Consider the following 129,571-nt stretch of genomic DNA (forward strand, 5'->3'; position numbering starts at 1 on the left):
CTGAGAGAGTGTTCTACTACTACATGTTCAAGTTGAAAAGCATTAAATCTCTGACTGGAATAGTTAAAAGTATGAAAGTATATGCAATGATTTGTTTGATGTTGATGTTTTAGGAGTTGATGAGGTGGTTATTAAAAGATTACACTAAAACTTGTTATTCATAATTTAGTACTGATAATTACTAAGTACTAATATGAGTGTAACCTGATGAATGTATATTTTGTCATTATAGTGAATAGCAACAGTGTTTGTTTACAGCAGTGGTAGAGTTGTTCCAGTGGGGCGGGGTGTGGCAAGACTCTCCGCCAATCAGCATCGCCCTTACGCCGAGCAAACGCTGGAGAGGCGGGACTTGCGGGTCTATTAACCAACCAGCGTCTACCTTCCTCAGCGCTGCAAGAAGTTAGCACTCGCCTGCCAGTCTGGTCCGTAGCCACGATGGATGCAATACCATGCCTTCTGCTCGTCCTCCTGTTCTGGACAAGGATACAAGTAAATACCGGTAAGTGCCCTTAAATTGACAACATGGAGTTGTGTTCAGTGTTTCTCGCGTGTTTCTCGAAAGTTACACTCTCGTGTCCTGCCAGTTTCGCCAGAAAAGCTCTTTGTTCAAGAAGCCTGAAGAAGCAGAGTGTGTCTAACTAAGATGGCGCAGGGTCGGTGGCCAGCCTTCTGCTGCCTGTCTGAGGAATGTTTATTGTCTGGGAAAAAAAGGAGCAGGGAGCTAAAAGTCACATTGGGCTTACAGCCCACGGCTATAGCTCAGGATCAAAGCTGGCCTCTCTTCAGCTAGGGGTTTTGGCCGCAGCTTTTGGATTCTGCTTTGCCAACAAAGAGCAGAGGAGTCCGTCCGGAGGAACAGTCCTCAGTTTCGCAAATACAAAGTTGGCAGCATCACTGAGTGGATGTTTGCTTTTTGTCAAGCATTGGTTGTTCATTTACCTTGTGGTTGGAGCATGTCCCCTCGCCTGTTTTTGGAGGCACATAGCGTTAGTTGAACTGGATAAGTTTATGTTGCCTGAGTGCAGAATGTCTCTGAATGTTCCAGGTGACCGTTACTTCTGGGTGCAACACTGGTTCACCTCATGTTAGTTACTCCTTTCTCCTCACAGATGCTGTGACAATGGCGTCCTCAGAAATGTTTTGAGTGGCTGTTCAGCCTCTTTAAGTAACGCGAGCGACTCAAATTCATGACTTTTCGCTCTCTTCTCGAGATAATATTTGTTGAGTCCGGTGAAGGGTCTTCCCGTCCCGTCTGCTCTCTTGTCTGACGTTAGATAAGCTGCTGTAAGTGTTAACTGGTGGTTTAACTTGCCATTTCACGCTAATAGCTGTCTGACAGATACATATCCACGGCAAGCTAGCTTGCTAGCTTTTAGCCGCTGACCGCAGCGGTGTTGATCTAACGTTATAACAGAGTTAAGACATTTTCCCGTTTTTAGCGCATTGAAAAATGCCATTTTTGCTCTTGGTAAGTTGTGCCATTGGGCTAATTAGTTAAGACATTCGGCATAGAAGGGTTGTGTGCCGTAGACTTCAACAGCTCGCCGTCAAAAGATAAGAAACAATTTCCTCAGTACATCTTAGTTTAACTGTATACAGCGCACCCGGTTATACCAAACTCCATTCAAAATATACCAGATTAAAGCTGCTCTCAGCTATTTAAGTCTTTAACGATTAGTTTCTAGCGCACTTGGCTTACACATTTGCAAACGGCACACAATTTCAGTCAAACGCGACTTTAAAATAGCTTTGCAGCGATACTTTTGGTTGACAGTGGAGGAAGACTGCAGTTGAAATGTTCCAGTAAGACCTAGCTGGCGTCTTTTAATAATGCTGAATAGACGGGAGTGTCCTTAAGACGCTGGGAAGAGTCATGTGCAAATGCTTAATGGGGTGTTTATGGTCGCCGATAAGCAGTATTGAATTGCCTCGCAAGATTTGTGAATTGGATTCGGCATTTATAGCTCCTCATTAGAGACAGAGACTGGCACTGACCCACCAGTCACCGCCGCTGCCTGCCATTCATGCCTGCTAGCCTTACTGAGATTTCTTACTTTCATTTAGCATCGAACCGTGCTTATCTTTTTGTTCCAGTGGTCAGCATACTGCAAAAGGAGAATGATTTTCTCATAGGTACAAACAGCCCACAGTGTTGTTTTTTTCCTGTTGACTCGCAGACTCACGCGTTTCCTTTGTGTGACATTCCTTTGTGAGAGAGAGAGAGAGAGAGAGAGAGAGAGAGAGAGAGAGGCTCTTCATGAGTGGAGGGGCATGCTTTTCAAACGGCATACATAAAGATCTCACCAGAACATGCCAAAAGCTCCACCATGTCCTCATATACCCCATCGCCACCTCAGATGCAGGCTGGTTATCAAATTGATATGTCGGCTTGGGGACACACAAGGAGAGAGGGAATTCCGCTTTCTTTGTCCAGCAATGGGATTGTCATGGCGTGGGTCCATGGCCGGAGCTGCATCATTTGCATCAGAAAGGAATCCAACATTTTAGATTCAGATAATCTAAGGCACAGACTAGAGAGAAGAATCTGTGCGCCAGCACACATTTTAGCAGTCATGTGATTCCCATGAATATTAAGATTATATTTTACATACAGTCACAGAAGGATAGATGTGATTTAACCAGACTACCTTCACTGACACCTTGTACATCTCACGTTGCTGTTCAGGACCACACCCCTGCAGCTCACACACACTTGCTTTAGCAGCGTTCGCATACAGCTACACACACACAGAAGCGTCCGCACACATTGGAGTGCTGGCAGCGGGCTAAATTAGGTGGTGTCACTACTACTCTCCTCATCCTAGCAGCCACAGTCATCCTCCTGCCTAATAGGCTGCATCCTCATGCTCTGTCACTCGGTTCTCACCCCCCCCCCCGGCCAGCCCTCCCACCCTTCAGTTTCATTTGTCGTCTCTGAGTCTTGTGCTTCTCCCGCTGCCCCCTTCCAGGCGTAGTAAGTAAACGGGCCACATTATGCTGGAGTGGCTGGCGTAAAGGACGAGTGTTGTGTCAGCACTCTCAGTCAAATGCAAGCTGACTGTCGAGGGAGACTCTTAATCAGTCCTGACTGTTCCTAACAGCAGAGGATGTGGGGGATCGGTTTAGGATGTTATCTCAGCTTTTGTTGCTCCAGTGTTGCTACTGGTCATGAAATTCCTGGAATAGCTATGAATTTAGAGAGCTCCCACTTAAACACTGTACTTAACTATACTCTGAAGGGAAGTTACAATGTTTTAGCACTTTGAATGCAAGAAATATAAGATGTGAACGTGTAACATAAAGGAAATACAGTGTATTTTGAGAGATTTATTGACCTTTTTGCTTGGTTTGAGAGCTGTCACAGGAGCTGTCTCACATCTCACAACTCTTTTTCAGCACTGAGCAGCTCATTGAAGAGCAACAGTATCTGACTTGTGTGTTGGTCGGAGTAAGGCTGGACGTTATGGTGGAAAAATGTATCTTGATAAAATGTTTTATTTAAGATAGGTAAAATGACAACTTGTGTCAGAGTCTGGTTGGCAGTAGTGCCCGATAGTTTTGGTCTGTGATTCTTTTCTCTATAGCGACATCTAGTAGTTGCTCCTAAAGAAAGCAGGATAATGCTGCAGGTAAAACATATCATTTAAGTTTCTGATCATTCTGTCATATTCTGTCATGGTTGGAGGAGCATCGTGAAATATATATCGGTTAACTAGAGACTGATGACCAACAGGCTGAAAGAAAGGCCATGCATACATTTGACAATATTAGGGCTGTAACTAACAATTCTTTTCATTATCGATTAACCACTTTCTAAATATATTGATTAATTGCTCGGTCCATAAAATGTTGATCAGTGTTTCCCAAAGCCCAAGGTGATGTCCTCAGATGTCTTGTTTCATCCACAACCCAAAGATATCCAGTTTACTGTCACTGATGGCTAAAGAAACCAGAAAATATTCACATCTGAAAAGATGAAGTCAGAGAAATCTCAACACGATTAATCCATTGTCAGTATAGCAGCACTAGACAGCAGTGATGCGCGGGCCGACCCCGCGGGTAACCTGCGGGTAACCCGCGAGACCCGCGGTCACGGTCAAGAAATGTTAACTTTATTGGCGGGGCGGGTCATTAAGGATTAAATATGTCCAATACAGCCTACTTCTTAACAACACTGTTGGGTAAATCCACCTGCGACCTGACGTCACAAAAGCGCCTATATATATATTCATTTTTATTAAGATTTGAATTTGTTGTTGCCAGTTTCCAGTGCCACTTGAAAGGCTGTTTTCAAGCGCATTTGTGAGACCGAATAAAAGCCTTATTTAATGACATATTTAACGTGTATTTAATAGCGGCGGGGCGGGGTGGGGCAGGTTGTGAAAATAGATGCGATTGTGCGGGGCAGGATGGAGCGGGTCAAATTATTAAATAAATGCATGCATCACTACTAGACAGTATAGTGCTTAATATGTCTTGTCACACTTTGTTTGGTGTTACTGGTGTGATCAGATGTGTTTGTTTTCACTGAATTCATTGAATGCCTCGGTGACGTTCAGGGACGACATCCAGTGAAATTGCCAAAAGTATTTTTCAAATTGAACTATTCATATATTGGACTAAAAGTGCTCAATAGTCCAAGTGTAGCTGAAGCCAGAGTCTTCAGAAAAACAAATCAGGAAGCAATATTTTTCATTAAGGCAACAGTCATGGGATTTTATATCAAGGCCACTGTGGGAGCTCTGCTTCCTCTTTCCTTTAGGGTTTAGATATGTTGTGGTGGTTTTACAGTCTTGATACTGAGTGTAAAAATTCCACAGAGACTGCAAAGAGTCGATATTTTGCGCTTACTTTCATCTGTCTCAATATCCCCCTCCCCAGCTGCTGGGGGCCCTTTTTGTGTGGGTTTCCATGAAATGCTTGCTTGTGTTGTTTTTCTGGGTGCTGTGTGCTGCCGCTGTCAGTACTAGCAGCAGAGAAATGCCAGGCATGCGGGTGACCCTGGACGCCCGTTGTCCTGGCCCAAGGAACCACGACTAATTTGAGAGGTTGCAGCCATGCCAGTGACCATCGGATTCAAAGGCACCAACGCATTAATGAATGCCCCCCCCTCACTCTGCTCTCCTCCATGGGGAGGCCAGAAAGGAACAAGCTCTACTGTTTGTAGAGTTTGAGAGGCCAAAGTTATGCTTGTTCATGTCAGATGGGAATCAGATGGACTGCTAAAGTTTGGGTTTATAAGTCATTTATATGCAGCGACTAGGGATGGGGCCGATCCGATCCCGTATCGGTATCGGGACCGATACCAGCGTAATTCACGTATCGGAATTTCCCGATCCAACCTGCGCAGATTTCCGATATCCATGAGCCATTAGGGGTGGGCGATATGGGCAAAAAATAATATCTCAATATTTTTGGGGATTTTGGCGATAACGATAATCAGTCGATATCCTTTAAAATGTGATTAGAATTGTCTGAGCTGGACTTGTGTCCAGCAAACGCGTTTGCAGCGCTGAGAGAGCTCAAGAACTCATTTTCCGAGCGCCCAGCAGTGTTAAAAGTTGAACAGATTTCAACTTGAAGCGCTCTGAGCGCTGCGCTAAAAAAAACTGTCTCCGCTGACATCTTTTTACCACTGAAGGCGCTTAGCGCTCTGAACGCTGAAGCCCATAGGACCCACGTCTCGGCACTAAATCATCTGAAGTACCGGTAGCTTCAGGGACTGGAGGTGTTTGCATTTTCTCTCTACCTCCAGCGCTGCTAAACTGTTGCAAGGAGGATGCTAGCGGAGGTCACGTGATCACGTCATGTGATCACATAGGCACTGGTTGTGTGACTGAATCCTGCCATGCTGTAGAGAGCGCTGCTGCACCGTGTATTAATGGATGTGAGGAGTTTCCGCCGGCGTTTCATTGTTTTTGTCGAAGTAATTTAAATACTCGATAATGGAAATTTGCACATCCTCAAAACAACAATGACGATATTATCGCAAACGATATATATCGCCCACCTCTATGAGCCATGTCTGCGCTTTAACGTTGTCTGCTGAAATGACTCCACAGGTGATTCCTGCTGGCCAGTCTGCTAGCTGGCTGCAAACTGTGGAATGGATTTCCTGAACGGAGGCGTGGCTCAATGAGACACAGAGTTATGAGACACGCCCCCGCTCAGGAAATCCATTCTGCAGTTTGCAGCCAGCTAGCAGGATAGCATTGAGCAGCATTGTGGCTAGCCAACATGTCCGCTGTGTGGAAATACTTTACACTGGAAACACCGCAGAGCAAGACAGCAAAATGCAATGTTTGCAAAGCCGTAATTCATTGACGCGGAAGCGCCTTCGCGTTGTACAACACTACGAACGCAATCAAACATTTAAAAAAAGCACCACACGAAACAGCACAAGGATTTTTTAGGCGAGCTGTCAGAAATCACTTCTAGAGTCATTCCAAAAACAAGGTAAACTCCAGGCAGACAACGGGAAAGCTAAAGGGATTACCGAGTGTGTGTGTGTGCGCGCGAGCATGTGTTAGATGTTTACAGTTATTGCACTTTTCTTATATTTCAGATAATTGACATTTTAAAACCTTGATTTATTGATACTACAAGAGCCAGTGTACTTGATTTGTGCTGTTCAGATACACACTGTTTTATTGATAGTGTGTGTGTGTGTAAGATGTTTACACTTATTGCACTTTTCTTATATTTCAAGACTCAAATATTTGACATTTTGGGAATTTAATAAATATTGACATGACAATCAATTTGAAACCCTTACAGTTGCATATTTGTTTTCAGGATGGGATTTTTCCCGTAACAGGATTTCCTGTTTTTCTGACTTCCTTTTCTGACCTTATGCTTACCTCAAGTTGCCTTCTGGGACATACATGCATACATACGTACATATCATAATTGCCTGTTGAGGAGTTTATTCATATTATCTCATATAAAATCAACAATAATGATAATAATATTAAAGAAAACAGAGCTCTGGTATCGGAATAGTATCGGTATCGGCCGGTTGTACGTAATTTGTTTCTGCAACAATTTCAGTAAAGTGGCTGTATTCTAAAAGAGCTCCCTAATGAGGAGAGCACTTTGAAGGTAAAAAGGAAGTCTATGTCTGTATTTCTGCAAAGGCCATGATGTACCACGGTTTTGTTCTTCTCTGGCACTGTTGCATTAGGTGTCTTGGGACAGTGTTGCTAAGTGAGAGGTATGGTTGCAATGGTATAAGATTTTTGTGGTACGATAACCGTCTTGGAAAATATCACAGTATACAATATTACATAGTTATTATTATCACTTACAATGACCCCCAAAGGAATGAAAACAGTAGGGTTTCTGGGTTGAACCAACGCTTTATTATAATTTCACAATATGTTATATCCTGACAGACATGAAACTTGATATAAACTTGGACTAAAAAAAGAAAATAGAACTAATACTGTATAGTTAAATATCGAACACTAATACAGTAGAATTCACTACTGTAGATACTGTAGCAAATATACACTGCATTATATTCAACAACTATCATACCCTGGTATACCAATGCAACCCTAGTGAGGGGCCAACAACAACATTTTACAGGGCTCCAGAGTGCGACCAAAGTTTTTAAGAGTGCGACTAATAATTTTTCTAGGTCGCACTGGTAGGGATGGGGATCGAAACCCGGTTCTATCAAGGACCCGGTTCCACTTTTTTCAAAACCCGAAAATCAATAACGTTTGGGCTTATCGATACCGCTATCGAGTCTTGTCGTTTTTTTTTCTCCTGTAGGTCCTGTAACGTAATTGTGTGTCCCTCGAGTCGCGTCACGGCATTTAAATCTAATCAATCCAATCACTGCAGCGTGTCCACCAATGTTTTTGAATGAAATTGTAAGCCAACAGGTATTTAAAGTAAAACAAGTGAAGTCTGGCAGTTAACTTCGCTCGCGAGGATTGCTGAACGGGCGAAAAGGTCTACAGTTTGGCTTCATTTTACCAAGCTCAAAGATAAAGAGGAAGCGAAATACAACTTATGTTGCAAAATCACTTCTTGTCAAATGGGGAACACAACCTCAATGGCCAAGCACATTAGCATTGTGCATCAAATAAAGGCCAAATGCAGTACCTTCGACTGTGTCCGGGTTGAAAAGACTCTGTCTTCTCCTCCTCCTGCTGCTGCTGCTGCCGCCGCACCACAGACGGACCCGTCTTCATCATCCACTCAAAGTACCAGCGCTAAGCGCACACAGACTTTGTAGCTTGTCCCGTCAGTTAAAAATAGTAATCAATTTGTGAAATCCGTGTTGTAATCTGCAGCCTACAAGCTAGTTAGCCTGAAAAGTAAATAAAGTTTCAGACGTGCTGCGTGATGATGTGTTCAGGTTGGCTCAGTAAAACGACTGTTTGGTTATCATGATTAAAATACCTGTTAATTTATGAGCTGATATTTTCCTTTTGTGTGACACAGCATATTATTTATTTAATTTATATACATTATGACATTTTATTTTTCATTTGGTGCTGCTGATATATTCTTTCTCTTGTTAGTTTTATGTCATTTCGAAGTGGCCTATTACATTAGCCATGTTTATTGAAGGCTAGAAAAGTTTTTGTTATGCTCACTTGTTAAGCAATAAAAGCAATACCAGTTCTGTTAAAAACATATTTTTGCGTCGTCTTTCCACCAAATAATAGAAAAGTATTGATAGTGGTATCGATAAGGAGTAGCGATAAAGGTATCGATATCAATAAATATTAACGATCCCCATCCCTACTCCTCATTAAGCTGGTCGTGCTGGATAGGCTATGGTTGTGCGTCTGTTGTCACCACTAGTGTTTAATGTCTGACCTGCTCCCTTACTGACAAACATGTCAGTTATTTTTCCTCTTGGGCTGTCCATCTCGCTCCATTTTTCAAGCATGTAGAACTACAGGTGAGGGAGGAAGGGGACGGGGCGCAACTTGGTGTGTGTGTGTGTGTGTGTGCCTGCCGTGCTGTGACAGAGAGCCTCAGAAAAAGAGAGGAGGGGGTGTGTTTGTGCCCAACGTTGCTGCTCAGTCTGTGTGAGCTTCAGTGAGACAGATACCGTAATGAGCCGCACGACGGATTGTTTATTTAAAAATCAAGCGCGAACCGAGCCTTTGGTCCCGACCATCGGCAATCGCCGAGCGGGCCAGTGCATCGGACTGGCCGCCGGGAAATGTCCTGGTGCTCCCGATAACCAGTCCGCCACTGCTGTGATATGATTATCGCGTCTTCAAATGTTTGATTAAGTTGCTGGTGTTGAAATTTGCAACACTCGTGCCACCCCTCGAAATTGCTTCTTTGCATATGTTGCATGTCGCCGTCTTACTGGTGGGAACATCCACTGTACAGTACTGCCAAACCGCCGACATGATGTGCTAACGTTAGCTCCTTTTAACAGGTGTCAGGCGTCAGGTGATCAATTCTTCTTCGCCCCTCTAAAACAGCAAGAAGAAGAACTGTGTCAGAGCTAACGGAGCTAACCAGTAAATAGATTCCTATTTCTAATAAATTACGTGGTATCGGATCGGTGCCTGGACTCCAGTACTCGCCGATACCGATGCAAGTGTTTTCGGCAGTATCGGAAGCATTCCCGATACTGGTATCGGAATCGGAACAACTCTAGATAATAATAATCTAAACTTTAAAAATAACAATTTCATCTTGTTTTCTTCACAGAAACAAACGGTCTAGGCACCCAATCGTGTTCAGTTCTTTAAGAGTTTGTATCAAAAACAAACTCTCTGCAGAGGTCCAGTTAATCCTGGAAGCCACCATTTTTTGGGAACAAAAGCCCTACACAGCCATAAAGTAATCAGGTTACGTTGTTTTACATGGTGCAGTTTTTCTTTTGATCAGTTTATGGAAAAGACCCCTTTGCAACTAATTGGGCCTGTTTATTCTGACTGGGGAGTTTATATGGATTTTTACTCTGTTTGGGCTTTTAAACGCATTATAATCAGAATATTCAGCTCCATGTAAACATGGCTAATGTCAAATGTGTTTTTCATTTTGGTAGATATGACTTTCAAGTCATTACACCACACAAAATCTTCTATCAGCAATAAGTGTTGAGAGATCTTGCTCTTGATAAAATTGGTAGACAGACAGGCTGACTGTCCTTCATACACCCACAGTCATGCATTTGTACACTTCACAGTCCTCACATAATCGTCTCATTTCATACTGCTTTTACTTCATCCCGCGGCATTTCTGTGTCACAGTATGTAGATGGAACGTATAAAACGGTGTGTATGAAAGTAGAATCGAACAACAAATGCATTACGAAACTGGTGTCACAGCAGTTATTTGGATGTGAAGCTGGCAGGGCAGCAGACAGAGCAGCCTGTAATATCCAGGAGTGTTGTGGACGTAGGCTGGGGTGGCAGGCAGCGGGCAGCCAACCAGACAGTCAGCCGGTTGAGTCTGAGCTGTGAGTCAGCTGCTTCAAACAGCACTCCCCTCTCTGGCCTCCATTAATTTCCACCCCCGCCTCTTCCACAATCCCTGCCTCGCTCAGGAGGGTTACTCTCTCTCTCTCTCTCTCTCTGTCTCTGTCTCTCTGTGCGTGCGTGCGTGTGTGCGCCTGTCTAGGAAGTGACGTAGTAATTTATCTGACACTGCCCTGCTGATGGGACTGTCCAGCTCAGACAATGCTGAAAGGCGCTCTTGGTTGTTAATTTGAGGTGAAATGGGATATGTTAGGACAGTGATGTCCATATTTATTATCTTAATCAACCCAAATTCTTTGTACGCTCATGAAATAGAATGTGATCACACTGTATCGGAACCAACTTGTGCTTTAGAAACTAAAGTAGAGACTGTGTCAGTTAGTGTAGATTGAAAAGGGGATCCACATGTTTAACACCAGATGACAGTTTGAGAAACAAATAAATCAAAGGCAGGAAAAGGAAGCGATTAGTGGGATTGATCATGTTTGCGTCACAAATTAAATTTTCACTGAAAAAATTCATGATGATGTGACAGTCTCTACCAAACCAACATGTTTTCTTCTGGAGACCACGATTTCTAGGCCTGGATATCTTTACAGCACTAGAGTACTTCATTCATTTGATCTAAATGAACTTAAATGAATACTTAAAACTACCTAAATTGTAGCTTCTGTGATTTGCATATTGCACTTGGTCATACTGTGATTTCAGTAATTTTCCGATTAATTGTGCAGTCCAGTGTTTCCTCTATGTTGATTTTGGAGTGGCGGCCCGCTGCTGTTACATTTCTGCCGCCACGGTATCAGAAATGGGGCAGACGCACAATGTAGTCACGGTTGCCTTTTAAATGATCCTGCTGACCCGTCCGGGTGTTCGGACGGGCCTTGCCCCCACTGCTAAAGAAAATCCTAGAGGAGACACTTCAGTCCTACTGATGAGTTGCAGTATGCTTTCTGCTGGAGTGGAACAACCAAGCTGGCAGGCTTAGAAGATGAGAGATGCTGTTTAGTGAATCCATCTGTGTTAGGAGACGGTGAGGAAGAGGACATTTGGAAGATGACGGTGGTTATTTTGTCAGACTGTTTGATCAAGGGCTCTACCTCGAACCCTGTGGTAAATGAGTGTGCGTGCGCTGTGTCTGGAGCAGCTGCCAGGGTGCAGGCTGTCTAACCTTTAGATCAAGCTGCTGCATATTTATAAGAGCGGTGGTTCAGACAGATGTACTGCCTTCTCCTCCCCTCCCATTCTCAAATCTGTATGGCCGCCCATACCTTCCTCTTTGTTTTGTGGGAACACAAAGCTGCCTCAGCTTTATTTAATCTTTTGTGAGAAAACAGGCCGGCTGCACGGCGCACACGTTGTTTTCATATGGACGAGCTGCAGCCGATGCAGCTGTCCAAAGACACGGCGTATGTCTAGTTTCTCCTCTTTCAGCCGTACTCTTGCATCATCGGTTGCCTTTATTTTTTTGAGAATCAATGCAGACACAAGGAAAGAAATACCAACACCTCTACATGTAGCTCTGCCTTCCTGTCAGGCTTTTTTTTTTGGCCATAGATCTCCAGTCAGCTGAGGCCAGTGTGTTGTATCTGTTTATTGTGTGAGCCACAGTTTTGCTTTACAGCACGTTGCCAGGCTGTAGCTCCAGCTTCCACCTGCAAGGACAAATATTTCAGCCAGGCGAGATAGCAGCTTTTCTGCTCCACCCTGTGTTTTTGTACGAGGGGGAGGTTCATCCGGGTCCGGGTCAGTGGGCCCCTTCACTCAACACACACACACACACACACACACACACACACATATACAGAGAGCACATCTGGTATGGACAATGGGCTGGCCATAATGGAGCTGGTTGGGTGGATGGGGGTAGGGTAGATGGGGGCGGTTGGGGCCATGACCTATGGAAATGACTCTGTGAGCTGAAAGGTCCCACTGAATAAGGGGGAATCAACTCACACAGAAAAAGATCTGAGGAACGGATTGGGGGATGTGGACAGTAACTTGTATGTGTGTTGGTATATTTGCTTAACTTTAACGCAATTTAGGTATCGCTAAAGTAAAACATAAATGTGGTGTGATATTTATGTAGGCTGTTGCTCTTAAGGATGGAGAAATTAAAGGACCGGTGAATAGGACTGGTATCTAGTGGTGAAGTTGCAGATTGCAACCAACTGAACACCCTTTGTCTTATCCTTCCCTTCCAAGTGTGTAGGAGCGACTATGGTAGCAGCGAAAAAACCCAAATCCCATCTAGAGCCAGTATTTAGTTTGTCTGTTCTGGACTAGTGTAGAAACATGGCGCTTCAACATGATGTACTCCATAGAAGAGTACCTTCTCCCTCTGTCTTATTTTCAGGTGGTTATACCTGAATGAAGACATACCTACCAGTATGAATATATAATATTGACAAATCGCTGTGTTCAGAACAAACGGCAACCTCCTGAGCTGAAAAACTGCGGTTCCTCCTACAATCACTTGAGGCTGAATTCAAAAGTGTCCCCCATATTAAAATGCCCATGTTAACAACAGAAATATGTTTATGACCTATTCTGGTCTCTATAGCTAATTCGAATTCAATGAAATTCAGCTCACCCATTGAAATTATATCAAGGCTTAATATAATTAAGGAGCGTGCTCACTTTGAGTGACAGGTGGGTTCTGTCACAGGCAGCTGTTTTCAGTAACCAGGCTTCATTCGGCCCGCCTCCACCCACGCTTCACCTTTTTGTCGTTTTTGAATTAAACAGGAGCAAAGCAGATCACAGCAGCTCTTTACAAACTTATGGCCATACTTATCCATTTTTAATTATATAGTCTGTAGTTCAGAATCACCATAACACTGCATCGGAAGCAGTTTTCTCATTCATTTCAAAGACACAGCTGCATTGATACAGCAGGGTCGCAGCCACAAAGAACTTTAAAAAAAATTAAGGATATTCTGGCAAAAAGTTAAAATGGTAAAATGTGCAATTAATAACGTTTAGCGCTGCAATGGCCAGTCAGATATAAATGTACCAGGTAGAATGCCTCGTAGTCTTCACAGTGTAGCTCTGTGCTAATCTTGTTGTTTACTTCACAGTCGTTGACAGACAAGAAAATTATTGCTGCCACATGATGTGACTGACTGCAGCGTCAGTAGTACTGCTGTTTTAGATAAGATAAACAGGTGAGCCTGTGTGTTGAGTAGCCCCAGGTGAATCAGAAACCCCCCACACATCCTCCCAGACTGTTCAAGGATGAATTTGCTTTATTTTTTAAAATACAGTAAAAGTCTCAATATACATGATTTAGATACTACATTTCTACCTTTGTTGGCCACTTTTTCATCTGATCAAAGGAAGAATGAAACGGTGGAGACTGATGTGAAAAAACGGTGAGCCCATCAGTCACTATTAAAGCGGGCCTCCACAGTCATAATTGAAATTAAAATGAACAAAACAACAATAGCATAATGCCATACAGGAGAGCCAATCTCTTTACTGAGATTATGGTTGCCATGGTTATAAAAGTCCTTAATTCAGCTCACAGCTGTGATGAGCAGAGATGTGTGATGTGCTCGTGTGACTGCACATTCACCAAGGTGTTGCTTGTAACGCAGATAATGGTGTGCCTTAGGTGGGTTAGAGTGTTGGTAGGGGGCACAGTATTGATGAGAGAGGAGGCTCTGCATTCTTCCCCTCACTTTTATTAAATTCATTATGTTTTTGTCATTAGGGTCTTCATCTATGGCACATGACTGACTGAGGATATAATCCATCAGTGAAACTACCAGCGTCCCACAGCAGTTATTTGTCACTATCTTTCAACGTGTTGCACTTAAACGCACAGCTGGGTTTTTATTTACATACTGTACGTTTACCTATTATCATTGGTGACACCCGTAGTTACCCTATTATTTCAGGTCAAAATGGCTGCTGTGAAAAGATGTGAAACCTGCATTGTCTTTTACATTCATGTTTTCTGACTTGCAGCCTTTGCGGGTAAATTGCTACATGTCCTGGCACATTACCACCATCTGTAGATCAGCGGAATTGTGTGAAACCATTAGAGAACGTGTTGTGTCACCAGTGTGCCTGCGCTCATGGGTTGCTTTTAAGTACTCAAAGTTGACATTACATTCTTGGTGAGATTATTGTTTGGCCTTTTATTCTTGGGCATAATGGTTTTGTTCTTTTCTCTTCTGTGTTTTATTAACCACGTTGTGGTATAACATTAGTATTAAGACATTATACAGTTACGCATTTAAATGGAAAAATGATTTTTGTTGAACAAACTGTACTGGAATAGGAAATACTGGGACAGCTCTGGTATTGAAAAACCTACCACTGTGGTATTGTTCAACAATGGCTGCTGCTGCCAGCAGAAAAACTATTATTACAGACGCAACTCAAGATTCTACCAATGAAAATGATTTCTTCATGTTCATTAGAGGAAATTTGCCTTCTGTGTTTGGAGAGAAGTTTCTGCAAATTTCCGTCTTTTATCTGCCTGTGTTGTATGATTTTAAAAAAAATACTGTCAGTTTGTTTCATTTGTCCTCCTTGGCAAAGACCTGACAGCAGCTTCATCTGCAGTGGAGATGCGTTCCTCAAAAGGTTTGTCAAGTTCTGAGGCATCCTGGTTGCAGATGAAGAGAGGCTGTGATGTGAGCTGGGTGACAGTTCAGTTGGGACTGTTGTTTAATTCAGGATGGCGCCACTCTTACAGGTCCAAGGGAGAGCAAAGCATTGAACATTTTGATTCTCATTCAAAGTGCCTCATGTTGTTTTTTTGTTGTTTTTTTTGTTGTGGAGCCTGGAAACTAGACTTTGTTTCAAACTGATGGAGAGAAACATTCTTCTTGACTGACTCCTGAGCTGAGGCATCTAAATACTTAAAAATGTACAGTGTTTGCCTTGATTTAAGTAGTGCTATGAAGTGGACCCATAGTGAAATAATGCAAACCTTTCAAGTCCTCGTGTTTTCTCTCTCTGACTCTTGACTATAAAACATAAATCAATCCATGCCCTGTGAACGAGATGGTGTGTGCTTTTGGGGGCATGGTTTGTTTTGACTGCTACCATGCGGACCAAATGGGTGAATCAAGAATGCATGAGATCACACGAGGAAATGGGTGTTGGCCTATTTGTCAAACTTGTGAATAACAGAGTCGAAAACCTTCCTATATAACTGCTCTCCATGCCATAACAGGGAAATGGAGTACACAGCATGGACTTATGACATTAACAGAGAATGCCAGTAATTGGTCAAAGGCTGAGGTATCTTGGCTTTTAGCACATCGTATTGCTAAATGTAATATCAGTAACAATTCAATAACAAGGACACTAACAATGAAAAAGTTGTACTACAACTACAAAAAAACCTCACTAAAAACAATAAAAATGTACTTTACTTTCTTTTATTTTGAAAGGGCTGTTCCAAACTTTATGAACAGTTCCTCTAATCATTCCAGCTCTTCACTGTAGGAAATAACTTGCTGCCCGTGTTGACACACTTTGACACCAATGGAGAGATATCGGAGCCTAGTTACCCTAGCAGGCTGACATTAATAGTTTTCCCAGTAGACGGCTCATGTGTACAGTAAATCGGACAAGTCATAAACATTACATACCTTTTTATAATTATGTGTCACACAAGATGCCAGTAATTGGGCATCAGTCTGCTGCCCACGGCATGCTCAAGTTAACCACCAAGGTGATCAGTAATGCTTTGCTGTGTTTTTATCCTACACCTGGTCTCAGATATACAGGTCAGGTAGCCCAGGTAGCAAGTTATTGATTACAGTTTAAATATGAGTACATCGTACTAATCGTAGCAAGAGGTATAATATGACAAGGATGGTCTGACACTGCATGGAAAGGATCCCACACCTTCTAGCATTCAGTCTGCTGAGACTTTACTTCAGACATGCATATACTGTATGCCTGGCAGCACTATAATAGGTTGGCAGAGTACAGTCCCAGCTTCCTGTAGACTGCTAGTAGAGCCCACACACTAACTGCAGGCTCCGTTCTGTTTCATTGACAGCACATTTCCCAAGATTATTCACCACAAACAATCTTCCTCCACACAGAGGAAGGAAGAGTCTACCATCTTAGTAGTAAATTGCTTAATCCTGCACAGAGACAATAGTAGTACTTGTATAAAATGTATTGCTTTCACTTGAGGAAAAAATATTCACCCTATTTTTCTGAATGAATGAGTCATTATCTCATAATTCTGAGATACGTTTTAATAATAATAATAATAATAATAATAATTCTAATACATTTAATTTATAGAGCGCTTTTCAAGAAACTCAAATGAGTTAAAAAGGATAAGAAAAAGCTAAAAACAACACACTAAGAAATTATAGCTTTATCTACAACAGTCAACTAGAATTAATTGTTAAAATACATTTTTTCTGAATTACAAAATACTTCCAGCAGAGTCTCCACACCCAGAGCTGGCTTAGCCCTGTTTAGTGTTTCTCCCGTGTTTGCCTCTGCAGCACTTCACCCTCTCCTCTCCTCTCCTCCCCTTTCTCTGTGCTGCACAGAGCCTGAGCGGCTAATGTCAGATCATTCAATTACTGCCTTGGACATTTCAAGGCTGCCCAGGTGTGTGTAACTTTACGGCCTTTGCGTAGAGGTTGTGGAATTGAATTGCTATCGATTTGCGCATATGAAGCCATTGTCCTTTGCCATTCCTATTTTCCCCCTGCCCTCCGCTCTAAGTCGATGTATTAGATTAAACTCGATCCTCTCTTTTCATTTGAGCGTCTCCCGGGGGCTTCCTCCTCACTGTGCTGTAGCCACATAAAGCCCGGCCACAGCAATCTGTCTTTCTTTCCTTCACTTTTATTAACAGTGATAGGATATAATGGCTTATTTAGCACTAATCAGATTGTCCAGAATGGCAACAGGTTCATTTAGAGGAATTATAGATGTTCAGTGACTGCACACTACATATCTCCCAAAACGTGCACAGACCTTTTTGTATCTGGATGCATGCAGACTGTGTTTTAAATGAACTGAGACATACAGGTTGCAGTGCACACCTGACCTTACACGGTGTCTGAGCTGCACTGGCCCCGCTGTCTGGGTAGACGTTACACATTACTGAAGAGTTCATTATGTTCAGTGTGTTTTATTTTTCTGCTGGATTGTGGTGCAATAATGACCCCTCTTCCTGAACAAAGTAAGATGTTGTTGTTTGGTGGCACATTGTCCCCATTCCACTGTGTATATCTGGCCAACAGCAGATTCCATTTAACTACTGAATTAGTTCCAGCTCCCTCTAAGTAAATTTTATTATGTGTTGTGGTTTTGCTCACAATATGCCAGTGCTATCTTTACTTCTCTCTCCACCTACGTGTGTGATAACCCACAACTGAGCGAAGCCACTTGAAGTGCTTAATTAAGTATTTTGAATTTGAAACCACAGATGCTTTGCTTTTGCTTTAGCAGTTAGACTGTTAGCGGTTGTTTGCTTAATCTTTGGCTTTAAGACACTTTCATGCTAGATTGCTGCTAGTCTTTTGCTGCTTCTCTGTCTTACGTAGGGTTGCAAAGGGGTGGACATTTTCTGGTAAATTTCTGGGAACTTTCCATGGAAAGATAAGCTGGGGAATTTTGGAAACACTGAAATAGGTGAAAATGGCAAAATATTATTGAAATGTAAGACTTGCAATAACAGAATTACTTGAAATGTTAGTGTTTCTGTAGAAAAACATGTTATTTCACATTGAGCTTGTTTAGATGAGCCACAAGCAATAACAACACAGCTGCTGCACTGGTGGCGTCCATGTTCTTTCCGACTCGTAATGCCCAAAGACAACCGGAACGCTATAAGTGGTACAAGCCAGGTAATCACGTCACGTTCTCGCGTCAGAGCAACTCGGGCGGGGGATTTACGAGACAAATGGATAGCACCATAAGTAGTAGCCCAAACCATTGACCTTTAGCTTAACATATGATGGTAGCTAGCATGTTGCCTTTGATTTACTATGGCTATGGTTATGTTTATATGCGTACAATACAATTAACCCAAATAGGTTAATAGCAATGGGTTATATATTAACCCCCCCCCCCAAAAAAAAGAAAAAAACTCCCATATTTTAAAAAATAAATGTTGGCAAGTATGTAGTAGCCTATGCTGATTACTGCGTGTGTGCATGTCATTGACGAATATAAGGAGGACATTCAACTGAAGCTGCATTAAATCAGGTTGTTTTAAGCAAGATTATCCTGCAAGATGTTTCTTTTCAACTACATGTAAGTTCCCTGTTATAGACTAACAGTATTATAACAAGCAATATTAAAAATATCCAATTTATTCCTGTTGATTCCCGTTGATTCCCATATATTCCCGTTAATTCCCATGAAAAGTTTCCAACTTTGAAAATTCCCGGAATTTTGCAACCTAGTCTTATGTGATTGTAAACTGAATAACTTTTGGGTTTAGACTGTTGATCAGACAAAACAACGCATTTAGAGAAGTCACCGTGTGCTGTGGGAATTGTAATTAATAATTTTTTTCCTCCATTTTGATATTTTAGTAGAAAGGATTGTTTGGTTGGTCGTTCAGTTGGCATAATTGCTGCATAATTACAGCAGTTTACCTTAAGGATCAAACTGCATTCAAAAAGTACAACATTATGAGGTGTACTGAGCATTCTGTTCTGTTTACTAATTAAAGCCATCATGCGTAGAATTTCTGACTTTTGATACTAACATGGTGCCCAGTGGTATTATCAGACAGCAAGGCAAAGTGCTTTTTTTAAAAACTCGTTTTTTTCCTTTTATCCAGAAACCTAATTGCAGCAACATGTTTACTGCTCTTACCTAAGAGCATTTTAGACCCAGTTTCCCACAGATAGATCGGCCAAAAATTTACTTTTGGGGATTGTTTGTACAGTGGAAAATATATTTATCCAAAGAAATATGAAATACTGAATGTGATTAATATCAGTATAAAAAATTAGAACTTATTCGACTGCTTCTTTCATTAACAAGAGTTCTGTTGTAACAGTTATTTTCATTGTCAATCACTCAATTACATTCAGCCTATGAAATATGATTGAATAACATTTAAAATCATTTAATCTTGGGAGAACAGCTCTCTGATTCACACCAATTGAGACGTGAAATAAATGGGTTTCCTCATAAAGGCTTATGGCTGTCATCTCAGGTGTCTTTGCCTTCTGTCCTTTAAACACACATTGAACAATGTAAATGACAACATTCTGTCAGCACTCAAGGTGAACTGCCAAAAAAAAAGATTGTTCTAGCAGAGAAATATCTGCTCAGAACTGATGTGATTATAGTGTCTTTCAAAATATTCTGAAGGCACAAGTTTGTGTTTATGTGAGACGGCTTGCACAGGTTTATCTTTTGTTGTCACCTTTAGCAAAGTCCAGTCTGCAGTGTAGTTGTACACGTTACTGCTAATCAGGGCAGGGTATAGTTAAAAATATTCAGTTCCAAATCCTTGACTTTGATACCGGCTTCTGAATGGTAGTTTATACATTATGGTATAATTACTCACTCACAAAGGAAGAAGCTGTTCAGAGACCAGGGAACCGCTGGAGTTTTTATGCACTTTAACGATATTCCAATGACAAGACCTTTTTCAGTACTCTATAGTAACACAATTTGGTCGGTGCCATAAAAGTAGCAAAAAGGCATTTTTAAGAATTTAAAACACAAAGTGCGCGAGGAAGAGCAGCTGGGAGGAGGTCTAGATAATAATGCCCCCCCTTTGTATTTATTTTTTTAATTTCAGAAGAGTTTAGTCTCACTTCATTGTCTCCAGGCCAGGAACTAGTTCCCATGATGTGTCATGTATTCTGAAAATGAAGCCACCTCAGCAGTTAATGGGGAAACTGCAGATGTTGGTTGTTGGTGTAGCTGTGTGGACGTGGAGCTGGCTGATAATTCAAATGAATCTGAGTATTCAAATGTGAGATATCCAAACCATTTCCATATAATTGATGTCTTGTTAATTTTTTTTGCCAACAATTTGCACAGCTGTGGAGGATAAGAGTTCACTTTCACCATTGCTTTAAAAAATTAAAAATTTTAAACCATCTTTATCGACCCCGTTTTGATCACAATCCCATATTGAGATTGTTTTGTTGCCCAGTCCAAGTGTCTATACCTTTTCCTGCTATGACATGCCAGTGTGTCTGTGGTGAAAAAAGGCCTGTAAGGTCAGTATCATCCCTAACACAACCTCTAGAGACTGTAATAACAAATGAAAAGCAAAATAATTCATTTCAATTCATTAATTATATACAGTCACAGGTGAACTGAATGCTTCAGAGACAGACGTTACTGGTAAAGATAGCAGAACAGTGAAAGAGCTGCAGTGAGGTGCTCGGCTCACATATTGGGCAGTAGACATTAGCTGTCTGTCCCATCGGTCCCGATAGTGGACTGCTGTGGCTCAAGATGGAGAGAAGGCCATCTAGTAGCATTAAGTAGTCCCTTGGTAGAAGTAGACATTTTTTGTAGGGTGTCTGCAGGGTCTTAAAATAAAAATTAAATAATCTGAATTGTAGGACTTAAATATGATTTTGACTGTTCTTTAAAGTTGATTGGATTGACAAAGTTTAAGGTTACTTGTATAAAGTTGAAAATATATAAGTTGAATGGGTTTTATTGATTGATTGATTGATTGATTGATTGATCGTGTTGTAACAAAACCAAACCGTTTTCCTTCATGTCCTTTGTACTTTTTTGCCAGTATGGACCTAAAATATGTTTTAAATTGCATTCATAATGGCTATAAAAGGGTCTTTAAAAAGTCTTAAATTTAACTGGCAGAAACGCTGTTTTGTTACCAGTATCTTCTTCTTAGTTGATCATGCCAACTTTTTAATCTACAGAAAAATTACAAATGCTTGCTTAGAGAAATATTTACAAATGCATATAATTTCATACAAATGCCCTTTAGTCACACACACTCAAATCAAACTCCTTAGACATTACTTGTATCCACAACACCAACGTATCCTTCACAAATCCTTCCTGCCAGCGGTCCACTGGAAATACAACATCCCATCTCCCCTGCTCACCCAGAGCCTCATTCGCTGCACAACGTGATTTGCATGAACTTTCGGAGATGCAACAGCCCAGTCGCTGTAAGCACGCACTGTTTCAGTCAAACATAACCACAGCCACGCAGATTATGCTGAATTCATTTCATGCTTGCATCTTTAAATATTGACTCGTACTGTCTGCAGCTTGTACATTCCTTTATTTTATTTGTTCCTGACACTTGCCTCAGCGTTTTCCCTTCTATTTATTGTAAGAATGAGACGGAGGGAGGGGAGGAGATGAGGTAAAAAAGAAAAAAGGGGGATGAGGGAGGGAGGATGTGACAGGAGGGGGATGTTAATAAGAAGGGAGCACTAGGCGAGGAAGAGAGAGGAGGGGTGGATAAACGTGGTCCGGCCCCTAACTGCTGACGGGCAGCTTTGTAATGTATTGTTCCTCTGTTGCCTGGCTACTACACAGCCAACAATGCACAATGCGCACCGTGGCCATGAAATGCTGTTTCATGGGTCAATGCAGTGGCAGGACGCAGTGCTGGTTATATGGGTCCAGCATAGACCCAACCTCCAGATGGCGCTGCAGCTGGTTTGCTTCCACGTTGACTCAAAAATGAAGAGATGCCAAAGAAACTGGGCCACATAAGAGGTAACGTGTCAGAAACACAATCCTATACAATGGTTTTATCCAAAAACACAGAATTAGTCCTGAAACAGCAGTGAATGAATTGATTAGTCGATTAACAAAACATTCATCTGCAACAATTTTGAAAAGAAATGACTCATTCAACTTTAACCAAACACTCCTCTCCTGCAAGCAGATTTCTGACCCACTTCCTGGACCAGGCAGCTGAAAAAGATACATTAACGGTGAACCCAGCTCAAAGGCCAGTTACTAGATTTCTCATGGCCATCATCAGTACATAGAGTTTGCTCAATTGTCCAATTGCTCGGTGTCATCTGTTGATGAAGGCCACAAGAAAGCTGAAAGCTCCGAAAGAGATACCTACTAAGTGGAACTTAATCGACTGACAACGGGACGGGTTTCATGAGCTTTGTTTGTTTGTTTAGTTTAGTTTAGTTTAGTTTAGGTTAACAAAATGTCAAAAATGGTGAAAAAACGTGTTTTTTGTTTTTGTTTTGTTGTTTTGTTTTGTCCACTGCTTATTGGTCAATCAACTAATTGATTAACCAGCTATACAATGCATGAGCTGTACTGACCTACCACCATCTGTAATATTTGAAATACAGCTTACACTACACAAACCAAGCTGAACTAAAAGTCTGCTATCACTGACACCGAGTCCAACACTGATCATATTTCTAATACAGAAAGAGAGTAATGGACTGTAAACACATTGAATGCTGGCACTAAAGTTTTGGTAGTAAAAACATCAGTAAAATGCTTTGTTTTCTGAGACCCAGTGTACCCAGAGTGGAAGCTGCAAGGTGTACTCAGTAAAACGATGTTACATGTTTAGCCTGTAGTCATATTTGGTCTAACTATAAAAATGCCTTAAGCTTTGGGATTCAGGCATTCTCTGGCTTTTAGAATGAACAACTGGCCTTCTTTCCCTCTCTTCCCACTCCCAGTTATTTTTTTTCTTCACTAGTCTATTTCACAGCCTAGTGAACTTTAAGTGTGAACACAGAGAGAGAGAGAGAGTAGTTGGCAAAAAGGTTCAGCCTGGCGTGTTGTAAGCTTTAGGGCTTCAGAATACTCAGCTCAAAATGAAATTCAGCTCGATTCCAACAGCTCCAAATCGCTGTGGGCGGAGGTCTGACCCTGCCATGCCATAAGGTGGAAATGGCACGTTACAGTGAAGACAGTGAAGCAAGAAATCCAAACTCAGGCGAATGCTGCTTGATTTCATTCTGGTTTAGGAGCTGTAAAGGACAAGGATAAATTTATCCGTGCCAAAAACTGAGCAAGCCTCTCTTGTTTTTTTCCTTTTGACATTTGCAGCCTCTCTTGCACATTTCAAAGTGTACAGCGGCAAAGGTCCCGAGCTGCACCTGCACTCACACCCAGACCAATGAGCCTCCAGCATGCCCGAGGTCTGAATAGTTAGCAGGCCCCTCTCGCTCTTCTTGTTTTGCAATACCAGCCCTTTGCTGTTTCTTCAGATGTTGTTTAATTTGGCCAAATGAATGAACACCGCACTGGATGACCCCTGTAACTCTGTGTTGATCAAACACAACAGAATGCAGCGTGCAGCATTAGCAGTGATATTTCTGATGATCAAGTTGGGGCAGCGCAATATTGGCCTGATCTGTCAGAAAGTACATTTAAACCTCAGTATTCTGTTCATGATGGAAATGAACAGACTTTGTCCAGATACTGTATAGTTCTCCTGTTTTCCCAATGGGAAGTTTTAGTGATTTACAGTAAGTTAGTGCTGCACTTCCATAAAGTTTAGCTACATAGTTGCATAGCTTTTATCCAAAGCCACTTATGATAAGTGCATTCAGCCATGTGAATTTAACCTGAAAATGACAAGAATCATACATCAATTTCACCAAATATGCTGAACTGCTACATTCAGGTTTTTTTTTAGTTTCGAGTTTGGAGCGAGGACAGACTACACTCTGGATTTTGTTAAGTGGTAGACACAGACTGAAAATGCATCTTTTTTTCAGTGTTGTTTTGCAGCCATTTTTGGTCTTTTACAAGAATACCAAACACACTTTTGCCGCTCATTTATCATTGATGTGTCGACAGATACTTCGTGGCTCTATCTGTGCTGCTCAAGGAAAAAGCCATCAGTGTGTAAAGTCCGTATTGTGTTGTATAGTCTGTGTGTCTGCCTGGCTTCACTGTAAGCAGCGTCTAAGATTAGTCGACCAGTGTGTGTGTGTGTGTGTGTGTGTGTGTGTGTGTGTGTGTGTGTGTGTGTGTGTGTGTGTGTGTGTGTGTGTGTGTGTGTGTGTGTGTGTGTGTGTGTGTGTGTGTGTGTGTGTGTGTGTGTGTGTGTGTGTGTGTGAGTGTGTGTGTGTGTGAGTGTGTCCCAGTGCTCATTTAAACACTGTCCTTATTGCAGCAGAGCCACACTTTTCAATTTTTTTTTTCAACAAGTGTCTTTTTAGGATAGGTCTTAATTAGACACTCGCTGTCCTCAATACTGATGTTGCGCCACATAGTACCAGTCTCAGATGATCCTCATTTCATTGTGAGTTATACTACCACATGTATAATGTTAGACACTAATCATTTCTATCTGATGGTTTGAGTGGTGTCCTGTAGTGACCTGAGAGCCACAGAGAGCTGTTTATGTAATGTTCTGACTGCTTTTAAACAGTCAGTTCACCCACAATAGTATTAACAGCAACATGTCTGTCTAGACACAATGCCCCTGTTACTCTGGATAACCAACAGATCTCAACAAGAACTACTTTCTTCAGAAGAAATAGTCCCCATGATTGTTTTCCTTTCTGCACAGACTGAATTCCAATCAGAGGCCAGCGTCTCAGAGAGCTGTATCTGAGAGCTGTATCTGAAAGCATCCTCACATCCAGGAACATGTTGCTGCATGTCAAAGTTAAAGCTCTGTCTCTAAAGCCTAAACATATTCATTAGGAACACTATTAGTGCATTCATCTTCAACACATTGTGTGTAATTGGTGTCTGTTATCCTGAGCATTGATTTTCAGTAAAAAGGCCATTTGTTTCTCCTTAATGTTCTCTCTGCTCTAGCTGTGCCACTGAGAGGTAAAGAATTAGAAAGCTGCCCCCTCCAGGGACAGGGTTGGGGGCACGTTATTATTTTTAATATTGTTCTGTTGTTTCATAAAAGCCTGCAGTTGGACTCGGGCTGGGCATTGAAATGTGAAATCTCCGTCTGTGACAGTTTTTTAATAACATTTTCCCCAAACTCAGCTGATCAGATCAAGCTAGCTGCACTTGTGCCAACTTTATGATGGAAGAGAAACAAAGAAGAAAGGAGAGATTGGTTCAGGCATTGTTGTGCTGTTTAATAATACAAGTAATGGCTGTTTTGCTCTGTTTGTTGCTGACTCATCTGTGTTGCTGACTCAAAAAGCCAACAGTCTGTCTGCATCTAGAGACCTGTCAGTCAGGTTAGCTCTTTCTCCTCCTCATACACTGATTCATGATCTGCTGGAAGAGCTCTAATCAGGTCCAATCTGCATGTCAGAACCCGTGTGTATTATTCACAGCGTCCTGTCGCACTGCTCAAGAGGAAAAGACAGTGAGCTCATACGTCACGGCTTCATCACGCAGTTAAAGTCACGACTTGTTATCATAAGTATTGACATTCCATTGTGAGCATGTTAGCATGCCGATGTTAGCACACAGCTCGAAGGCCAAAACAAACGTGGTACGAGTGCATGTTCCTGGTAGATGACTTTGTCTCATAGTAATGTACACCGCATGGCTCTGTTACTCAGACTGGGCTTTCTGTCTGGATCATATTGCATCCTCTCACTAGTACCTGGAACTACACACACCCTTGAGTTTTTTTTTAAAACAAACTAAAACTACATTCATAAAACCATAAACTACAGCAATGTGGCCCTCCAAAACAACGTCAACATAGTCTGTGTGTGTCACTGCTGCTATACTGGCGTAACCTTTATGGTACTTCTACATAAATAACAGGATGTGAACCACCACTTCCTGTTTGCAGGTTCTTTTTATACAACATCTGGAACATTTCAGTTGTTTTGTAGTCTAGACATCGGAGACATACTTTGCTGACACACTGCTCCGTGTGTGTGTGTGTCTGGGTCTGTGTTGGTGGGGCAGACTTATCTGAATCTTATCTGACTAATCTGTTCTGAGTTTGACTCAAAGGAGACCAGTGTCACCTGGCTTTTATTTGGTTGTCTCCTGTCATTCTCTGCTCGAGTGGTTTTTCCTTTCTTCTTGAAACTCCACTGCCTGCACTACAAACACACAGACACAGCACACACACACACACACACACACAGAGTTGCTGTTGTTTTGCTGTTGTAATTGTATGCACTTCCCCAACTTTGTCTGTCTGGAATTCACCTCCAGACAATTCCATGAATTCCACGAGTGAGAAAGCCTGCTGTTAGATTAAGACTTGGATAAAGTTATGACATTCTCAGACTGGTACTGTATTTCTTCCTTGTAATGTAATGGACACTTTTACTGGCATTTACTGAATACTTTATAGTGTTAGAATCTTTACATCAGTGGTTTTCAAACTGGGCAACAGGGGCAAAAGGAGGAATAGAATATTTGAACTCCTATCAACTTTTTTGGAAGTTGGAACCATAGATATGGAAACATAGAGGCCTCTTGGCCACCTCTGTGTGCCGCCGCTATACATTTGTACAGTCGCCATAGCAGAGGTCAAGATCCGCTAGTTATCAGTACTGCGAGATGACTTGACTACAAGATTGACTGTAACTCACTTAATTCTGAGCCCATTTTCATGACATTTGGTTAGAATGTAAGAAAGAAACTGAGGGCTGTAACGGTTCTGAAACCGAGACCGTAATCGCGACACAAAAGTCCACGGACTGTTGAGCTCTCGTTAAGACAGTGTAACTGCGGCGGTGGCGGCGGCCCGTGGGGTGGTAGCGGTGTACGCCTATATTGTATTTTTATTGACAGTAAGTTATTCTATTTTAGTGTTTACTTACTACTTTAATCTGCTCCCTTTCTCTTCTCCCCACACTCACGCACAGCTCACACAGCTGGACCTAGCCTGGACCTCTGGTCACTCACGGCAAACACCCCCGCTTGCTCTGCCTCTTTCTGTCTCTCTCTCCCTGTGTGTGTGTCTGCTGACTTTCTCCATCCGCAGTATGTGGAGGGGGGTCCATTTGGCTGTGTACAATGCGAGAGAAAATCACGTGCAATCATCAAACGTATAGCTATAAGACAACCACGTGTAAACGCAACGCGGTTTCGAATAAAAGGGAGAAAACAGGATAGAGTAACACGGTGGATATCGCTCATATTGCTCATATCACTCTGCCTACTTTTTTTTTTGAGGACGTAGTCAAGGCGGCAGGCATGTGTTGCTGAGGAGGCCGCCTTAGCTGCAAAGTGCTGCGGGAAACCCTGGCCTGGCTTTGTCAATTTTCGAAATTTGTCTAGAGGGAAAACATATGATTCATAATAAATATAATTCCCGATCCCCGGCTCCTCTCGCTGCACGTGTCCTTGAGCAAGATACTGAACCCCAAATTGCTGTGCATCGGTGTTTAAATGTGTATGAATGGCAGCCACTGCCATCAGTGTATGAATGTGTGTGAAAGGGGTGAATGTGGCATGTAGTGTACAGCACATTGAGTAGTCGAATGACTATGAAGGTGCTATATAAGTACAGTTCATTTACCATTTACCTTATTTTACCACCGCTCACACACACACACTATACATGTATTCATTGTTTTCTGTCTGTATTTTGGCCAAAGTGCTGGTCTGACTAGCAGTGGCTGTTTTTTGTTATCAGTGTCTGTTTTTAATATTTCGTCTGTTTGTACATCCAGACGATGTTTTTTGGCATAGAGCTGATTAGATTCCACTTCCAGTGACTGAGGGCGTTTTCACAACTAAAAGTCCGGACCAACGTTCGTGTTTAATTACATTGTATACATTTGATCCCGTTATTTTCGGTTTCACATAGTAATTTTGCTAGCGCACTAAAGAACTTTCCATGACATACCTACGGCGTGTTGTCACCAAGTACGTGTGTTGCGTCTCCCTTTGATTGGTGAGTATTGGTAGACGGGCGTGCATCTGACGTTGGCGGGCTGTCATTTTGGCGGGTAGTCTTTTCCGTATGAATGAAAATGAATGAGCAAATCCCGATTGCGTTATTATGGTATTACTACCAACATAAACATCTAATCTCCTCCTCTCCCCACGTACTTCCACGACTCATTTTTGCTTGGTCTGGCAGGGTTTTTCTTCCGTTTTTTTTTTCTCCTTCTTCTATGGTACATATGCCTAACTTCCTGTAATTGGTCCGAAAGTCCGAACCATCCAAAAAGTGTTTTCATACTGTAAACGAACCGAACCATGGTTCAGTTTGATCCGGACCGAGACCACCTCTTTAGCTCGGACCAAATTTTGGTCTTTTGATCCGGACCGTGGTCCGTGGCACCTTTCTCACCTACAATTTTGGTCCGAAGGTCCGGACCAAATGAGGTATGTGTGAAAACGCCCTGAATTAATTCCTACAAGTAACTAGTATCAGGTTCAGTTCTAAATGTATCTAAACCTCCAACCTCTAGTTAGCTGTGAGGACTATGAGGATTCTATGCATATGGTTGTCTTTAAACTATAAAAGCTTTCCTGAAATGTAATTTTAATTAAAAAATATGGCAATATATCGCCTTGCTTAGAGTATCACAATATATTGAATCGTAACCCCTGTGTCGTCATACATATCGTATTGCCAGATTCTTGCCAATATACAGCTCTGATATGTATGCTTGTGTTTTTATTGATTTGATTGAATTTATTTTTGATCCTAGTTTTATCATTGATTGATTGATATGCAGAGTTTATCATCTTGAAATCTAAAAATAAAAGAGTGGCTATCTGTTGCTGTGGTCTGGGAACCCTGCTTTTACATTCCCACTGTGACGACCACTGGGCAGATATCCACCGATGTACCTTTCATACTGTATCTGCCTGTTTGTCGATGTCAGACACTCTCAACGCCTGAACCCCAGACCGCGCCTGCCCTGTTAATTATTCAGAGGTCTGGTCTTAGAAGGTGTGTGTTGCTTTAACCCGGCCAGCCGTGCATGATGTGTTTCTGAGCTGCATAATGATACCAGGCTCTCAGCTCTCTGTCTGCCCTGTGTCAGGGGCAAGGACACACAGAGAGATAGAGAGCGAGTGGCCTGGTTTATTCATAGCGCTCCACAACACCATTCCTAATGGTTTGAAGGCCTAAGGGATTGCTAAGCAGACTTCCTCACATTAAGCACATTCCTGACTCTGTTTCTCAGTGTCGGAAGGTTAATTAAAGATGCCCTGACCTGTGGCTCCAACAGCTTTTTAGATAAACAGCCAGGATGACAACACACGCTTCTCACAGAGTCTCTGTGTATTTAAGCTCCATAAGACTCACACCAAAAAAAATAAATATTCGAAATGATCATGTCCCCTGAAGACGCATCAAAACATCCTGCCTCTGTGTTTGTAGCAGCATCACTCGGACTGTGGGATGCTACAGTTTGCGGTTAGCTTTGATTAGCGATGCAGAAGATAAATGGGTGTCCTAATTGGATAGCCTGAGGCCTGATGCACAGTGCAACATTTATCTGATTTAATTATGAACTGTAGTTTCCTCTTTCAGCCAACTTTTCCACATCCATTTGTTATGAAACAAGAGAACTGCATGTCCTCATCATGTGATGGCCATAAGTAAAGGCTTTGACCAGCTGAACACAACTCAAGGATTCATGTGGAAATTCAAGAACGATGGAGGAAATTGGATTGGATTTGGACTGATATCTGCTTGAAAGGAAAAATGTTACTGCGAATGAAATAAAGATAGGACTATGTCTTTGGACAGGAGCATCATTCCCATGATATGCTTCCTTTTTCCATTTGATTAAAAAAATGTACTGATGGGTTGAAGTTATTCTATTAGTGGCACATGTAAGCAGGCTTTGATGTGGCTCTCAGCTTTCCATTTCTACTAGAATACATGAATTAAATGTCCCTGTGTATGTTTGTTACCTGCAAAGATGAGAATACTGTGGTTAACTTGGTAATGGTAGGCAGATATGCATGCGCACTGTGTGTAACCTGTAAGTTCAGTAGGAAGTTTAAATGATCAGACTGGCATTTTTCGTTTTTTCTTACAACCACCAACAAAAGCCATGTTAAAAGTCCATGTAAGTGCCTTATTTGAGCAGGTTTTTTGTCCCTTCCTTGCGTATTTGTATTCCCTGGTGGTTGTGTTTTATTTCTATTTAAACTGTAACCACTTGGTGAGGTCTCTCTTGGAAAAGAGATTCCAATCTCAGGGGACTTTCTGGTTAGATAAAGGTTAAATATAATAAACGTGTTTCACTGATGGCACATAGTGTAGCACTTGACTAAATGTAGCTATTTTAATAACCCTGAAAATATACATGTAGATTTAAAAGTATAGCCTGAACATTGTGCAGTTCTTGTGTCTGAGTAAATTCATATTAATAAGGAATAATAAATATTACAATCTGACATCAGTGAGACAGGGCCTGACTTTCATTTCCAGTTAAAACATCAGATTCTTGGCCTTTCCTGATGTCAGCCGTATGTTCTCCAGCATTACTACAGCTGTGTGTGTGTGTGTCTGTCTCTCCTGCCAATGACATAGTAAACGTTTGGGGGTGTGTGTGTGTGTGTGTGTGTGTGTGTGTGTGTGTGTGTGTGTGTGTGTGTGTGTGTGTGTGTGTGTGTGTGTGTGTGTGTGTGTGTGTGTGTGTGTGTGTGTGTGTGTGTGTGTGTGTGTGTGTGTGTGAGATGACTGTGATGACTGGAGTGATGTAACGTCTCACATTCCCTCAGGCAGAGTTTCCTTTCCACACACAGACACAAACACACACACTGATTTTTACTGATATGTGTCTATAATTAGGACAAAAGTGCAGGACTATGTCAGGCCTCTATTCTAATTTTTCCTTGCCCCTTTCCTCCTTCAGCCCTCCAATGTTACTGTGACCGCTGCAGTGCCAACTCCAGCTGCACAACCGATGGCGTCTGCTTCGTCGCCATCCGCAAGTCAGGCAGTCGGCTGACCACAGAGCAGCGCCAGTGCGTGCATGAAAACGAACTGATCCCGCGAGACCGGCCCTTCATCTGTGCCCCATCTGTCAAGCATGACACAGGCATTTACCCCATGTGCTGTACCACAGACTACTGCAACAAAGAGCCCGACCTGGAAATCTTCCCCGGTAAGACACTTACATTGTCTGACATCCACCACATGTTTTCTGATGCAGTTGCTGCCTGGTTTCACGTAGAGACATTGCTTACAGTGCAGTGTTTTTTTCTCAGCCACATGCTCACAGCAGGTATGTGTTGCTACGTTGGATAGCATAGCTAGTAGAAAAGGAGTAGGTCGCACACACCACACACAGATTTAAAATTTCAGTGTTGAGTAAAGGCAAAAACAAATAGACCAATAGAAACTTCTCAGATCACCCTTTCACCATAATCTAATCCTCTGCTGTTGATCTGTGTGGGCAGTACGTTCCAGGAGGTGATGGTGCAACACAAACAAGCTCTATTGACCAATAATATCACGTAAGAATACTGATACTACCTACCACTGACACTTTGCAGTGTAATGCACTCCAATAGAACAAATGACAGGCACCAACATGAATAGTCAGGACTTTTCTGTCACAACCAAAATTGAGCATTTGGTATTTTGAAATTTTTTAAGGTATTTTTTTACAGGGAGGTCATATTAGAGCACCTCTTAAACTGCTGCCTTTTCATCCCACGTATAGTAGACAAGGACACCAAGAAAACTTAACAAATAAGAAGAATTTGAGAAACTTGGACATAACTCAGTGTCTGGTGATGAAAAAAATGCGTCTCTTACAGCAATAATTATAATATGTAACACAGACATTTCTCACAATTAAAAACATACAGACAGTCAGGGTTCCCACACATTCTGGAAAATCTGGAAATTTAGTTTTTCAGTCATTGAAACACATGGAAATTTGTTAAAAGGACCAAATATCCTGGAAATAATCTACATTGTCCTGGAGATTTTATTTGTATTTCAAATTTATTTTCCAGTAAGAGGAAAGCAGCAGTCAGTAGACCTTTTTCACAGCAGCTGTTTTGACCTGAAATATTAAAACTCATGTGTTGCCAATGATACTAATTAAGGTTCCGTTCCATTCAGGTCAAACAGAGTATGTTGGCTCTAATTGGCTAAATAGAACAGGGCCTTAATTTGTATCCTTGGTAACAAAAAAGCGTCCCATAAACCCTGGCCACCGTTTGTGAGCAAGTGTTGTCCAGAAAATTGTCAAGAAAAATGTCCTGGAACAGGATTTCTTAAAAAGAGTGGGAACCCTGGACAGTGTGTAGAAAGCGCCAAACTGAAGTAAGCATCTTTGATTTGATTTTCTGACCTCGCGCGCAGCACGGTGATCACTCTCAGCCGGTACACATAAAAATACAGCCATGTAAACCTGGCCCTATGCTGCGATTCAGTATTACTGAGGTGGCCAGTGACCCCAATTTATTTTTTTGCCAAACCCAAAAGTTACCTGATTTGGTGCTTGTCAGAGGCTGATTTTGGACCCTGGTTGTCAGTCAATGGCCATTTTCACCCTCCCTCTCCTGTACTGTAAACTGTTGACCCAGCCACAGCCAAAGAAAGTAATGACGTTAATCTCCATTTAAGGATGGCTGCAGTGTTGGCTGATATAATGTGGTCAAAAATCTCGTTCATTAGAGAGTGTGAAGTTCAGTTCAGTCCAAGTATAGAAATCAGAGGTCAGTGTTTTGATGGAGATGGGGCATGCTCAAGAGAAACTCTCAGGGCTCCAGACCTAAAGGTTTGAATTCTACTTGTGGAGGGACACATTCAGCTGGAGTAAAAGTGACAAAAGCATGCAGGAATATATTGTCTGTTTTTTTGTAAAGTATGAAGGGTTACCAGAGTGCACAAATGCGTCTCCTGGCTGATTTGTCTGTCTGGACTGGACTGCACCCACTCTGTCTCTTCTTAGCAAAATAAGGCTGCATTCCAACAACAGCTGCAAGTGTACCAATCCATTTCCATCAACTCGCAGAAAGTAGTCTTTTTTATGTCTACTGAGATCTGAACAAAGTTGATGTCTGAAAAAACGCTCGCTCAAAGTTGGTTTGTCACATAACTTTAGAGGACAACAAGGCAGCAACACTTGATGGAGAGAAAGTCGACGGATGCCATTTGGGTCAGTGCCTCAGTTCAGTCAAAAGTGGAAGGCCAAACAGAAATCTGCTGGAAACAGATGAGAGGTCTTTGTTTTTACACTGTAGACGCATTTTAAACTGGGACTTTACTGTCAGTTCATATTGAGAAGCACATACACCTTACAATAAAGTCATGCTAAAAAATACAGACACAGTGGAATTGAGCATGAAGGCATTCACTGTGAACACAGCCATGTTTCAAGTCTGCTGAGCTCTGCTAGGGGTGTAAAGATTTACTGATATGAGTCAGAAATCAGTTTTACGTTATAGATGCCCTGGATGGATCTAAATGTACCATGAACCGGCCAATTGCCCGCTGTATGATAGTTACAGCTGAAGACAGACAGGAAAGGGGGGCAGAGAGAGGGGATGACATGTAGCAAAGGGCCGAAGTGGATGAGTGGATAGAAGAACTGGAATGTTTATTAAATAATGTTTTCATGGTGGTTAGAAGAAAGAAGGAAGAGGAATGAGGACAAACTCTCAAATGTTAAACAAGACAGATCCTGGTTTATAGTAAAGTCAAGTTGCAAAGAAGCAATGAACACTCACACTTGTGTGGTTCTGCAGCAAGTCCTCGGGACATGGGTCGCCAGCTCTACCCACTGAGCTTTAAAGTGATGAATCTGTTGACTGAAGCTTGGTCAACGTAAAGAGAGACGACCGTAACGTTGCGAGGTCGGTACATAAACACATGATTTACAGTGCACCATCAAGTCTGAAGTTTGGAAGACATTTGGATTTTATAAGAAGGAAGGAAAGTCAGACAAAAGTGCAACCATGCACTGTTTTTTACCACTGGATTATCTGATACACCACAGTATGTTATTTTTACAGCTACATTTACTTGTTTTCTCCAGCCCAAGATAAGTTAATTACACTAGCAGATTTTCCTCAGCTGCTCAGTTGCACACAGGAATAACAATAACAATAGATAACAAACAACAGTTGTCAGTTACTGTGCCCTTTGCTTAGCACTACGAGCTGAGAAATAAGTGTGTTCAGACGGGCCTGCCCCCACTGCTAAAAAAAATTGAACTCATCGTTCTGGATGGTGTTTTAACCATGGGAGAAATGCAGGACATGACCTTACATGACCTGTAATGTACGTGGACATTCAGCAGCCAAAAGAGAAAGCACGAAGCCTCCTCAAGAGAGACGTGAGGCTACTGCATGAGGTGAATTTGAGTCAAAAATCACAATCTTAATACACAGATATGAAACACATATTGGTATATTTCACTGTGACTTACACTTCTTGGGGATATCATTATCTCTGATGTAAATCGTGAATAAACCATAAATTCACATAGAAATCACAGAAAGACTCTTCAGAACTTGCCGGAGAATCATCATGTTTTTAAGTTTTCTTTAGTATCAGAGTAATCCAGTGACATTTGCCAGGACATCCATGGGTCCAGTGCAACCAGGAGTTGCTAATGGCTGATTCAGAATACTTTCAATGGTGCCATGTTCACATGTAAGCAAATCTATAGGAATACACAGATACTGTGCTCATGTACTTGTAATCATAAAGCCACTCTGATACCACATCCAATAGCGCTTTACAGCAGTGTGACGTTGCCTAACCTATTGAGCAGGTAGGGGGAGGAGAAGAAATGTCAGCAGTCTGGTGATATTTTAAGCAAATCTTACAACAATATTTAATTTGTTACAGAAAATGGGGAACTTCTGATGAAAATAAAACATGTTTTATAGTCATTGTTAGAACTGTAATTGTATTATTGGTACTATATGGTATTATCAGTAGTTGTGCTTGTATTTAGTCTGTAAAAGAAAAAGTGGTATCAGGGCAGCCCTACAAATACAGAATAATAGCAGTACCTTCCTCTATCAGACACCACAACAGCCCATTTTGATGAGCTTCCATGGGGTCTTCCTCTCCTAATTCAATTTTATTTGTATAGCGCCAATTCATAACAGAAGTTATCTCAGGACACACTTAAATAGAGCAGGTCTAGACCGAACTCTTTATAACATTATTTAGAGACCCAACAGTACCACCATGAGCAAGACCTTGGCGACAAGGGCAAGGAAAAACTGCCTGTTAAAAGGGAGAGAGAGAGGGAGAGAGAGGGAGAGAGAGAGAGAGAGAGGGGGAGAGAGGGGGGGAGAGAGAGAGGAGGGAGGGAGGGAGAGAGAGAGAGAGGGAGAGAGAGGGAGGTGATCGCTTTTCCTAGTTCCTGTCAGTACTCGTGCTGCAGCGTTCTGAATTAATTGGAGTGTTTTAATGGACTTATTGGGGCAACCTGATAATAAAGAGTTGCAGTAATCCAGCCTTGAAGTAACAAATGCATGGATTAGTTTTTCTGCATCTGTCTGTGATAGGATGTGTCTAATTTTTGTAATATTACGTAAATGAAAGAAGGGAGTCCTAGAGGTTTGCTTTATGTGGTAATTAAATGACAAGTCCTGATCAAAGATAACTCCAAGATTCCTGACAGTGGTGCTAGAGCCCAAGGTAATGCCATCTAGAGTAACTTTATCTTTAGACAGTGAGTCTCTAAGATTTTTGGGGCCAAGTACAAGAACTTCTTTTTTTCTGAGTTTAACATCAGAAAAGTGCAGCTCATCCAGGATTTTATGTCCTTAAGACATGTTTGTAATTTAGATAATTGATTAATTTCATCGGGCTTGATTGATAGATATAACTGCGTATCACCTGCATAACAGTGAAAGTTAATGGAGTGATTCCTAATAATTTTGCCTAAAGGGAGCATATATAAAGTAAATAGTATTGGTCCAAGTACAGAACCTTGTGGAACTCCATGACTAACTGTAGTATTTATTGAAGATTCATCGTTAACATGTACAAACTGCGAGCGATCTGATAAATATGACTTAAACCAGCTTAGTGTGGTTCCTTTAATGCCAATTTGAAGCTCAAGTCTCTGTAAAAAATGGCTTCTGTCATTCTGTTGGTTCTCAATAGGCCTATATGTTGGTGACAGTATATTTCAATCTGTCAGATTAGCAGAAACATTTTTGACTTGTTCCATTTCCACAAGAGTCCAAATTCACACTGAGTGATCAAAAAAAAGTTAACTGACAAGCAGCTCTTCTTACAGAAAAACTCTGATATCCACTTTAAAATAAAAAATTGCTGCACAGTCATAGTCATAGAAATGGTCCATTTTTATTCCAGCTCAAAAATTCACTTAATCTGTGAATTTGACCTTTTTTAAAATCTGTGTAGTTCTCAGAAATCTCACGGTCCAGCTCTAGATTAGAGTAAATCTGATTTATATCTCTGCTCAGGTAGAAGCAGGGCAGTGCTGGGAGTTACCTTACAACATTGACCAACAAGACTGATGAAGGTAGAGCTAACAGAGGTCTGATCAACAAGAACCATTAAAATTCAGTGCATGTCCTTTGAACACGGCTAGCACTGTAGTTAAATAGCAAACACATACATACAAGCTGAATATGGATAACTCTCCATTACTGTCCACGTCCAATATGAACCCTGAAACCAGATTTTAACTTTGAGTCATCAGGTTGACACAACATTTTAATACTGAATTTCCATAATATTTTTAGCTTTTTTTATTTTATTGTTTTATTTCTGCTGTAAAAACCTTACATGCCTACAGTTCATCCATTCTTCTCCACAGCACACACCACCCCAGCCCCATCAGTCCCTCCAGGATTTTTTTTGGGAATGTGCCTGATATAACGCCAGCTTGTGAGGCATATTTTGCAATGTGTTTAGGGATTTGTTGCAAGGAAATGAATGAAATAATATTTCCTTTTGTATAATTCATAAAAAAGATGAGTTTTAATGAAATGGGCTATAGCAAAAGATATGCAGCTCTATGCAGTCGTGGAGGATGCATGATATCAGCATCTGATTAGTAAGGGGGACATTTTTGTCAGCACTGTTTGTTTTGTTTGCCCTAATTAGAAAACCTATTCTTTTAATAAAGACAATGAATAAGTGTCCTTATGTTATTAATCAGAATAAATTTTTCAGAAAAAGAAGGAAACCAAACTGTGAATAAGATAAGATGTTCCTTTATTGATCTCCTGTGGGGGAAATTCTAATTAGCACAGCAGCACAGGGGAATGTAGTGCAAAATAAAAGAATAAATAAAATAAAATATAAAATGTGTGTGTATACATACACTATATTCAAGAAAGAATATAGTAAGCTTTCTAAACATTTTAAAATGTAAAATGTTTTAAAGGTTCAGTAGATAACATTTCCAGTCTAAAAACCTATCAACACTGACTTTCAATTACCAGTAGTGGTGCAATGTCCTGTCCTTCCCATTCTCAGTCATGCTCTCACTTTGATTAGGACTCTGTCTGTTAGTTTCCAATTTTGATATTTGGCATTTTCACACCATCATTATTAGCAGTGGTTCATCACAGAGGCTCTGCTGGCAGCAGCAGCAGCTCTGTGGCAAGGGACTTGAAAGCGTTCCTCCGGTTATTCCCGTGCTCTACTGCACTTCAGCTTTCGGAAGACTGAATCACTCAGAAAAGTCAACAAGAGTCTGTGAAGAGGCTCCTGACGTCTGAATGTTGTATGATGAAGCATCATCAAGACTGCTAATGCAAGCATTAATACAGTGGTTTTTTTTAGAAAAGCGCAGAGATGAGCACTTCACCATCCTTGACATGTCTTCTTCTGGGTGCTGGTTTTTTGGTTGGATATCACTTTTGCATTCACAGATCTCTGAATTTAAAGGTTTTGGTTTTGATAGTAGTTAAATAATGATTTGGACTGGGTGTTTAGGTTGCATTAAAGTCACACAAGTAACAGTTAAATGGTGTCACAGGAAGGTAAAAAGCTTCTTAAAATAATTTATTTTATAATGTGTACAAAGAAAGTACAATGAGAAATGACAAATTGGAATCAGAGAAAAGATTCTTTGTGTCAGAACAGTTCTTAAAATGTGTTTTCATTTTTCTTTTTCACCTTGTGGTGCTGGGCTAAAGAGAAGAAAAGGGCAGGCAATTGGCAGATCTCTAAAAAGTATTGAATTCTGTGTCCTCAAAAAAGCTCTTAAAAAGAATTTCATTCAAGGTGTTAAATATTATTATTATTTTTGGTTTTGAATTATTAGTTATAGTATCATACATAGAGACTACTTTTATTTATTATATCAGCAACTAGTAATACTATCAGTGAGGCCAAACGGGGCCATTACTGAGTACTAAGGCTGTGGCTCAGGAGGTATAGCAGTCTAGTAATCAGAATGATGGTGGTTCGATCCTTGGCTCCTTTCGCGACAGAATGTCCTTGAGCAAGATACTGAACCTCCACATTGACACACCATGTCAATGTGTGTGAATGGGTGAATGTGGCATGTAGTGTGCAGGGCTTTGAGTCTTCAGAAGACTAAAAAGGCGCTATGTTTCAGTGTAATGATTTGATGGGCTGTTGAAATATTACTTTTTTTACAATATGGATAACTTATTGACCTTTATTTAGGTTGAAAGATTTTGCTGCTTATGTTTTGGACCTCTGACCTTTATGTAAAATCCATATATAGACTTTTAAATATAACATTTTAATATATAAGGTCCAGTGTGTAACATTTAGCAGTATCTATTGGCAGAAACAGAATACAATATTTATAGGTATGTTTTCATTAGTGTATAATCACCTGGATATATTTGCTAACATCGGTGGGTCAGATGTGCATATGGTTTTGGCGTATAAGTACTTGGGTGTCACACTGGACAACAAACTGGACTGGTCAGCCAACTCAGAGGCCATCTACAAGAAGGGCATGAGCCGGCTTTACTTCCTGAGGAGGCTCATGTCCTTCAATGTCTGCAACAGGATGCTACAGATGTTCAGTATCAGTCTTTTGTGGCGAGCACCATCTTCTTTGCTGCGGTGTCCTGGGGTGCGGGCATCAAGGCAAAGGACGCCAACAGACTGAATAAACTCATTAAGAAGGCCGAGTCTGTTGTTGGTTTGAAGCTTGCCACCCTGGAGGAGGTGGTGGAGGAGAGGATGCTGGCAAAACTGCTGGCAACCATGGACAATCCCTCCCACCCCCTCCACACAACACTGGACAAGCTAAAGAGCAGCTTCAGCAACAGACTCATTCAACCAGGCTGCTCTAAGGAACGATACAGGAGATCGTTCCTTCCCACTGCAATAAGACTTTATAATAATAATTGACTCTTAGTTAGCTGCTATAACATTATAATTCCTCTTCGGGGATAAATAAAGTATTTCAATCTATAAGAATCATTGTGTTTTGTTACCTTAGAATGAGCTGTTTATCTAAAGGGAGGCAGTCCTCTTCCATGTCTTTTTTTAAATTTTTCAGGGGTTTCACAGCCATCGTAGTTTCTCCTACCGGCTTAAAAGGCTGAGCAGCATTCGGTTAGTTGCAATCTGCAACTTAACCACTACATGCCACCAAATCCTACACACGGGCCCTTTAAATTTGTTTTAAGTAGTTGTATGTGCTATTAGTGCAATCAGCATTGCGGCTTTCAGTTGCAGTTAGCAGTCCCCTCCCTCCTCCCCACTTCATCACACTGAAATTCTGCTGCTGCCCTTGAGGACTGCCTCTTTATGAAGTACTCTCTCCTGACTGGATAAAGTGAGAACAGGCTACAGGAAGTGTATTCTCTGTTTACTGCAGAAAGGAGGGACTGGGAGACCCATGTTACGGACTCACACTCTATGTAGAATAAATGTGTACATATATATTCAATTATATACAACAGAGAATTATAGGCAAAATGTAATATTTAGTAAATTAGTGTACTTAGTAATTAGACTATAACAAATGGTTACAGTAAAGTACAGTGAACAAAGCTGAATTCTATATTCTATCTATAAATGATGACACTGATGATAATTTATTTTTAATTCCATCACTTCTTCAGCAGTGCCACCGCTACTTCTTGCACAGCAGATGCCAAATATGACACAGGCACATGTTTAATCAGAGCCATGACACAGCATTTATGTAATGTAGACCTTTATTTGAAAGCCAGAGAGCCATTACTTAAACGGATACTGTCGATGGAGTCAGCAATGTTACAGACTTCATGTTGGAAAAGGACCTTCAATGGATAAAACTGAGCCTACTGACTGTAGGTGTGTTCCAATAACATATTCTGATGCACATTTTGAAACGAAATTAACAAAGGAAAACTTGATGGGAGATGGAAACCCTTTTTTGACCTATAAGCCCCCCTGCTGGAAACACTTCTCCATCTCATTCAATCCTTCAGGTCATTTTACGGAAACCATGTGCACTGAAGTATCAAATGATCAAATTAATGATTTGTAGATTTGTTTACATAAACAATCTGATAGTAATTTCCATCTTACAAGAGTTTTGTGCAAAAGGAATGAAAGACCTGCCCTTATAGAGGCCTGTTCCAAACAAAGGCAGGTTGAGTTCAATGACTGAAGCAAATAAAAGCCCAGGCTTTAATTGAAGATTTTATGGTAATCACATAATGATAGTGGATGGTATCAAGCATTGATTGGCATTTACTGTTGCTAGTGTATTGAAAATTTGGTTAAAATTTGCGATACATTTGATGGGAACATGGCTACTGTGACCTAGAGTCAAATTGCTTGCATGTGTGGAAGCATACTTGCGCTTTCGACAGGTAAGTGACCAGTTAGAGGCCATTTAAGAGACCTGTAACTTAATATCTGATAGGTAGGTGGAAAAAGTCAGTCAGTCCGCCCTTTAGAAGCTGTGCTACAATCTCCTGCACTTCAATTTACATAATATGGAAACACTTGATCTTCCTTCACTACCCTGCCATCATCCATCACACAGACAGTCATAAACTATTCAGTGGAGCTCAGCTTCCCAACTGTTTTAAAGAAAAGTGACTTATAACCCCCCTGCTGTGTATAGAAATACAGAGGGAGATTTTTCTATACGCACATTAATACTGTTTGAGATTAAAGGTTTAAATGGAGGGCATAGATTACACATTTATTTAAACGTATATATTTTATTTTACAAATGTTCATTCTTCCATTCCTAGATATTCTTAAAGTTATAGGGGACAAGAATCCACCCCAGCATGCAATGGTTCAAAGGCAAGGACACAGACAGACAGAGACACTTACACCTATGGCTGACCTCTCTCTTCTGTCTTTAGGTGTCTTTCATTTACATTCACTCCAGTAGATGGATGAAGACATTGAAGTTGCCTTTTGGGGGGGGGGGGGGGGGGGGGGGGGGGGGGGGGGTGTGTGTGTGTGTGTGTGTGTGTGTGTGTGTCTGTGTGTGTCTGTGTCTGTGTCTGTGTCTGTGTGTGTGTCTGTCTGTGTGTCTCTCTGTCTGTGTGTCTCTCTGTCTGTGTGTCTCTCTGTCTGTGTTTGCTGCAGGCCAAATCTCCCATCTGCAGAGCAGATGGAATGTGCCCCCGCACCACTTGGCCAGTTAGCTTCCTGGCTCGTGGCTAGCACTTTAGCCCTGCCACTTGCCAGCCACCAGTATGCTCAAAGCTAACTTCTGCAACAGTCTGCGGCCTAACTTGATCTCTTGAACGTCGAGAACTTTTTTTACTCACATGTTGATTTTAGAGCCTTACTTAAAAACACTAATCTCTGTGCGTCTGTCTCCCTTCTGTCCCGCAGTCCCCACGGTAAAGACCCCTCCTCTGGGCCCCGTGGCCCTCGCGGCGGTGATTGCTGGCCCGGTGTGTGTGCTCTGCCTGCTGCTGGTCTTGGCGTTCTACGTTTGTCACAGCCACAGGGCCCTGGGGGCCGGGGGTGCTGGTGCCCATCATCACCACCACCACCGGGTGCCCAACGAAGAGGACCCCTCCATGGACCACCCCTTCATCACTGTCGGAACAACGCTGAAGGACCTCATCTACGACATGACCACCTCAGGCTCTGGATCCGGTATGGTGGGCGGTAGCCTGGGCAGATTCTCTCTGTGTCTGTGTCTGTGTCTGTGTGTTGTGTTCATATGATGATTTGATGATTGTGAAGCCGCTGCTTAGCTTAGTATAAAGACTGGAAACAGGGGAAATAGCTAGCCCAGCTCTGTCCACAGGGAGCATACTCCACCTACCAGCAGCTCTAAAAAAAATCTATGGGTTGTAAGCAGTGACGGCTGGTGGAGAATTTGGGTGGGTGGGCTAACAAATGCATTACACTCACCAATACGCCACACAGCAGCAACAGTAGCATCACATCAAGTTTTATATATATATATATATGAAAAGTCTACACACCCCTGTTAAAATGCCAGGTTTTTGTGATGTAAAAAGATGAGACAAAGATAAATCATGTCCAAACTTTTTCCACCTTTTAATGTGACCTATAATGTGAACAATTCAATTGAAAAACAAACTGACATCTTTTAGGTGGAAATATAAAAAATAAAAAACGTATAATAACCTGGTTGCATAAGTGTGCACACCCTCTTATAACTGGGGATGTGGCCAGGTTCAGAAATGACCAATCACATTCAAACTCATGTTAATTAGTAGTCAGTACACACCTGTCATCATTTAAAGTGACTCTGATTAATCCCAAATAAAGTTCAGCTGTTCTAGTAGGACTTTCCTGACATTTTCTCAGTTGCATATCAGAGCAAAAGCCATGGTCCGCAGAGAGCTTTCAAAGCATCAGAGGAATCTCATTGTTAAAAATTATCAGTCCGGACAAGGATACAAAAAAAATTCCAAGGCATTAGATATACCATGGAACACAGTCAGACAGTCATCATCAAGTGGAGAAAACACCACACCCACAGTGAAGCATGGTTGTGGCAGCATCATGCTTTGGGGCTGTTTTTCTTCAGCTGGAACCGGGGTCTTAATCAAGGTGGAAGGAATTATGAACTGTTCCAAAATATCAGTCAATTTTGGCACAAAACCTTCAGGCTTCCGTTAGAAAGCTGAAGATGAAGAGGAAATTCACCTTTCAGCACGACAACGACCCAGAGCATTCATCCAAATCAACAAAAGCATGGCTTCACCAGAAGATCAATGTTTTGGAATGACCCAGCCAGAGCCCAGACCTGAATCCCATTGAGCATCTGTGGGGTGATCAGAAGAGGGCTGTACACAGGCGATGCCCTCGCAATCTGCCAGGTTTTGGAGTGCTTTTGTAACGAAGAGTGGGCAAATATTGCCAAGTAGAGATGTGCCATGCTAATTGACTCCTACCCAAAAGACTGAGAGCTGTAATAAAATCAAAAGGTGCTTCAACAAAGTTCAAAATTAGTTTAAGGGTGTGCACACTTATGCAACCAGGTTATTATAAGTTTTTTATTTTTCCCCCTACAAGATTTCAGTTTGTTTTTCAATTGAATTGTTCACATTATAGGTCTCATTAAAGGTGGGAAAAGTTTACATCACAAAAAACCGTGTGTTCCCAATCTCTGAACTTCCAATTTTTCCTCCAAAGACTTTTGACTTTTTGAAAATTGATTATAAAGTGAATAATCCACCTTCATGTTCATGCTAACGCCCGTCATACTACGAACTAGGCTCACTGTACTGTAGCTACTGTGCTGTGATTGGTCGAAGGTCACTGTACTGTAGCTACTGCGCTGTGATTGGTCGAAGGTCAGCCTTTGGGCTGAATGAATTTAGCCCAAATGGCTTCAATGGCATATGAAGGGGGCGTGTCAGGACACCTGTCAATCACAAGTCAATGGAAGCTTACGCTACTGTGCTTGGGCTGAATACATTTAGCCCATTTACAGGAAAAAACCCAGGGTATATCATATATCCTGGGTTTTTTCTGTCACTTTTTTGGTGCTGTTGTTGCTCTAGGTTCTACCAAAATTCAAAACAATATGTTCTAAGGTTTTTAATAATAGTTTTTCATCTTTACTGTAAAAGATAGGGGGGCTGATCAGGGGGGTCACGTGATGGCGGTGAGCTGAGCAGACGCTTTTGGTAGAGCTCCGTGCCACTCGGTGCTAATTTTCTCATTATCCTGACAACATCCGGGCCCTACAAGACATTTTTGTTATGAACATAACAGGCTATGTCCTTGGAAAACTTTTGGCCACAGTCCTTCGCCAAGGTGGGAAGAACCAGAGGAAATAAAGACAAAAAAGACGCCTCGTCCGAGCCCGGCGACGACACACAAGATGGCGACCAGGCCGAATTTGATACCGCAGACGGGCTTGACCCTGCCCTTGCTAAAGCTCTGAGCGTAATGACCTCCAACATTATTAAAGTTATTGATGAAAAACTTTGTCCTCTGGCCGAGACTATCCACAAGCATGCTACGGAGCTCCAGGCCGCTAGCAAGCGGCTAGATGAAGCAGAGGCTAGGCTACTAGCAGTTGAAAACTCCGCCGAAGCACAAGAGCCGAGGATTGTGGAGCTGGAGAAGCAGGTCCGCACCCCCACAGAGAGTTTGGACATGGCCGAGAACTACAGCAGACGCCTAAACATTCGTGTTGTCGGCTTGGCGGAGGATACGGAGACTGGGCAGCCGTTGGACTTTTTGAGTCATGGCTACCCACGAGAAATCGCCATGAATGTTGGAAAAGACGAGGCCATATGCCGGAAAATTTGGAAGAACCTCCGCAACTGATTTGGAAAATAAAAAAATAAAAAAACCTTTTCTTCTTCTAGTGCCTAGAAATAGCAAAGCAAAGCTCGGTATACTCGCCGTTCTCGACCAGTCGCGCGACAATGTGACGTCACGGGAGCGCCGTAACTATTTATACTTGCGCTGGTGGTGGCGACACTAGTTGCAGTCTTCTCCTGAACAGAGGTGTCGCTACTGAGGAAAGGCTACCGACTTTGCTATTTAAGTCCAACTCCCCCCCCCTCTTGGATGCTATAAGGGCAGACTTATGGTGCGTTCGTTTTGTCCACCTGACTCGATCTCCGAGTCGGTTTCCTGAGTTACGAACTGGAAGTTGCAAATAGAAAGCTCCCGAGGACGTATAAAACGACTCGTTAAGTCGTCTGAACTCAGAGGACCCCGAGTTCAGTTACCAAGATGGCTACTCCGAGCATCACACGTAGTAAACATTGTGGTTTTCTACAATTTTAAACACTCTTGTCTTTGTTGTAACCAAATGAAGAAGTCGTACACACAGCACTGTATACTGTTACCTATAGGCATGTCGCTACAGTCTTATTATGTGTTAAATACGCCTAATTAGTTATTTTGTAGCTTGTGCAGCTGAAATTGGCTAGACGCTCCATGTTGCCATGACAACAGTGCCGAGTCTTAAGCAGAAAGCAGAGCAGTAGCGTAACGTTAACGTTAATCAAAATTCAGATCTCAAACTGTGAAATATGATTGTGTAATATGTAATGAACATGTGAAATCCGTGGTGGGTGCACCGTAAACCAGATAATCACTATAAACGTTACGAAACGTCCAAACTGCCTATTGCAACCAAGCTCGTCGTGTTGTGTGCCAAACAGAACGCAAAAACCCGCGGTTACTCTTTTTCAAACACGGATGTGACGTCGCTCTCGAGCTGCAAGTCGCAATTACAAGACAAAACGAACGCACCATTAGACCGCTGGGCCCCTCTACCTCTTTCCTGGCTAGGTAGGCTTGCTCTCATAAAAATGAACGTCCTGCCTAGACTGCTATACCCACTGCAAATGATCCCTATCTTATTATCCAGCAAGGTTATTAAGGTGCTTGAAGGCTGGCTAGGCTCCCTTATTTGGAGTAAAAAGAAGCCCCATCTCAAGATGACAAAACTTCAAATGGCAGGTTGTGATTGAGGGTTACATTTACCAACTCTCAAATTTTACCAACTGGCATCACACCTGCGGGTGATTGCAAGCTGGCGCAACTGTGATCCAGCCTCGATTTGGCATGATATTGAATCCTCTCAGTCAAAGTGTCCCTTGCTGAATTTATTGTTTATAAATAATCCTGATTCTGTTAAAAAAACATGCTCTAACCCTATTACTCTCAGTACCATCAGAGCCTGGAGATCCATTCGCTCTATAGAAGGCCGGGCTCAGTTATCATCTCCTCTCACTCCCATTCTTGATAACCCGGACTTCCTGCCAGGCTGTAAGGACCAGGGCTTTAAAGTGTGGAGCACCCAAGGGCTGAAGAAAATAGGTGATCTATTCAATGGCCAGATTTTACTACCCTTTCAGCAGTTGCAACAGCAATTTGGTTTATTTAATCAAGGTGACTTCTACAGATATTTACAAATTAGAGATTTCATAGTTAAAGACACCACCTTAATGTCTAATAACACCACTTCATGTGTGGAGAAGGCCCTGTCTCTACAGATTAGTAAGAAATGCATTACTGTTTTTTACAGAGCTCTGAACTCTTACTCTTACCTCACGAACTACCAAGCAAGCTTGGGAAAAAGATCTAGGCGTTGTTATAGATGATGCTGACTGGCAGGAAGTCTGGTCTCAGGCCATGAACATTTTTGTGTGTAACCGCGCCAAATCCATACAGTTCAGGATTGTGCATCGCACGCATATAACACCTTTTGTCAAGAACAAAATGGACGCTAATATCTCCCCGCTTTTCTGGAAATGCAATTCTGAGACTGGTAATTATATTCAATATGGATGGACCCTATGTGCCTGATACTTGGTCTCCCGGATAGTCGGATCACTGACAGTAAACACAGAGGACTTTTCAATATACTGAACTTTGCTGCTAGAAAGAACATCTTATTCTTCTGGATCAAGAATGTTGCTGGGACAAAAAAATCATGGCACAACATTGTTATGGACTGCGTTCCTAGTGAATACATCACGTGCATGCTTCGCTTAGCCCTGTTAGCCCTGTTAGCCCATATATACCAGCCGTCCCTGGATGTAAGTAAATATAGAAAAATAACATTGTGATATTCTGTTTTGTGATATTGTATTGATTCTCAAAAACATGATTGATTTTTCTGTTTAAACTTACAACCTTTTTACTCAGATTTGATGTATTCTGTATATAGACATGTGTTCTTTATACTATGAACGTTCTAAAAAGTTGCAATATATATCTTCTTCACATATCACAATATATCTCAATATATTGACAGGGTTCCCACACATCCTGGAAAACCTAGAAATTTTGAGCCTAATTTCCCAGTCATGGAAACACCTAGAAATTCATTATATGACTAAATGTCTTCCAAATGATTTCTTTACAAAGAGGGGTAACCCTGACCTACATTTTAGGGTTGTTTTAGTTTGTGCGACCCTGTTTGTGTGAGAATGTAACTAGATTGTAAAGGACTTGGGAGATCACACACTGTTCTCATCCGCTGTGTGTGCGCGCATGTACAGCAGTAAGACCCTGCAGCTGCACACATCTTAAAGTAAAAGTCTATTACAAAGACTGGCTGGCCCAGATTCAGGCTGCAAAAACACACACACACACACACTCTACCCTGGCAAAAGCTGTTCTTTATGCTTGCCATAAATTAGCACCTCTCTGTGGAGACTGGCACTTCAAGCACTGTGCCAAGGAAAGACTTGGATTCTAGCTGTCGCCACCATATTGCACAATATGCAATTGTGTGTGTGAGTGATACAGTGTGTTTGTGTGTGTGTTGGCAGAACTGTGTGGGCTGTTTTAATCAGAGTCGGAGTATGTGTGCGGTGCCTGTTGAAATCTGAGCAGGGTTTTCATTCCACTGTAATCTTCTGTTTTCTCATCAGCAGTGTGCCAAACGAGTGAGCTGACAGAGTTACAGTTCTTACACAGTTTTTGCTCATTGGGAATGTAACTGACCAAATGGGTTTGCAAGAGGAGCCAACTCTACTGCACTTCACCAAACAAACTTCTAAAAAGGCTTTGATACTAATGATAGCTAACTGCAGGGTTTTTGTCCTGAAGGTACACTTTTATCAGAATATGTGATTTTCTGGAGTAATTGAGAAGATAAAAACCACATGTTTATCTCCACTAAACTAGTACCAACTGTTCGCTGGTGCTTCCCCTGAGAAAAATACACCACTCAGAGAAGTGTGACATAAAGCACACCCATACTGTTAATGACAAACAGTGTGACTTCATTGTACAGTGACTTCACATTAAATAAACTGTTTAGTGTGCACGGTAGCTTTACAGTTCCTGTATTTGCCTGGTTGTCCTCTGTCCTCCTCTGATGGGATTCACTGCCTGGTAGAAACAGAATGGGCTGGATTGTCTCAGCCAGTTTACATGAATTTGACAAACCAAGCTAAAGACATACAGCAGGTAAAATAAGTATTGAACACGTAACCATTATTCTCAGTAAATATATTTCTAAAGGTGCTATTGACATGAAATTATCACCAGATGTCGGTAACAACCCATGCAAACCACACATGTAAAGAAATCAAACCATAGATGTCCATAAATTAAGTTATGTGTAATAATGTGAAATGACAGGGAAAACGTATTGGACATATGATGAAAGGGAGGTGCAAAAAGGCATGGAAAGCCAAGACACCAGCTGAAACCTATCAGTAATTAGAAAGCAATCCTGCCACTTGTCAGTGCAAATTAATATCAGCTGGTTCAGTCCCAACTGATGGCCTATAAAAAGGTGTCTCATCACCAAGGTGTCACACAAGAAACATCTCATGAGGGGTAAAACCAAAGAGCTCTTGCAAGACCTTTGCAACCTTATTGTTGCAAAACATGCTGATGGCATTGGTTACAGAAGGATTTCTAAACTTCTGAATGTTCCAGTGAGCACTGTTGGGGCCATAATCCGGAAGTGGAAAGAACATCATTTCACCATAAACCGGCCACAACCAGGTGCTCCTCGCAAGATTTCTGACAGAGGAGTGAAAAGAATTATCAGAAGAGTTGTCCAAGAGCCAAGGACCATTTGTGGAGAGCTTCAGAAAGACCTGGAATTAGCAGGTACAATTGTTTCAAAGAAAACAATAAGTAATGCACTCAACCGCCATGGCCTGTATGCACTCCATTGCTGAAGAAAAAGCACGTTGAAGCGCATTTAAAGTTTGCTGCACAACATTTAGACAAGCCTGTGAAATACTGGGAGAATATAGTCTGGTCAGAGGAGACCAAAATTCAACTCTTTGGATGCCATAACACACAGCATGTTTGGAGGTCAAATGGCACTGCACATCACCCCAAAAACACCATACCAACAGTGAAGTTTGGAGGTGGGAACATCATGGCTGTTTTTCAGCATACTTCTTATAACAATCTTCATATAACTGAAGGAAGGATGAATGGAAAAATGTACCGAGACATTCTTGATAAAGTTCTGCTGCTATCTACCAGGATGATGAAGATGAAACGAGGTTGGACATTTCAGCAAGACAATGATCCCAAACACACAGCCAAGGAAACTCTCAATTGGTTTCAGAGACAGGAAATAAAGCTGCTCCCCATACAGGAGGCGTCTTGAAGCTGTCATTACCAACAAAGGCTTTTGTACGAAGTATTAAATTTCAGTAAGCGTGTTCAATACATTTTCCATGTGTCATTCCATTTTATTACACATAACTTTAATTTCTGAAATGATTTATTTTGGTTTCTTTGCATGGGTTGTTACCGACATCTGGTGAAAATTTCATGACAATAGCACCTTTTAGAAATATATATTTAGTGATTTAAAAATGGTGACGTGTTCAATACTTATTTTACCCGCTGTATATATGGAGGAGCTGCAGCCCCAACAAACTTGATATTTACAAGGGTTTTTATCCCAGGGGCCCGTTTAGTACCTGGTTTTGGTACCCATCCCTATATAAATAAGTTGTTGTGTTTCAGGCAGATTCTCGCTATGTGTTTATGCACATGTTCATATCATGACAATGAAAATCCAATTTATCGGTCAGTCCCACATATAATAAGGGAAAGTAATAAAGCCCATAACATGATATTAAACAGCAATGCAACACACAGCTGGACAAATTCTGTCTGTGTTCATCGTCACAGTAGTTATTTATCTTTTTCCTGAGAAAACAAAGCTGTAGACAGATTTGAGATGCTGTACAAGCAGTACAAGGCAACATGGTATCCAACCAGATAATAAAAGATATTCAAATGAGAGCTGATAACTACACTTGTATAAATTCTGGATTATTGGCAAATATATTAAAGGGGACCTATGATGCTTATTCATGTTACAGGCCCAGAAGTAGCGGCAGATATTCAGATATTTTCCTTTTATTTCTCAATCTTTCTACCGTCCTCCTTTTAGATTTTTCTAAACAAGCTTTTTTTAAATGTTTTTTTTCCTCCAGGCCTGCCACTGCTGGTCCAGAGGACCATCGCCAGGACCATTATCCTCCAGGAGAGCATCGGGAAGGGCCGTTTCGGGGAGGTGTGGCGGGGTAAGTGGCGTGGCGAGGAGGTGGCCGTAAAGATCTTCTCCTCCCGCGAAGAACGCTCCTGGTTCCGCGAGGCTGAGATCTACCAGACTGTGATGCTGAGACACGAGAACATTCTGGGCTTCATCGCTGCTGACAACAAAGGTGAGAGACCTCGGGGAGAGCTCTGACAGGCCAGATTCATGTAAGACTGCGCATATAGCTGGAAGAACAGAAGATAAATCAGACTGGAGCCGGCAGGATGACATTAGAAACACCTAACATAAAGAAATGAATGAAAGTATGAAGCAAACAGATTACGCTATTGTGAGGCTAATTAAATTGCTATCAGAGTTTAGATTCAAGCGTATCAAGTCCTTCTCCATCAGGCTTATCTATAGAGGACAGTGTGGGCTGCTGTAATTACAAGTGAACCTTGAGCAGTTGGAGCAGAAAAGCAGCTCTGCTAAAGGTGAAGTTGGTGCAGGCGAGTGTTCGCGGTGAGACAGGCTGGTAGACAGTGTGGGGGAGTAACGGTTCGCAGCGAAGGCCGAGCACACATTACCACACAGTCTAACAGCTCAAGCAGCACCAAAGATATAAATTTTAACATCACAGGATTTTTTGTGGACTCAAAATGATTCCATTATATATATATATATATATATATATATCATCCAAAAGATGATTTTCTTTCTTATTCACTTCACTCAAAGCTTGATGCGAACCCTCAGAAAGCTCAAACTATATTTTGTTTATAAGAAAAAGAGGAACAAGAAGAATAAAAATATTTTTTGAAATAGTTTGGTTTTTTAGTTCATTCATAGTTCAAGCTCATTTTAGGACCATACTAAAGTTGTCTCTTCATATTCAGGTATTTGTTGAAAGCCTGAGGACATACAAGCAATAATTTCAAATTGTGCTTATAAAACTGTAGTAGTACCACTCACATGGCATATATGAACAGCTTCAATGTTTCTGAAAATAACAATATACAATACTAGGACATGTAGGGACAGTGCCTTAAGATTAAATAAGTCAGGGTCTAACGATTTATTTCTGGAAGAGCAGAACCAGGACAAAACCACCTTCATCCTTAACTGCATTTCTCCTTGCTCATCTTCCTGTCTCTGTGTAGATAACGGGACCTGGACTCAGCTGTGGCTGGTGTCTGACTACCACGAACACGGATCCCTGTTTGACTACCTGAACCGTTACACCGTCACCGTGGAGGGCATGATCAAACTGTCCCTGTCCACAGCCAGCGGCCTCGCCCACCTCCACATGGAGATAGTGGGCACGCAAGGTAAAACACACACACACACACACACACACACACACACACACACACACAGACACAGACACAGTATGGCTGCGGAAGCATTATTGACAAAGACAAGCTGAACTTTTGTCTTGCTCGTAGTCCATCCATGCATTTGAGTTGGTGGATGGATAGTAGTAGCTAGCTAAACAGCTACTGTAGCCGAGAACACCAAGGCAGTTGTAATATTAACCATTTTCCACCAAAGTGTTTTCACAGTCCTGGCCCGGAAGACTGGGTCTAGCGCAGCACCACCTCTTTGCTGGTTAGAACCAGGAATTGTTTACATGCGGTGGTAGCTTAACCATGGTAACAATAACTAATGTTGGAGAAGTATACAGTGAAGCAAATTGGTTCTTCGAAGGTTCTCAGGTCTGAACTGGCATCAGCACTAGGTTCACATTGGTGGAATATATATCTGTGCTAAGTGAAAATAAAGGCGTAGGGGTCAAAGGAGGATACTTCACTTCGCTTTATCTAAATGTGTCTTGGTGCTCCTTTTCCACTTGAACTCCCACTCCCATTGTTACGGACTGACATTCAAAAGATGTGGTGATTGAAATGTTACTTCAAACCCAGCCCTGGAGTCCTCAAAGGAGCTGCACATGATATCCAAGAACCAAGTGTCAAAGCAAAATCATCCCCTTTTCTGTCTTATATTCAACATTCACATATACATAAGTATAGAGTGTTCAGTTATTCTTATCTAGTGTCAGTCAGTGCAAGTTGTTGAGTCGATGATGCTCTTTCTCCAGGGAAGCCAGCGATTGCCCACAGAGACCTGAAGTCAAAGAACATTCTGGTGAAGAAGAACGGGACCTGCTGCATCGCCGACCTGGGTCTAGCTGTCCGCCACGACTCGGCCACTGATACCATCGACATCGCTCCAAATCACAGAGTGGGAACCAAACGGTAACTGCCTGCTCCATAGACCCCTTTTTTTTATGTCACTTTTCTTTAAAACTAAGGATTGGACCTCCTCTCCTCTGTCTTGTTCTGTATCCACTCTGGTTCTGTCAGGAGGAAACTGGAATCCTCTGGCTCGGCTATTTTGACTATCTTTCATTATGACACAAGTATTCTTTAGGGATAAACTCCCCTCTGCTTCCCCATTCAGGCAGGTGCAATGTTGTCACTGTGAGTGAGTGTTGTGGTGTTTCACCACCACAGTGAATTGAGGGTGTAAATAAAGAAGTCGGGTCATTAGAGTGATGGGCTATCTGCCTCAACTGTTCAGATGCTAAGAGGTGACTGTTTCAGCTCTCAGGTTTATCAGGACTGCTTCAAATCAATCATCTTGTCACTTTTGGCCAGCCGGGTCGTTCCAGAGGGTGGAAAGTCTCAGCTGGTGCTCAAAGTAGCAGGGATAGGGTTAGGCATTGTGTTTACACTGACAGGCCGGGCCACTGAGAACCCGAGGACAGCATAAACCTCGAAATGAATCTACTGTCTTGCACATGGGATTTATTACAATAATAAATATAGAATTTCACTAGATTAATCCCACCAGCAGAAATCAGAACATGTGTGTGTGAAAACACATGGATGTGCAGGGCTCAACAATAAGGATTGCCAATTACCTTTCCAAAAGTTGAAAATCAAACAAAAACATGTTTGATTAAAGCCAAACAACAATACACTATGTTACAGTAGCCACACAGAGAGCTAATAAGTGTCCAGAATACAGGTGGCTTCTCACTTTCCCTTTCCCTTTGTGTTTCTCTGTCCACACGTCTCTTGTTCTATAATGCAGACTGGTGTCGCCGCAGGCTTGGAAAGTGAGTGGTACATCGAAGCCGCAGGCTGCACTCCAACACTCTTTCCCTTTCTTGTTCCCACAGTGATGGTAGCATAGCTTTTGTCCCGCTCTGTTTTTATCGCTCCCTCTGTTTTTTTTTTTGTTTTTTTTGTTTACAACTTCCTCTTGCCCCTTTCTCTGTGCGGCGGCTTGATGCTGCAGGCGTATTACAGCGCCACTAAATGATTCAGTAAGCCGTGGTTCAGTGGAGACAGAAGCTCTGGCCTTGGCTAAAGCTCATGTTACATACTGATGATCTGATCCTCGCAGAGTTTATTTTTTTTACTTTCTATCAGAATGTCAAACTTCTGGAAAAGAAGTGTCCAACAAGAAAGTTACACTTTCAGACGTCACTATTAGACAATGTGATTTGGTGTGAAATGTGAATCTAGGTCTTTCAATAAAATTGTGTAATTTAACTGAGGCATGTTTTAGCACCATTAAATTCTAGTCTGTCATCATTGAAGTTTTCATATCATCCTATGCCAAGTAATGTCAGGCTTTTTGCCTTTTGTTAGTTAGATAGCTCAAGAGAGATAGGAAAGACAAGGTTCCCACGTTTCCAGGAAAACCTGGAAATTTCGGAAAGCGGAAATATTGGCTGTAGTGAGAAGAGCCAAGCACACTGCGAAAGCAAGCTGTCACTTAAACAAATGACCAACGTTTGTGAACAAGTGCTGTCCTGTACCTGAACTGTGAAAGAGAAAGACGGAGGGGAATGCTGTGGTTTTTTTAGCTACAGAGAAGTTACAATGTGTTGTAGATTGCTGTCTTATCTACTGCATTACTATCAACCAAGCCATATGTACGAGGTTTGTGGTCAAAGTTGAATTCATAAGCAATAAAACACTCTTGCATGGTCCAACACACTCAGGGGTTTTACTGCTGCTGCCTTACTTGGTCTGGTGTGACCAGTAGCTTATGCTAGCTAATGTTAGCAAACCTGGGATGGAGGGCTGCTGCAGCAAGGACTTAGCCTTGTACAAGGTGAGCTATCCAGGCGCCCCACCTTTGGCAGATATTGTTATGTAACATTACCGAGTCAGTTTGCTGACTTGATGACTCTATTATTCTCTAGTTGAGCTAAAAGCACAATTGAAGTTAAAATTAAAATTTCGCTAGAGCGTTGCAGTACATTTTTGACTTTTGTTCAAAAAAAGAAAAATGGCACCTCACTGCTTATATAAACATTGATCAAATATAATGTGGTTATTGGAGAGATTTAGAGATGCTGGTAAGTGAATTCTGCCAAATTCCATTTGCTCAAAGTAAGGTTAACAGTTTCCAGTATTTATGGTATGGTAAGCTAAGCTAACCATCTACTGACTGTAGCCTTATATTTACTAAACAGACATGCAAGTGGGATCGATTTTCTCATTCAGCTCCTGGCAAGAAAGCAAATTTGTGCAATTCCCAAAAAAAAGTCAGGGTCTACCTTCTTGCTTTTTTGGGGAGAGATTTCATCCAAATCTCTGTCTTAATTAGTGAATTGAGTTTGGATGGTTGTCATGTAATGATGACAGTTGGTCTTATATGGGTGAGGCAATTGTAACCATGCCAGCTCATATGACTGGATATATCTGTATATATATATATATATTATATATATATATGTTAATGGTGTTTTATTTTTGATTTGGAGCACATATTCACAGTATGCAGTATTATTATTATAGTTATAGAGGCCAGAGGTTCAGATTGTGGTACAAGTAACCTCATGTTCTTGGCCGTGACTGTGATAAAGTGTTTAACAGAAGCAATGATTATACATGTAAAAGGATGTCAGTGTTAAAATATTTTTGTTGAAAGACTTTAACAGCATTGAATAGCATGCACATATCAAGCAGGATTTGAATTATCTGAAGCCAGAGATGACAGAGCTGCGGTTCAGAGCAGTTTCCTGCAGTGTCTGAGGAAATGGCACAGCAAGGCAGATACAGTAAAGTTGTTGAGGGTCTCATCAGAAGGTTCCTTTAGAAGCTGTTCAATCATATTGGAGCAGCAATGATTAGTCGATTAATCAATTATTTGTCAACTATTATATTAATCGCTAATCAAAACTATTTTAAGTCATTTTTAAAGAGAAAAGGTCTCTGATTTCAACTTTTCGAATGTGAATATTTTCTGGTTTCTTTAGTCTTCTATGATAGTAAACTGAAGATATTTTGGTTGTGGACAAATCAAGACATTTGAGGACGTCACCTTTGGCTTTTTCTACCATTTTCTGACGTTCTGTGGACCAAACAACTAATCGATTCATTGAGAAAATAATTGACAAAATAAATAATGATGAAAATATTTTTTTTGTTGTAGCCCTCATATCACATGACCTCCATCTGAAGTTGCCAAACTGTCATGAAATTGTAGATTTTCAAATTGGAGCTTTCAATCATCATGTATAAATGGACCTTGTGGTGAGGTGTTCTCAGCAGCTGTTTCCAACAAGATGAACGCTGCCATCCAAAGTAATGGGCGAGTATATTGTGACAATTAGTCCTCATAGCTGGTATTAGGGTGTTTCTTTTTGCCAATTTGGTTTGGTTCATTTGGGCTGGTTTGAAAGCTGTCATTAAAGCTCCGTTGAGAACCAAACAACTGGATGGAGACCACTTGAAATGGTGGGTCTCACAACACTACCGGATGGTGGTTTGTGGACCAACAATAGGATTTTGTGATAATAGATGTGTGATTGTAATATGAATTCAAAAGCTAAGCTATATTTGAATCCATCCTGCTGAAGGTGGGAACTATCAAGGAGACATCTGTTGATATTGTGATAATGATTATTTAATGTCATCTGGTGACCATGTCCAACACAGTGGGTGAAACATAGCAACCACTCAGGTTCAGTAATCAGAATCAGAAATACTTTATTAATCCCAGGGAGGAAATTTGTTGTGTGGCATGACTTGCTGTCAGTCTGAATTTGATTTCCTTCTGTGACCCTATCGTGACGTCATCCAGTGGTTTGTGGAGTACGGTTTTAAAGCCCCAAGTTCAGCATTATGGCCGTCCCCATGTTGGTTATCGGCAGCCAGTGGCAGTGACATACTGTGAGTTGAGCAGCGCACATTGGTTGAGATAACTTTCAATTCATTCGTAGCAGGAAGCAATGGTGGCTCAAACGATCACACATTTTATCGTATTCCATAAACGGTACACTGAAATATGTTTCTAAAACGATTTTAGGGTAGAAATGGGCAATGCAGTAACATAATCTGGATCCATATTAGATCAGCACTGCCTAGTTTGACAGTTTGATCTGAGTTTGGTGCGTTGAGCTGGACGGACTCACTGAGAACGACCTGTCAATCACAAGGTATCCCAGCCCTAAAGCATACCCTGCTTTATCACCTATTTTACTCTAAATGGGACTATCATTTACTAAGTGAACATCATGCTGTATGGAAGAAGACTAAAACTAGAGATTGAAACCATAAAGTCTTTAGAAAACTAAGCTAATAAATCAAGTCAGTAGTCGGCTCATTTCTCCATTAGACTCAATACTATCAGACTTTTTTATTGCAGCCCATCGAGCTGCTCTCTGCCGGCCATTAGAAAGAATGCAGGTTTAAGACACTACCATGATGGCTGCACTTCACAGACCCAGAGCTGTGTCCGCTAATTACATACTGTCAGTGGTGGGTCCATGTAGCACTGACAATGCAGGATGACATCACCAAAACAGTCCAATGAATGAGTTACCTGTCAGCCCATGTGACTTTGTTTACTGTACTTGGTATCTATGCCATTTTTAGTAGAATAGTGTTTTTTTCTTTGGTCCAGATCACATGAACTGAACTGCAGTCCATCTTGTACATTCAGAGATACAGCAGTTTTTCAAGGAACATTATTGGGCGTTGATAAAGAAACATGGCAGCAGCAGTGCAGTTGTGAGCAGTCAGTGAATCTTTCACTACTATCTACAGGATCCCAGTAACCCCAAAGACTTTTTGAGATGCTCTCCATTAGTAAAGAATGATAGATTGAAGCTTATAATCTATTCTTGATAATGTTCGGGCACTGGTTTTATTTAAACACAATCTTCCTCTCCTACAGACTATTTTAAACTGTAATATAGGTGTATATAAAGACGGCTTGCTTATTAAATTTGATTTACTTGCTCCCTTGCTGTTGCCACATAATTACACTTTCTTTGACGGAGTTTCTCAGCAAATATTGATGGGTCTTTTGTTCCGAGCGTGATGGTTTCTCTTTCTAATTTATCTGAGGCAGCAGCAGCAATTCGCTAATAGGGGTCCTCCAGTCATTATTTGTACACCACTCAGTTTAAAAATTCAATTAGAAGTTGCTCTCTTATGCCCAGAGTGGGAGATGTTTGATTACACTGTTGAATTTGTCTCATTATGGATCATCAGAGACTGTGTGCACTCCAGATTTACTTTTGTTAGGGATTTATCTGATTTCTGTGAGGGCAGAGATTGAAACTCATTAGCCAATTTGATGTGGTCAGCTATTTGAGGTTTTTGTGGTTATTTTGCAGCACCCAGCCGTTATTTTCACATGATTTAATCAGTGTAGCAACAGTGGATCACTGTGTCTAATGGCTTCTAATGGCCATGTGGCACTTTAGTAATTGGAGGCTGTAGAGCCATCACATCTCACATCTGTCCTGCTGCCATCAGATGGCTGCAGGGAATTAATGAACTGAACGGTAACCCCAGCTGGTCGAGGCAGACAGCCACCCACCTAGAGCCGGGGTCTGTTCGAGGTTTCGGCCTCTTAAAAGGACGTTTTTTTCTTGCCACTGTCGCCAAGTGATACATGTTACTAAAAGCTAACTTTGGTCTGATCAGCCGCTGCTCAATGCAGATGTTGCTCTTCATCACAAATGAATAATCAAATCAAGCAGTTAGTCTCATTCAAATGCTGCTCTGTCCTTATTTTTGCATTAAGCTGGATTCATACTTCTGCATTAAGCCAGACGTACAGCAGCACAATACAGCCTGATCATTTACAACACTTGCGTCTTGCATTGCAGTGGGGGAAATGTGACTATAAATCAAAACCTGCACTGTTAACCGACTGTGAATCCTATAAAAATAGACCTTTCAAAACAAATTGAAATTACGTGTGGAAGAAAAAAAAAAAAAAGATATGGAAGCTAAACATAGGAAAGCTGCTTCAGACAGAGGAGATTAATGAATTAGGCTATAATAGAAATAGATCTTTTACTTGACAGAAGAAAAAAAGGAGAGAGATTCTGTACTCTCCACCTTCCTCCATCAGAGTGCTGAAGTCCTTACTGTGATTAGTGCTGTCTGGATGATGGCAGATTCATGACAAGAAGAGTTAGGGGAGGATGATGTCGACAAACTGGCAGATCTAAATTGGTCTGTGGTTACCTAACACATGGACAGTCTGGCACAGATCAATAATTGTTTAATTCATGTTCGTGTTTTCAGATTTAAATATTATCACTCGTTTTGCTTCAAGCGCCACTTCAAAGAGTGTCACTGGTCATGACTTAAAGGTCCAGTGTGTAACATTTAGGAGGATCTATTGGCAGAAATGGAATATGATATTCATAGGTATGTTTTCATTAGTGTATAATCACCTGAAAATAGGACTCATTGTGTTTTTGTTACCTTACAATGAGATGTTTTTATCTACAGAGGGAGTGTGTTGAACCTCTTTACGGTAGCCCATAATGGACAAACCAAACACTGGCTCTACATAGGGAGTTTGGCGATGTGCAGCCACTTTTCACTTGGAAAGCTGAGTATTTACATGGTTAAGACTCTCCAGATTGCTGATTATCATTTCTAAGTTTATTAAGTTGTTTTTGTTTATGAAGCATGAAAAGGTTTGTAAAATGGATTTATGATCAATGTAGCCTTAAGAAACTTGGGAAACAGGACCAAATTTATTACTGTCCACCAATATTTTGCTTTCCCACTTTTGCACCATTCATTCTTCTCTGGACATGAAAATACCAGAAAGGCAGGCAGAGTTCTATTCAAGGTCCTGAAAATACGTAAGAGTGGTACTCTTACGTATCTCTCATAAGATTTTTCCTTTTACAACAAAGCGTGTGCTTTTATTTGAGCCACATACACCATGACATAACATAATATACATAACTGAGAAATGGTATGATAACACCCCATTATCTTTCTGCTCAGGTATATGGCACCAGAGGTCCTGGACGACTCCATAAATATGAAACACTTTGAGTCTTTCAAGCGAGCTGACATCTACGCCATGGGCCTGGTCTTCTGGGAGATCGCCAGCCGCTGCTCGATGGGAGGTGAGGATTAAATGAGGGGTGGGGTTGACAGATTAATGGAGGGGGTGATGGATGGATGGAGCTCAAGAGGAAGAGAGTTAATTATGGAAGTATTGACACACCAGTATCTGCATAGATGGAGGGGGATGTTGCATGCATACCACGTTAATGTGAAGTATTTTAACATCAATTTTTCCTGTCAGGCATCCATGAGGACTACCAGCTTCCCTACTACGACCTGGTTCAGTCAGATCCGTCAGTTGAGGAGATGAGGAAGGTGGTTTGCGAGCAGAAGCTTCGGCCCAACATTCCTAACCGCTGGCAGAGCTGTGAGGTAGGACAAGTCACCTTTCAAAGATGTTGGATGCCTCAAATGAGACTATGGATAGGCTTCAGTGCATCCTTTGAAAGCTTTGCACTAAAGTAAATGTATGAGTAGACCAGCTGTTGTTTTGTATTGTATTCCCTTGTATTTTGTTTAAAATACATAAAACAAAGTCTTGTTTTGTTCAGGAATCTGTTATTTTTAGCCTAGGTAGGCCAGTTGTATCCAGCAGTAAGTCTGAACCCCCTGAAGCCCTGGAGTCCTTCTTGATAACAGTGCTCAATCATAAGATATACACACACAGGCGTGCTCATTCCCACAGTCCCCAGAGAGGAAGCAAGCACTCAGCTCGCGGAAGGAGAAAGCGTGTGTGTTGTATCCCGTGCAGTCTCAGGTTTCAGTTTTAACCATGTTGCACACACACACTGGTTTGTTTACTGAGTTTGGAGTCATTACAATTCCATTTGAGCTTATTCGGGGAAAATGTAAGCAGCAGTGCTATGTCAAGGCAGATACCTGACCATCAGGTTTGGAGTCTGTCTGCAGTTGTTTTATTTATTCATTTTTGTTGACCCTTAAGTTAGTAAGTCTTTTTTCCAGGGGTTGAACCTAGGGGTGCAAGAAGATATCCATACACTTAACTATCACAATATTTATTATTTATATTGTTGGATGTTAGGGACTGTGATAAATACAAATGCATAAAAAAGTAAACTTTTTTACTCTTACTCTCCTTGTTTTATGCATATGGTGGTGTGTTTTTTATACTATGACTATTTTCCAGAGTTTAATTTAATTCTTTTAAATGGCAGTATAATCAATTGTAACCCTGGTATGGTGATACATATCGTGTCACCAGATTCTTGCCAGCACACAGCCCTTGTTGAACAGTCACACACAGAGATAGAGGAAATGACTGGCGGTTCTGTTTTTCTCAGTGAAGATCTCATATGACATCTGTCATTACTTGAGCTGACAGTTAAACACTATTGATAAGTTCCAACATGGGTAAGCAGCCTTAGCTCTGTTCCTTCGTTGTACCCCCAAACAACCAGTGTTTGTCTCAGAAATCACAGGTAACCACCCATTGTTGTAGTTTTAATGTGTTCTGAAGTTACTGTCAGGTTATTGCAGCAGTAGGAACTGAAGTTCCAGGTAGTTGTGTCTTCTTTAGTCAGTTCGGGAGGAGCACTCAGTGTGTTAGCAGCAGGCTAACAGCTGGGTTTTGGCCGTGTGAATCAGACAGTGACATGTGCCATAGACAATACACCTTTTTAACAGCAGCCACTTTGACATGAAATAGTTGGTAAACACAGGTGTTACCAATGCCAATACTAATTAAGGTTCCATTCCATTTAGTGTAGCAGAACCTTCCCTGTGAGACAACATGCACAATAACAATACCCTGACTCCACTGGAGCTGAATAGAACTGAATTAGTATCACTGGTAACCCAACTATATCATATCAAAATGACTGCTGTGAAAAAGGTCTATTTAGTCTAATTGAGCTGCTTGGATTAATGTAGTGTTGTTATGTGTATATTCTTGGGATTATCCCTCTCTGCAGAAATGAGTAAATAATATGCACAAATTTGTGTTATTTCATTTTCTTCCCGTGACATCTCCAATGCTCTGTACCTCTCACATTTTCTGTCTGCACTTCGAAAATCTCCTTCATTGAGTGGTTATTCTTGTCCAGAAGTGCTGTAGCAGTCAGCCATTCTTTGGTAGCTGCTGTCCTTTCTCTGTTCCAGTTCGTTTCAGCTGAATGTCGAGAGTCCTCTGAGTTGTTTGGAGGGTTATTGAGATCACCTGTCGCACACGGTCTGGGGACTGGCTCCTAACTAATGACAGAGAGCAGCTTGGTCCCTTCCCCTCTCAGCCAATCAGGGTGTGACATTGTCCTTTAATTGGGCCTTAAGGGAGGTGGGGATTGCACCCCCAGGGCATTCTGATCCTTCCTAGGCTTACTGTAGACCTCATTTTACCACAAATACTATAGTTAGGTCAAGTTGCGTGGTAGTAGATCCAGCTCTAGTCAGTTTGCTTTGATTGGACCACACAGTCTCTACCTCTCCACACTTCTTTTTAAAACAGACTCTGTTATAAGCAGCTTACTCTGCTGCCCACTCACACTGCTTAAAGCTGGTATAAATGCTCATCACATAACATTAGAACTTACAGTCTGTTTTTATATTTTGACCTTAGCCATCTTTTTGTCTGGCAGCATGCACATGGCTGTGATATTTGTACTGTAAAGTGAATCGTCTACTTTTAAAGGTACAATTTCTTGCTTGGTCTTCCATTTTAATACACAAGGCAGTGTTGTACCATAGCAATCATATATCCACACATCCGGCCCCAAAGATGATCCTGAGAAATACCCCTCAAAACACGGGATAATGAGGCAGCGTATTGACTGCACCTGTGGTTTGTTTCTTCTTCTTACAGTGAGCTTAGCAACCCCACTACCTTGTATCTTAATTAAACCCATGGAGGCTTTATGCCTCTCCATGTTTAATCTTCTCCATCTTAGTGGAATCTTAATAGAGCGCTGATGTTATGGGTTCACTTTTGTTACATTAGCTTTCAGTTCTCTGTATTTCTCTGTACACAGTTTCTTTAACTCTGAATAGTTAAGTATAGTCCTTAAGGAACCTTACTCAGTGAGTAAACTGACTTAAGTGACACATTTTATGGATATTTCATATTCTATTTAATGTATAACAATAACAGTAGAGAACAGCTGATAAACTGTACAATGAACCCAAACAGTGAACACAATAACTGCAGGAAGTTTGTTTAAAACATCAAAGATGAGTTTTCCTAATATTTTTAGGAACTTTTTATACAATTCTGTATTCGTCTGTATTATATATTTTCTTCATTTTTGATAATCATACATATAAATTTGGTGTTTTCTTCTAATTGACTGGTCTGTCAGCCCTTTGGCAGTTTTAACTGTGTACCTTTCTAATGCAGGGCTGAGCAGAGAGCGACTGGCTCTGTGAATAGAGATTGTGTTTATGCCGTTGTAAATATGGTATCCATGGTTACAATGCTAATAGGAACCTGTAGCAGCTAATGCAGAATGACTATGATTTATACATTTAGGTATTTTTTATATTCATTAAGCAAGTTCACTCCTCTATAACTTCATTAGTTGTCACATGATTTGTTGTGCAGCGCTGCGACAGAGAAGCTTGACTGTTGTTGCAGTGGTGTTATTTGTACCTCCTGATCCACTTTGAAAACCTTTGCAAGACTTGACGTTAAAAGCTGAGGTCAGGGGCAGACTTAAGTCTATGCAAAATGTTCGAGAGCTTTTCAAAGTCTGTCAATAGCTCTCTCATTTTGTGTTGTGAACACTTCAAATTATGAAATATTGTATGCCATTTTTGTCTACTTTCACATACTTTATCATAGACACTTCAGGCCAACTTTATCTTCATCTTGGCCTCTTCTAATTATATACACAAGCTCATTTTTTACTACCAAAAAATCATGCAATATGGATATGCAATACTATTTTCCAACTGTTCCGACTATTTGTTTTCACCGGGCCCTTAACGGTTACATATATAGTAAATATTTTACAGATATAATAAAGTAGCTAAACTTTTACATAAATTGAAAGAATAAACAGCAGTACAAAGCAATTGAACACTCCATTCATATACATTCCAACTACTTCCGGTTAGGGTACTTTCAGCTTTGTTTTCCACCCCTCGTATATACTGCTGAACAGATCCTTAAACTTTGAGCAGATCATCATTTCACTACCTCATTGTTCATTGGCATGAAATCTGCTGTACACATCAGGGAGAACCCTGTGTAACCACAAATGGTGATAAGTATATTGTGATAATGGTTGAACTGGCATGTAATGTGCCTCCCAAAATGAAAACATCTCTTGACTCTGGAGACCCCTTGATGTTCCCTGCAGTCATCATCAGGTCTGTGCGTCAATACTATCTCCTGACGCTGCTGCTACAGTATATAAGGAGGGGATTGGGTTTCACTGTCTGGTCTGGAAGTAAGCTCACACACATCATAGGAACAAAACGAGCCCTCGTTGTGGTGTTACTGTGGCACAATGAGCCACAGTAATGGTATCCGTGCCGAGACCAACAGGTTTAACAAGATGGAACTAGACAGTACCTGCAGATGTTAACCCAGCTCATTCTATTATTACCACAGCAGTGGGGAGTGATGAAGATTGTGCCTCCCTCTGAATATTCCACAATGTTGAAAACCCCCAGAATTTAGTTTTTATTCTATATTTAGATCACTGTAGTGCCGTGTTGATGCACTCTGTCAAGTGTTAACTTGTTTTTGCAGAATTTAAAAACAAGTGTGACCTTTTGCGAGAAACATCTTAATGAGCTACCAGACTTCAGCACAGACTTGGAAGAAATGAAATCGGTGCCTGACATGCAAAGTAATTGGCTTCTAAGAACAACATGTACCAAATGATGCAGTCTTTTAACAAGAACGAACACCATAAAGTGCAGGCAGTACAATCAAAAACCTCTACACATGCACATTCAAAGTCAACTTGTACGAGCTACACTGTGCAGCAGACTTCATCCTGATTGGCCTATTTTTTTTAAATCAGTTTAGTTCCAGACAAACACAATATAATAACTCCTACATTTCCTTAACTTGTACACTGTGAAACATATTGTGTGTGTGTGTGTGTGTGTGTGTGTGTGTGTGTGTGTGTGTGTGTGTGTGTGTGTGTGTGTGTGTGTGTGTGTGTGTGTGTGTGTGTGTGTGTGTGTGTGTGTGAAGTGCATCACAGTTTGTTGGTTCTGCAGCCCCATACCAACAGCCTGTGATGCACTGTGTGTTCTGACACCTTTCTGTCAGAGCCAGCATTAACTTTTTCAGCAGTTTGAGCTACGGTTGCTGTTCAAAGTGTTGATTTTAACAGTGGCCTTCCCATGAGGGATTTTTTTCGTCTGCTAACCATTCCACCATTTAGCCCATAAATAGTAAATGATGCTTTGTCTGAAAGTGTTTGAGTCTGAAAGCCTTCACGTAAGAAATATGCTTCAGCTAGTTCTGCTGAGAGAGTGTGTGTGTGTGTGTGTGTGTGTGTGTGTGTGTGTGTGTGTGTGTGTGTGTGTGTGTGTGTGTGTGTGTGTGTGTGTGTGTGTGTGTGTGTGTGTGTGTGTGTGTGTGTGTGTGTGTGTGTGGCAGTGAAGAGTTGGCACTAATCCACTTGATGAATGGTGGACTGGAATGTGTTGGCTGTCTTAATGAGCACTGTAGGAAGTTTCCAAAGAGGGAGCACTGGCATCTCAGCAGACAGTCACTGTGAGAGACTGAGACACATACAGACATGTTGACTCATACGTACCAGATGCTGTTTACAGCCCTGCTAAAGAAGACGTGAAGGAATTAGCGTAAACTCTGGAGACTTGAACCTATTTCAAAGCCTGTTTTCAACATCTTATCGGAAATAACCACTTTAGTGAATCAAAAGGAAAATACTTTGTTTTACATTTCCCAGAACATACAAATAAAACCAAGCAAAGTTTAAGTAAGACAAACTGGAAAAGAACTGATTGAAAAAGGACAGAGGCATGTTTACTGTTTCAAGTGTTTTTCTTTAAAACCAAGCAAGCAGGTCTCAGGAAACAACAGCTGATAAATAGCAGATGAAATTATTTTATTTTCACCAGTTTTATACCTTGGAAGTATAAAATCTCTTGGATCAGAAGTCTTGTGTCCCTAGCCACAGGACTCAAGTTTAACTCTTTTTTTTTTTTTTTTCTCTTTGTTTTCCCCAAAAAAAACTGATCCATCTTTGGTTTAATGAAAACTAAAATAATCCAAAAAAAACTGTAAAAAGGATCTAACTACTAACTAATTCATATGGTGGGCAGCTGTGGCTCAGAGGTAGAGTGGGTCGTCCACTAATCAGAAAGTTGTTGATTCGTCATCGTTGTGTGAATGTGAATGAAGGAGTTAATAGTTTCTGTTTGATGGGCTGGGAATCTTTGCAGCACTACAGTACTTTATTACAGTGCTGTTCTGTCACACATTTTATCGTTATCAAAAAAAATTGCAGCTGATTTGGATATTGCATTTGGCCGCATTTGCTTATGTGTCCCTGGAGTACTGGCAACACATTCAGATGGGTTTGATATAAATGTAGGCCTACCGTAGCGAATTATGATTTTAAAAGTAGATTACATTGTGTAATGCATACTTAATGAAGAGTACTATTACAGGTTACATTACACTAACATGAGTAGGGCTAGGTATTAAGAACCTCACGATTCGATTTTGATTCTTTAGGTCACAATTCGATTCTATATCGATTCGATATTGATTTTAAATGCTTCGATATCGATTCAGTACTAAGCAAATTACAGCTTCGGGACAGCGATTTCCGTCATGCGTTTGCGTGTTGGTATGGCATATCGTGGTTCGAGTGTGTATACCATCTTCTTAAAACTCCCGTTTTCCACGACACTGTACGGTCGTAGGTCCTTACATATGAAGACGGCCACAGACTCCGTTATCTTCTGTGCGCGGGCAGAGTTTGGTGGCAGTTTGCAAAGGAAGGATCTGTCGAGTTGCGTCTGTTTTGAATCCACAGGTTTAGCCGCGGGTTGCTGCAGAGCATCTGCATGGTGTCGGCTTAAGTGGTTGCACAAATTTGTTGTGTTATTGCAGTATTTTAGTACTGCCTGGCACAGCTTACACACTACCTTACTTTGGTCTGTTTCCTGTGTTCCGGGTTTAGAAACCTTCTCTAAACAGTGGTTTACAATCTTATAAGGATATGAGAATCTTGACAATGATGTTAAGTGGGGGTTGATATGTATTAACACTTTAGGCCTGGGACATCTCCAGCCTAACTAATAGGCAAGCACACTTGGTATTTATTAGTTGTTGTTTCCTGAACACCTTATGATTGTGTCTCTTCCTATACGTTCTAAATGTCTTTATTGCCGGATTTCAGGAGAATCCAAATAGGAAAATACATATGAAGAAATCAATCATAAACATCAGTACAATACTTGAAAAAATAAGTATTACTGTGAGATTTAAAACTCTGTGGGATTTGCTGACCTGACCCCCAGGTTTAGACTGTGCTATAATAATAATAATAATAATAATAATAATAATGCCAAAAGCTCTGTCACTAGTCTTTTGAGCATTAAACAGCTAAGAGACCATGCTCCTAAAGGGACCACTTAACTTACACAGACTCACAAATTCCCTGATGGAAGATTGAGCCAAGTTAGTAATGAGACACATTTTAAATTCTGTTGGCCCTCTGAAAAGCAGCTGTTGAGCTGCTAATGAGGAGCCAAATAAAAATGTAAATCCAGTACCTAAAGCTGAATATGATAAGTGTTAGAATGCTGAAAGGTAATTAAATGCACAGGTATTGTGCCATAAAGGAAGTAAGTAGATTGAAAATGTAATGGGACCAAGAATTTAGCCCTGAGGACCCCACAGACCATGGTGACATAATGCCCATCTGTGTTTAGCCTAGCTTAGCTCACTACATCATATTAAATTTTGTCATGTCTCTCCTCTGCAGGCCTTGCGGGTGATGGCGAAGATAATGAGGGAGTGTTGGTATGCCAACAGTGCCGCCCGACTCACCGCTCTCCGAATCAAGAAAACCCTGTCTCAGCTCAGCCAACAGGAGGGAATCAAGATGTAGACACAACTACCAAACACACACGCACACACACCTCTGACTGGCATCCATATCGTTAGCATTACAGCATTATTATCTTCATTATTATTCATCGATTTGTTCCTCCCCTTTGGTTTGAAGGGAAGCAAAGACTTTTTTTCCCCCTTGTTCTCTTTTTTTTCCTAATCCATTTCATTCATTGACATACTGATAAGTCCTGCAGCTGAGAGTGAGGAACCGCGTGTGTATGTGTGTGTTGCGCTGGGCCGACATACACACATGAATGGATGGATGGATGGATCAAATGAGGGATGGTTGTGCCTGATGGGGAGGACCGAGGCAGTAAGGAAGCCTCCACTCATGATGCTCCTTCTTCCTTTTCTACATTCATCACATAAAGTCTCTGAAAACTGCAACTGGTTTCCATCTCAAGTCCCGCCCCCACTGCTCATCACACACCTAACCAACAAGAGCTCAAACCCCATCAGGTAAACAAAAGGCCAGACAGGGAATCATCTGGGGGGCCTCTGAGCTGCCAGAGCTTTGCTCTCATCTCCTCTCATCTTCATCACCACCCTCTCATTTGTATATTAGCATTTTATTCTTTACTTCAGAGAGTTATGCTACTCTTCAGTAGGGCTGCAAGTTGCTCATTTACATCTTTATATAATGTGATTTATGGAATGTTAAGATTTCCTCTCATTACAAACACAAAAATGTGTTTAAAAAATCTAAATGGAACGATCCAAATCATGTGATCTGTCATTAGCCTAATACATTCTTAAATGAATGTAAGCATGTGCACTGCTCCCACATAACTAGTGTGTCCTGTTGTTAGGTTAACCACTACAGGAGATTACATTCTAGTTTTCACTACAGTAAGGGATGTACTGGGAGGCAGTAAAAATTCATTTAATACACACCTAACAGTCCATGTATGGCAGCATAGAAATGCCTTAGGGAAAACAACCTAATTGTGAAATGTAACCACTCCTGTGTGTTAACATTAAATTACCACTTAATTTGTAGCACTTCAATATTTAAACTTCTGACTGAATCAATTATCCGAATTAATGTGGTTTGAATTGTAGTCCAAAACATCTTAAACCAAAAAGATCAGCCCAAACTGGAATGTTGAAAACTAGCTGCTAAAATTCAAGATGAAAAGAATAAGCAGTCGAGATTGGATGAAATCTTTTGGACCTCTGTCCTAACAGATTCAGTGTTTTGATGAACAGATGACACAGATAGCCCAGTCAGAGCCTCAAACCTGCCAATCGTCATAAAAGTAGCCTCATTTTTTATCCAGATGGAGTTTATCATCGATCTAAGAAAATAAAGCAACTTGGTCCCAAACATTTGTTTTATTAGTGTAAATCCAAACAGGGGCGGAGCTAGAGGGGTGGCCGGGGTAGCACTGGCCACCCCTGGAACTTGATTGGACACCCTGGGTGCGACCCCAGTGGATTGACAGGTCACTGCACGTCACGTCGAAAACAGCGAGATTTTTAAACGCAAACAGAGAAGGCAGAATAAAAAGATAACAATGAAGAGGAAGGGAGATATTTACAACTTTCTTGCTAAAAAAAAACAAATCAGGCACAGACAGACCCCAGCCCAGATATCAGCAGCCCGGGCAGCTCCCCACAAGAAACTAGCCTGGCAAGTCATTAATTAATTCTCATACCAATGGCGTCTTTATTTGATCCTTGAGCCGAGTCTTGCGTCTTGTGTCCGTGATGTGCAGCCTTCTCTTTGTTTTGCCAAGACACCGGCTTTTCCCACGGGTGTTTTTAATTTTCTGAATGAATGACGGTGCGCCGGCTTAATTGCTGCGCCAGAAACTGAAAGTGAAACTTAGGTCCATTTCCTCCAGCCACTTTCCTTCCGTCATAAAGCTCTTTTTCCTGAGTTTAACTCAACAGTCAAGAAGGCATGTTCAGAAAGGTTAGATTATATCAGTGTCAGCGCCAGGTTAGCTCAGTTGGTAGAGCTGGCGACCCATGTACGGATGTTGCTGCAGTGGCTCGGTATCCAGGGATTTTCCTTTATTAGGCCTAGTATATGGCCCCCCTCATAAAGCCTTGACCACCCTCTGGCCACCCCTTGTATAAAAGTCTAGTTCCGCCACTGAATCCAAAACCGTGCTGACAATACTTAAAGATCATCCACCAAATCTTTTAAATAACATTACAAAATCTTCACTTAAATTCACAGATGTAGGCTTTTAAAAATCTTTTATCCATATTGGAGAAAGACACTTCAATCCACAAAGAAATGCATGCAACCTGTATTCAGAAACTGTGACTTCAAGCAGGCTGTCAGTCCAACCCTTTTTTGTCGACACACCACAATACCAAGCGACCATTTCGCCACTAAGCTAGCAAAACACAAGTCGAAAAATGTTTGGATGTCAGGAAGCCAAAATATCATTGCATATTCTTCCTAAAGATAGTAATATTAGAGACTAGTGACTATTTATTTTTTCAGAGCATTTTAGTCCAAATTTCAGTGTCTCTTCAGTGCTGGCTGCTTCCACAGTCTGACACAATACAATGCAGGTTTCTTAAAAAAATACTACTGATGAGTTAGCTCAGTTAGCCATTCAGCTAACCGTCCAGTCTGGGAGGTCACAGCACCGGCTATCACGGTAGTCCAAAGTTCCTGTACTAGAAGTGTAAACACCCACACTCCCTCCAGTCTTGAAAAGAAACCAAAATCTGACAGCACTGATCAGGTAACGTTCTATCAGTCATGATCTGAGATGTTCACATGAGCTTTTTGAAAAGAATTCACCACATAAATTTAGACAGATGATTTTCAAAGTAAAATGTTTCTGTGCTTTAAATTCAGTGGTGTTTTTAAATTTCAGTATTTAGTTGAGGTTAGAATCAAGACATTGGGTTACTTATTACGTTTTTATTATAGCCCTTTTTGGCTTCCGTATACATGGAGCAAGCAGAGCAGTTTAATATCAACAGCTGTAAGATGTATTAAATGTCAGAAAAAGGATGTTTATTTTGAAATTACCAATTCCTCTTAATCTCCTTGCTAACAGTGAGTCAGGCGTGATCAGCATTAGGGAAACCGTTGTGATATGAGGTTGTTTGCAGCCCTACTCTTGAGTCGTGTTACAGTAGCATTGGGAACTGAGGCGAGGACCAGGGGGTTATGGGACAGTCTGTAAGCCGCCCTGTGGGGTCCATACAAACAACGGCTTCATCTGTTCTTCATCTAGTCGGGTTGTACGCAGAATCTCTCATCTCTGCAACAGTTTTGCACCTGTTTTTTTTTTTTTTTTTTCTCATTTGTTACTGTTGTATTTCCCGACTCCCTGCATACTGGCAGGGAGTCGGACAGGTCAGTTTAATTTATTGTGTTTTTAAAATTTTCTTTCTGGTGGCAGGGGATCTTTTTTGCAAAACTAAACTGGACATGATGACCTCATTCATTTTTGGCGAACATGCTGCAACATATGCAATATACAGTAGATAAATGTGTCTATTTTCTATACTCTGCTCTGCTAAACCACAAACAGCAAGAACAACAACACCAACAATCAGCTGCCACCATGCCTTCAAAGCCAGCTGTTACCGGAAAGTGCCAGTGCTTTAAAAACCCAACTCCTCTCATGTCGGCTGCCGTGGAGTGCGTTTGCTCTCGCGTGTATGCAGCTCCGTGCGTGTGTGTGTGTCGGAGAGAGGCCCGCGGGAGCCATGCCGAGCACACAGCAAGCTCGTACTATGCACACCCAAGAAGCAGGGACGGAAAGCAAGAAGGGGCACACACACTGCACATCACGAGCACCCACAACCCAGCCGACTCTCTGGTGCCATTTCGTCAACCCCCCTCCCCCCTCACCTGAACACCCGACCACCTCAGCAACAACTCATCGTACAGCTTCTCCTCCCGGTGGACAGAGTCTGGAAACCGAGCTCCAACACCTCAAACTGTGTTTAGTTGGAAAAAACGATGCCACAAAAGCTCACCGCAGCTTTTCGAAAAGAGACACAAAGACTTGTAAGCATTACTGATGTTGCCCTATAAATGTAAAACTCTTGGATTTCAGATTTTTGCTCTCTTCACATGTTTGCGCCGTTGACAGCGCAGCAGCGCGAAACAACCTTTCAAGCGTTTTCTTCTTTGTAGGATAATCAACAAAAATGAGGTACATTCATTTAAATATAGCAAATGGATATTTACTAAGCCATAGGTTTTCCAGGTTGTGTATTTTTTTTTTTTTTTGTGGCAAGGTCTTTTTCTACTAGAATGTACATTTACGTAAAACAAAAGATGAAAAAAATATGCGTAAAATTGACAATTTTGTCATTTCAGCTTAGCAAGCCTTAAGGGACCAACGCATAAGAGTCAGGATCTACTCTTATTTTATTATTCTTTTTGTTTTGTTTTGTTTTTTATGAAAAAGATTATGATTGATAAAGGTAGTGTCATTATTCTATCTAAAGGACAAAAAAATATATGTAGCACCTGATTTAACAGTTTGTTTCAGTCAAGTGTTTGTCCTGTTGCCAAAATTGCCATACATCTAAACCCATTTGATCTTATCTCACAGATTTGCTTGTGTCGGAGTTCCATCAAAAGCACTTGTCTTTTTGAACAAGTCCCATAATTAGATACAGTTCAAATAAAGTGACTGCAAACAGTCAATAATTAATACATCAGTACATACATCAGATCTGCTTAACAGTGATTTGCTCAAATTCCACAGTGTCTTGATTGTTCAGCAATAAGTGCACTTCTGAACCACTGCAGGGTTTACCTGTGTGGCAATTTGGATGTCGGTGAGTCCGTCTGTCTCCATTGCTTTTCTTTTGTGGATACATAATGTATTGATGTGCTGCTACTTCGTTGTCCACCTCGCTCTCCGAGTTGAGGTGAGAGCTGCCGTTGGATGTAAATATCCTCAGATTGCCTGAATCTGATCATTCTGTGCCATGTTGCTTTTGACACAAATCCAGCCCATCAGCATTTGGTCGGCAGTCCTCTCAAATGATTTGCTGAAGTGTGTTAAAGAGTTGTTGTCAGCCACCATCCATGGAAGTGCAGCAGTCCACCACCACCCCTCTGCAGCAGCTCATTTCACTGAGGAGTTCTTCCTCTCTGGTTCAAAGTGCTGGTCAGTTCAGTTAGAATGGAAAGCTGCAGTCTCCATTGAGCATGGTTGAAAAACATGGTGCCAATCTATCAGTGGGCATCGGAGTTCTTTCCAATCTGATGCCCACAGTTGGAAATGCATTGAGACATATTTTTCTCTACTAGAAGCCCAAGCTTAGAGGGGTGGGAGAGCAAATACATCCAATTATTTCTGAAGTGGTGATTTGTTTAGTAAAAAGCTCTTGTTCTCTATTAAAAACAACCCTGTTGATGCCATTGTAGCAACTTATAATGAAACACCAAATGGATAATGTCATTTTTGTAAAATTATACAAACTCCACGGCTAAAAAAAAAAAAATATTTGAGGATTTAATTCCCAGACAATGTAATAGCTGTTCCAGTGCACCTCTTCCAAGGCAATGATGGCCTGTCAGAGGCAGCCTAGTGCCCATTACTTGGCAGACAGCCCTTTTTGTTGAATGACAATTCATCAGTGAAACAGTCACAGAAACACTGAAATAGAACAAAACCACTCCAAATCAGATTGAAACATACAGAAACAAATAATTTCGTCTTGACCTCAGAAACAGCAAAACAGTCTCCAGTAGAGGTTCACTTACTTGCTTGCTCCAAAGCTTTCAACTGTATCACAGTCTTCATCAGTAGGGGAAGTTCAGTCAGCCAAGCAAAGGAAATGCCAAAGTCCACACAGTAGAGTGGGGACTGATGATTCCTTTACGCCAGGAAACGAATAGTAGTTCTCAGAACACAAGAACGTAGCTCGAAGCCTGTCTAGATGGATTGTAAATCCAAGATTGGCAGATTTCATCTGCTGATAAAGACAGCGTTACAGTCTAAAGCTCCTGAACAAATGAGTAAGTGGACCTTGAGCAAAGATTGCTAAATGTGAAGACATACTTACCTTTTTTTCCCCATTTCTAATGTGACAAATCTATTTTGTTTAAAATGACATCAGTTGCTACAGGCGTTATTCAGTGATTCCCTTTGTCGTCATTTAAGAAGACAAGTTGTGATGTACCCACCCGTACAGTTCCACTGTTCAGTCGCTCTTTTGAATGAAGTATTCTTAAATATGTAGAAATGGTTAACAGTGGCAGAAGTGACATATTAAGCCTTGTAAATATCTTGTGGAGTAAACAAAAGAAGAAAGCTATCCTGATATTTGAAGAAAGTAAAGTGGATATCGCTGCTATGTTGAATATAAAATAGAGTGACGGACTATGCTGAATTAAATGTTATATGTGTACAAAAGTGGTCAATCTAGTATTGAAAAACTGGGGTTTGCCAGGGACCAGGGCCAAGGATCCATCTTTGCAAGCCATGTGGGGGTTGTGGGGAAACAAAATTTCCAATTCTCACAGTATCCCTTTAAGTAAGCCCTGGCTAGCCCCTGCTGGGCCTTTTGGATAGGATTGAGACTGTACAGTATGTGTATTTCATTAGCAGTGTCATTCTCTGGGACATTAGCAACAACAAAAGCTCAACTCAACAGCACCTCTGGTATGCCTCTACTAGGACAACGTTCATTCTGTCTTAAAGTCACCAGCAGCCTTGTACTTTTTCTTTTCAAAACCCAAGATGACTTAACTGTAAAAAGATGTTTGCACCCGGCTGTTTTCTCTTGTGGTCTTTATACAGCAATCTCTCTGTCCTTGATTCTCTCTTGCCTTTCTCTCTTGTCATTCCATGTTCTCTAATTTACTAAACAGATATCTCCTAGCTACAAGGGCCACTTCACTGCAGCTGGTTCCCTGGCCTCGCAGCTCCATTTTGGGCTAAACCAACTCACATGAATCCCTGCCTACTTTTTTATCTCTTAAAAGTCAGATCCTAAGGCTGGGGTAGGTTTGAAACTCGTTTGTACAAGACGATGAGTCTCACCAATCGGGATAACAGCTCACACTGTCAGATGGTTTCTCCAACAAGTGACTGAAGTAGTCTGTTTCGAGAATGATTAAAGAGAGCAAAACTTTCTCAGCTCTGCATACCTGGCCAGTTGCTGAGGTGGGCATGCCCGTCAAATAGACGGTTTCGGACAAGCTCTGACAAGCATTGTATTATATTCTTACACTTATTATATACATACTGATTCATTTGAAAAAGTTCTCCCATCAATTTACATTGCACAACCTTGTCAAAGAAGGGACCTTCAAAGTAAGTGCAGCTGAAGATATCATCCTCTTTGTTCCTTGTCAAAAGCTGCAGCCTACATCACCCGCAATGCAACTGGCCCATCGACAGTTCAGTCAAAAATATTGGTTGTATTAGGCAGCAGTTATTCTTTCTGCAAGATTGTGAGCGTACACTGGGGTCTGGGTGACATACATTTTCAGAGGGTGTACGTGTAGGCTCTGTGCGGACAATCGCATACTGCCAGTTTGTCGTGACTGCGGACTGTTGCACGTGGACTCCTGAAAGTAGTATAAGCAGAACTACCATGCTGCTGTCCATGTACACATCCTTGTGGGAGTACACTCAAGCTTTTATGCTATTAGTGGCTAATGTGACCTCGAACTGCTAGCCTCAAGTAGAGATGAAGAGTAAGCTACAGAGGTCTGTCAAGCTCACACCCCCAGATCTTTTCATTTTCTAACTCAGTCTTCATCCCCAACTGATACATCATTTTAGTCAGTGTCAGCTGTCGACTTTACTCCCCAACACCTGGAAACACACTTTTATGGGCATCGGTTGAGTTCCCCTTTAAGGACTGTCCAACAGTGTCTGTTGGATGGCTGGAGCTGTGTCTGAAACCGGGGGTGCTACAACCAAAATTGCCTGTACATTTCTGAAACCACCACCGACAATAAACAGCATGATTGTCTTTGAAGAAAGACTGTCTAACAGTGTGCTCTGTTATCTCCACATATGTATAATTGATATCCATATATATCATTTCCCCCCACCTCTGATTGTGGCCGTATTTAACAGCTCTTGCCTGCCTCGACGATGTACAAGCTAGTCTGTTTGGGACATACATTGGCCTTGGGGTTATAAAAGGGCCCGTACTATAGGCTGTCCCTCCTTTTGTCTGGAAAGATCGGGATTGAATCTGTAAATCCTTCATTTGTGGGTCTGGTGAACAGTTTTTGCTTAGATCTCTGTCTTGGCCATGATCCATTTAAAAACTAAATTAACGAAGAAAACGCTGTACCTCCTCTTTGAGATTCTTACTTGCCTTCTCTCTCCTCAGCTCACATTAAAAGGGGTGGGGGAGGTCACTGTACACTGTTGATATGCAGCCACCAAGCAATTCCAAACCTCGGTTCACTGGTCGACGCGGTTGAAGGTTGGGAGCAGCAACGTGGCCGAGCCGTTTTGTGACTCAAACCCGATACAGAGAGCACTCTTGTTTGTTAGGTCTGGTCAAATATGCAGCCTTTTTTCATGCTATTCTTTTTATGCCAAGAAAGGTGCAAAAGGAGCAGTTTTTTCCTGCTCCGTGTGCATTGATGGAGGGTCAAAACAGGGAGGTAACATAAACTATGCCAGCAGCTCTAGCGCTTCAAACCACGCACTGAGTAATTCCCACAGCTGTGAATGTATCGGCCCTCTCAGAGTCTCCAACCAATCCGAGCACAACCCGCGTAACTCAGCCCAAAGGTAATGGCAGCAACTTTTTGAGCATGCAAATATCCACCGCACGGGTCCGTTTCTATCTCTCTTTTTCTCTTGTTATGCAAAGTCTGGGCCAATCAGTGTCCGCCCACTCAGTCCCTCTGGATCACACAGGTTGAACGACCTATCTATGCTAGCATGATCCACACACTGTGATGAGGAGCGCGTTAGGGTCGAAGGATTATCACGTTCATGGTTGCCCTCCATCGTATCAGAGACCCACTGCGTGACCCCAAAGCGTCCGCACTGGTCAAGCATCAAGGTTGGCGCGAGGAGCGGTTTGGGTCACTAAAGGGTTCAGGCTTTTGCTCAGCTTCAACGGTTTTCCTCTCCGGTTCGATGCTGCAGTGAGGCCTTTATGGCAACAAGGGTAGCAGAAAGCTTTATCATGTTTTATTTGGTGCCTAAGTTTGACAAGACTTCTTTTACTTTTCACCTCGAATGACAAGACTGCATGTGATTGTGTCTGCATTGATGTCTGCATTACTTGCTTTATAGATGTCATCCAAAAGCTGAGAAGTATCTTAAAAAGCATAATTAACATATTAAAAAGGTCACTTAATCAAAAAGAAAATACCTCCTTTTAAAGACCAATGTGTTTTACCTCACTGTATATATATTCTCGATTTGTTTACTCCAAGTTTGCAATTTACCTTTCTCTTTTGTTTCTATGAAATGCTTAAAAAAAGTTGAAAAGAATAATTTTCTTTTCAATGGTACTTTTTTTTGTCAGATGGCATTGTATTGTGTTTGTGTTGTGCCCAAGCAGTATACTATTCCTCTTTTACCATGCTCTGTATATGACCTGTTGGTTGTGTTCTGCGTGAGCTGTACAGTCAAAGCGCTTTACAAAATGTCCAAGCCCCCTTCTGAGCTCTGGTACAAATGCCTTGTTCAATATGTTCTTTTTGTTTAATGAAAAAAAGAGGGGAAAAAAGAGTCAAAGTGGAGATGGAGGAGGCTGGAAGTGAGGGGGAGGGACTGTAAAGCGAGAACCCCTCAACAACTGTCGAACCCTCCTCACCTCGCAACCCTCTTGGATTTCTAAACATATTATAATCTTGACTTTTTTATATAGTGTGTACAGATGAATGAGAGATCAACATAGGAACTAGAGGATTGACACTTATGTTAACTTCTAACATAGCTGGAGTAGAAAATTGTGTGAATAAAGAAACAAAGTTTCACTACAAGATACGTGTTTGTCTGCTTTATTTGTCAGTCAGTGGGCAGTCTGCTGTGTCACTTTTATACTAATGGTGTATCACATATATTAATGTATGTATAAGGGAACAGATGTGAAGTTGGGGAATAAGGGGTAAAAGTAACTTGTACTGTAGGTCAGTGGGTTCCCAGCCTTTTTCCTGAAGGGAGCCCTTTTCTATCACTTAGTAAACTGACAACCCCTGACTCAGTGACATGTTTTATGGATATTTCATATTATATTAAACTGTTCAATGAACCCAAACAGTGAACTCAGTAACTGCAGGACGTTGGTGTAAAACCAGAGGTTTGGATGAATTTGAGCGGATTATTTCCGGTTTAGGGAACTTTTTATACAATTCTCTCTGTATAATGTATTTATTTTGTATCATTTTTAACAATCATACAGACTTGTCTGTTAGATATTAAATATGAGACAATTTACTTACATCTTTACAGAAGTGAACCAGATATAAATGGCCTATATGCTGAGATATAAGCCTACTACTTGTATTTGGAAAGTTTTCCCACACACCTTGAAATCAAGAAGTCCTCGCGGCCCCAGGTTGGGAGCCTGTTCTAACATTGCAGGTACACATGACCATTGCTTAACAACACAAGATGTTTGTGTTTCAACAAGTTTGAGGGAAGATGGATAATGACTTCTATAGAATCTGCCATCATTTTCACATACAAGATGTTGCCTTGGAAAGTTGGTGCATAACAATTAAACATAGAAACATATACAAATATAATAAAGAGAGACGATATGTACAATAAGACCATATACTTAAATAAATGAGTGAAGAGCTATACAGGAATGTGCAACATATTGTCCTGAATCTGCAAGTTCACAGTGTCACATAGAATGATATTTGCAATGTCCAAGATAAAAACCAACGGGAAGTGCATTATTATATACATAGATTCAAGGTTGGTGGTGGGTTTAAGTGTCAGTGGGGGTCCATAGTTACATTACAGCTACCAATCAAACAATTATGTTATTACTTGCATTGCATAAGTTCTTCAATTATCTGGATAAATGGTTTGGTGAGTTAGTTTGACTCATTAAATGCAGTTCATGTTACCTGATCTCAAGCAACGTAGCAGAAGTCATCTAAGAAGTAGTGGAAACAAATGACTTTCTTCAGCCAGTAATAATTCTCTCTCTCTCTCTCTCTCTCTCTCTCTCTCTCTCTCTCATGAAAAGTGCATCCATAAGACTATTATATACCTATCTCCACCCAAATGTAAGTTATTTTACTTTTCCCCCACAAAACTCAGAATATAACTCAAACACTGTTTTGTTTTTATTGTCAAAGAACAATTTGAGTAGCCTTTATAAAAAAACCTCATAGTTGTGGTTTTATGGCACATTTACTGTTGGTTCACTCTCATCTACCTGTTTCCAGCTACAGTAGGCAGCTGTATTTAGGGAAGCGCTCAGATAAACCCACTGTACACCGGCTGCCTGGAGCATTTAGCAGCTAAAGAGATATATTTTCCTCTTAGATAACACTAAAGTAAATATTGGACTTGTATTCATCGGGTGGGCAGTAATACAACTCGAAATCAGTGCTAGTGTTGCTCTGTGTCAGCTGGATAAATACACTTTATAAAGTGATGATATAATATATATGGTCAAGCTGTCTTATTCTGCCACCTGCTAATCAGAAAATATATACAAAAATATTGCAACTCTCAAATGCCAGACTACAATTCCCACAACATATCAACGCATAAATCTAGTGTAAAAGAATGAATGCATTTAGTTAGACGCTTTATTTATTGAGAACGTTTTAGTCCAGGTCTGTCATGTCACTGCCTGTACAGCATACTGAGCAGCATATGGGAGCAAACAGAGTGATCAATGCAAATCTCCCACGGGGAATTTAGGGGACAGAGCACACAGGTGGGGGCTGAGCAAAGAAAACTGCCCTCAGGCAGCCAATAGAGCGGCAGTGTAGCAGCAACAAGTCCGTACGGGGCGGCCTGCTGAGAGACGCTTCGATCCGGATGATGGTGATGACAGTTTGCTACATTTCACTCAGAGAACTGGTAGATTAGGATGGAGAGCTGACTGAAAACAGTTCATTTTGGTGTCAGCGCTCTGTCTCATCACTCCCTGCCAGAGGTTTACATCCACACGGGGGCGTGTCCAGAGGGGGGCCGGGGTTGGCCAGCCTAAGTGCCACCCGATTACCCTCACTCCTTTCACTCCACACTGTCTTTCAGAGTCTGTAGCAGGCTCTGTTTAAAAGCTAGAATGAAGATACTGCTATCATATGAAACTAAATGGCCTAACGCATGTCATGTTATGACAATTCCATGGAATGGCGCCATTCCGGCGACAACGGCAGCCTGTCATTGCAGCTCCTACCATTGTTGTAGTTTCAGTGTGTTTTTGCTATTTTGAACTCTTTTCTTACTTTCTTACTTTGTTCAGGTCGCCTAAATACTTTTTTGGCGTTTTTGAGCACTTTTTGTTTTTTGTTTACGCTGGTCTCCATGGCGACGGGGAGTCGCATTGTTTACACCCGCGACCAGATGATCGCCCTGAGGTACCCGAGCATCCTGACCGGAGAGAGAGCCTCCATACCGGAGGAGCTGAGGAGGAGACGGTCTTATTTATTCTCCTGTACAGCACTTTGGTCAACTTTGGTTGTTTTTAAAGTGCTTAACAAATAAAGTTGGATCGGATTGGATTAGCATGCTAAATGTTAGCGTCATATTTAAATGACTAACGGTTTTGGCATGGACATTTTCAAAGGGATCCCTTGACCTCTGACCTCAAGATATCTGAGTTTCCCCTTCACAGACATGTACACTCAATGCTAATCCCATGCAGTTCTGGGCAAAGACCTGGAGTTTTGCACGTGGTATAAATGTGATATTTTGAATGAACTGCAGGAATGACTGGAAAGCTGAGAGCATACCACCGCTGCAGAAATGAATGCCCCCCTTGTGCTGCCCCGGTCCCCTGGACACGCCCATGCATCCACTGCAATCTCCACCATACTCAGACTTTGTCACTCTTTATGCTATCACCTGATTTCCTAAAGGCTTATGGCAGCCCCATGGGTCTCATACAGACTCTAAAGGTTACATTGTGCGTCTGTATGAGACCCTAGAAATTTAAAACTAAAGAAAAGGGGGAGAGAAAACATTTTTTAATTAAAAAAAATTTTAAGGGTTTTTTTTAAAAAAAAAAAAAAAACCCCAAAATTTTTGGAAAAAAAAAATTTTAAGTGACTAACCTGAGGCCAACATTTTGACAGATCTGAGAGTGAGAGCAACCAGGCACCGATCGCTGCCAAACAAAAACCTGGATACACAGGCTGTTCTGTTTGAACACAAATTTTTTAAACAAAGTTTTGAGGGCTGTTATTTTGCTATTTAGAACGCCGCAGCACGAGACTGAAAGGAAAAGGAAAAGAGATCTTTTAGTTTCTCCTTTAGGTAACCAGAGCTTGTTACAGCTCTGAAATGTAAAACAATGGGAAGCCCTTGTCATCTTTGAGCTCTGTGTAAGCTCCTCCTTGACCACATGCCATTAATGATGTTACTAACACTTCTCCCCCGGGGTTCTTCTCCTTCCCCCCCCCCGTTCTCCCTGAACCTGGGGGGGGCCCCCCCCCCCGGCCCCCCTTTACCCCCCTTTTTAAAAAAAAAAAAAAAATTTTTAATAAAAAAAAAAAAAAAAAAAAAAAAAAAAAAAAAAAAAAAAAAAAAAACAAACCACCCAACCCCCCCTTTCTTTTTCTTCATAACAAAAACCTTTTTCATAATCACAACAAAAAAACACCAAAATAATTATTGTTGTTGTTGCTTTTTTTTTTGTGCCCCCCTCTTTCTTTCTTTCTTTCTTTCTTTCTTTCTTTCTTTTTTTCTCTCTCTCCTCCCCCCCCCCCCCCCCCCCCCCCCCCCCCCCCCCCCCCCCCCCCCCCCCCCCCCCCCCCCCCCCCCCCCCCCCCCCCCAAAACCCCCCCCCCCCCCCAAACCCACCCCCCTAATCTCGATCCTTTTTCCCTTTAACATTCCCTTTCCCCTTCCCCTTTTTCCCTTTCTTTGTCCAAAAAGTTATTTTTTTTAAAAAAAATTTAAAAAAAAAAAAAAAAAAAAAAAATAATTTAAAAAAAAAATTTAAAAAAAAAAAATTATATAAAAAAAAAAAAAAAAAAAAAAAATTTAATATGCAATTAATAAGGCACTGTTCCATCAGTGCAACAGAGGTATGTAATACTTTCTGCTTTTATTAAATGATTATTTCCAAGTGCTTCAGCTTTGCTGTTTGCTATGTTGTTTAATGTCAAACTCTTCCTGAAGATATTTCACATTAAAAGCCTACCAGAAAGGCTGGGATTTTTCTGTTTAAATCCCTGAAAGGCTTTTAATGTGAAACACCTACATTGTACTGGGCTGGAGGTGGATGTCTCTAAACCTGGACAAATTAAAACAAAACTATCTACTTGGACAGATGCCACGAAAGGAAGGAGAGAAAATATGTTTTGTAATTGAAATATCCTTTAATGGGCCAGTGTGTCAGTTTTAGTGGCATCTGGCAGTGAAGATGCAGATTGCAACTAACTGAACATCACTGGTATTTCACCTGGGAATGAGAACAGGCTGTGAAGTGTGGAGAAAATATGTTGGTTTGCATAACCAAAGAATTTTTGCACAAACTGTCAGGAACTGTCTCAGGGAAGCTCATCTGCATGCTCGTCGTCCTCATCGGGGTCTCGACCTGACTGCAGTTCATCGTCGTACCCGACTCGAGTGGGCAGATGCTCACATTCGATGGCGTCTGGCACTTTGGAGAGGTGTTCTCTTCACTGATGAATCCCGGTTTTCACTGTACAGGGCAGATGGCAGACAGCGTGTATGGCGTTGTGTGGGTGAACGGTTTGCTGATGTCAACATTGTGGATCGAGTGCCCCATGGTGGCAGTGGGGTTATGGTATGGGCAGGCGTGTGTTATGGACAATGAACACAGGTGCATTTTATTGATGGCATTTTGAATGCAGAGATACCGACAAGATCCTGAGGCCCATTGTTCTGCCATTCATCCACAACCATCACCTCATGTTGCAGCATGATAATGCATGGCCCCATGTTGCAAGGATGTGTACACAATTCCTGGAAACTGAAAACGTCCCAGTTCTTGCATGGCCAGCATACTCACAAGACATGTCACCCATTGACCATGTTTGGGATGCTCTGGATTGATGTATACAACAGCAAGTTCCAGGTCCTGCCAATATCCAGCAACTTCACACAGCCATTGAAGAGGAGTGGAACAACGTTCCACAGGCCACAATCAACAACCTGATCAACTCTATGCGAAGGAGATGTGTTGCACTGTGTGAGACAAATGGTGGTCACACCAGATACTGACTGGTTTCCCGATGAGGTGGATGGATTATCTCGGCAAAGGAGAAGTGCTCACTAACACAGATTTTGACAGATTTGTGAAGAATATTTGAGAGAAATAGGCCTTTTGTGTACATAGAGAAATTCTTAGATCTTTGAGCTCAGCTCATGATGAATGGGGGCAAAAACAAAAGTGTTTATAATTTTGTTCAGTGTATAGTGGAGCTTTATGCTACTGCCAGTGTTAGGCTCGTTACTCACAAAATGTAATTTATTACTCTTTACTCTTTTCAAAAGTAATATTATTACTTAACTTATTACTCCCAGTCAACAGTAATTAGTTACACTACCAGTTATATTACTTTTCTACTACTCCCCACAGAATTGGTGATTTGGGGTGGCTGTGGCTCAGAGGAAGAGTGGTTCGTTCCTTAATCGGAAGGTTGTGGGTTCGATCCCCGGCTCCTGGTGCCACCTGTCGAAATATCCTTGAGCAAGATACTGAACCCCAAATTGCTCCCAATGCCGTGTATTGGTGTGTGAATGTGTATGAATGTTTCTGTTCGATGGACTTTGCCATCACTGTGTGAATGTGTGTGAAAGGGTGAATGTGGCATGTAGTGTAAAAGCGCTTTGAGTGGTTGGAAGACTAGAAAGGTGCTATACAAGTACAGGTCCATTTACCATGATTGTGTCCTTTCTCCCCAAAATTCAGACTTATGATTAAAGTCCAGTTTGTTTGTTCAAATCAAAGTAATGGAGTATTTCCAGCAGCTGAACGGCAGCGTTTTTCCAACAGTTTCCTCCACTATTACAAAACTGAATCCAAGGATGTGACTGGATTTCAAATCAGTAGGGGGTGACAACAAAAGTACGGTTGTTACAAAAAAATGTTTTGGGGGGGATAACTATAATATTATTATTGAAATGTATTCGTAATAAGTTACACTACTAGTACTGGGAAAAGTAATGTTATTAATGTAACATTATTACTAGTAATGCCTTACTGCCCATCAATGTCTATTGCTGAAACTCAGTTTAAGATCATACATAAATTACGACCCCATATCGTAGGAGTAAATATGACAGTGACTGTTGTGTGTGTGTGAGCTGTAAGCAGTATGCAGGCACCTGTGTACATTTAATGTGGCTGTGTCCAAAAATACATTTTGGGTTGAAATTGCTAACCAAGTGTTATCTATAATACACTGTCCTATTGAGGTTAATCCTCTACATTGCATCTTGGGCCTGCAAGCTGCCTCACCTGAATTAAACAGACATAAGAGAATCCTAAATACTGTACACAGTTATCGTTCCTACAGCATCAGCTAGATGATCTCAAACCACTTGTTTTAACTTGGTTTCATAATGTTCTACAACTTAGTCTAGTCCAGTCTTTGTATGGTTTGCCATTGTCTGGGTCTGGCAATAATAATAATTTGCATAACTGAAATAAACTGAAAATAAAACGATTGAAAGAAAGGAACCACCTCATCAAGTGAAAACCTGAAGCAAAATGATATACATTTTATATGTTTATTCAGTTCAACTTTATTGTCAGACTAAAAGAAACAGAAAGAAAAGTAAAAGGGGTCATTTCTTAATGGAGTCTGGAAAGTGTTGACTGCATTACGGAATACGTTTTTATCAGGGCAGGTAACTGCAGAGGTCATATGCTTTAAAGGTCCAGTGTGTAACACTGAGGAGGGTCTTTTAGCAGAAATTTGAATATGATATATATAGGTATGTTTTCATTACTGTATAACCACCTGAAAATAGGAATGATCGTGTTTTTGTTACCTTTGAATGAGCTGTTTTTATCTACAGAGGGAGCGGGTTCTCTTCTGGCGGAGTCCGCCATGTGTGAATTTGTGTTTCTGATGGCTGCTAATGTTGTCTAGCGTTAGCTTATGCCTAACAAGTAGCATTAAAGTTACTACACAATGCACAATATTCTCGTAATTCTACTCGCAGAACTTGTTTAAACATGTTTTTGTGGGCAAGGCTAGGTTTTTCTGCCACTCCTTGATCGTTTCTGAAAACCTATTTTAACTTTTCCAACACTAAAAAATGGAAAATGGAAAATCTTAGATTTGAATATTTGTAGCTAATTGTTAGGCAGCAGGAGTAGTGTTTGCTGCAGATGCAAAGGTAAACAAGATATGTTGTAACAGCTAGTTTGCAGACACATTGACTGCATAATTAAGAGACATATTTGACGTTAACATTACTGTTTGTTTCCCATCTTCAAACATCGTTTTACCACCAAAACATGTTTAAACAAGGTACATTTACATGGACTTGAGCAGCCATTGGCTCTGTGCAACGTTAATCCCACTCTGGTGGTGACAGTCAGCATTAAAGCTGCAGTTGTACACCGCTCTGTAGTCTCAGAATGCGCAGATGGCCGTGTCCTTTCCTAGCTGAATCAAACCTGGGCCACTGCGGTTAGAACTCAACCTTGGTACATGGGGGTACATGCTCCAAAAGAGGAGTTACCAGTGTGCACCAAAATGTATATTTTAATCACAATATAGTCATTACATGATTGTACCTTTTTTAAGTTTAGTTTTGCTCTTGCAGCAATTGCTTTTTTTTTGCTGCGTTGGCACACTGCTTCTAAAGTAATACAGAGGAAATACAATCCTGAATTGTATTAATGACTGAGGCCACAAATAGATTTTAATACAAATAAATGTATAATAATATCAACAAAAAAAATTCCTATAATGCCTGTAAAGCATGCACATGTCTCTAATCTACAAACCACAGCACTGTGAGTGGAACTACATTTTACTTAAAATGGTTTGTCCTTTTTAGAAGTGCCTCCTGGCTACTGCCTGAAGGCTACCTCATCAGTGCAGGCCTCCGTCTGCTGGAGGTGAGATGCCACGAGTCTATATTTTGGAAGATATTTCAGCTTCAGGAGTTATAACCAGCAGTAGAGCAGTTTTTGACACTGTGCTAGACTTTAATTAGAATTGATCTGACAGTCTATCCTCCTGAAATCTCCACTTAAATAATTTCTTGCAGATGCCGGGAACCTGTAAACGTATTTTTTTGCAGGCAAAAAAGGACAGTTGTTAAAACACTATCACCAAAAACATGGGTTAGGTAAGTACACTGATGTATTTATGCAGTATTTATATTACTGCAAAGTGCATGATATATTGTGAAACCACTCTTTATCTTAAAAAATACCTTGATACAAATTTTTGCCCAGTAACTTCTACAACACCTGCTTCGTGAGTTCTCATACATACAGCTTAAAGGAACACAGAGATGTGGGAAGTTATAACCCTGTGAGTTCAGCTCCTGTGAGAGAAATACACCTTTCATCTCCAGAACTGAGTTATTTAAGTACTAGAGCTTGCATATTTATGATGAGTCGAGATAAGAAACATAAAGTCTGATAATTCACCTGGTATCTCTCTCCCTTACCATTCCAGTCTCTCTGTCAATATTCCCCCCTAAAAAATCTTTGACCAAACTATATATATATGGAGATGTTGAAGGTTGTATTTTCCTGGCTTCACATAAGCTAGGCTAGTAGCATCACCCATACGATGAAGCAGCCATACATTGAAGTCCATTTGTGATCCCTGTCCCTGGGCTTCATTGCTGAGCGCCATGCCATGGTTTAATATCTCTAGAATATCTCCCTCCCTCGCATACACTAGCTAGTACAAGTCAGCAGCAAAGAAAATGTAATGTGAGGAAGACCTTCATTATTTATTTTCTTTCATGTTCTTGGAATTTCCTGGAGTTAGGCCTACGAGTGCTAAAACTTCTAATTGCAGATTGGTGTGAAGTGAAATCTTAATGGACAAGACAGTGTAGGCAGGACAGATGACACAGTGAACAGTGATCATTCCTATCAACGTTTCCCTGTCTTAATGTTGTTTGTGTTTAGTTTTATACAGGATTTTGGCCGCGAGTAGGCGCAGGCACATGTCAGTGAAGATGAGCCTCTCTCCAAATCATCTCCACCTTGACCCGGTGTAGACCAACCCTGTTTTTTAGTGCTTTGTGCCTCTTTTGCAAAGTTTGTGACCAAAAACTGTGCCACCCTTAAGCTCCTTCTACTAATACCGCCATTGTTTGAAAGAAGCACCTGTAAAACCAGACTATAGGAATCAGTTTTTGCTTAGTTTCTGAAATGGTTCTTATACAGGAAGTTCAGTAATTAAAACTATATTGTTGATGTGAATTACAATTTCTTTTAAAAAATCAAAATTAAATTGTCATGTACTCTGTACGGGTTTTCTTAGTTACTAAAACTCAAGTGTAAGTTTACTACACTAAATATGCATTTGTTAGTACAACATACAATATGTATTCCACTTTACTAAGGCAGTTTAGTTAGGTTAAGGCTCAGTGTGGTTGGCTCTGGCAGTCACCATCTTGGCAGTCCTGACTCCACCAGCATTACATTTTGTTATATAAAAATTCCCAACGATGACCAGTTGTCATGAACAGAGAAATTAGCTATAGAGACCAAAAGTGTTTTGTACCAGGCTGTAAACAGGGTTATTTCTGCTGTAAAGTTGGGCATTTTTGGGGTGCCCAGATAGCTCACCTGGTACAGCTGGTGCCCCATGTATCAAGGCTGAGTCCTGGCTGCAGTGGCCCAGGGTTTAAATCAGACCTGTGGCCCTTTGCTGCATGTCGACCCCTCTCGACCCCACTTCCTGTCTATTCTTAGCTGTCCCAGAGAGAGGATGGCCAGATTGTTGGCAAACACAAGATTGGTCATTTGGTGTTACCAATCATACAGCCAGTTTTATATTCATATAAATCACTCATATATGTTGCCCCATTTGACCTGCATACTCTGGCTGGAATACCAGTATGCCAGGATTGTTATCATGCTGTTAGGTACCCCCCTTTGAGTTTCATAAACAATTGGTGAATAACTTGAATAACAGCCTCAATAATATTATACCTGTGGCTCTCGTCTTACTCGCCTTAGCATCTCCACAGACAAGTGCCTAAAACACAGTATATACACTGTGTCTTCCTCTTCCCTCTCTGCTATGTGTGTTTTTGTGAGTGTCACAGTCCAGGCTCAGAGCGAGCACTAGAAATGAAAGGTCAATAGCGAAATGAGGAAATCGATGCAGTGAATCATTAAGCTGCTGCCCCCATTGAGGTAAGGACTGCAGCAGCACCTCTGGTACAACACTACAGTAGAGCCTGAGGTGGATACCATACAGAGCCACATATATATTCTGCACAGGGCTGTGTTGCAGAGGCTGGCCAGATTTCCCAGGAGAGAGTGAGAACTGTGCTGCAGGTTTCTTCATGAGAGTGGTGTACGCTAAGCTATACGCAGCACTTCTGCATCCTGATGTGAACATGTGTGTGTTTGAAACATATAAGTCTGTGATGTTGCATGCTTTTCCTCCTCACAGTGCTCTGGCTGCAGCAGCACCCATAAATCATTCACAAACGGTCTGATTAAGAGCTCTGACAGTCCGAATCATCCTCCAGGAGCTCCGCCGCCTTTCTGCTATACTTTTTGGTGATGATGATACTTCACCTGCATTGTATTGCAACACTAAATACGCCTAAGGGAGGGGAAGTTTCCTCTGAAGCAGGGAGTGGTACTGTATTTTTCTGTCTGTTTGTGAGGAGGCTATGAATAGCTTGACAGGCTCTCTGCAGATCGACAGTGATGTATGGATGCTGGCCTGATGCTGCTGCTGCATACACACATACACACACAAAGTGCAGCATCTGTCAGCGAGCCAAGGAGCTGAGGCCTGTTGTCTCCCTGCAACAGTTCTGAACAATAAATAAGGTGTTTAGCTGATGTTTGTGGATCTAATGCATCAATAATGATTTTAAAATGATAGATTATTTCTTTAATAATAGAGTTCCAGGAAGAAACCAATGTAATACAGTGATTCTGCACCGTATGTGCTTTACATTTTTGCTGACCATCTTCAAATGCACTCTATACTATACAGTAGTTTTTCATTTTTGGATGTTTTTCCTGCAGTTCCAGGCATCCATATGTTGTAAATCATTTCCCTACAGTATTAAAATCAATGAGCAAACTCTTGCATGAGTGGTGTGATCCATCACAGTGTATATTAAGGCACTGTAGCATTATCATTGTGAGTGCAAACTCAGTTAAAAAGTCTGCACTGCATTACCTCACCACAGTAAGTAACTTAAGACCAGTGTGTAGGATTTAGTAGCACCTAGTGGTGCAGTGTAGGAGGAACTACGGTGGCTGCAAAACTCGTGAAAAATGCCAAAGGCCCTATCTAGAGCCAGTGTTTGGTTTGTCCATTCTGGGCTACTGTAGAAACGTGGCGGTTCAACATGGCAGACTCACCCCGCTCCCTCTGTAGATAAAAAGAGCTCATTCTAATGTAACAAAAACACAAAAAAGGCTTTTGAAAACATGTAATTAGATTACAGTTTAGTATAGTTATCATTGTGGTTTCTTGCGAGTTTCACCCATCATAGCAGTCCCCCGCACAAAACAGCCATACTTCACCAAACTAAAGTTGCCATTGATTTTTAATGAATTATACCAAAAGAAAATCACATATACTGTATTTATTTCACCTTCACTTTCTCCTGCAATTTAATTACAAAAAATGCCTAAAAATATTGTAACATGCATCGCAATTTTTAAGAAAAGCTCCTGTAAAATTGGGCATTTTAGGCCACACCAAACCCAAATAAAGCCTGTGAAATCCTGAAGTGAATGATTATTGTTTGTCCGTCAAATCAGCTCAAACTGCTGTGAACTGAAAGGAGAAACATGAAAGCAGGTTCAGTAACTGGAAATGATGTACATCTGCTTCACAAGAAATATGAGCCCAATCAGCCAGATGGTGGCGCTGTAGTTAAGGCCCAAAAAAGGAAAGGCACTCCCCTCACATCGTAAGTGCGTTTGGTTTTAAATTTGGACACTAAATTTCAGCTTAATATGCTCTACAAAAAAAGCCTCTTGGGCCACTAAAGTCCAGCTCACTAGATCTAGCTCTGCTGCAGGTGAACTGGACAGTTTTGTGAGCATATGATATATGGCAGATGTTGTGGGACACTTAGCGGACCAAAAAGCCTTGAAACAGCCGTGAGTTAAGAGCTTCCACAGTCAGGGTTGATTATCAGTGAATCCCTGTCCATGAAAACAAATAATGTTCTCACAGGCTGAAACTAATCTAATCTTTATTGATTAGTCTAAAGTTTATTTTCTCCATTAATCAATCACCTGTTTGCTCTACAAAATGTCCAGAAATTTTCTTAGCAACAAAGATCTTCATTGTGCAATCATAGAAGACAGAAAAAACTGAAAATACTCCCATGTGAGGGGCAATTTTTGCTTAAAAATGACTTAAACTGCTAAGTAGGTAATTAACAGACTAATCATTGCATCTCTAATATTCTCACTCTTCTCTTTAAATGCAGTACATTAACTCAACTGTCACGTGGTTCTGGATTTGGACTGGACTCTCTGCCTTGTTAATGATCACTATGTTCCAGGCTCATTCTCACAGACCATGTTGTGATCGCTTGGTGGAACAGTCTTTGCAGTCACAGCAAGTCCCCACTGGGGGCTGCTGCTGTCCATCACATCACTGCTCTACATCAGTGTGAGAGGGTGTCGTACTAGTGTCTGTGCATGCTTAAATCCTAAAATAAAATCAGTTGTACCTTACATTGCTGCTGACCATTTAGACTGACCTACCAGCTCTAACTTGAAGTCTTTTGATCAAAATCAATTTGACCTGAAGCTTATATTAATATCTGCCCTCCAGCTGATCCAGTGCATCCAAACTGATGTGGCTCCTGCCAGCTGTGAAACACAATTAAGAGGTTCGGGTTGAAATCACAAGAACAGATACTTCATCATTTCATATAGGAGGCCTCACAGGCCCCCCCAGGGTGGAGGTTTACTTTAAAATGAATCTTCACCTGGAGGGTACTATTGAAATGAAATGGATCAGCCGCACAGGGAGATCAGATATTGTCTGCCTTGGCAGGACCTTGGTCCCTCTTGCTAGCCCCTCCAGCGTGACATGTCTAACAGCTTGGATGAGAGGACGTGTTTTGTACTAAACGCTTTTGTAAGCAAAAGAGGTATTGGAAATTTGTCACAAGTTGCAGCATTTTTGCAGGATTTACCGCCACTAAATCCAGCTTTTACCACCTGAAGGGAGTGCAGGTCTGACCTATGACTGGCCAAAGTCTCCATCACAGGGTAGCTTTTCTAAAGCCTGAAAACAGAGCCAAGAGGAGGTGCAGAAGTCTAGTTTTCTCTCAAACCACTTGAATTACAGTATGCTGAAAGGTTATTGTGTTATGTATTCCTAGTGTCACCAAAAAACCTGCCTACCCCAGCTTTAATGTTATTAATTACAGATGTTCCTTTCCTTTATTATGTCAACAACCCTGCCATGGAAAAGGGCTTCATCTGTCAGCCACTCCCCTCTTCTTTCTCAGCCTACCCCCCCCCCGCCATTTAATTGGATTGGTCAGGATCAGATTAAAATTGATTGTTCTCTCTTGATCCCTGGGAGGGAAATTGACTTTCAATCCCCTCCTTCTTACTCCTCCATGTGCTTCCCTCCCCCTCCACATTTTAAAGACAGCACACTATGAGTTTGCATTTTACTAATAGTCTTTATTTCTCCACGACATTACCATACACACACATTCCTGTACTAGTGTTCACTTCAGATCACACACTGTAAAACCAGACTGGTTAATTTAACTAGAAATTGACTTAAAACACTGACTGAATTTTGTAATTTTTATTTTGATTGTGAAAACAAAATACCTAGTTAAAAGTACTTAAGAAGGTTTTTTTAACTTACAAAACTGAGTTTGTGTTACTTAAAATGTTATGTTGTAATGTAATGTTAAAATAACTTAAGGCTTTACAGTGCGTGTGAACAAAGAAGCTCCATAGCACTACTAGAGGTGCTTGCTCATGGTGGGAACTGTTGGGTCTCTGTAAATACTTCAATAAAAACCTTTGTTATGAATTGGCGCTATACAAATAAAACTGAATTGAATTGAATTAAAACTGAATTGAAAGTTTAAGTTCTGTCCTGCTAAAACACAGCCGATTCTTTGGATAAGATTTGTGAGCCTCAGACACAAATGTCCATATTTTCCGTGAACTTCTAGTTAGCTCGATCTACAACAGCTCATCTGTTGGCCAACACAACTGAATCCTCAACCCTCCTCTCTGAATCCAGAGATCCTCTATCTCATTCTCTCTAATGACAGAGAGATTTACAGCCATGTGCAGGGGCGGGTTGGCCATTGGGAGGTTTGGGAAGACTCCCAAATCCTCCCCAAGTCTCCTGCATCCCTCATCAGTTTGCTTGTACTCCTGTGACATTGACTCTTGCTGCTGATGTGAGGTAGGACATTCTCCATTTGTTTGAGTGTGTGTGTATGTGTGAGCATTAGTAACTATTCTAGCACTCTACAGACTGACTGGCTGATTGTGGTACAGAAGTTAGCAATAGTTGGAAGTATACTGTGACTTCCTGCTCACCTACCGGCTTGCCTGGCCTGGTCTGGTTTTAGTTCAGTGCAGTGGTGACGTGCTCATACAAATCAAGTGTGGGCAAGACCTCCTAAAGTGTCTTTCCTTATCTGTTTCTTATTTCTTACTGTTTTTATTTTTTATGTGTTGTAAGGTGTCCTTGAGTGCCCAGAGAGGCGTCTTTAAATAAAATGTATTATTATTATTATTATTCTAGGTCTTCAGCATCGTTAGATTCTCTTCATACAATAGAAAGTGTATTAGTGATAAAATTACTGCCAAAACGTCTTGTTCTTGCTCTCTTTGACCACTCCATCTCAAATACCAAGCTGAATTTGAGTCCCAGTAGATCCCTGGTCACGTTTGTCTTTGATTCAAGCATCAGTGGTCTTTGCTCTGCTGCTTGTATTTGGGATGTCTACAGAAAGGCCAGATGTTTTATATGTGGAGATCTTCAGATTTCCTTTGCTGAAACATCTACCTCTATTCCAAATTATCCAGAGTACTCTGAGATGGAACTAGACAGTAGGCCAGGTCCTGGTCTCAGCTAACTGATCCTCCAGACATTACTATAATGTGTTTTTCTTTTGGCTGCAGATTAATGTTAGGAAATAACTGTTAAGCCAAAAATGTCAGTATTCAGCCTTGTAACGAAAAAGGAAATAGAGGAGTGATTTGATTTGTTCTGATTATAAGGGCCATCTTTTTGAAAAATGCATGTAGCTATTTAATCCAAAGTGTTTGGAGAAATTGCTCTTTGGGGGGTTATGGGAAATTACAAGTCAGCATAGGTGCTGTTTACTGTATTTCCGTGATGTTCCTGCTCTGATGAAAGCAAAAACCCACATCAGATAAGCTTTGCATGAGGTGTGTGTGTGTGTGTGTGTGTGTGTGTGTGTGTGTGTGTGTGTGTGTGTGTGTGTGTGTGTGTGTGTGTGCTGCTCTCTGGCAGCAGTTCCTCTAATATGAATGTGATTGTGAAGCAGCAGCAGTGTTGTTTGTAATTAGACAAGAGATCAAGCAACGCTGTCTGCTCCAACTTTAAATTGTTGAGTCTGACACCACTTGCTTGTGTTTCCATAATTGGAAGTCTCTGTCTCATGCCCTTTGTCCTCAGTGCGCCATTCAACAGCGATGATTTGCCAAAAGCTTTTATACAGTGATTGTTATCTGAGCAGGAACAGGACAGAATGCACGGCACTGCAAATCATTACTGCATTTAAGATTACCGGAAATGTAGCAGTGAATAACTATAAAAATGGTATAGATGAATACTTTGCCATCGAAAACTACATAATAATATACATCATTTTCCAGCCAGGTCTCAGTCCCCACCAACCTCTGCTTCAAAATATGACTCCGGCCTTAAGCTTCATTTATGGATGTGCCCGCCAGATGTAGTATAAAGAGCCAGAAAGTCCGTATATGGAGGTGGTGGGGAGGATGGACACCTTCAACAAACACAGGACTTCAATCCAGGAGACAGCTGTTAGTGTCCCCTACAGTGCCTGAATTGCACCAAAAAAGTTGCCAGTACCCTAAATCAGCACAACCCTAACCCTAAACACAACATAAGTCTGACCCTAATGCTTTTGTGGTTTTTATCCTTTTTTACAAGGATATTTTGAGTGCTGTGTTAAGTGTTTAGCTGTGTTGACACACAGTTGTACCTCACCAGCATTGCTGTACGCACGGTTTAAGAAATACCTAGTTGCAAGTTGTTGGTTTGCTATTGGTAAATGGCATGAGTTGAAGTTGACACTGAATATTAGCATTTATTTACTACCCCCACAAGTCAGCAATGAAGATTTTATTGAAACAAATTGATTTCACCACAAAATCTTGACATCCTAAATTCTGGTGTGACTGGGCCTTTATTAATGTTGTATATTTGCTGTATGTACAGCCCCAAGGCAGACTTCTAATTGTGTTTTTTTTCTCCTTTCCAGACAGCCAGTGGCTTCTGTTCTCATTCGGCCATATAAAAATCCATTTGCATGTACAAATAACTCGCCTGTTAAAGCCGGAGGGGTTGTTGTTGTGTGGTAATGCATTGCAGGGTTTCAAATCAATGAAAAGACAATTTTCTGAGGGGGAAATGTTTTGAAGTAAAGTAAGTATCATCTTAAACATGGAAAATGATCTCTGAGTTCTGTAAACCAAGTGGTATCAGGTGTCGGGTCAGGTTCGTTTCTTGCACTTCATCAGGTTGGATCAGGTTTGGATTTAGTGATTTTCAAATGCAATTTGTTAATACATTTCTCCTTCTTTTCTCCTGTGTCAGTATCAGCCATGCATTACTAGTATTTATGCAATGCGAGACAGAGAAAAGAACCAGTTGTTTTGCATTAGCCTGTTGAATAAAATAAAATACTTTTATTCATGACCTCAGTATTTCTAAAATTCCAACAACGGTCCTGTTTACAATATGAAACATGCCAAAACGTGATAAAGGTTAAAGCTGCAGTAGGTAACTTTTATAAAAAATAACTTTGTGTCATATTTGCTGAAACTTTCACTTTTTCAAGCCTCGTGTGCGAAATATATATATCTGGATATGAATATTGTTTTCTGTGCATTTTAGACATTTTAACTGCTTTTCAGCTAATTCTTGTGAACCCAACATACCACAAAGTGTGCAATAAGTCTCCTGTAGAGTATAATAATCTTACAGTGCCATTGTACAGAGAGCTTTATAGGATTCTTTACCAATGCCCCCAGAAATTCTCCTTTGTCCTATAAATCCTGACGGTGTTTCACAACATTTACATCCCCTCTGTTTATTGCCCATGATTCAATAATGGAGGGCAGTGCACAGCACACCATACAAGGTGTAGTAGAAAAAAATGAGCTCTAACAGTGTGGTTGCATTTCCTACTGCTCACCAACAGAGGTCATTGGCTGATTAGAGAAGAGGAGAGAAGACTCCAGAAGAATGATGGCCACTAATATGATTTGTGTTTTTGATGTATTTATTTCATCTAATGGTATTATGAAGGCAAAATAAGGGGATTTATTTATATTTATCCAATATTATTTCATTTTTTTACGGGTTGCTAAGCATGAAATAATGTGGGAGGCTGTTTCTTTATTCACCTCAGCAGAGCTAACAAATCAAGCACTCCTACCCCTGTGGGCCCTGCATGATTGTAATGAGAACTGGCACTTTCATTCTGGTTTAATTCATTGATTAGAATGCAGAGACAGACTTGATTAAAAGGGAGGAAGGGTTAGTGTTGAATGAGAAGGTCCCGGCAGGATAAGCATATACAAGTGAAGCAGAATAGAGGTCTATAGCACTAACTTTCTCACAAAGTGTCTTCCATATCAGATTTGGACAGCCAATACAGGGAAATTCTGGCTGTTTATTTGCTATGTTTATAATTTACTTGTTTGTTTTTTCAATTATATTGTAGTGAGAAAGCCATAGACAAAGCCAGCAGTCATGGATTATGTTCACAGGCATACAAAGTACAGGCCTTTGATACCAGGGATCAGGTTCACATCGTCTTTTTATTTTGCTTGTTTTGATGTCAGATCAAGTTTCTTTCAATTATGATAATATGATGACATTTAATAGGCCAGTTGATTAACAGGTTAATCAAGGAAATCATCTGTAGTTTGATTCATATACTTTCAGAAAAAAATCTGGTTCTTCTGGCTCCTCCTAGTGTTTCTAATGGCATTTGCAAGAATCTATCGAGCCTGCATATTTTGGTCACTATAGTAGATAGATTATATTTTTCTGCCATTACATTTTATCACAGATTATCTGTCTCATGTACAACTGTCAGGATATAGTGAAAGTTTCAGCCAATATGACAAAAAGTTATTTTTATAAAAAGTACCTACTGCAGCTTTAAAAACAAATTAATGATTTAATCCCACATCCTTCTGCTGGAAATAATAACGCACCAAATGTGTATCAATTCGCAGCCGAAAATAGTCCCCAGCTAATCCTCCTAATCCTACTGTTTGAGTAAATGTTTGCTAAAAACTACAGCTGTTTTGCGAGACTATTAAACTATTTACAGTATAGAACTACATATTTGTGAGGTGTTTGAGGCTGAGTGCCACAGACAGTAGGGAAGTCATAAAGTATTGAGCTTATTGGTTTTGGTCTTTTTGTGGGATTTGTTGAAAATAAAAAATACTATTAGTATTGCCGCTCGACTTCCCCAGACCTCCCACTGAGAGCCACTGTCAGGGCAGCCTACGCTACTGCTCCGTTCATCCCACTACAAAGCTTTCAGATTGTGTGAATGTCAGTGTTATTAAATGCTCAGGCCTGGGGAGTGACCACTGGGCAGAGGTCATTATTTTACTGCTTAGTTTAGCAGGCGACCCAATTTTGTCTATGATTAATTCCTCTGTGTGTGTGTGTGTGTGTGTGTGTGTGTGTGTGTGTGTGTGTGTGTGTGTGTGTGCTCGCAGGCGTACAGCAGTAGCAGTGGTAAGATAGGAATGGTTATCCCAGGCTAACAGGCTGCAGCAAATTCCCCCAAAAATTGCTTCTTCCTGTCCTGGCGAGCGGTTGCCATGGAGATAATCTCCCTCATCTCATCTACAAACTCTGCATGCATTGCTGGAAAAATGTAGGGGTCATTGTTTGGATGCGCGTTTTGTAATTTCCACATTCAAACATTAACATTTCCGACAACTTGTAATACAAGAAATAATTCTCTTAAAGCTGCAGTAGGTAACTTCGTATATTGTACTGCTGTACATTGAATTGTACTGCTGTATTGAGACATTCAAAACTGGAATACATACTACAGCACCACAGAAAGTGTATCTCTAAATCAACATTATGTAAGATTTGGTATTGCAATCTGACTCCCCCCAGTGCAAAATCTCTGTGGTAAATATGGACAGCTGTACACATGTAAAGTTGTTGTTATGATTATATTACTTATGATCAAAAACTAGTGAGTTTGCTAACACAGCCAAACATCAAGCAAGTGCAACAACACAAGACATAGCAAGCCAGCTACTGACTAGTCCTATAGCAAGAAGGCCAGCTCGCCATCTGTTTGCAGCCTTTTTATTTCACAAAACCCAGTCCCAGTTTTACTCTTGTCCAGAGGTACAGATTACAGATTTTGATTTCTTTCTTACAGTAGCGCAATATATTGACCCTTGTATGTCATCATCAGTCACTATTAGTGTAGTTGTTGCTACTGTTGTTGCTGTGCAACTGTCTCTGTCTGTCTGTCTGTCTCTCTCTCTCTCTCTCTCTCTCTCTCTCTCTCTCTTTCTCTCTCTTTCTCACCCCAACTGGTCGAGACAGACGACCACCCACCTAGAGTCGAAGGATCTGTCCTAGGTTTCTGCCTTTTAACAGGCAGTTTTTCCTTGCCCTTGTCGCCAAGTGCTTGCTCATGGTGGTACTGTTGGGTCTCTGTAAATAATGTTATAAAGAGTTCGGTCTAGACCTGCTCTATTTGAAAAGTGTCCTGAGATAACTTCTGTTATGAATTGGCACTATACAAATAAAATTGAATTGAATTGAATTGAATTGAATTGAATTGTATTGTGAAACGAGTTGTATTGCCATATTATTGCCAATAGACAGCTCTGCTTTGAGGTAAACCTAAAGCCCCTATGAGAAGCTATGCATATTGTATTGATATGGATGCCAATAAATGCTGTTTTCATTGTGATGTGTTGATAAGTCACGTCATGAAGGGCAAAATGTAGTCTCCAATATGATGTCTCCATGAGAACAGTAAATGTCAGCTGTCCTTATTTCACTCAAGCTGGAGCTTCTGTAACCCTCATAACTCAACATTGCCAAAGGTCCTCAACAATAAACTGAGTGACTGGCTGGATGTGCTCATCTGGATGAAACAATGCCCCCTGGGACACAAATCAGATCAAAAGGCTACTGAGCAAGATCCTCCTGACAATACCCAGGCTCTCTGAGCTTCGGAGGGAAGCTGGAGTGTCAGTGTGGGGTAAGCAGAGGTTTGAGAGTTGGTCAAGAGGCAAACAGAGCAGATCGAGGCTGGAGCTCCAATAGATTTATATCCTCTGGATAGTGATAAATCACTGCAGAAGTGTGTACATTTTCAGCAAAGGGTTCCAAGTGCTAAACACTGGGATTTATATCCAGATATGGTGTAAGGTGATGTCACCTTCTGTGGTGGGGTAAAAGTGTCGATGGATCCTGATCACACATGAAACTTGTTATCAGTTCTATGGAACTAAATGCTTTTTTTGTCATTATAGTAGAGCTTTGATTGGACCCAAAAAGCACGGCCAACCTGACCTGAACCCGAAAAAATTCTCAAACAAATCTCTCTACACACACACACACACACACACACACACACACACACACACACACAAATCGGCAACTGCATTTGCAGATCTGAGAAGTGTAGCAAAAGTCACTTGTAAAAAGTCCTGCCTGAGTTGTAACCGATGAATTGTCTGTATTTCCAGATCTTGGCGCAAATACTTAGATTTCTCAGCCATTAATATGTAAATCTGCATTTACAGATGTGTCTACACCTTAATAAATCTCAACACATTTGCAGACCTGAATACAGATTTGTAGATGATTACAAACACATGGACTGAGATACAGTTACACAACTCTCCACTCATATTTGTAAACAATTTTGCTACAATAATTGCTCCATAATAAATAAATAATATAGTTAATTACAAACTAAACTACAATGTGCATATAATATAGTACAATTTATTATCAAAACGGAACAATAACAAATTCTCTCATTAATTACAGTTGCATTCATTATTAATAAAATATAAAATATATGTATTTTAAAATATAATCTAATTCTGTTCGACCCTACAGCAGCAGTTTTGGGCCCAAACCCAGCGGGTCGTGTCCGGTCCAGTCGGGTTTGGGCAGACAATCAAAGCTCTAAACTATATGTATGAAAAATGGAGTGTGTGAATACAAACAATAAAGTTTGTAAACCCTGACCAAACCTCAACAAAAATGACATACCCTAACATAGTTTTTAATGCATATGTACAAATAGAAGTCCAAGCTGTAAGAATAGGTTGTTTGGGATGAGATGTTCCATTCTGCAGCTCTGTCCTGAAGTTTAAGATTGATTGGAAGGAGAGGAACTACTTCAGGTTGAATGGTAATTATACATCTGAATGAACAAAACGAGTTTCCCCAAGGGACCATTGTCTGGCCTCTTCTGCTCAACTTCTACTTGTTCCCACAAGCTCAGATCATAGAAAACAAGATATCAGACTATAATTATTAGTTTAGTAGTGGCTTGAACTAGCTGGTGAACATAGTGGAGCATTTAGCAGATAAAGAGCTAGATATGTTTCTGAAGAGTTGGTGGAGACTAGAACAGAATCAAAGGATAGTAAATATTGGACACAAACAGAACTCCATATGAACAACATTGCAGCTTGCTCTTATTTTTACTCTTACTTTACTTTACTTTTTTTTTGGCTAGACTACTGCAGTTGTACCAACAGAGGTCTGTCTGAAAAGTGGATCAGACAGCTGCAGCTTATTAGGAGTACTAGTCCCCACTAAGACCAAGAGGAGGAACACATCACTCCAGTTCTCAGATCTTCACACTGGCTTTAAGTGTGTTTAGATAATTGATTTTACAGTACTATGATTGGTTTATAAAGAACTGGATGGTTTGAGCCAAAGCACATCTCTGATCTGCTACCAGCCAGACCTCTCAGGTCATCTAGAACTGGACTGCTTACTGGAACAAACTCCCAGAAAACTGGAGGTCTACTCCAGCTCTCTCTTCTGTTTAAATCTTATTTATGTCTTTTAAATATATATATCTATATATCTATATATATAGATATATAGATATATTTCCATGTTTTACTTTAATAACTTGTCTTAATACCGTTTTATGACCTCTATAAAACACTTACCTTGTTGAATGGTGCTATAAACATTCCTTGCTTTATGAAACAGATGAATTAGGGGGAAAAAAAGCTCTATTATTAGAAAGGTTGTTGTGGTCAGGTACTCCTAACACATTCATATGTCTTAAAATGTACACGCACAATATTGCTTCTTTGTGTCTGGAGGGCGAAACAGCCCTCAGACTCATCAGGAAATTATATTTTCTCTTTCTTGTATAGGTTAATAACATTCATTTGCTCGTTTTTTAGGATCATCTCCAACTCCAAGACTGACAATGAATGAATACACCCACAAATGCACACACACATAAATTAAGAAATGTGTTTGGCTGGTGCAGTTATATGTGTGTAAATGTTGGCTTGGTGTGTGTGACTGCTTTGGCCTTCAAGGATGCGAGCAATTTGAAGCTTAATATAATTCTGCATCAGTTAGTTTTTCAATTTACACAACTGCACAGCTTTCTGATCTGCACAGCGATGCTCGGCTGGATCTGAAATCATTTCTCTCACCATTACTGCAGCAATAGCTCACCGATATCTCGCTGAGAAATAAAAGAAACCTTAGAGATGACTAAGGCAAAGCATCATCTCGGTCGACACGCACACACACACACACACACACAGCGAGAGAGAAAGCTGAGTCAGCAGTTCTGGCTGTTCCTCCTGCAGGAGCTGCGTACTGTTATGGAAATGAGAAGCAAATGTATGTCTTTGGCAGAGGAGCACAGATGAGAATGGATCTCCTTTCCCTCTGGGGCAAGAGAGGAAAAGTGCAAATCATAATGTAATAACTTAAAATGTCATAATTTGTCGGTAAAGTCACAAATGCACACTCTAAATGACAAATATGTATTATTTACATAATATAGCTTGTTAGTTGCAGGATTGCCTGGCTGCCAAAACTCATCTCATTGGCAATGGCAAAAGCATTTTTTTCTGCCTCGGTCTTGACTCTTTCTCATTTGGGCTCAGTCTTGACTTGAACTCGAACCTCTTTGGACTCTGTCTTGTCTTGGACTCCCGCCTGGTCCTGGTCTTGGAGTTATCTTGGACTCGACAAAGGTGGTCTTGACTACAGCACTGCAAGAATTCATGGCAAACTTAATCTGACACAGTGATCATCTCAAATGGCAAAAGTATTTTCTAGTTTGATCCTGGCACAAGGCGTCATACAATGCAGTGTGGACTGAATGTTCAAAATTTAAAAACAAATAAAGAAATAGTTTGAAAACCACAGACAGCCTGCATGTCCAATGGCAGCTTTGCTCTTTGGCTTCTTAAGGTAGAAATAAGTATCTCTTCCTGCTGAGGGATGTGGTTCCTCCAATACAATTGTTTGATTTCTCAACCTGTTTTGTTCTTTTGATTAGAGCAGTTACAAATATAGTATGTAATTGGGTCATTTTGGAACAGAGAAGAGGGAGCGTTAAGAATCACCAGCAGCATGTCAGCAAAATGACCAAGGAAAGATAAGACTCCTTGTTAACTCAAAATGTTTGATGCTATTTTTTGCTGGAAACGAACTTCAAAATGTCTCCAGGGTAACAATTTTGTGTTATCAATAAAAGGACTGAATGTGAGATTGTTTCTGCTAACCCTCAGGATGACCACCTCTCCTTTATCAGCCTCCTGCAGGGCACTGGCGCTACCATCTGCTCTGCCTCTATGTGTCCCCTGCTTCTTCCCATTTCCCTCCACTTCCTTTATCCTCTATGTCTATCTCTGTCTGCAAGTTAGCTAAAGATTTTTCTTTACAGTACGGAGAAAAACGACAGTTCCAGTGCTGCTCTGATAGCCCTCAGAAGAGATTGTTGCAGCTGATGACTCTCCCACAGATACACGGCATTATCACAGCATTTACATGTGTTTGGAGCCAGTCTCCAAGGGATAACGAAATCATCACAGCACTTTATGGTTTCATCAAAAATCTCTCACTGAGTACTGGATAGAAAGGGAGAAAGGCAGTGATCAGGCGGTAGCACTGTTTGTAGTAGGATGTGGTGAATGCTGTATAAACTCAGCTAGTGGACCGTATTCATTGCTCAACCAGCAGATGTTTCACAGATCTGACATGCTCGTGTAATTCCACCTTGCCAAGCTCCTTGGGCTAAATGCAATAATCTGCTGTGTGCTCATGAAATATATGCAGATGTGAATCAGATGCCAGACTCCTCGCAGTACACATTTCACAGGATCACAATCAATGCAGCAGAACCAGAAATATTTATTTTATTCCAAGCTGATTTCTTCCTTGTCAAAACTGGGCACCTACATGACCCACAATGCAACTGAACTGTCCAAAAGTTTTTTAGGACGGTTCTCACAGCTCCCTCTGGAGACAGTAAATGCTTTTTTCATATGCACTACTCCCCAAATCTGTAAGAAGACTTTCCTGTGTAACATCAGTTCAATTCACTTCCCACTTATTTTTGTCTTTGTGTTAAAGATCTCCTGCAGACATGTATTTCAACATATATACAAATATTCTCCTCGGAACAATAATGTGTCTAGTTTTTTTTCTGCAAAAAAGTAGCATTTCTACATTAAAATCCTTAAAAAGTTATCTCCTCTTTCTGCCTCATTAAAACTTCTATCTGCCTCATCTCTGAATATACAAATGTTGTTGATTTCTAAAGTTTTCCTGCTGGACACAAGATGTCTCCTACTTCACTGTAAAGTCCATTCTCAGTGGATGTGCACTGGTGGCTTCAAGTTTCTACATCACACTGTACAAGCTGCATACTGGACCAGGCCCTTAGCCTGACCCAAACCCCAATTTCCACTTAAACACAAACAAAAAAACAGTTTATTACAATTTATATGAAATAGATGAATACAGAAATAAATCTCATTCTGTCCAAGCCTGACCAGAGCCTGACCTACAATAGCAGCTTAGTGCCTGAATCCCACCCAAACCCAGATCAAAGCTCTGCTGCACATACATCATTCTGCACAGTGAGGCTCAAACATCCAATTGAAGGGACAAGAACAAAAACTTTGACTAGAGGGGGACTTTAAGGTCCGAATTGTTTTAGAGCTACTAAAGACAGGCTGACCAGAGCCCCCCCAGCTTCCGTAAATAAAGATTAAATTTGCAAAAAACCATTGCTGAATGATTAAATGTATAAATCCTGTGAACAGAAATTCAAATTCCATTGCAGTTTGACCACCAATTCCATTTTTACTTAAAAAAGGTCAACATTAACCACATACAGACAGACTATAGGAGGCTTTATAATTCCCAGCTGCATGTTCATTTAGAGCCGGTGCATGTCCTCTGATGGACGGTGGCGTGACAGAAAGGGAGCAGATAAGAGACAGAAAGCTGCACTGGAAGGCAGCGTCCCAGGTCAGGCTGTTACTGCTGCATATTGGACTGGATTACTGCAACTCTGCTCTGGAGATATATTGCCAGGGCAGATGGGAAATAGTTGAATCAAATGCCATTAGTGTTCTGATCTCACTAATTCTTATAGCCGTCAGCCTGTTAGGAAGAAGGAAAAGGAAAGCATTCATGTAAAGTGCTCTTATGACTGAGATGAAAATGTGTTCCTTTGCTGAAATGTCTTGAGGACCACATTAAGGAAGACCCACGCTCTGGGTGTGGTTAGTTAAAGGTAGATAAGGATGCTGAAGGTGATACAGAATGCTGCTTACTGAAGCAGGGGGAGAAAGTGGCAGAGAGGGAGAGGAGGAGGGAGGTGGTGGTATGTGGGGAAGGGAAGGGGTGTGTGGATTTGTTTGCTGTATTGCCTAATCCCGGCAGCATCACACACCAACACCATCTGTCACCATTCACATTGGAGTCAGCTGCTTGGACTGGGCTGGGTACTGACGGGCGGGTACTGGTGAGGAGAGGGGGGCAGCCTGTGGTCTGTACAGAGCGTACGGGGGTCTGCCTTTCAAGCCGGGGCGGAGGTGGAGGTGGGGAGGAGAGGAGAGGAGAGGAGAGGAGAGGAGAGGAGGGGTGGGTGGGTTCTGATTCGCCAAGCAGCATCAGCAGCAGTCTGGTGGTTCGGTGCGCTCGGAGAGGAGCGGGGAGGGTTAAGAGACGGAGAGAAACACGGTGATGCGGGTGACACATGGCTGACTGTACCGCCCTGCGCGCTCTGACTGCGGCTTCCACTCTCCATTCGCCGGGGAACAGGCGCGGCTGGGCACTGGGATGCTGAGAGACAGGAGGCTGGAGGCTGCAGCAACCACCGACTGGAAACAAGCACAGACAAACAGGCTCTGAAGAGACCGGGGGACCATACACACTGCTGATCGGATAGCATATTGCCTCTTGGTAAGCCCGATTCTGGCTCCACCTGTCATTACCTGCAGTGTTTTATTGATTGTAGCCGGGGCTTCACACATAATGATCCATTTTAGAGCAATCACAGTGCAGCAACAATTGTTCCCTGCTTCCGTTGAGGCGTTTTGCGTTTCATTGTTCTTACTTTACCATCACATATGGTTTTAAAGCACAAAAACAAAGGAGGTGGTAAAAATGGAGCCATTTCTAATAGCATTCTAATATTAATATTATTAATTTGATATACTAACCATTGTCTGGGCCTATGTGGAAAGCTCAGCCTACTCAAGGTGACATTCAGTGGCTAAAGTTTTTACCCTCAGGTGTTAAGCTTCGATAAGGGTCAATAACAGCCTCAAGCTGTTAAATCTGTTTGTGATTTATTTAAAAGTTTCATCTAAACAAACTTTTTATTTCCAAAGGATAATTGAGCACCCAATAGTCTTTAGTCCAAATGTGTGAACCTTAACCAAAATCATTGACTGGTAATAAGACAAACCTGGACAAATATTCATTAGGTTATTGTGCGTTTTTTCCTCACACAGGCACCAATATCCAAATCTGCACAATAAAGCTGTAAGCCATCAACCTGCCAGGGACTGCAGATGAAAATGAGCCTGTATGACTACATCTGGAACATTTACATGACGACTCAAGGGCTCATGTTAATTAACGTGCACTGTCCCTCTATAAATAAACAAATGGGGTAAACAATAAAAAATCTAATTAAAGCATAGGCTATTTTGTCACTTTTGCATGTTGCCGCTATATGATTCTTTAACCCACAGAAATATGTATTCTATAGTAAGTAATTAACGTGTTTGAAACCCATTTGCACATTTTCTGGCTGTCTTTTGTACAGTGAGGAGTAGTTGTACATTTGCCTGTGCACACTTTAAACACATAGAAGCCACACTCCACTCTCATGTGGTCAATGTGCACTGATCACTGGCTTTTTTTAAATTTTAAACATTTAATTTCTTGCTTATCATTGATTGCTTATTTCCACTATTACGGCCGTACAGTGTGTGCGCCTGAGGGGTTTTGTCCCTGCCGAGCCGCCGTAGCGATGGGAGATAACGTGTCCAAGCGACTGAAGCTGATCTCGGCTACAGAGGCAGAGATGGAGGAGCGCTCTTTCCCAAACCCGTACCCCGACTGGGACCAAGGACACCTCACGTCCAACCCCGGAGCAGACGTGGACTACAATGATCCATTTGACGAGGAAGGAAAGGTGAGTTTAGCTTCTGTAGCATTTTAATAACATTTAACAACAGCTTACGCTAACAGAAACTAGAGCTAACGTTAGCTTAGCTTGTGTCGTAGTTGTTGTTGCTGTTGACGCTGACTGATTTGGATGTACACAATGTATAGAAGACATTTTAAGGGAACGGTACACTGCGCTTTGCCGAATAACGTATAGCTAACGTCCACGCTAACTGGAGACATTGAGGACTTTGGTTGGAAAATTCTCAACAACTTTTGTTAATGACTGTCAGTATGACTGCGTACCATAGTACTGTCTGTCCTCCCCCAGACGCAGCCCTCCTCTGTGCTGTTATACAGCTTAAAGCACCGGCTACTATCTTTAACTTACACCGAGCTGAATGGGATAATAAAGGCTGCCAGCACACGAGCGGCATCGCGCGCACATTCATCATCAGACACCTGCGCTCGTGATAACTTTGCCGTGACGCAGCATTGTTTACACTGTGTTCGCTCCACGTGGCTGACAGCACGCGGGTTAGACGGGAGTTCTCCCGCCATGAAGGAGATAACGTGCTCAGTGTGGAGGCTGCAGTTGTTGCTGCTTCTGAAATCTATTGCATGAGGTATTTCTAATATTGAATCTATCCTCACTGAAATAAATGGCGTTGACAAAATATGAGAAACGCCTCCAGTACCAACTAAATCATTTCTGTTCTCATTGTTTTATCAAAAGGCTTGACAGATCGTGTGCAGCCTGATCAAAGGTGGGATAAATCCAATGCCATGATCCACAGCAAGCAGTGTAACATCAGTGCCTGAAATGAGCCGGTACTCACCAGTACTGAGCACTTCTGATTTTTGTTTACATGAGTATCCTTGGTGAGCATGGCTGCACCCACCACTGAGGTCACTGGTATTTTTTCCAAGGGGTATACAACAATAACAAGTTAAAAAAAAATAAGAAGAGGAGGAAGAAGAAGAAGTGGTCCCTGGTACAGCTGCAGTGGCCGTGGGTTCAGCTTCACTGTAAACCACCTCAAGATTTCAAGCAATAACCAATAAGCGGCAGTGAGATGATGAAAAGGGATCCAGGAGTGCTAGTTTGAGGAATTGGGCCATTATTTTGAAGGCTTATCAGATGACAAAACACTGAACTGAAGTTAATAATGTTATGAGACAGGATTTTACAAGTCTAGAAAGTTGGCAGCCATTTTAGCTTTTGTTGCAGTGAGTTTGAGGTAAACGGTGGAAATACAGCGTTGTCATTACAAAGTCATCTACCAGGAAAGTGCGCTTGCATATACCTATTAGACCTTTTTCACAGCCATTTTGACATAATAGTAGGGTAAACACAGGTGTTAATGATTATGCTAATTAAGGTTCTGTTCCATTTAGGTCAAATGGAGTCAGGGTGCTGCTGTTGTGCATGTTGGCTCACTGGAAAGGCTCTGCTACACTAAATGGAACAGAACCTTAATTAGTATCATTGTTTACCCTACTATTTCATGTCAGAGTGGTATGAATGGCTGTGAAAAAGAAACGTTGGCCAGAACAGTGCCTTGTAAATTAACACTGCAACACTTTGATGGTATATTTTCTCTAAAAGAAGATGCACAACTGCATTTAAAGCTTTTGTTGATGAGAAAGATTGTGTTGACCCAAGTGTTGTGCATGTATATAAAATATATTCCAACAGTGCTAATAAGGAATGCATTGCATAAACTGTGTATAGTGTTGGGTCGTGCAGGAGCTGCAGGCAGAGCTTTAGGCATTTGACTCGTACTCGCTCATTCTCCTCCCTGGCTTTTCTGAACATACCATTGTTATGCTAAACAGTAACATGTATTCTTGTGAAACAGTCCCGTCTGTCACTTTGCCTCTGCTTTGTTCTCTTTCCTCCACCATTGATCCCTTCATCCATGGATGACGGTAGCAGTGACTCAGAGCAGGGAGAACAGGCAGCTTGGTCATAATCCTTCCTGCTTGAGGACAGAGGGCAGACTCTGGTCAGGCTCTCTGGGTTTTAGCCTCTTAGGGTTGGGCTGGGGGAAATAGGGTTTTCTGACTGATGAGCAACTGATTTGAAGCAGCCTAAACACGGGCATACTAGAGCATGTACCGTATGCAGTTTATAATGATAATGTTGGAAGATTTACAATGGAAATTCTTATTCATTTTTGAAACAATTTGCTGCACTTGCTGCACACTGCTTCATACATGATATGCTAAATTGAAGCAAATCTGCATGTCGGAGGAAAAAGTGAGCTTCCTCACTAGTGATAATGATCTATCTAGAAGACATTGTTCTTGTATTGCTGTGTAGAGCTAGTCAGTCCTAGTATCCTCAGTATGATCACAAAAAATGTAAGATCAGACACCTGTTTCCTTCTAAAATAACAGCTGCACGGCTGAGTTGTTTGGCCAAGCAAGTAGATGTGCTTTATTGTTTGTATGTTTACTTTTAATGTTACAACTAGACCTGCTTGATGTTGTTAAAAACAGTCATATTGGGCTTATGATTGTGATACGATTCATGATCAGTGTGAATGATCCTTTTTGCATTAAAGTTTTCATGTTCACTGAAAAATTGAACAGGATTCATGATGTGGCATTTATTTGGATATTGCATTTGGCCATATTGCAATTTGGATAATATTTAGATTTAATTGTGCAGCCTTGATAAAAACAGGCTTTTAGAGTAGGCTGTCTCTCTTACTACAGCTGTGGCTCAGAGGTAGAGCGGGTCCCCAAATTGCTCTTGATGCTGTGTGAATGTGTGTGAAAGGGGGAATTGCTATTATCATAAAGTGAACCCTTTTGCTCTACCTGCAACGATCAATCCCTTAGTTGTCCACTATTGAATTGCTCGCCAACTACTTTGATAACCAACAAATGATTTTAATAAAAAATGTCCAAGTTGTCAGATTTCAGCTTCTCAAATGTAAATATTTTCTACTTTCTTTAGTCCTCTATGACAGTTAATTGAATCTCTTTGGGTTGTGGACAAAACAAGACACTTGAGGATGTCACCTTGGGCTTGGGGTAACCTGATCAACATTTGTGACCATTTTCTGACATTTTATAGCCCATACAACTGACCAGATCATAGAGAAAATCTTTGACAGATAAATCAATAATGAAAATAATTGTCAGTTGGCCTCAGTTTACCCAACCATATCTCTGTGTGCATTAAGTAAAATGGTGACTTCAGATGCAGACCAGTTTGTGAAAAACAACTCTGCACATGACTTGCTTTCACTTGCCGCAGCACAGATTGTCCAGAGCTGAGAAACCTACTCTCTAAGCAGTTCCTGTTCATTTCTCAGGCCAGTGGATAGGAGTAAATGGGCCTTGACTCACAACAAATAGCTCCTGTGTTTGTTGAGCACTCCCAGACGCTGTGTGTTTTGAAGAGGTGGCTAGTGACAGAGCTAGAGACACTCTAAATCTCTGTAGCTGCTTTGAATCAGGAAGCTCTCCAGCTCTTCTTTTCATACAGTTCACACTGTAGGCTGAGTGTGAATAGAGCCCATATCCACAATCAGACCAGGCTTTGAAGCATGGTCCGACCTTTGCTGCTAAATCTGTAAAGGGTAAATAGAGCCTTGAGCCTTGTGGAAAATAACCCAATTAACATCGCATTTCCTGAAATGAATCCAATGATGAAGAGTCTGGGTCATAACCTACTGGCTGATATCTGAGAAATGATTAGGCTTTCCACTACTGACAGTACATGACAGACAGGATACGCTTTGAGGCGTTTTATGACCTCTGGAATTAACACTGCAGATGTATAGCTGCAGCTCAACCTGTGTAGATGAAAACAGTCTTTGCTGCTCATCAGATGAAGTCATTAGTAGCTTCATCTGTGACATTAGCAGTCCGTGAACAGTCTGACATCTGTGTTTGGAAATCTGTCTGGATCCTGCTGCTCCACACAGATAATTTTCAGTATCCGGCAACACTACCATGACTTACTGGGGCACCTGAATAAATGGTCATTGTTAATGTCAGTGGTAACACCTGTGATTTTCTAACACCTTAAAATGGCCTTAAAATCAGAAGTCAAATAGAAGATTTGAAGAATCCTGACAACCAGTGATAGACCGATTAATTGGTTATTGATTATCTGGCATTTTGAGATAATTAGCCGATGTCTGCACTCACAAGGTGGTGAAAAAGTTGGTTCCAAGCCCTGTACTGTAACTCTCTCATTCTTCCTGCTGTAAACAAACACATGGATTTCCTATAGCATAGAACAGAATTATACATGACTTGTCTTTGTTTTGGTCTCGGCTCTCTAAATATCAGCATCGGCCACTGAACACCCATATTGGTTGACAACTAGTGACAACCCCAGTTACAATAATAACAGTTTAGATGGCATTAGCTAACAACATTCTGTAACCTAACACAAACGCAATAATGGAAAATATTTATGCACCAAGAGCAGGTTTTATCAACTCTCACTGCTCCCTCCCCCATCCAGATCAATGCTCCCCCTCCCATCAGCGTTTCTAGTAGAATTTTAGTGTGTCTGCTAATGCGAGAAGGGCTTTAGACACAGTTTTACACAGTTGCAGATGCCAAGTTATGTTTAATAAAATGCATTAAGACCCACCCAGACAGCCTGTGGTCAACCTTGCTTCTCCTCTGACTCTCTCCTGTACTTCTATTCTGCCTCTTTCCTCTCCGTCCCCTTCTCCTCTCGCCTTTCTTTCCATACTTTCCTGTCTCCTGCACTACTCGTCCTGTCTAATAATGGAACACATGAAGTAAAATACTTGATTAAGCAACCTACAAGACTGAAATCAAATAACTCCTGCTAGGCGTTTTCACATTTCACGCAGGCAGGCAAAATAGCTGCCCTCCCCTCCTCAATTTTCTCCAGTTAACCCCAGCTTCATTTAGAGCATCATCACACTCTATTTCCTTTCCAATCAGGTTAACGGACTCATCTGAAAACTCAAAAATATGTCATTTGACTAATAGACTAAGTGTAGATTTACAGTGATCACATTGTAAAAAAACACAATCATATATTCAATAAATTAATACACAAGTTGAAATATATTTGAATTTCTGTTACATGTTCAATGAATGCGTTGAAACTTTTATTGAGAATTATTTCCATTTGCATTTGGCCATATGGTGATTTTGATAATATTTTGATTAATTGTGTAGCCCAAATTTGTATTATTTTATTATAGTATATTATATTGTAATTCTAATATGGGCGTGTCTGTTAGGGCTGCAGCCAGAGTTCATACTTTCTGCCATATAAATATTCTAAAATCCCAGCCATAGAAAACAACTACCAGACATATGTTTTATGTACCCATAATTTCCTGGATTTCAACAGCAGTAAAACATGTTTCCGTCATCATGCAATAACACTAAGATGGCACTGAAGTTGCGTCAAACTCTTCACTACAATTTAGTGAGAAACATGGGCTTGTGCTTCACTGAGGAGCTCTTCATTCTCGGTGGCAGGCAGGCAACTGCAGTTCATTAAATTGCAGATGACAGCTTACAGAAGGTAACAGTTGCATTTAAAACAGGAATATTGAATATTAAATAGGGGTTTATCGAACTTACACTAACATTGTCTTATTGAACTCTAAAGTACCTCTACAGGTACATGTACCCCCATTTGAGAAACACTGGTTTAGGTTAAAAAATGCCAATCACAAATTTCCAGAGCCCACGTTGACACATTTGTTTCTGGATCATTGGTCTGACAAAACAAGCACATTAAAAGATATTTAGTGTACTATCATTGAGGCCTGATAATGTCTTTATAAATATGCTCTCTCTCCTCCTCAGGTGAGCGTAGCATTCCAGAAGAAGGTCCAGAATAAGATCAAAGATCTCCTCCAGCAGATGGAGGAGGGCCTGAAGACAGCTGATCCCCATGACTTCTCCACGTACACCGGCTGGACGGGTCTGTGGCCAGCACTATAGAACTGTGATGACATGTTAATTCCATGTGTCAGGTTCAACCACTTACTGATCCCTGATCTACTATCTCTGCTATAGGCATTGCATTGCTGTACCTCCAGCTGCACCGGGTGTCCAACGAGGCCTCCCACCTGCAGAGGGCACTGGACTATGTGAAAAGGACCATGAGGATCCTGAATGGTCGCAAAGTGACATTCCTGTGTGGTGACGCCGGGCCGCTGGCAGTGGGCGCAGTGGTCCACCACAAACTGAACAACACTGCTGACAGCAAAGACTGTCTGTCCAGGTGAGTGTCTGACTCTGGGTGGGACTGTTAGCACATCGCCTTCTTAAATGCAAAATTTGTGTTTTATACGATATGTACGATATATTTCAGACAGTCAAAGACATTTTTGAATAGTTTTGTTTTTTTGTTTAGTCAGTGGCTTGAAGTAGGTATGTGATTGGAGAATTAGCAGGAGAAGGGCTGGTCATACCAGCGTTATTGTTGTTGTGTATTTTTTATTTGTATTTAATTTTTAATTTTTTCGTTTACAGTGGATTTGCCCATTTCAGTTTAGTTTTTATTGTTTAAAAATTGTTAGTTTTAGTTTAATTTTCATTAGTTACAGTTGTTGTAATATGGGCGCATTTGTAAAGGGCAAGATTTAAGTTCAGAATTGGAATTATAATATAAAAACACACTCAGTCATGTAGACGTCCCAATGCTTGTTGGGTTGACATTTTTTTTTAAGTCTCAGTTTTATTTGTATTTCATGTTAAATGTTTATTCAAACCTAGTTTTTGTTTTTAGTTTAGTTTTAGTTAACTACGATAACCTTGGGTCACACACTCACGCACACACATGCAGAACAGAGAGGTACTTGTTGTTGTTACTTAAATCTTCAAAACATTTAAAGAATTAGGGCTGAACCAAATGCTTCGACCTTTGCCATGGTGATACGTCCATTTTTTGATTATTCTAAAGCAAGTTTGACACCTGATACACCACCAGCAATTCTGATCATAATCACCAATCATTCAAGATGCATAGAATATTATTTTCTATGAATATGTAAACAGTGATTGCATCAAAAGAAAGAACAGAGCTTCTATTCTTTTATAACTGTGAAAACAGGGACTGCCGGAATATCTTGTCAATGGTGTATAGTTTAATAGTGTTAAAAGGCCGGTGACCTATTTTAGGTCGGAGGGAGAGGGAGACGTTATCTGGTATTGTGTTAAAAGACCTGGACAGTGTGTATATTTTACAAGGAGAAACAGAAAGAGTGTGTGCGTGTGAGCAGATTAAAGTAGTGTGTGAGTAAACTGTAGGGAAACGCTTGCTTTGCATCCCTGTCCCATCAACCCCTTCAGACCGTATAGTTCTCTTGTATGCACAGTTCAGTTCACTGTGTGGGTTTGTTCCATAGTTCGACTCGGCATTGTTCCATCAGCAGTTTTAACCTTGTGTGTCCAGTATAATTCGGAGAGACAAAGCGACTAAAACATTGGAAATGTTGGAGAGATGCAGCGGGGGCAGATGAGAAAGAGCTGGTACCCAAAATAGATGTCATATCAGTCATGGGCACGGTAAAAACTGTTAATGTGACCGTGAATGCAGCATGAGCTACAGTCGGTCAGAAAATAAATGCTACAGCACCAGAAGCCATAAAAGTGTTATTCAGTTCTATATATAATAATTATTTTGGTAGTCATAACAGAGCTCACCTCTGCATACTTTAGTTTGACTTTTCTTAAAGGTGTTCTCAAATAGTGAATAATACTCAGTCAAAATCATTTTTTTGTATTATTTTCTGAACAGACAGTTCATAAGAGCTGCACTGTGAGGACAGACAGATGTATTTTATAAGAAATCCTTGATCGGTACCAAGGTAAATGTGAGGTGGTAGAGCCGAGCCCTACAATGGAGCTCTATGGCACACAGAAATAAAGGATACACACAGTACTTGTTAGGATACATCCGTTGTTGGCTTGGGTCTTTTGATGGGATTTGTTATATTTTAATGAAATAACAATATGTAATATCTCAAAATGATCTTCTATATTTGCTATCAAAGTATCCAATATCCACCAGAGCCTGTGTGTGTCTGTCAGGCTCCTCCAGCTGCAGCGGTCAGTGCTCAGTCCAGACTCCGACATCCCAGACGAGCTGCTGTACGGCCGGGCCGGCTACCTTTACGCTCTGCTCTACATTAACAAAGAGATAGGACCTGACACAGTGGATGAGGACACCATTACAAAGGTGATACACACACATTTCTAAATTAAAAGGTTATTCATTCATCGATTTTTACATGCATTTTTACGTGTGTTTTAAATTAATATTTTAGTTTGAAGTATAATGAAGCATGAACATATATTCTTATATATTCCTATTTGTCCGAGCTGATGATTTTTTTCAAAGCAGGAATGTTTTATCTCACTTTTGTCATATTCACATTCACATGACATCATAGGTAAAAGTCCGGACCAAATAATATAAGTCCAAATATATAAATAAAATAGGTTTGTGTGTAAAAATGTGTAAAAACACAGCTGGAACTAGGCCATACTAGATTGACTTCTTTCCCATTGCCAGTAGCCGAGTTTGCCTTTTTGGTTTTTTGGGGGGTTTTTTTTTTAAAAACATTTTTTATCACATGTCACGTTGAACATCATGGACCCACTGGAAAACAGGGTTAGTAAACAGTAGAAAGCAGCATTTGTTACTTGCCTTGAGCCAAATGTTGTTGTATATCGTCACTAACAGTGCCAGTAGTCTTGTTTCCTCAGTGCTGTGTGAGCTCTGGAGAAAGTTCTAGTGACCTGTCTCCTTATTTCTTCTTCCCCTCCTAGGGGCAGGACAGCGAGGTGCTGTCCTGCCAGTGTTGCATATTGCACGATTCTAAGAAAATTCCCATTGCATGTTGTCCCCATTGACCAAAAAACAATAAATAATGTAGAACTTCAACACGCATCTGCATCGCGTCAGGAAATCAGAGGAGGGGAAACTGTGTTTGGAAAGCATCTTTACATGATAGACAACATTTTTTTCCCCTGTAAGTAATAATCCCTCCACACTCTATTTTTATTATTTTTTTAAGCTCTTACACACTCACTGCAGAAACTGCAAGACCAGCTGTCCCCTTTGGTAAGGAGCCAGGCCGAAACGCATATATTGTGTACACACACACACACACACACACACACTCACACTCTCAAACACAGTGGGACAGAAGGGCTGAGAGAGTAGGCAGCAGCAGTGGGCTCGCAGTCACAGAAGTGTTGGATAGAGGTATTATTATGACTAATGAAGGAATAAAAATGTGAAGCTTCTAAAGCTCCAGCTTCCTGCAGCACCGCACTACTCTTCATCTTGCCATCATTTGTACTCGTATACCTGTCACCACCACACACAGCACAGCAGCACTCTGCACGCTTTACCAAACAGCGGCTGTGCTCCAGGGGGCTGTTTTCTTCTCTTTGTCTTTGGACTCTTGTCTCTGTGTTCTTTCTAAAGCAACTTTTTTATTCTTCATGTCAAGATTTTAACTCTAGGTTTTTTCATTATTCTACTCTCTGGGGTATTTTAGCGTGCGTGCACACTTATTTCAGCTTATTACACATGTTTTTGAGGAGTTGGTGTTTTTCCACCAGCAGATTGTCTGGGTTGCAGCCAGATACAATCTACTGTTTGTGCCTGTTCAAAACAATAAGGAAAAATAAAAAGGGTGGTGCTAGATGAAAGGTCATGGAGTGTCCACAATGACACTTAACTATTAGATATTATTTTTCTTGTGTACCGCAGGCAGTTCAGACCTGATGTTGATGGGGTGGTCTGCATCTCAGACCAAAACAATGGGCACTATGGCAGACTTTTACTTTGCAGATAATTGTAAAACACACTACAAACTGAACGAAACAAAATAAAACTCACCTAAACTGTCTTTGTTAGTCTCTCAATCATCTTTCCAGCAATCACCAACTCTTGGTTGGTCGAAATAGACCTTTTAATTCTCCGAGAAAATATTTGTGAAACGGTTATAGAGAGACTCACATGCACATGCGGCCAGACCAGTTTTTTAAACAAACCAGAGCAAGTCTGGGATAGCAACACAGGCAGAGAGTGTGAATTTTTTGTTCATGCCTGCTGACAATAGACAATACAGACAATAATTCAGTGTTTACTCCAGGTTAGAAAAGCCTGGCAGACAGCATTCTTGTCATGAAACAGATAATATGGTTGATAATCAATATTATCATTCAGACTTGTGTAGAAAGTTAGGTTAAACAGGTTCAAGACTGAGCACGTAGACAACATTTGTGGAATTGATCACGATTGATCGAGTTTAAGTTTGTTGGCAAACTGATGGGCTCTATAACGATGCTCTCAGGCTCCAGTAACTGCTTCTGTCAGCATATACTGACAGCACTGAAGCCAAAGCTTCAAGTAAGGTTCCTGTCGCTCTTGTCCAGAGAGATCTGGCTTCCCTATTTTTGAGTTGAGCTATTGACCTTCTCAGCTAATTTATTCCTCTGTTACTTTCATTGTGGACAGCAGTGATGCTTGTGCGTCAGGCTCAGTTAGTCCTATCCAAATTTCAAATGTCAAGGAGTCTACCATGTTCAGAGTTAGCCTTTTTAGGTCAAAGCTTTTGTTTAAATGTGCATATATTTACATTTACATATTCATAGTCTTGACTTACCTTACATTTTAATGCTCAGCATGACCTTTCTACACAGTACGTGCATCATCTATGTGAAGGATAATGTAATTCCAGATGTCCAAAAATGAGCTCTGCTGAAATGAGAAATTCAAATACCTCAAGGGCTGTCATTTATTATCTAAATCAGTTTAAAGCTGTACCAGGCTATAGTAATGTAGCTAGCAGAACTGAACAACAAAGTGACTGAAAGGAGTGTTTGAGAAGAACTAGCATACATTCAAATGTATGTGTATATAATTATCTGCTATAATCAAGAATAGAACAACTGGGTTGAGCTACAGCTACAAACATACGCTACCGGCATTACAGAAACACTGGCAAATTGGAAATGATAGGCTGAGAGAGGGTCACATCTGTTACACATCCATAGTTACTGTATCTTATATATAGGTTTATAGACATAAAGCACAAAATTAGATATTCAAATAGTGAATGAATAATTTTGGCAAATTTTGACAGCACTAATTCTTCAGTAGACTTTCTCCAAATTAAGGATTTAAGGAAATTGTTTTACAAGCCTGGCAAGCTGAAGGATTTCTGTTCCCAGAAACAGTTATTGTTCTGCCAGAATCCACTAAGTCCAGTCATTTACCTTCTGCAACTCTTTCTCTCCACTCCTCAGGTGGTGACAGCCATCCTGGAATCAGGGAAGAATATGTCAGCAGAGCAGAAAAAAACAGATCGCTGCCCTCTGCTCTATGAATGGCACAAGAAGCAGTACATTGGTGCTGCCCACGGCATGGCTGGCATCTATTACATGCTCATGCAGGTAAGTGAGTGCAAGAGGCTGAATGGGTCCACTGGTTGGTCGTTAGCATTGTCATTGTCAGGTGATGTGTGTAGATAGGCTCAGGTTGCAGTAGAATAGTTACTGAGTTGCCACAGAAAAGACATAAAAAGTTGCTGTTTCTTCAGCGCCGTCTTCTACTCTTCAGAGTAGACTGTGACAAAAACTAAAGCTAGCTAGTTAACCTGAAAGGCTCTATCTAGAGCCAGTGTTTGGATTGTCCGTTCTGGGCTGCTGTAGAAACATGGCAGACTCTGTAGAAGAAGACCTGCTTCCTCTATAGTTACAAATGGTTCATTCTAAGGTAATAAAAGACAATGACTCTTATTTTCATATTATACACTAATGAAAACATACCTGTGAATAATTTGTTCCATTTCTGACAATAGATCCTGAATGTTACACACTGAACCTTTAACTGTTAAAGGATGCAGATTTGGGGCGCCCGGTTAGCTCAGTGGGTAGAGCTGGCGACCCATGTACCAAGGCTGAGTCCTTGCTGCAGCGGCCCAGGGTTTGAATCTGACCTGCGGCCCTTTGCTGCATGTCATCCCCTCTCTCTGTCCCCCTTTCCTGTCTATCTTCAGCTGTCTCTATCATAAAGGCAATAAAAAGCCCCAAAAAGTACTAAAAAGGATGCAGATTTGAATTGCTGCACTTTCAGGCCATATTGCCTGCACCAACGTTCTTGTTGTGTCTTTGCCGCTTTTAAAAACGAGGAATAGGTGATTCAAGTGGTTTCAGTAGGAACCACATGTGTTTTCCATTCTTAATTCTCTCAATTTTTATAGGAACAATTATAAAACATGGCCTAAATAAGGAGACTAATATATTGGCTGGCTGTTGTCAGAATTAGGACTAAGTTTCCCATACACAGTGAAGCCAGAGGTTAGACCCTCTTGGCAAAGGTTTGTTTCATTTATGGTAATGTGTGTGTTTTAAGATGTATTGATGCTTAGATTTCAGCCACACAGACCCTTTCAGTCATGATTCTCAAGTCTCCAGTGATTCTGCTTCATTATTTGGTAAGAGAGCTATCTTTCGGTGACTGCCAGTATACAGTGCAGCTGGAACATTATTCAATAGGTCAGTGGTTTAATGTTGCTCTAATGTCTGGTGTAGTGTCTTACTGTCCTGGGCTGAGAGCCAGTGGAGGAGCTGTTAACTCCTACAGCAACACATCACACAAGTGCTGTTGGAAGCTTAGCTAGATCAGTTCTTTTGTAAGATTTGATCAAACTGTGGCCTGCAAATGAGTATGAAGTGGATCTCCGTCTGCCTGTACTCTGGAGCCTTCAAGTGCTGTTGGTTAGATTTAACAGCCCTAAAAGTTGCAGTGGTACAGAATCTTTTGAGGGAGAAATGAATGTATTCTTTTTTTTCAGTCCACAGAGTTTACTCTTGTGTCTCCTTCCTGTCTGCTGATGTTCTCATTAACACACTGAACTCCTTCCTGGAAATGAATAATTCATTTCTACATCAATCTCTGGGTGTGTGTTGAATCCATTTAGACCAGTTAAAGAATCTGCTTCATTTTTTAAGGCGTGTCAGACTTTTTTGGGTGATTATTGTTGAGCATTAGTATTTGTCATTATATCATTTAACAATGCTGCTGAAAAGAATATCCTAAAGAAACCAAGCGGCTAATTAATTAAACTCATTAAATGATATAACACATAACCATATAACATTTTCAAATCATACTACGTCAGACACGTCTGATAAATTTAGAACTTTTACGTAATTGGTATTAACTTTTGTTAATACCAATTACACTTTTTGTTTCTGAGAGTTAGCAGTTCATTCAACAGAAATTAATTAGTTTTAAGAACCCATCTTTCTCCACTCAAAGGCATCACCTCTACAAACGAGCTCTAGTCCTTCTTCTTTTCCTATTGTTTTTCTTGTTGTCAGTAAATGTTGCCAAAGCAGGCTAGTATTACTGAACTCTGTCTCTGTCTGTCTCCAGCCAGGAGCAAAGGTGCATCTAGACATTCTGTCAGAGTTAGTGCGTCCTAGCATCGACTACGTCCGCCACAAGAAGTTTCGTTCTGGGAACTTCCCATCGTCGCTGAGTAACGAGAGTGATCGCCTGGTTCACTGGTGCCACGGAGCCCCTGGTGTCATCCATATGCTCATCATGGCTCATAAGGTGGGACTGGTTTATGCTGAAAACAATGCTTTGTGTAACAACACTCGAACAACATCAGTATCACTCTGAACTGACCAGACATTAACGCTTGCTTTATGAAACCACCCTGTCCATCTCACACACATGAACAACACTGGCACCCTGTGGCAGGGCTCTGCACTACATAGACAGCATATTGTGTTACATATCTGTATAAAATGTGAAGTATGTTGCCTTTTTCAAGAGAACAGTCTACACATCTATCTGATTAAACACACACTTTATCTTGTCACTGATGAAGTTAAGATTATGACAAAGATGGGATATGAATCCCCCCCTCCTGGCTCAACACCAGCTAGCTTTCATTTTAAATGCCTGGTTGGGAATACACACACATACTGCAGTAATGCATTGAAGGCAAATTTCTTCTTTTCTTGGCCCATTAGGGAGCCACTTGGCAGCTAATGTGCTGCTATTCTGGCATTTTTATTCCTCTCACTAATGCAGAGACTCTTTGGCACCACACAGAGAACAAAGCACAATGGGAGACATGATTGCTTATCACTGTCTCGCTATTAACAGACCTTCTATTTGTTGTCGCAGGAGGGGCATTTCAGTGGCTGCATGTATTTTGTCAGTGATTATTTCAGGGTAGCTGTTGCAGCTGTAGTGTGAACATCCTGTGTTCCATTTAAAGATGTTTGTTTACAGTGCATGATGGGTTTGGTTCAGAATATGTGAATATTGTCATACAATCATTGTTTCATTGAGCAATAATAATGGAGATCTGATTATGGAGAGAAGTTACAAACTGTGTAAGCACTGTTATTGTTTCCTACACAAGTGAAGGTGAGCATCATTAGCAACACAGGAAGATGTCAAAGGCTACATGTTGCTATGCAACACAAAGCTTTTTTTATTTATATCATTTAAGCCATATATCAATGTGCTAAAGATAACATTCAGCCACTAGATGTCGCACTCATTCCCCATCCAATCCATTCCAGTAGTCACCAGTTCTTTGCACAACCTGTATATTTCATGGTCCGAGTAGAGTGAGACTCAGACAGACTTTGGACTGGGTACTGAACTTTTATGGCACCAACTGAATTGCGTCGATACTACCGTCATTCGGTACCAAAGTTCAATACCAACAGAGTAAAACTCATCGCTTTGTGCTGCTTGTTAGCTGTCTAGTGCAGCTAACCCCCTATCTGAGCTGAGGAAAGTGCACATAGTAAAAACTGTTTCTCCAGCTGCTCCCAGGTCTTGTAATTCTACCGTAGTGTATAATGTTAAAATACATTTTATAAAATTGGTATTGGAAAATGTCATTCAGAAACCGGTATCGTATATTTTACAGTGGGTACGGAAAGTATTCAGACCCCTTTAAAATTTTCACTCTTTGTTTCATTGCAGCCATTTGCTAAAATCAAAAAAGTTCATTTTATTTCTCATTAATGTACACTCAGCACCCCATCTTGACAGAAAAAAACAGAAATGTAGAAATTTTTGCAAATTTATTAAAAAAGAAAAACTGAAATATCACATGGTCTTAAGTATTCAGACCCTTTGCTGTGACACTCATATTTAACTCACATGCTGTCCATTTCTTCTGATCCTCCTTGAGATGGTCCTGCTCCTTCATTGGAGTCTAGCTGTGTTTAATTAAACTGATTGGACTTGATTAGGAAAGGCACACACCTGTCTATATAAACCCTTACAGCTCACAGTGCATGTCAGAGCAAATGAGAATCATGAGGTCGAAGGAACTGCCCAAGGAGCTCAGAGACAGAATTGTGGCAAGGCATAGATCTGGCCAAGGTTACAAAAGAATTTCTGCAGCACTCAAGGTTCCTAAGAGCACAGTGGCCTCCATAATCCTTAAATGGAAGAAGTTTGGGACGACCAGAACTCTTCCTAGACCTGGCCAGCAACTGAGCACTCGTGAAGAGCCTGAGAGAGGTAAAGAAGAACCCAAAGATCACTGTGGCTGAGCTCCAGAGATGCAGTAGGGAGATGGGAGAAAGTTCCTCAAAGTCAACTATCACTGCAGCCCTGCACCAGTCGGAGCTTTATAGCAGAGTGGCCCGACGGAAGCCTCTCCTCAGTGCAAGACATATGAAAGCCCGCATAGAGTTTGCCAAAAAACACATGAAGGACTCCCAGACTATGAGAAATAAGATTCTCTGGTCTGATGAGACCAAGATTGAACTTTTGGCGTTAATTCTAAGCGGTATGTGTGGAGAAAACCAGGCACTGCTCATCACCTGCCCAACACAATCCCAGCAGTGAAACATGGTGGTGGCAGCATCAGGCTATGGGGATGTTTTTCAGCTGCAGGGACAGGACGACTGGTTGCAATTGAAGGAAAGATGAATGCGGCCAAGTACAGAGATATCCTGGAAGAAAACCTCTTCCAGAGTGCTCAGGACCTCAGACTGGGCCGAAGGTTCACCTTCCAACAAGACAATAACCCTAAGCACACAGCTAAAATAACAAAGGAGTGGCTTCGGAACAACTCTGTGACCATTCTTGACTGGCCCAGCCAGAGCCCTGACCTAAACCCAATTGAGCATCTCTGGAAAGACCTGAAAATGGCTGTCCACCAACGTTCACCATCCAACCTGACAGAACTGGAGAGGATCTGCAAGGAAGACTGGCAGAGGATCCCCAAATCCAGGTGTGAAAAACTTGTTGCATCATTCCCAAGAAGACTCATAGCTGTAGTAGCTCAAAAGGGTGCTTCTACTCAATACTGAGCAAAGGGTCTGAATACTTATGACCATGTGATATTTCAGTTTTTCTTTTTGAATAAATTTGCAAAAATTTCTACATTTCTGTTTTTTTCTGTCAAGATGGGGTGCTGAGTGTACATTAATGAGAAATAAAATGAACTTTTTTGATTTTAGCAAATGGCTGCAATGAAACAAAGAGTGAAAAATTTAAAGGGGTCTGAATACATACACATTAGCTATAGATTGAGTTTACTTTGTGCGGTAGTGTTTCAAGATTCATGTCAGTAATCCATGGTAATCTTAGGATATGGCTAGCTAGTTTAAGGTAAGATTTATTTAGTTTTTTGTTTATTTACTTATTTTTAAATCAGCATCACGTGTACCCAGTCCTAAATCCCCTGTGATGCACATCTGTGTTAAGTCTCTTGTATATATCTAATCAATGTTTATGTTGATTAGTATGTATAACTTTGTTTGAAGCCAGTGGGGACATCACACTGCTGCTTTTCTAACATCACATCTAACAGACAAACTATGTTCACACTGTGTCTCAGTCTGTCTCATCAGCTTCATACATGTCAGACAGATGACTCTGTCATGAAATGAAGTAGCATCGCTCTACTCTTGATGAGACGTATTACTCATTAATTAGGTCTGGGCATGTGGGAACAGCTCGTTTTTTATGTGGACTCAACTCTCATCTGTTCTCCAGGCAAACATCAGGAAGATGTTATTGTGTATTGTGCGGCTTAAATGATGAAAGAATTATGGCTTGTTTTCTGGATGTTTTATAGCTGATGTTTTCTGCTGATATTCAGTATCTTTGTTTCTTTATACTCGGATTTGAAAAAAGAATGAATCTCCAAAAAAAAGAAAGGTGTTTCAGGAGACTAGCCAACAACTGTATATAGTCCGAAGAGGGAAAAATTACAAAACATGCTAACAAGTTTAAATCTTTCCACAATATTATGAATTTGCTGCTGACGTCTGTCATGTATTTGAAGTTTGTCCGGTTTATTTGACCACACACTCCTTTACCTCATTACCAGCTCCTCCTCTGTACCGGGTTTGACTCTTCATTTGTCTTCATCTGTGTCTTCCCAGGTGTTTAAAGAGGAGAAGTACTTAAAGGAGGCTGCGGAATGTGCTGAAGTGATCTGGCAGCGGGGCCTGCTCAGAAAAGGCTACGGCATCTGCCATGGCACCGCCGGCAACGGCTACGCCTTCCTGTCCCTTTACAAGCTCACCCAGGAGAAGAAATACCTGTACCGCGTCTGCAAGGTAAGACCGCAAACTTTGATACTGATTTGACAACAAACGAACAGTTTTGGACCAGCCCTGAAAGATCGCAGGAAATGATTACATTAGAGGAAGTAAAATTTAGTATGTATTATGTACATGGGAGATGCTGCCCTTTTAGAAAAATGATTACATATTGTAGCCTTAAATCTAGCTCACTTTTCATATCAAAGCCAGTGTTACTGTTGTCATCACTATACCTTACATGACTGAGCCGGATGGTTTTTTACAGAACCATCTGGGAAGTCGTCGTCAGAACCTGATAGTTAACTCTAAGTGCAACTTTTTAGTTTTCTGTTGAGACCCAACAGCCTGCATACAAACTAAGTGTGGATTTATTATTTCCTTTATTAAAACAGCTGGAACTGCATTGTATTCTACAGCAAGACTGCATTAAAATGTCATTTCCGACCACTAGCAACCACTAGCCTTAGTGGTCTACTCTCCATTAACTGGATAGCAGCATATTTCGAGAGTCCTCCTCTTTAAAATCTCATTAATGAAGCAGGTATCAAGTTATTTTAGGAACAATGGCTTAAATGATCAAAATAAGGCCACAGCTTAAAGAAAGCAGCAACATTTGAAGTCAATCATTTGAATCAAATAATTTTCTTTCTGTTTTGCATCTTGTGAAGCATGTACAGACAAATGTTACACGAATGTCTATAAACACATTATCATTTCCTTCCTCCAGTTTGCCGAGTGGTGTTTGGCATATGGGACCCACGGCTGTCGCATCCCAGACAGACCCTACTCTCTTTTTGAAGGTATCAAACATTTATTATTCAACTTTCCACCAGATTGACTAAAAAACTGCCCTGACATTTGTCTTTTTCAAGAACCACTTCTTTTCAATCAATGTAATACTTCTTCCATCAGAGGCCAATTATTCAGCATCCTGTGTAATTCTCTGAGAGCACTTAGAGTGGCCTTTCACTAAGCTGTAATGAAGGAATTAAGAACACGACTGGCAGCACAGCACAGCACAAAAGCTTCTTTGAGTAGGAATCAACCACTGACTGCACAGAAGCAGGAGGCCTAATCACAGCTTTTAAACTGCAGGCTCATGGAGACAGTAAATACTACTTATTTGTTGGAGGAACTGAAATGTGTATTAATGAAGAATATATTTATCAGGGCTCCAGATTTTTTTTTTTTCACCACAGTCCCAAAAAGCTATTTTCCCAAAGTGAATGTAAACTGTCACAAAATCATTCAAGCCGTTTTCCTGGCCGTCACTCTTACATTAAGTGGTGCACTGAGATTAGAGGACCCAGTCCTAGCTCTGCTGGCTGTAAACCCTTTTCTGTTTGTTTTTTTAGGTGGGGGTGTGCAGCCCTTTTACACAGAAGTATGACGAGAGATTGAAACTGCAGACTGAATGACAGAGATTTATTCAAAAGCAACCTATCATTTCTCCTTACAGCCTACTGTAGTCTGTAGATGTTAACTTCACATCATGGTCCAAAAACTGAAGAAACAATCCCACACACTCCGAAAAACAAAAGCTCACCATCTTGTTTTGCCATACACAGGATGCTGGTAGTCAGTCACAGTTGGAGGTGTGCCTGGTCGCGGGGGAGAGATTATTTGAGACGAGTGTATATAATGCAGATCTGTCTGTCTGTCACTGTTAACAGAGACTCCATTCTGCAGAGCAGTTCATACATTTCACTGATAAACCACAGAATCTCCTCCTCCAATGTAGCGTTATCAGGGAGAAAATAATGTGCCCGCCACAGCCAGGGTAGCACCTGGCTAAAGTTAGCTAGCTAGTAGCAAGCAGCTGGCTAGACTGGTTCAATTAAATGACTAATAAAAAGTCTCACACTGAGTAGCCAGCCAGTGATCGTAACAGCATGGAGCTTGGTTTCATTTGTCATTTGCTAAGCGATACTTTCCTTGTGTAATATTTTTCCAACTATGTGCAACATTTCCAAGCATTTTCCTCAATAAAGTATTGGTTTAAAAAAGAAAAAATCTTCCCAGCAATGTCCCGGGGAAGATTTCTGTTTTCCCCAGGATGAGGGGAGGCTGATAGTCTGGAGCCCTGCTTTTAAATCTGACATGTCTCACTACCCTGCTGATAAACTGCTGCCACAGCTTCCTCCACCACCCCAACCTCTTCCTTAAGCACAAATTATACTTTTCACATCCACATAATCGTGATGTGAATTCCATCATGTGTTAAACTGAGGTTTGATGTGAATTTGGTCATCTGCCCGCCCTCTGTCTGTAGCTCGCAGTAATGGATGTGTTCCTCCTCTCAGGTATGGCAGGGACCATCTACTACCTGTCAGAGATGGCAAACCCTGAAGCCTCCTGTTTCCCTGCCTTTGAACTTTGACCTGCTAACTGATGGGACTGAGGATGATGACGGGGGACGGGGACAAACTGTTCTTTGCTGGAACACTGGACTAGGATGTATTTGTGATGCAGCTTTTGGTCATGAGGGAGTAGTGACCAAATTAGACTGAAAATGAAGACCAGGCTCAAACTGAGAAGAGTGGGTGCAATTGATTGATGTTGGGGTTAACGTATAGTTTGGTTTATAAAACGAAGACGTGGACCCCATGTCTCCTCCTCACCCATTACTATCTATTGCCAGCTGGCATGGACACAGAAGAACACACTCTACCCTCAGCCTTTAATATTGTAGCACATAGGCCAAGAAAGAGGGTGTGTGTGTGTGGTGTGTGTGTGTGTGTGTGGATGGATGCGTGTGTGTGAAGTGAACTAAAGCTGTTTTGGTATTTCTACGCCTCTGCATGCTCACTGTAATTGGCTCTTGGTGCCTCGTATCCTGTCAATGTAGTGCTTTCCTCTTCCTGTATTTGTAGCTTTGCTGTTTCAGCTTTCCATTTGTCACATAGTGGCTCTTTAATTTCACTGAGAAGTTGAAACTGGCTTACCGCGCCAGACTTTTGTCGAGCTAACCAGTACATCAGCTGTGAAGTCCAATTTAAAACTACAGCAGGTAACTTTTAGTTATATTCTGAAAGAAGTAGTAAATAACCTGTGAAAAAATCAGGTTCCTCTGGCTACTCCTAGTGCTGGACTAGGACCTGAATGAAAACAACCAATCAGAGCCAAGGAAGATGGAAAGGCACTTTGGGTTGGTGGCTTGAATATAGTTTGAATTGAAATCAAAAATCAACTATCATTCTTAGGCTCTGATTGGTTGTTTTCATTCAGGTCCTAGTCCAGCACTAGGAGGAGCCAGAGGAACCTGATTTTTTTCACAGATTATTATTGTCTCTTATTATTGTGTCTATTATTGTTTTACTGTCAGGATATAGGGAAAGTTTCAGCTAATAAAACAAAGGGTTATTTTCAGAAAAATTACCTACTGCAGCTTTAAATTTGATTTCTTTTTATAAAGAGAATATAAGCTATAACAATACTGCAGCTATTCTACATATTTTCTTTCATTTTCCAAAAGACAGTGGGCCTCATTTACAAACAGTGCATACCCACAAATATGTGCCTAAACTTACGAACAAGTTTAGAACCACCTCAGACCATGTGTGAGCAAAACTGCATTCATTAAAAATAGCTATAATAGACAACATTTTAAAGCGTTAATTTTCTAAATGCATTAAATCACCATGAAATTGACGCCCTTTGATCCTCACCATTTATTGTCGTAATTAAAATATTCAACCATAAAAGTGTCCCATTCCTAGCTTCCAATGAAGTTTGAGAATGTCAAAATGAAATGTAACAGGTTTTTATTGAAAGAGTAGGTCTAGACCTGCTCTATATGAAAAGTGTCTTGAGATAACTTCTATTACAATTTGGCATTATATAAATACCAGGCCACCTGGGTCAGAATGTTCTGCAGCCCCATACCAACCAACTGTGATACACTGTGTGTACTGACACCTTTCTGTCAGAACCAGCATGAACTGTTTCAGCAGTTTGAGCTACAGTAGCTCGTCTGTTGGATCGGACCACACAGGCCAGCCTTCACTCCCCACGTGCATTAAGGAGCCTTGGCTGCCCATGACCCTGTCTCCGGTTCACCGCTTTTCCTTTCTTGGAGAACTTTTGATAGGTACTGACCACTGTAGACCATGAACACCCCACAAGAGCTGCAGGTTTGGAGATGCTCTGACCCAGTCGTCTAGCCATCACAATGTGGCCCTTGTCAAAGTTGCTCAGATCCTCACGCTGCCCATTTTTCTATTCTTCTAACACATCAACATTGAGGACAAAATGTTCACTTGCTGCCTAATATATCCCACCCACTGACAGGAGCCATGATAACCAGATAATCAGTTATTCACTGTCAGTGTTCACAATGTTATGGCTGATCAGTGTATATAAATAAAATTGAGTTGAACTTGGCCTATAATGTTCAGCTACTCCCACCGATTTCTAGTGCCATGCCATTGCACATATGTAGCAAATGTTCATTGGTAGTTTGTTCACAGGCATACAGGCCGTATAAAAGATCCCCATTGACCTCCAAGCAGTTGTTACGATGGCATATCTAGTAATGCTGGGAGATATTACAGCCCAAGGCAATTTGTTTTCCCACGTGGTCACTCCTGAGGAAACATTTCAGTGAGCCTTTTCTGGCTTCCACCTGTTGTTTCGATTCTTCAGTCGTGAAATGATTTCTCTCTTTAGCTTTAGAGGCCATGGCTCTTTCTTCCATCACTCCTTTCTCCATGATACACCTCTAGCCAAACTATGTCCTAATATGGAGAAATGGTGGTGGGGCATGGCAGTATGCTAATCGCAATATAGTGACCATTCATACAAAGCCTTTTTTTGAAAAACTGTACATATTGTTAGCTACTGTATCAATCATAAGTTACCCTATTTATGCCTTGTGTAGCATTTATTAAAACATTGAACATTTGGGAAAATCCATTGTGCTTTTAAACTGAATTCCACTATGAGCACTAACTCACACTAGACCTGACGTTTTGTACATGTTCTTTCAGCATCTGCTGGGTCACTGTCACTTTGGTCCAGTTGTTAAGAGTAACATACAAAGTCCCATAGGAAGTGCTAAAGATGGAGCTAATGGAAAGCAATGGCTAACTATGTTCCCCTTATTTTGGGATTACAATTTGGATTAAATATGCACCAAAGTCAAAACAAACAAAGTATAGAGTGGTTTCTAAGTTTGACTTTAAATGTAAAAGAATATTGGATTAGTTTCTTTTAAACCAACTAACACAGCAACAGTACAAAGCTCCTTTCCTGAATATAGAGATTACAAAATATTTGTGGCACATGATGCTTTAAATGATTAAAGGCAAACTTTTTATGTCCACTTTTGTCAGTACATGTGTTGGTACTGGTCTTAATAATAATAAACCTACAGTACAACCTACTAAGGCTTTACACAGCTGTGGAATCAGACATCTGTCTTGTGCACACTTGTGTTTTGATCAGAAATGGAACCAAACATGAAGGTGTATCATTTGGTCTCAGTTAGCTGGTGCAAAGCCAACACCTGAATTGTAGTCCCATTAAACCAAGTGCCATTTTGCAAAGTTTTCTTCTGTGATCCCCCAAAGTACTGTCTGCATTGTCAGCTAAAACAGAAGGTCCCCAACTCTGTTATTGTGTGTACCATCTAGGAACAAGACTGTGTGTTGCTACCATTTAGGTTCAGTATCCTGTCAGAGCTAGGCCTAAAAATGTCATGATTTCTA

General features: G+C 41.1%; 2 protein-coding genes across 2 annotated transcripts in view; both read left to right on the plus strand.

Annotated features, from left to right (window-relative positions):
* The first annotated feature begins 380 nt into the window (after positions 1–380).
* Positions 381–77,969, plus strand: tgfbr1b (transforming growth factor, beta receptor 1 b). The gene is made up of 9 exons (XM_051410252.1): positions 381–502; positions 31,154–31,405; positions 42,043–42,312; positions 50,595–50,825; positions 51,799–51,966; positions 52,737–52,893; positions 59,926–60,050; positions 60,233–60,363; positions 67,923–77,969. The coding sequence occupies exons 1-9, from the start codon at positions 439–441 to the stop codon at positions 68,046–68,048; spliced, it is 1,524 nt and encodes a 507-aa protein (XP_051266212.1). The 5' UTR covers positions 381–438; the 3' UTR covers positions 68,049–77,969.
* Positions 77,970–104,856: 26,887 nt separating this feature from the next.
* The window catches only part of lancl2 (LanC lantibiotic synthetase component C-like 2 (bacterial)), a 24,790-nt gene continuing 75 nt past the window's right edge, over positions 104,857–129,571 (plus strand). The window contains exons 1-10 of the mRNA XM_051410255.1: positions 104,857–105,053; positions 106,088–106,296; positions 112,098–112,215; positions 112,311–112,518; positions 114,330–114,477; positions 117,564–117,710; positions 119,698–119,880; positions 123,702–123,878; positions 124,591–124,663; positions 126,167–129,571. The exon at positions 126,167–129,571 is cut by the window's right edge and continues 75 nt beyond it. Coding sequence (XP_051266215.1) covers positions 106,132–106,296; positions 112,098–112,215; positions 112,311–112,518; positions 114,330–114,477; positions 117,564–117,710; positions 119,698–119,880; positions 123,702–123,878; positions 124,591–124,663; positions 126,167–126,243 — 1,296 coding nt within the window. The 5' untranslated portion in view covers positions 104,857–105,053; positions 106,088–106,131 and the 3' untranslated portion in view covers positions 126,244–129,571. The remainder of the gene's footprint in view (positions 105,054–106,087; positions 106,297–112,097; positions 112,216–112,310; positions 112,519–114,329; positions 114,478–117,563; positions 117,711–119,697; positions 119,881–123,701; positions 123,879–124,590; positions 124,664–126,166) is intronic.

This window comes from Dicentrarchus labrax, unplaced genomic scaffold (genome assembly GCF_905237075.1).
Source record: "Dicentrarchus labrax unplaced genomic scaffold, dlabrax2021, whole genome shotgun sequence".
Classification (NCBI taxonomy): Eukaryota; Metazoa; Chordata; class Actinopteri; family Moronidae; genus Dicentrarchus; species Dicentrarchus labrax.

What these genes read in the sequence shown, in the direction of transcription:
- tgfbr1b (XM_051410252.1), top strand. Translation starts at nt 439, where the DNA reads ATGGATGCAATACCATGCCTTCTGCTCGTCCTCCTGTTCTGGACAAGG. An exon ending in AAGGATACAAGTAAATACCG is followed by an intron (nt 503 to 31,153) that starts GTAAGTGCCCTT and finishes TTCCTCCTTCAG; the next exon opens with CCCTCCAATGTTACTGTGAC. An exon ending in CGACCTGGAAATCTTCCCCG is followed by an intron (nt 31,406 to 42,042) that starts GTAAGACACTTA and finishes TCTGTCCCGCAG; the next exon opens with TCCCCACGGTAAAGACCCCT.